At 43.5% G+C, this 121,328-nt stretch overlaps 2 protein-coding genes across 4 annotated transcripts; both read left to right on the top strand.

Annotated features, from left to right (window-relative positions):
* Positions 1-35,607: 35,607 nt before the first annotated feature.
* On the top strand, positions 35,608-65,710 carry CD96 (CD96 molecule). Of its 3 annotated transcripts, XM_074597420.1 has the most exons (15): positions 35,608-35,880; positions 39,332-39,757; positions 43,373-43,482; positions 44,994-45,216; positions 49,442-49,497; positions 51,681-51,771; positions 52,143-52,319; positions 53,537-53,590; positions 55,439-55,483; positions 56,395-56,469; positions 59,179-59,253; positions 61,123-61,203; positions 61,848-61,937; positions 63,120-63,243; positions 64,315-65,316. In XM_074597420.1, exons 1-15 carry the CDS (start codon positions 35,694-35,696, stop codon positions 64,421-64,423), a joined length of 1,923 nt encoding a protein of 640 aa, XP_074453521.1. In that variant the 5' UTR covers positions 35,608-35,693; the 3' UTR covers positions 64,424-65,316. The 3 variants fall into 3 exon arrangements, with proteins under 3 accessions (XP_074453521.1, XP_074453527.1, XP_074453537.1); XM_074597426.1 differs by lacking the exon at positions 61,123-61,203 and having other exon boundaries at positions 64,315-65,306; XM_074597436.1 differs by lacking the exons at positions 53,537-53,590; positions 61,123-61,203 and having other exon boundaries at positions 64,315-65,710.
* A 7,810-nt stretch (positions 65,711-73,520) lies between these two features.
* Positions 73,521-97,772, top strand: PLCXD2 (phosphatidylinositol specific phospholipase C X domain containing 2). The gene is made up of 4 exons (XM_074597448.1): positions 73,521-73,778; positions 87,485-87,945; positions 89,140-89,381; positions 92,123-97,772. Exons 1-4 carry the CDS (start codon positions 73,637-73,639, stop codon positions 92,283-92,285), a joined length of 1,008 nt encoding a protein of 335 aa, XP_074453549.1. The 5' UTR covers positions 73,521-73,636; the 3' UTR covers positions 92,286-97,772.
* The last annotated feature ends 23,556 nt before the right edge of the window (positions 97,773-121,328 follow it).

Raw genomic sequence — 121,328 nt, forward strand, 5'->3', positions numbered from 1 at the left:
GCTTAATCAATCAATAGTTCCTGTTTGATAGAGTAAATAAATGATGTTGTGGTATGTGATAATCTCTGAGTGTTCCCACCACCTAACAGAAAGCTCATACTGAGGTGGGAGTGTGGAAATGGAGGAATTGACAGGCCCAGACAAATGAACAATTAAGTTGGTGTACTGAGGTCTGTGGCGAGGCAATAGAATAAGGTAGAATACGTGCCTGGAATATCAAAATCTTATATGCTAGTTTAAAGTGTCCCAGGAGAGCTGCTGGACAGATAACGTGTGGAAAGCGAGCAATAACTCTCATTACAGCAGACTAGGTTGCTTATCAGTGGCCTAAAACTTGAAAATATAGGAAGATGAGCCCAGAACTGTTTGAAAACAGGAACATATGTGTATATATTGCTAAAGCAAAATTCTCTTTATTTTCGGGAAAGATATTTTGAAGCAACCTGTGGTGGAAGAGGCCTGACATGTTGCAAGGAGGAAGGTGTGGGATTTTTCAGCGGGAGTTCCTTCGATCCCAGGTTGCAGCCTGGCTGGTGGTGCCAATAAGTCGTACAAGTTTTACAAATCGCAGGTTTCAAATGTCACTGTTATCTAGCCACATCTGCAATGTCACAAGTGGCAACACGGCTATGAGAAGTGGATATACTCAAGGTATCTCTCGCTTTTGTTTTACAGCCATACTGTAAAATTTTTGCTTTTATTAGTTCTTATTTAAGTAATTTCCCACTTCAGGAAAAAGCAAACACATGTAGTACACTGCCCTGCACCACCAGTTTGGACAGAAGAGTTGCATCACCAAAAGCTTGAGCAGATGTAAAAGCATTGCTAAAGAAATGGACCCCAATGAAGATCTGATTTCAATTTCGGGGTAAGTTAACGTGTTTGCTTTGGGATTACTTTTTTTTCTCTTCTGGATTTATTTCTTCCCTTACCGCCAATAAACTGCAAACTGGTTGATAGAAAAGAAACTGGATTGTGAGTTGTAAATAGGGTTATTGACTAAATACCAGTTGTAGGATCTACACTGCCGATTGCGTGAGCCAGAAAGCACATCTTGACTGTACGATTTTATTTCTATTTTCATAGAAGCAGCAGTTTAAAAAAAATAAAAAAAAAATCATTATCACTTGCGTCTGAGCTGATTGTGTTTGATTTGGAAGTCACTGGGATGCAATAAACAGGAAACCCCAGGGTGCCATTTTACTCAGACAGTTTTCAGAGAGGAACCACAGTTTCTGCTGCAAAGCACTGTTGATTTACATGGATTTTCTTGTCACATGTTTTGGCAAAATGTATCAGCTTGTGCTTCTTAGCATCAACAAATAATACTTGACTTGCAAACGAGCTCCTTGGCAAGTACCCAGCCACAGGAGGCTTGGAGACTTGACTGAATAAAAGAGACTTTCATTTCACCAATTTGTGAACTGGCGCTATCCCTGCCATGGTCATCTGCAGCAGCCCTGCGATCCTAGCTCTTGATTCTTGCATATTGAAGCTGTTCAGCCTGTTAGCTTTTATCAAATTCCAAGCAATGAAAATTAAACATTTATTTTTTCAATTTCCATGTAAATGCCTTAAAGGGCTCTCAAGCTCATTTGTGCTCTCATGTTTGCAATTCATCTTTTCTACCATGTGACACTGGTATCTTTTCCCTCACTATGTTGGCCTTTCAAAATGTTCACCTTTTAAAGAAAGGAAAAAAAAAAAAAGCAGCTTACTTTGTATTTTTCCTGTACAGCCTTCTTGTTCGTAATGAGCTTAAATATAAGGAACATAAACCCCATCTGGAAATAAAATTATGTGCTAGGTTCACTAAAAAAAGTAATTACATTATAATCAAACTGTCACTTTATGAAATAGTGAGAGATGAAATACACTATAAGCTGACAAAGAAGAGGACGGCTTGCTCTTTTAAATATCATCCATGGCACAAAGCAGTGAAGAAACTCTGCATTACATACAGCGTAACCAGTAAAGCTCTTGGAGCCGGGCAGGGGGGGCACAGCACTAAGACAAGCGAGACAGATACGCTTTCTTCTGGTGGAATGGGGGAACCTTCAGTTATATGCAGACCAACGGATGTGCAGGCCACCACTGTCAGTAGACCAACAGCCCAAGGGTGTTTGGACACAGGGTGGGAAACACTGGTCTGTGATTACAAAATACACTCCATTCGTTTATTCTGTTTTGCATGGACATCCAGTCTCTGAAGGTGTGGCAGTTCTTGAGTTATCATCCTTGTTTGCTTCTCCCAAAGCACTTGTGCCCCACCAAGCTGGCAGCCTGTATTCAGCAGAGGCTGCCTCGCGTCTCAGGTTCAACGTGCAAGTGAACTGGGAAAATCTGAATGTGTGAGGGCTTGTCTTTGTCCACATCTTGCCGTTTCTTGTGGCCCCTTCAACCTGCATTGCCTTGGTGTGAGTGGAAATGCCTTGGTTTGAGGGGAAATTCATGGTCCTGTGTAGCCACGGAGTAGATGGCAGCATTCAGATGGGAGTCATTTTCTTTAGCCCTTCAGGCCCTTGTCATGTGAGCTGCTGTTGAGTAAAGTCCTTTTTCCCTCCTGACATAATTTCTTTGAGATTTGAGTCTGTTCTCTGCTTTCCTTTCTCTGTCGGCAATGGATCCTTTACAGGGGCAGCCCCGGCAGTGGTCCTTGCTGTGATGCTTGAGAGCAGGCTGGTGGCAAGCGGTGGGCAGGAATGTGGGGCGCGGGGAGAGGGAGAGGAGCTGCTGATGCAACTTTGGATGCCAGCCTTGCCGTTCCAGCAGGGGCCAGGGAGGGGGCAGGTGGGTGGCTACAAGTTTATTCTCATGGACGAGCTGAAGCTGGTGGAAGACTGGCACCCAGGAGAACTGCTCTTGATGCCAGTAATGCATCTAATGAAAGAGAAATTTGTTTTCATATAGTGCCTTTCTTCTGGTAACTGAAAAAAAGCTTCAGGAATATGAATGGATCAAACTTTGTGGTTTTGTAGTCCGATTTTTGTTTCTATTCTGGAGATAGAAATGGTGACATACCAGGAGGTCCATGCTGTGGAAGTGGCACAGCTGATACCTTTGTTCAGTGTCTTGCTTTTCTCTTTTCATGCTATGAATACAGCAGCAGAGCAGCACAGCGTGGTGTGCTGGCCGTGCGCGGTATAATTTTCTATGCGCGGTGGATAAGACCCACTTTGTGTATTCATGCCACATACCTATCTGGCAGGGTACTGTGAGCCTCAGGAAAACAGTAGCTGGGGGAGCCCGCTGGAGACTTTCCAATACTACAGCTGGCTTTTTCAAATTTAAATCTCTAATTTGTTTAAGTACAATTAATTTCATTTTTCTAAGAAAACTGGTGAGGTTTCAGTTCCAAGAACGTGAAGGTGAAATGAAGCTTCATCAAAAAGAAGTAATAATAAAGCCTTGTCCAAATGCCTATGTAACACTGTAGTCTCTGTTTTGACAGGAATACCTTTTGTCAGAAACAGCTTTTGACAGTAGCTCTCTCCCCAGATAAAAACGACAGTTTTAAAGCTACTGTTTTTAACTTCTGCCACCAAATCTCAGCACAAGCAACCCCACCCATGGACTGCCAACAGTGGACTACTGATGATCTGTAAGTTGTGCACTGAAGGCCTCATGGTCTTAAATTTAGCATCATCCTCATTTCATGTTATGCTGCTGCTGCCAGCAATAGACTTGGTTAAAATGCCATAGTTTTCTTCTCAGTAAATTCATGCTCCTATAACCACCTTTTTCACGTAAGAAATGTAAGGTGTCTTGAATTACAAAAAAAAAACCCACCTCAAATCAGAACAAAGAAACCCACAAACTATTCTCATGACAGAAGATGCAAGTAAGGTTTTCTTCGTTTTGGTTGTGCAGGTACTTTCATGAGGCCACTGTGGCCTGTTGGGCATAACCAGGCTATTTGAAATAGAAACCGCTCCGATCCCAGTGTCCTGGGTAGCCTCGCTTTCCTCAGCGTTGTTCTGCTGCAAGGACGAGGACAGGGATGCTGGTTCATCTCCATGCCCATCTTGCTGCACGCAGCGAGACTCGCTGTTAAAGCCCCAAAGACACAGCAGAGTCCTGGGTGGAATTTGTGATTCCTGGTGGATTTGAACCCTTAAGGAAGGAGTAGGACTAGCACATGCCACTTGTATTCGCTCTCTTTTGGGACCCACTGCCTTGCTGGCTCTTTCTGGCCATCCTCAAATTGACCTTGAGTTGCAACAGATGCTGCAAAAAGGGCTTCTAAATAGATCAGATGGTGCTCTCTTTTTTTTTTTTTTTTAATATATTTAAACAGCTGGGGCTTGAATTAAGTTGTAAGGGTCTGTTTGTGGTACAGGCAAGCTTCATTGCTTCCGCAGGGAGAGGTGAATTGAGAAGGGGTATAATAAGCTTTTAGAAAACAAACAACACCATTGAACGTAGTATTGCTTAACCCTAGCACAGAAAGATGTAAGGCTTTTACTTCTCCTGCTCCAAACCAAAGTGCATACACGGAAGATATTTTTTTACAAAGCTAGCAAGCGGCTTTGGAGAGGGTATCAAAGAATTGGCAATACAGTATACTTACTCTCTGGCTTTTGACTTAGCCTAAACTGATCATCGTTAGAGTCCCATAAACAACTACATCTTTCTGCAGTTGAATCCTCTTTGTCCTGTGAAGATCAAAGCAATGCAATAATTTAGCTCAGATAGATATGACACTGTAAGGCTAAATACTCTGTTTTACCTGTCTGCAGCAGCTGCTACCTGGTGACCTAAACACTACGCATGGTAAAGAGGAAAATACAAATTATACCTGAAAAGTGATAGGTTTGGGTTTTTTTGGTAAGTGAAGTCATGGAGGTGTGTAAAGACAAAATGACCCAACTGGGCCTGAAGCACTATTCTCGGGATGTATCACAGTTGTAGATGATAGTAGGTGACGTAACTGACTCATCTTACCCTGAAAGTAAGGGTGGCAAAACAGCCCTACTAGGTTGATGACATTGCATGTGTCTAGGGTCTCTACACACAAGTTACGAATTCTGGCCTGACTCAATGAACTTCTTTTTAGATCTTCACAATTCTTAAATATTACTTCTCTGCAGGGGCCAAGGCACAAAATTTCTGGCACAGCTTGACACTAAGGTATAAGCCCAAAATGTACTCACAGAGCAGGATTATTTTCTAGTCACCAGATACAACTTTTGTTGGAGGTGCTGTAGTTCCCTCAACTGTCACCAAAGATCTATGCTTTTCCCTAGTAACCAGGCCTGCGTGCACCAGTTTTTTTGAAAGCTGAAACTTGCACCCTCTTTTCTGAAATGGCTAAGCATCAGTGTCCCTTCGGATCGTGTTGCTCTCCCTTTCTCTCTCCACCTCAATGTATCGTTTGGGCAGTATGACTCTGAAACTGCTCTACTGTTCATTCTCCTTACGAGAACCCATATGAAGGGTGGTGACTCGAGTAGCTGTTTTCTGTTTTTTTCTTCAAGCATGCTGAGACTGAGGAAAATTAATATCACACTTCTTATAAACCTGTCCTTGTGGCTGATGCAAACCCTCCTAAAAGCATGTCAAAACAACTTGCTTAAGTGTGGCAATTTGCTAAAAAGTAATGATGTTGGAAAACAGAATAAACTCATATGAAGACTTGTAGGAAAAGAGCTTTGGCTATTTATAATCTCAAGAATTTAAATAGAATATCAGCTCAGAGGTGTGTGATGAGTTTTGATTGTGGAGAAATCATAGATAGAGGTTTTAGGAATCAATCTCTGATGCATTTAAAAAAAAAAAAATAAATCTGTGTAGTGTATTGCCTCTGCCTGAAAGAAAGAAGCCTTCCATGTGATCCTTGCTCTTCATGCAAAGGCAGCAAGGCTTGTTGACCTGGATAAAATACATCACTGGTCTTAATACAATAATGGAATGAAATATGCTCTAAAATCTAACCTGTGTGGGTCTAAGACGGTTGGCAGCTTTCACATGCACAAATGAGAAGCTGCTGATCTGCTTGCTTGTTTTTCTGCTGTAATTATCCTCGTCTTTGTAAAAACATATTATTCCATTTTTTACTCTGTAGATTATAGCTGGAATTGCTAATAATCAGGATTTTTGCTGTCTCATTATAAAATGCTCATGGCTTCATTAGAAGCAATGTGAGATCTTTACAATCCTGACCTGACTTAAAATGGATGTGTAATGCAAAACAAGCACAATGGGAAGATCTCGCCCATTCTCACTTAATGTGTTTGAAGAAGATTGAATACCCCTCCATTATAATACTAAATAATAAGGTCAGCTAAAAAGTAGAGGCTTAAAAAAAATCCAACTTTTTTTTTTTTGCGTGGCTCCAAACTTTCTTTGTCCTATTGGCCAGCATTGACACTGAGTTCTCTGTAACGTAAATTCCATTACGCAGCACTTGAGTTCTGGCCTTAGAAATATGTGGAGACCTGACCACAACAACTTTTCACCTAATTACTTATTTTGTTAGGACTAAATCTAGTTTTTCCAGTGAAGTCATTGCACTGCATGAGGGCACATCAATGCTGGATCCACATTTCCTACTAGAAAGTGGCCTTCCCCTAGAGTTTAGCATGTGTCTTCAGCTTTGTTCAGAAGCCTGTGCTTACCCTGTCCTTACTGTTATTCTGATGCAAACTGAAGTTCTTTGCCTCCACAGCTATATCTGACCAAGGTGTGGGCATTTGCCTTGAGTTATCTGTATCAATGCAAAGGCAAGAAATAAGCTCATAATCTGAGACATATATGTTACTGCTGTATGGGTTTGTTGTTGTGTTTGTGGTTTTTTTTTAGATTTCCCCTCCCTCCAGTACTATTAATTTATTTGATGAACCTCATCATGCAGTCTTTCCAAACTGACAACTTACCTCAGTGCATGATACCTGCTTGTTACAAGCACAATCTGTCCCTGCATACCCCAACAGATCATTTCAAGCACAACCATTCCAAACGGGAAAATATAATAAACACGAAGTTAGAGAATATTCAGAAATCAAAAATAAAACATAGCTTACTCAGAGGCACAGACTCCCAAGGGACCTTTTTATGCACAGAACATAAATCTAGCAAGTTGTAGTCGCTAAGACACATGCATGTCAAGGCTGAGGAGGAGTGACTTGCTAGACCATTAATAACATAAGCAAATTACACCCAGACATGAAACTCCACATAGAGTCAGAGCTCTGCCCTTAAAAAGGTTTTGCACATTAGCTCCATAATCTTGAAATTAATCTTTCCTCCTTTAGCATTCTCATATCTGTTTCAAGTAAAGTTGCCATGATACCCGCTGAACTATCGTTCATGTCAATGCTCTTTGGCAGCTGTACTGTGAAGATGCTGATGAAAGAAGAGAGGTCATTTTATATGGAGCTGGGGTACCAAATGAGTGTTGCTCTGATTGTGTCCAAAGGAAAAGTGTGTGTCTTGATTTTATGGAAGCTGCCAACGGACCTTATTGAAAAAAATCCAGTATTCTGAAAGATAGCCTCATCTTTCTCACGGTCTACCTAATTAAAAAGCTAATTGAAAACCAGCTCAGAATGAGCTTTCTCCCTGCAGACATGATCTTTGCTCAGGCTTCAAGCGATGCTTTTGATGCCTCAAAACATGTAGACAGTTGTCATGGACAGAGGCTGAGCACAGACAGCACCCATTTTAAGCCTCTCCAGGATGCTTTTAAGAATGAATGCCTGGACTGATTCAGCCTTTATTTGTCCTACAGGCAACTGGGAAACTTAGAGCAGTTTATGGGCTTTCCATCACTAAGACAGACCTGAGAGTCATTGGCATGGAAATTAAATTTCAGGTTACAATAATGAGGAATATATCATGAGGACATGATAAGCACCCAGTAAAATGCATGAGCTTTTTAATGGGCCTCTGTAGGAAGGATACTGTCTTAGACAAGCTATAATGTCCTTAAGGCTCTGCGTCAGTGAAGGTTCACGTAGCAGCCAGCGTGAGGTTAGATGGTAGAGCCACCAAGAATTTTTAGGAAAAAAAAGTGACAGAGGACAACCAGTAACAGAAGCACAGTGTTACTGCCGTTGCCCATGTTCTCAAATGATTAGCCCTAGTGAAAACCAACCAAAGCCATGTGAGGCTGCTGCTTGAAAACCTTCCCAAGTTAGCAGCCTGAAGTGCCCCAGTATTTCCTGTCAGCAACGTACCTTTTCATTCCCATCTGCACCTATGTGCAGATGAAAGCCTGTTTCACAGCTGAAAAAGGGGTTGGGTGGAGGGTGTCACTGACCAAAACATCCTCCTCTGCTAAAATGTATTGCCTGTGCAGTAGGTCCATGTATTTTCTCTCCCTCACCTGTTAGTCTCAGGAATCGCTTTATTTGTACCAGCCCCAAAACAATGCTCCCATTGTTACCAACTTCCTGTTCCACTAAAGCTAGTCAATATTTTTCAGACCAGTCAGAGTCCCCAGCTGTAGACATCAGACTCGCTCCCTGGCTACTCTTGTCTCTTCCCAGCCTGGCCTGACACATCCTTGGTGACGTGGTGACACAGCAGCGCTGCAGCCTCTCCCCCACTTTAGCTCAGGCTCTGAGCCCTCTGTGACTGCCCACTTCAGGCAGGAGGCTGGACCAGAGACCCCCAGGGTCCCCTCCAGCCTATGTTATCCTGTGGCTCTGTGACAGATCCTGCAGGGACAATGCTGGCTTGAAGCCAGATTGGCTTTGAAATTGGCACATTTGCTTGGCATAGCTTAAACATGCTGACTTTCTGGGATATCACTGGCCAGAATAAAAGGCTCTGTCAGGCTCGGTAGGAAAGCTGGAGGGATCCCATCCTGAAGGAAAGTAGAGGGTAAAGAGGAACTCAGATTTGTCTGTGGGGAGCTGAAGGATGGAGAGGTGAAGCTGGTTGCCCAGGTTTACAAAGCTTGTGGGAGCAGAGAACAGAGTTGGGGTATTTGGAGTCTGAAAAGTGTCCCTGTGTTTCTTTTCATAGCTACACAGAAAACCAGATATTTTTTTCAGGAATACCAGCTGCCCTGGCTTGCTTGTGGCAGGACAATCTGTTTCCTGGAGCATATAAGATAAGATCGTGATTTGCAGCTGAAATTAATGACTGAGCTTGTTATTTGTTAGTTATCTTATTTAACATTTTTTAGAGGTACTGTCATAATGTCTACAGAGAGGACAGATGCGTAACAGTCAATCTGACTTATGCAAATTAGAAGTGGGGAAATGGGCTTAGGTAATGGGGATGTCATAAGTACCCCTGAGTTATGAAGTGGTGTGTTATCAGAAAGGTCAGGAGCAGGACGCAGTGATTGAGCACGACCTCATATTCATCATGAGGCCCTTCTCTAATACCTTTGTGTTGGTCCTTTTGTACCTTTGAAAAATACACTGATAAGCAGATAGCTGGAAATGGAGTCTAGAGAGGATCATACCATGAGTTAAATTAACTCTACCGGAGGTGGATAACTCCAGCCCTAATTCTTCCCTCTGTACCGGTGTTACAACATCAGATATGGTGTATATTCAGATGCATTTCTCCAAGGAGAAATGAGGCCAATGAGTGATCGTTGCATCATATAATCAAATAATTGTTTTTCAGCCCTCTGTAGATTACTATTAATGGCAAGAATTGCCAGGAGGCAGTCGCACAAGGAAAGGATCAGTGTGTGCATGAGAGCCGCTGCAGCAAAGCTGAGATCTTACCCCAGAGCGGGGTATAAACATGGCAGGGGTGAGGGGCGGCTGTGAGAGCAGCCCAGCCATAACTCTAAGCTGTCTTAACGTTGGAGCTTTCTTTACTGGATTTTTGGGTTAGCTTTCCTGGGCTGCCAATCTGAGATCTCAGGAAAGGCTGCGGTGAGGGTTCTGCTCCCCCAACTTAGGGGCTGCGTGTTCAGGTTTGCTATCATGAGCTGGGTGAAGGTGATGGCTCTAAGACCCCATTTTTTAGAGGAGTAATTCTCACTTAAGGTGTCTCATTGTAAGAAAGGAGTTCAGATGGGGGAGGAAGAAGGCAGAGATTCTGTCTGCAATTCACAAATGGGAAGCTGGGTCAGTAGAGCGCATCAGTATGTACGCTCACACACACTCGTGTCTCAGGAATGCATCCGACATGTAAGTGCATTAGATTTGGATACTCCTAGTGCCCGTCACAGATATCCAGTGCTGGGCCATTATCAGGCAAGTATCTTAGGATAAATATGCATTTCTAATGTTTATGCCACAGACATAGGGTGCAGAACTGAGGAAAAAATACAATGATTACACACGTTTAGAAACAGAAAAGGTATATGGTGATTAATGGGCAATTGCATTGTATCTTTTGCTGCAGTGTGCTAATTAGTAGAATCTTTGTAAGCCTCTGGAAATCCTTAGATGTAACGATATCGGTTCATTTCTTCTGAATTTTCCTTCATTGGCTTTTCCCAATTATTTAACAGCAGGGAGTACTTAGGGAGCATCAAGTAAATCAAACAAGTTAAAACAGCGTGTGGATGGGCACACATACAAATAGTTCTGTATTTGAGAAATCATTTTTCAGACAAAATTATGGAATTAATTAAATGGAATTGTAGAATAACTTTGTTGCTTTTATGTTTTACAGTTTATCTTGCTCAGTTAAACTTCTTCATAGTCAATAAGAGGTCTCTCAGGTCTCACTGAGGGGTATAACATTTGTAATTATTAACTTTGTCTCCATGGGAACAAAATCACTTCAGGAACCTTGAAGTTTATTTTAGGGTTAAGAAAGGTAACAGTATTTAGCTCTACAGGGATCATCTTGTTCCATGTCAGTTATTAAACAATTAGGAAAGTGTGGACTGTCTTTGAAAGGAGCTATTCTGTGGGCTTCTAGACAAAAAGCTGATAATGAAGATCTGGTGCCTAACATTTAGCAGATAATTCATTGTCAGAGTGATTGATTTTAGGCTATGGAGACATTATAAATAAGTTTCAAATAACAGGAAAGAGTGACATTCCAGGAAAGTTTCTATTTGTGGTTTTTGTCATTACCTTGTTGATGGTGGCTTGCTATTGAGTATGATTTATCATACATAGATGTTGATGGTACGGAGGATATGAAATAGAGTACTCTTCTGTGAAGTTCTGGTTCAACAAACCTGTCACTTCACATTTCTCAGTTCTGTTTTGTTATAAAACTGTGATGTCGCTTTCACAATCAGTCCAACTTGTTTGACTAATAGAATATTTAGCATAAGACTTGTAGCATATGCACAATCTTTATCTGAACCAGATGGAGAAATCATCCAGATGAGTGAAATATGTACAATTCTATTGTACTCAATTGTTGGAGACACGGACAGAATGCTTAAAAAAATCCAAATCAAAATAAAAAAAAACAAAATTGAAAACCTCCTATCATATTAGAATTTTTGTGTAAAGTTAATGGTTGTGTGAGGACTCAGATCTCTTGAACAGGATGGTAAACAGGATTGTTTGCAGTCTGGATGGCCCTTCATTGCAAGGGCCTTTGTATCAGCATTGTATCTATTTTTACTGATTTTCTTAAACAACATACAAAGCACCTGACCGTTCAAGAGATGGTGAGCACCTCTGCATCTGCAGGAACTATTTCTACTATTTCCAAGTGTCCCACCTATGCAGAACTTGGTCAATTCTGCAGCAGGAACTACCTGGAGAGTCCCTGGGACAGCCAGATCCCCACCTAGGATGCATATCAGCACACTGAAGCATAGAGATTGCTCCACTCCTAGCAGGGATCTACCTGGGGGAACATAGCATTTTCCAAAATTCCCTCCTGAATAGTTCCTGAGAACATTAGTCACATGTTTTGCTGTGATGGTGACTAGGAGTTTGGTCCACTTTTTGTCTTATCAGTCCACTGATTCTTCTATGGGGAGACTAAGGAGGCATCTGCTAAAAACCTGGAACCCAAGGAGTTAAGGACATAAATGCACCGGATGTACAAACAGGCACAGACTTGATTACACCACAATTATGATTATAGAACAAACTTGAGTTTCTTCCTCACATCTCAAAAATAAATTAAATGCAATAGCTCTTGCCACACAATATACATAACAGTGATTTACAAGGTGTATTTCCGTCCTTGCTGGTGCCTCAGGAAATGGTAGATGCTTGCCTCTGAGCTCATACATCAGGAACTCCTTCATTTCTGTCATCACTAGTTAAAATAAGTAATTTACATCACCAAACTGAAGCTCAGTACATCTACATGCAAAATACTGTTGGCTGCTCAAAGCACTGCTCCCATAGCCTCTGTAAATTGAAGACACAGCTCCTTCTTAAGCCGTGGGTTGAATTTCAATATGAAGTAAATAAAAGCAGCAATATTTTCCAGGATATTAGCTTATAAACATAACACTAGCTACTTCACCTTTCAATTCTTGTTACTTGTGACACTTCTGTAACATTAGCAGCTGTTTACAATGGTTAGGTTGGTGAATAAAAACCAAGATTAATAGAGCTTTTCCTGATAACAAAACATAGGAAGAAATTATTGGAAATGTCTTGACAGCTAAAGCATCCAATTTAAGACGCTTCATAAAATGTTAGTAATCATTCAGTATTTTTGATCTGCAACTTAATGTGGCAGAGGAGTGAAAAGCCAAGCTAATGTTAAGCAGCCTTTGGCAAACATAAATGGATGTGTAGAAGCCACAAAATTCAAATTGACATTTTCTACAAACAAAGGCAACTTTACACTGTTCAATAATTGAAAAATCCCCATGACATGAACATATATAATGATGGGCAGCAAAAATACTTCCTCTTCCTTGCAGTGCTTGTTGTGGTTTTCATGACTGGAGCTTGCTGAATTATTAATTGGAAACAGTTATTGTGGATGTGTCTCCTTTTTGCATTCAGAAGTCAAGAGATGCTGTGGTTCAGTTAGAAGAGCCTGTGATATGACACTTACTGGGTCATCTCCAATGCCCATGTACACTTTGGGATGACAGAACCAAAAGGTCCCTTTGTATAATTACAACTGTATCTTTTAAAAATTCAGTTTTCTCTCTAATTGTATTTAGTCTGTAGTTTATCATGCAATTAGGTGCCATACAACTTTCTTTTCATCCTATGTGCTTCTCAGCTTGCTACATGAACTTGTTGCTCCCTAGTCTGACACCATGTCTGGACATGCATCTCTGCGCATTCATGGATCTTCACATACATTTAGTGATGCGAGTGCACAAAAAGGACCGAATGCAAGCTGTGAAGCCTGACCATCATAGTGTTTTCCCAGCTAGCCTCCTAACCAGTTTGAGGCTTTCTTTGATAAACTGAAAGACAGACAAATAGTTCTGGCAAGCATGTATGAAACTCGGTTTCAAGTAACCAGTTGCTGCCATGCCCGTTCCAACTAGTCCTTGAGAGTTTTGCATTAGCAGGCCACAAACATTCTTGCTCAGGTCACCAGCTTTGGAGCACAAGTTCTTTGTGGCAAGGAAAAAGTTGTAGAAACTTCTTGAAAAAGTATCAGCAGTGTTTTGCTTGGCATCAAGCAAGCTATCCCAGTCAACTACTGCACAATGAGTCTCCAAAGCGATGAATCATACAAAAACATAGTTCCTTGTGACTGTCATCATCTTTGATGAAGTACAACTAGGTTGTGGCCATCTTGTATATAGATAGCACATTCATTCAGTCATTATTGTTGCAGGGAAGAGGAGGAAGCCTTATAGTTCTGATTATGATGCCAGTAAAGGGTTTACGTATGTTCATCTCTGCCATTTTAATTTGTAAATAAATGGGCTACAAAAGCCAGATTCTTGCTTTGTGTAGAGTATTGTAAATCATGAGCAAACCATGGATTTGAGAGAGAGAAGCCTACCCACTGGTTTTTAATAATTCTCGTGTGTTACTTTTTTTTTTTCCCCTAGGAAAACATTTCTAAAAGTGTTTAAAAACTTCTACCATTAAATTTCACTGATCTCTCTCTGCACCATGACTTTTTTAAATTAAAAATGCTTATTTACTTTGGCACATTATTGAAAGCAGGCTTTTTCTTTTAGTACATGCTAAAGTGTCTTGAGAACTGCATGCTAAATTACATTAATCTGCAACGTACCTGAATTTCCAGAAGAGTATTTATGTTATTCTCATGCAGAGTCAATGAATGTTGTGGGGCTTTTTTTAATTCTTTGGTGGTGGAGAGGGAGAATTCTCCATTTCTCCCAATACTTTTTTAGAATTTGGTAAGCCTTTTGAGGCTTGTTTTGCATTATAAGCATCAAAGTTTGGTACTTAAGAAGGGGAAGGAAAGGTAAGCACTAATAAATCTACATGCTGTAAATTTGAATGACAACTGTAAAAAATTACTTGTATTCTCTAGGGGTGGAGAACAGCAACCACTAGAGAAAAAACTCCCAATTCCAGGTATCTCTGTTTAAACTCTAAGCATTCAAATATGTTCCTTCCAGGTTGGTATTCCCTACTGGTTGTCCTATAATTTTCTGTGCTTAGTTTTACAGTGCACAAAGAATGTTGTGTCATATTATTTTCGTTGAGCCAAAAATCATAGCTGCTCATGTACACATTTGTCAGCAAAGCTGGCACGTACGAGATGTAAGAATTCAAAAGAGAAAATCAAATAAAGGATAGGAAAGGGAAAGACACTTCAGCACTTGGGAAATATAAGAAGAAAAACTTTTTCTTTTTTTTCAATGTCATTAAATGTTAGCAAAAGATTCATGAAAAGTTTCAAATGAATGTTTGAATAGTCCAAGTAATTTAAAGATGACCAAAGTCATTGAGAAATTCAGCTTTTAGTTTAATCTAACAAAGGAAAATATTTGTACAACACAATGTTACTTTTCAATATGTGAAAAAGGAAATTACCATATACATCTTCAAGCTCCAGCTTCTTCTAATTTTTAAAACCATCCTAAGTGTAGAGTTTTCTTTATGTGAAGTAAAATTAGTTCCTCTTTTTCCCCCATTTGTAGGTGAAATGGGTGAACACGGGAATCATTGTTTTCCAGACTTCATTAGCCAGCAAAAAAATGGGCAGGCCCAGCCTCAGTCCCGACACCTCGTAGACCAAACCCAACTAGAGCAGGACTCCAGTCACAGCGGAGCAAACCTATAGCTCCTCCTTGTGCTGGTCACACCTTGACAGTGTGAGATGAATCACCAGGTCCCAGCTGTGAAAAATAGCCCATTGACATATTTTTGGTTTCCTCATCTCGTTGTCCCTACAGCTTCCTTTGTCATAAATACCGTGACCAAGGGATGTAGGGTGGCTCCTCACCAGGGCTACTTTCAGAGCAGCTACTTTGAGGTTTTCTTGTCTCAGGACTTTCTGCTCTTGGCATCGAGCTCTCAGATGCCTGGGGGCTTTCCCTGTGCTCAGAGCATCACTGCTGGCATGGAGGGAGGCCCTGAGCCCAGCTTCCTGAAGTCAAACAACACAGAAAAAACCCAACAAGAAATGCCATAGGAGGGACCTGGGACCTGAAAGCAGTGGTATGGTACCCTGCTGTATCAATCAGCCCCCTTGTGTACCTCCTAAATCTTTTGTTCAATGTCAAGAAACCAAAGGTAAATAAGCAAGTAGCATAGTCCAGCTAAACTTGTGAGTGTAGCAGCTGAAGCTGCCTCAAAGGGGACCATAAATCCAATAGCCAGCTACATTTAAAAGAGAACAAATAGTAAGGTCCCTTTGAAATAGCACTGTGTGCCAATACCAATGACTCTATATTTGTCAGGAATGGCTTTTGAACACCATAAATCTTGATTGCTAGAAGGAGAGGAGGATTGGTCAGAAGATGTCAAGAGATACCAGGCTACAATAATTCATAAAAGCACCTGCTTCGTATTCACAGGTGGAACATTTCCAGAGATAAATACCAGGATAATGGAGTCCTTATCTAGGCTTTCTTGTTGAAGAGGAAATCTTAAAGAACTGATTTCATTTTTTTTTTTGTCCCCAAGAAGCAATAGAAGAGAGATCCTGCCTCTAGTGCTGCAAACAGTCTGCTGTGAAGGTGCGCGTTTGTGTTCAATGCTTCAGTCGATGCTTTTGAAAAGTGAGTTTAGTTGCTATGGAGAGGGAAGTCTCCTCTCCCCTCGCCACCACCTCTCCTCCCCACAAGGAATGTGGATAAGCAGTGAACAACATGACTTATTTCACCCTACCCTTGCAGCAGGTTTCAGTACTGTTTCTAGGTACCAAGGGTATTAATTCCCATTTTTGTCATTTACCGACAAGCATAATATGTTGGAAGGAGTGGCTGCAGATCCCAAGGTGAGGACACAGGGCAGGAAACTGCCAAGTCTAAAGTCTGGACATCTCCAAAAGAGCTCCAGTTGAAGCCATGGAACAAAATGCAATAAATTGGTTGCGTTTTCCACCGTATAGTAAAACGTGCTTCAATCTTCACATGGTAAATCCAGATTCTGGTGCAGTAAAATGCCACATTTTTGAAAACAGGGCTTGAAACGTACTCAGTCCATACCAGCAGTAAATTAAAGTAATCACCTTTCAGTGACTTAGATTTGGCCAGTGTCAAATAAGTTTTTCGGAGACAGACGCATCCCTTATAGAAAGGGACATGTTATTGAATTCTCATTGTACAGGAAACACTATTGATCCTTGCAAGCACTCCCAGAGAGGTGTCACGAACTAGAGCAGCCCCTCGAGACTGTATTTACCCTGACCAATTTCAAAAATGGTTCATTCAGGGTTAGGATAAAGGCATATTATTGCTTTTCTGCTGCTTTCTTGTAGGGTAAGTGAAAGACTTTCTACTTCAAAGCTGTCAGTCTAATGACTCTCACCAGAATTAATACAGCTTTTATGGAAAATATGATTTTGTTTAATTGCACTATAAGGAAAAGGGGAAAATAAAGGGGGAAACATGATTGTAAAATGATACCGTCACAGATATAAATGTAACATGTAATATGTAACATTTCTAAAGAAGAAAGGAAATAAAAGCAAAAAGTGCTTGCAATTTTTCTTGACAGTAGGATTAAGACACCTGATTAAATATGTGAAAGAGACATTTACAAATTTTTTGAGTGAGGCTTCAGCATTTTCTTCAAACAAATATTATAAAAAAAAGAATCCTTCCAGGAGACGTCTCAGAAAATTACATTTTGATTGTTTTTCCCCTAATTAGGGGAAAATTGAAGTTCAGGAAAGTGGTTGGAGCTGCAGCGTTCCTGCTGCGGGAGAATGCAGGGTATCTGAGGCACGTTCGGGTCAGCTGTTGAATTTACTCTTATTCAGATTTTTTACATATAGATGAGTGTTACTTCAAGTCTTAAAATTCTGACTTTTTGCCACAGCCTGATTTTTTTAACCAATTGGCCTTTGTAAGGAGATATAAGTCTACTTGAAGACTTTGAAGCAGAAGGTGACAGTAATAAACAGGTTTTATATAGCTTTACAAGTTTCATACATATAAAACATACATGGAATAAGAAAATGAAGGCAACACCTTTCTTTTTCCAGCACTATTGCAAATAAAATGATTGTTTATCAATAAATACATAATGCACTTTACAACCGCATTATAAACAGTGGGAGCTGAATGAATTTCAATTATGCAGACCAACGATATTGCGCCATCCATTATATAAATCAAACCTAGGCATAGGCCTGTGAGCTTTTGCTGCTTCACTGATTTTTATTGCCATACAAAATGATAACTGGAAACCATATAGAACAAGGCAAATTAAGAATCTATTGGGGAGAAAATGCAATTGGAAATGAACATCCTCCTGGAAACTACATTCACGAGCCAAATGCCTTGTGAGATTTTATCTTCCATGCACAATGTGATGATATTCCTGTGCATATATGGTTAAATTAATTTTCCCTTATCAGCATAAAAATGTAGCTGGCCAAAATAGATTAGAGCTGCATAATATGTTGGATCACATTTTATTTAGGTGGAGAAGAGGAAAATATTTAATTTCAGTCTGGAATGGTATTGAGCAGAATAAATGATTGAGTTCAAACAAAGAGATCGTGCTTCCCGGGGTTTTTTTCCTTTGTTGCATGAATGAAATGATCTGTAAATTCATGACAAAATGATGATTTTCTCAGTTGCAGACCAGTGAAAAGAAAATAAAATGATTTCTCTGTGGTCAAGCAGAAACTTCTGATCCCGCTGGGGTCTAGTCTCACTCTTTGAAAGATTATTCAGTTTCTTGGGGTTCAGTCAGTCCGGCTTGGTGCAGTTTGACACAAAGGTGGGATGAGGCAGTCTGTGTCCTGCAGGATCATCCTGTAAATGAACTCGTCTTCTAAACAACTGCAAAATGCCCATGTCTGTTAATAAAACCCACCTTGGTCCACAGAGGATGAGCTGTTGACTTCAAACCAGCCCAGTCAAGGTTATACTATTAACCTGCCATTTGCTAGTAAAATTATATTTCCCTTTTTTAGCAGTAGTTTCGGTTCACCTGTAACTACTCTGAGCAAGTGGGGTCAGGGCCACCGGCCCAGGGGTGCCAGGCTCGTGCCTCTGCTAAACACACGCAGCAGCCTCTGGGGCCCCGAGGACGCTGTCCCCTGTACACAGCCCCACTGAAACTCATGAAATGGAAGACCATTTATTTGTGACTTAGAAAAAAACAGTAGGAGAAGGGTGGTATTATTGTTTGTTTCTTCATTCTCTAATTCTGTTGTGTGACTTCTCCTTGTCATCTCAGTGTTTCTTGAGGCTGGTCAGTTTTTACTTTTTTTTTTTTATTTATTTCTTCAGCCACAATGCTATGGAGAATTATTCAGCCTTCAGTTATTTGTTATGAAAATTTTTGAAGAAGACATCTAGCGTGTGCCTTAGCTTCATCTTTCAATGACAAAAACCCCTTCAAACAAGACAGGCAAATATTTGCAGTAGAAGGCGATTTATTTTGATGGCTACTTCTAGTTTCAGCCATGTAGATATTTTTTAATCCAAAATTCAAAAATTATTGAATTGAACTGGTAATGATTTAACCTTAAGACAGGATTTATTTGGTTGGGTTTTTTATTTAATTCCTTATTTTTGATGTTAGGTATTTCACTATACTTCCTCAGCTCACCATATCTAATTCATACCTGTTTCTACTCGATCTTTAAGTTGATAATATTTTGCATGCTGTGCTAAATGTTTTGGCCAATGTGCCCTTCTAATGGCCAGGACTAACTTCTCTCTGTACCCTGTGTGATGGAAACCTCCCAATGGCAGGCTGCATTGCACAAACCCCTCAGAGGCTGATGGCACAGCTCTCACATGCCTGAGCTTCCCACGGACCTGAATGGAAATCTCAGCTGTTTGGGAGCTTGGGCCCTGATCTCTGTTCACAGCACCTCATAAGGATGGAAACTAACTTATTGAAACTGCTTTTAATAAGACAGGTTTATCCTGAAAATGCCTTGAATAACTCCTACAATACTGTTCATTAGGCAGTAGTTCATGGAGTACTGTGAGTGAACGGAGCCTCCTGAAGAAATACACATCCTGTTACATATATAATGGAAATCGATGCATTTTCTCTAAACGTTGCAATGCTATCTCCATGCAAGGCCACCAAAACAGTGGTAAGGTGTCTTCACTGTCATGAAAGGGATGACTTTGTCGATATTCAGGGAAATGGATGTTAAATGGCTAAATGAAGGGAAATGATTCCTTCAGAATATGTGATTTTGTTGAAACCATAGAGGGAGTAGATACCACTTCTCTAGAAATTGTTGAACTAGAATGTGTTTATTAAACAACCGAAGAATTTAGCTTAATAAAATATATAAGCTAAGAACAACAAAACTGAGGTTTGTCCACTGTAATTTTGTTGTTAGAAGTTTTGTGTGTCATAATTAAAACTGTTCATAGCTTCTTGTACTCCATACCAGAAGTCTTGCGTGCCCAACAGTGTGCCTAGCTCTTGGGTTTTTCTACGGTTGTATCAACTGGTTTTGTGAAAGACATTCCCTTTCCTTGCAGATCTCACTTATATCTATAGACCACCAAGTTTCTAAGAAACTCTTGCACCTTATTAATTGAGGCATATCCTATTTGGGCAGCCAGATGAAATGAGAGACATTGAAATAAAGAGTAAATAATGATAATTCACTAGGTATCTATCACCTGATTTTACCAGTAATAGCAATGTCTTTGGGTAAATGTAGTAAACTAAATCTGGTTGAAATAATTGCCAAAATAAATTATTCAGTTTGAGTTCTTTGTGATACAGATCAGATATTTTAAACAGTCAACACTTACATTAGCAGAATTTTGAATGTCAGTTTCAATGCATAATCCCTATATTTTAGAGAGGAAAAATAAGGAAGAAGACTCTTCGAGGCATCAAAAGTCAAGTATAGAAAAGTAGAGTTCAATTTAAAAATTAATTAATGGAAAAAATTGGAAAAAATCCCCACTCTTCCCCCTCCACCCCCTGGCCTACCTCCAAGTGGAGAGTGGAAGTGGCAGCTATTGTGGTAAAACATTCCTTGGGCCGTCTATGTTGGAGGAAATGAAAAACTATTAAATGGATAATAGAATAAAAGTGCAATGAGATGTTCAGAGAATCCATCAATAATAGGATGGCAAGCAATTGCTAAAGACAGCTCTTTCTCAATGTAGCTTTATTGCCAGAGGATGGAAAATTGAGAGAGAATTTGCAAACAATTGAATTTATGGTAATGGCATATAAGTGTATTGTACTACCAAAGCAAAGCACAGAGCAAATATAAAAGACAAAATACACCAATGTCCCATGGAAGCCCTTGTGTTTCGCCTATTATCTCTTGGTACTGGAAACTGTAATATTCTGATATTAAAATCAAATACATTGCAAAATGCATTAGTAGGCAGTGACTAGGTGATAATTCTGCTGTGTGTCTGCTTTAAGGTGAATCGTTGGACTAAAAGCGATTGAAGACATGAGCAATGAGGAGCTTGCTCCCATGTACTCGAGGCAGATTTGTTCCTTAGTTTTGGTGATACCTGGGCAATCTGATGCTCTTACCTTGGCAATTTATCGGTAAATTACCTTGGAATAATTTGATTCAATCTGAATTTTAAACCTGTTTGAAATGCACTGTCAGTAGCTCTGTTGAACCAGCAGAGGTGACTGCTAAATGACAGGCAGGAAAAAAATGATCAACTGATGGGCTCAGAGGTGGGGCCTCCCAATAAGCAGACAAACCGGAAAGGGGGAAAAACAACTTCTGCCACAGGTCACAGGTATCTCTTCTGGACAAAGCCCCAGACAAAGACTGATAATGCTAAAACCCTGTGGTTGAAAAACCACAGGCACCGGGAAACTGTAAGCTTTGAGACAGCCTGCGCTCGGCGGGCAGGGCAGCATTGAGGGAGCGGCAGGGAAGGCTTTCCTGTAAGGCGTGCTTTGATTTTTCTGTGCAAAGAAACTGCTGGCATGTTTTCAAAGCGGTTATTTATGTGTGGGTTTTGTTTTGTTGTTGTTTTGGTTTTTTTTGTTTTACTCCATGTCCCCACCTCGCGGTGCCAGCAGCCTGCTTCAGCAGCCGTGCTTCTCCTGGCGACCATGGGGGCTCCAGGTGTCCCTGCTCCTGCCCCGGTAAAACCGATGCGGTAGCGCTGGCTGGGCCAGGGAAACGCCTCAGCTTTAAAGGCAGTCTCGGAACTTGTGCCAGGGGAGGTGTAGGATGGATATTAGGAAAAATTTCTTCACAGAAAGCGTTATCAGAACATTATTAGAACATTAGAACAGGCTGCCCAGGGAAGCAGTTGAATCACCATGCCTGGAAGTATATAAAAGACGGGTAGACGTGGTGCTGAGGGACACGGTTTAGTGGTGGTTTTGGCAGTGTTTTATTAATGGTTGGACTCAATGATTTTAAAGGTCCCTTCCAACAGGGACGATTCTATGATTTTTTTATTGTTTTGGTTTTTAATCTGTAGTCCCTGCTACTGCCAAGCGGAGGCAGCAAGAGGGTGCTGATGGGTTTTAGTAGGAGGGGAGCGGGCGTTCAGCCCCTTTTCCCCCTCTTTGACACACCTCACTGACTATAGAAGCAGCAAGGCAGGAGGTGAGGAGCAGCACTCTGCCTCTGCCTCTCCTTTTCCAGCCAGGCTCGTGGCTCACGGCGGCACCGGGCTGCGGCATGGCCAGCCTGCGTCCTCCCTCGCTCCTGCTGCCTTTGGCCTTCAGGTGGATGGTCTTTCCCCGGTGACCTGAGAGCAGGCAGGATGTGTTTGGGTGTCTGTGCGAACAGGGCAGCGGACACTGAGGGGGTTACCCGACTGCATCGAGAGTCTGGAGATAATTCCCTGCAGAGCACTGAGGGGGCGGAGGGTTTGCTAGATTCGTCTTATGTAGAGTTCAGGTTGAGAATAGTTCTTGGAAACAGAAAAAATGGGAATAAAATAACCCAGGTCAGTACATGTCATTCAGGAGCATCTGCTCTCCCTGAGACGGGCACAGACAGAGCTAAGCCTAAATTCAGTTAAGCTGATTTGTCTGTATGTCCTCTGCAAAGACTGAAACTGCAAACAAGCTTCTCATACTAAAAAGTCCTAGCTTGGAGGAACAGAAGAGCAAAACCATCTTTGTAAAGAACCAATAATAATAATTAAAAATCCAGTTTCTGTTAATTACTTCCCAGGCTTCAATAGCAAACACCGAGGATGGAAGAGGGAAATTTTTGAAAACGGTAAGAGATTGCTATAACGTAACCAGTAGTGAGGCACTCGCTGGCTTTCAAAGCAGCATGGGACAAGGAGAGCCCAAAGAAATTAACTGGAGAAATGAAAGTAAGTTGGGGCAGCCCATCTCAGCCTGGCCCTGTGGAGAACAGAGCTTGGAGAGTGCCGCTAGTGTGAACAAAAATGGGAGAGCAGCCAGCTGATAGCCCTGCTGAGGTGGTGGGACAAGCTACTGCCAGGCAAAACATCTCTAAGCCAAGCCTCTGTTTTAAAGAGGAAGCCTTGAATGCTAATGGCTTGGGCCGTGGCACAGCCTTGTGTCTCTGTCCCTGAAAACATTCACTAAAAATCTAATAAGCATGTATTACAGTGTTGCTGTTATTAATGACTCTACCTTTCCTGAAGTGAAATATTTCTGATTTATGGGAGTTTTTTTGTGTTACACTGTTGCACCTGAAGCATAACAATTACTGTATCTCTAGAAAGCCCATAAATGACAGAGGCACAGCAATGCGAGTTCTGTTGAAAGATTTAAGCCTATCATTCCAAGGAGCGTAGTTGTCTTGGCAGCAAACAAGGATTTAAATACCTGTGAGATATTCGCCTTTAATTGTGGAGGAACAGCATCACCCGCTGCAAAAAAAAAAGTTTAACCCTCCGAAATGCTTGTCTTACTCATTAGCATCTCGTTGAGGCATTGATTACAAAGATGAGGGCTGGAGAGGTATCTCTAGCATTGCTGCCTTGTGTAGAGGGGGCAAGCAGAGCCATGAGCTGGCCTCAGAAGGCCTCTGGGACCTCCAAATAGTTTGTTTCTTTGAGTAACTAAAGGTCTGCAGTGTGGTTGCATGAAGTTACAGGCAACGGCTACCTGCACCTTAGCTGAGAGGTGGAAAAGTTCAAGGCTAGTTGCAAACCTGATAAAGCTGGGAAACAACTGTGGGGATGTTGAGGGCTGGAGGCCAGCCATGTCCCTGCGTGAGGCACAATGGCTGGGGTCATGTTTTTTCCCCCGTCTTTGTCTTGGGCATCCAGGAGTTTGATGCGTCTGGTAGTGGTGCCACAGGAGCAGCCCTGTAAGTATAACAGTGCATAGGGAGCAGGGGGGGAAGTATTTAATTCTAGCCTGAGCAGCTCAAGAGCTGTGCTACATTTTTCTGTACCACTAGAGCTCTTGTGATAAAAGGTATATATAGCTGGCAAAATTTAAAAAAAAAAAATTAAAATTCCATTTTCTCTGATTACTTTTTATATTAGGAAAAAATCAGGTGACCTATCTAAATTTTTTGGAAAGCCACAATAGAAATTAACATAGATAAAATCTTGATGACTGTGCTGCTTGTCTAATTATGAATGCTTTAAACCTTGTTTGTCAGAAAGCTGTGCTGGACTTTACAAGCACTGATTTGCAGCCATGGCTGCTGCTTTCTCCCCAGGAGCCGCCTCTCCCACCAATCACTACCAGCACAGTGGTGCTTTGACGAGGTCTGCCGAGGATGGCTGCTTGAAATCACCAGCTAGTCATAACGAGCGCTCAGCAGGCTGTCCTTGCCCCTTCTGCCTCCTCCTATTCCCCAGCCAGGAATCTTAATTTACTCAGCTGTCTTTAAGCACAGGTCTGATTCAATATTGTATTTTTCATCCCCGACTTTCTTGATTCAAGTAGCACGGCTGAAAAATAGCAAATGCAACACTGCACCTGGTGGGGTCCAGTCCTGTAGAAATGCCTGTCTAAAGGCTGGAGTTGGGCTCTCCTTTTATTTAAATTAAATAAGTTCTTTACAGAGGGAACTGTGTGTTTCCTTGTCAATCACTGCCTTCTGCCAAGTGCTCAGCTTTCATTCCGAGTCTGTTCACCATCAGCCCTGTCTTCAATTTATTCCAAATAAATTGAGATGCTGTAATTGGACTTACCCATGTCTGCACAGCCTTGTCTTAAAGTACCCCAAGTATTTTATCCGGGCTTCGATTATTCCTCTGACGGACTACGGGCATCCTGCTTGTTTGTTTATTAGGCAGCTTCTTGTCTCAGTTGTAGTCTTAAGAAACTCCATCATTTCAGTCACACAGCTCTAGTAATTAGGCTTCCTGCTTTTCTGGTGTGGCTGGTGCTACCTTAGTCTCTATACAGAGAGCGGAAGAAAGAGGTGTAAGAAAGAAAATGTTACACTGATGGCAGTCCACAGTATAAGGTAAGAACCCTGGTCAAACACATCGGATGCTGAATCCTGTAAAGCTGGGGTGTTGAGCAGACCAAAAAGGTGCTAACACAAGTCCAGGGACTAAAAAGATGAATAAGATAAGACTGATTACCTTTTCACAAAGACTACTTATTGCCTTTTTCCATCGTCAACCTGTACCAATCGCATATTCACTGGGAAGATGAATTTGACTGGGGGTTGCAGATGTACGTCTGAATCTTCATCAAATGGCAACGTGTGCCTAGCAGGCTGCTAAAGTACAAATGTTCTGATTTTTCACCTGCAATAATACCTGAAGTTAGAAAAAGATTGAGGATTTATAAATGCTATTTATGCCCTGGAGAAGGGAGCCTGACTTGAATGCATTTGAAGGCGCTGCAAATTACAAATGGTTTAATCACGTATTCCCACTGGTGAGCACACATAACAGCAACAAATATTTATCCAGATGGATGAACGCAAGAATGGGTTTCAGCCTTAAGCTGTCACTGCTCCTAGCCAGTCACTTATTTCACTGGTGGGTCTTGCTGACACACCGTCTTCCTTGCCGAGAGCATCGGGGTGTCTCCAGCTGCTTGCCAGCCCTTCCTTCTTTTCACTGGGTCACTCCCAGTCACTCGTCAGGCTGTGCCAAGTACACCGGCCACCGGAGCCGGTCCATCTGCTAGCCTTTCACAGGGGAACAATTTGGGGCTCTTCTTCTGGAGGTCAGCAGTACTGCCAGGATCTTGCACAAAGCGATGCACTACAGGAGCCTGACAAAAGGTTAAATCAGACACTTGCCTGGCGCCGTTTTAATTACTCACTAGGACAGTGCAGGGTACTGCCTGCCCGTGCTGCTGCTCATTTAGCCACCCTTAAATGTTGTTCAGGCAGGAAGGAGTTTTAACAAATTATTGCTGAGCAAGGATCGTGGATGTTGTGCTGTGTCATAGAACAGGATGTTTTTAAACTAATTTCAGTCTTTCTGAGTCACAGTTCAGCTTCTTTCCTTTGAACTCCTGTGGGGGAATTCAATCTATGCTCAGTGTTAAGGGTGTTTTGGTTTGGTTTGTTTCCCCTTTGGCAGACCCTTGAATGCCTTCAGTTTTCGTACATTTTTCGTATAGAGTCTGATCCCGTAACTCAGATGAGGAAGCTGCCTCATAGGCATGACACAGATCAGCAGGGGAAACTAGCCTTTATGTGCAGTGTTTGAGACCCAAAAAACGTGACTTACGTACTTAGCTTCTGTCCTCTTGACAAGTAACTGGTTTCTGTAGTAAGGTGAACTCTATCCTGTGTCATTTTAAGGCTATATCCAGAAAAAGTCTGGAAGGAGGCAGATGAAAATGAGTTGTTAAAAATGCAATGGAGTATTACAGAAGGGCTTTCTGAGGATGATGATTGCACTGGCAGCAAAACTGCATCAGGGCTAAGTTGTCAGAGCAACTTCAGCACAAGTTTTTGGTGCCTGCTTTCCAGCTGCAAAAAAATGCATGTGCGCTAGCAACATCTTTTTCAGGCCCAGAACACGAGCACTTAAAAGTGACAGAGTTACGTAGTTATGGATTAATCCATACAGGCACAAAATATTTCCTTCGACTGATTCTTCATGCAAAGAGTAGGGATCGTGGGTGCCTGTTGAACTTTCTTGCTTGAGGGTCGTGAGAGATTTTGTGAAAGGTGATGCTAAAGGTGCCTGACCCAGCCTTGTTCCCCACTCCAAAGCAAGAGCACTAGCCTTGCTTTAAAAAAACAAACAAACAAACAAAAAAAAAAAAACCCCAAACCAAAACACACCAAAACCAAAAAAAAAAAAACCCAAACAAACCAACATCAGCTGTATAATTCAGAGCCCTCTCCATTACTGACACCTCTATACCGTATCTCAGGAAGGATTGGCAGGGTGCTGGGTCTGAAATGCCTGAAAGCCAAAGGGGGCTGTGAGAAGCCCTGACACTGCTGGCCAGAGGTGGTGGCCGTCTGCATGTGGCAGCGGGACCTATGCCAAATGGGCTCTGGTGGCAGCAGCTTGTCCCTGGTGCCCTGGCAGGCGTGGCAGCAGCTTGTCCCTGGTGCCCTGGCAGGCAGGGCAGCAGCCCTGCTTCTTAGCCTGTCTCCTGGTTTACTGGTTTGCACACGAAATTAATAAGATTTGTCATAAAAAATATGCACATTGACCATCTGTGTTAATAATTGACTTAACGAGGATCTAACCGCCTCTGGCCCATCCCAGAGAAGTTAATTGAAGGGATTGTGTTTATAATCTGCCTTGAGAGTCCTAAGCTTCTGTTCTGGTGCTGCCAAGCCACGGATTGATTGATTGATTTTGGTCTCTTGGAGCAAAATAACAACCTCCTGAGACAGACCTTGGCAGTTTCCAAAAGAGAAATACACGGCGTGGGGAACCATGAAAAAAATGTAGGCTTCTTCATGGTGTTTAAATGTGGGTTGCTAAATCCTGCTTCCTAGAAAATGCGAACCAGTAAATGTTGTGCTCTGTGGTATGTTTCAGGTCCTATGAAAAAGCTGTTGTTTTTAGCAGGGAACTTGTGTCTTTTTGTATAGACGATGGGTGGCGAAGTTTTTTCTGAGAATTGGTGTGAGGGGTCTAAATAACAGAACGAAACAGGAGGTCATCCCTGCTTTTTGAGGGGTGGCAGGCAAGGTCTTACAGAGGTAATCCTCTCCTAGGTCTGGGGACCTCCTGGCCGGTGCCTCCTACTTGAGCTACTGTGTGAGGAGCAGGTCAGGGGGTGGCAAAACATGTTTCTGGTGAAAGAAGGAGAAGTCAGCCATAGAGAAAGACTGCTGGAAATTGCCACTGCAACTGAAAAATGGAAAATTACAGGAAAACATGCTGGAGAGCCTGTCAGGAGATCTAATTCTTCATTTTGTGCCAAAACCAGATTAATTGCACCTAAGCTATTTTTTGGTTAATATTGTTTATGGTTAATAATTCTATGCATAAGATAGCTAATATACTTGCTCTGATCAATATTCTGTCCGTTTTGATACAGCAGGTTACTTCCCTGAAAAAAATCCTAGTTATTTCCTGTGGGTAACTGGTGTATGATGCAGGTGTCGATCCCATAAAGCTGTTCATGTACTTCTGTTCAGGAAAAGTGCGCAATCCTCCCTAGGATTCAAAAAAACAAATTTATTGCACCCAGTGTATTCAAATACTGGCAGCATCCACATCTGTGTAATAAAACATTTTTTTCTGGGTGAATGGGCCCGTCCATAGACTGCTTCTTTCCCTTTTGGTTTCATATACAGGTTGTTAAGTGTTTCTACTGTTCAAACCACTGAACTATATATGAATTTTCTTTGAACTTACATTTCTTTCATTATCTGCCCTGCCCTCTTCAGTTCCCTGGGAACCAGAGCCAATGCAAAGCAGGAAGCCTCCCAGGGAAGTCCAATATCTGAGGGTGATATGAGATTACAGCCCAAATCTAATAAGGATAGATTAGTTTTATTTCCCATTTAGCCACGAGCGTTGCTGGTAGAACAAGATATTAAATCAGACTTCTAAAATTGTACCTGTACTCTGAGCAGCTGGTCAGCTGTGCTGATCCCCAGCCCTGGTACTTTCTCTTGCCTCCTGAAAGACCACAGCCAAGACTTTCCAGAAGCACTGCAAGCCAAATGCGTCCCTGGCGTATTCAGGTAAATCACTGAAATGAGCCTGAAATGATTTTGATCCGGCCCTCCTGCAAACAGATCTATGGCGCTTCTAAACTTGTTTTTTCATGCAACTCTGTGGTGGGCTTTTTTTTCTTCTTGACAAGCGCTGCGCTGTACGGCAGCATCTGTTAGAGAAATACGCCATGTGAGTCAGAGTAATTTTAAAGGGAGAAAGGATGACTGGTAATGGCTGCGGCTGCCTTAGTTTGCATGATGTTTGCTGCTTTGGCTGCCGTGCAGCTGAGCAGGGGGCAGGGGAGGGAAGTGTCCTCTGGAGAGTCTGATTCACAACAAGCCTACTCGGTTCAGTTCTGTAATGAGAGATTTTTCCTTATTTGCAATTAAAATGTCAAATAACGTTAGAAGTACTTGATTTGTGCTCAGTCACAGTGCAATTCTCCAGCTTACTGACTTTAAGGAAAGTCTTGCAAGATGCTGCTTTTTTTTTTTTTTTAATCCAATTACGGTAACAGACTGAAATTAATTTACTGAATCATTGATTTTCCAAGGGGCAGAAGGTGCCTTCAACCTTTTGGGAAACAAGACCTGGGGAACACAGGCGGCTTCCCTTGTCTACATAGTGGTGGTCTTTTTGGGGTACACAGTCTGGAAGCCCCCAGGTGCTACCCGTCGACTTGAGCAGTGCTCTGGTAAGGCCCTTAAACCCACTGACCCGCTGCATAGTCATTTTGAAAATGGAGGCAATCATGCAAAATAGAAGTTAACTGCCCTGGTAGAGGTGTCAAATGATTTCCTTGCCATTAGCAGCATTGCTAAGCTTAATCAGCTGTGGAGCAGTTAAAGCATAACCTCATTTCAGGCAGGAGGGAGAGCAGTGTTCAGCTGAGTGGTGCTGCTGGGTTGGTAGGTCAGGAGGATGGTCCCAGGAGCGGGTCGGTCACTCATCGGTGACTGGGATGGAAATACTGGGTGACTCTTTGTTCGCAACAAAAACTCCAGGCCAGGTGACACTTAGGAATGATTTTCTTCATTCCCAAGTGATCGCCCCTCCCTATACTTTGGACAATAAACGTGTGATCAGTGAATCTCTTAAACCCCTGCTAGTTGGGATACTGTGTCCCTTCCTAATATTGTTTCAGGAGGTGACAGATCCAGCTAGAAATTGAACGTCTGTTTTACATGGCTAGTGATCCTTCCAAACCAACCAAAATCTAGAAATCTTTCTTAATTTTAGTGGTGGTTGAAACTTTAGGAACTCATATTGAATGCTGAAAGAAGTATTATCTGTTGAAAACTATCTTAATTCCTCATCCTCTTCTCCAGCTACTTGGCCAAGAGTGCCCTGGAAGGAGATCTGTGTGCAGCGCACGTTGCCACACTAGAGAGCCTCGCAGGCTCCTCAGGGCAGGTTCACATTATGCCTTTGAGCATGGAGTGAACCAAAAGGATCCACATCTGAAGTAGCTAAATGTTACTCTGCTTATGGTCTGGAAAATATCATTATGCAGAAATATCCCAGAAGTTTCCATTTTACCTTCTAGCTGCTCCTGTGCTGTATTCATCCCATCGAACTGCAGGCTGTTAACTCTATTGAGGTACCCAGATTTAGGAATGCACTTGCCCTGTGCTGCCCTCATATAAGGTGCACTCAGCTCTGAATTGCCCTCTGGAGGTATCACCCACCCCCTCTTCCTAGGACCTGGCTGAGGTGTCCCACTCTGCGAGGCTCCAGGCGAAAGCACTTTGGGACGCCAAACACAGGCTCCACTGAGTCAGCACAGTCAGGCTCAACATGAAAAACAACCTCTGCTCTGCTTTTCTCGTTTGTACTTCACCACCTTTTCTAAAGAGACGGGGAATTAGAGTGTAGTGGACAATTTAATAGTTGATGGATGTGATGGGAGAGATATCTCGCTTCCCGCTGGCTGCTTCTGACATGATGATAGCATGAAAGGTATTTATAGGGCTACAAAGATACTGTGTACAAACTCATTAACGTCTGATGCTTTCAAAGTATTCTGTCAAAAAAAGTAAAATACAAGTTATGGATCTCAATGTCACTGTAACTTGGCCTTTTATTGCTGTAAGTTATTTGATTTTTTTTTATATAAAAAGGCAGTTGCTGCCCTCAAATTGCCACTGCTACTGTATCTGAAGTTAACTTTCACACCTTTAATCTTTTCTATTTGATGTATTTCTTCAGTGGTGAATTCTAACCAGTCTGCTGTGTTGAGCTCTGGCCAGGCGGCTGTGTGTCTGCGAGATGGTATTTGCATACAATAGTATGGAGAAATCTAAATTAATCAGGGAACAAAATCCATTAGAGATGGTCTGCACAGTAAAATGAGCTGTACAACCCATCTATGTTTACAGCGCTTTGGATGTGAACCTAAGCTTTTCCTTTCTGATGGAGAGGTCTATTACTTGTCTTGATAACTCCCTCTTTCACGCAGACCTCAAGATAAAGCCCCACAAGCTGTGTTTATGAAAAGCCCTTTCTCAAGCGGTATCTTTGCACAATGTAATGTCCCACAGCGTACACTGACAGAGCACCATTGCTCAGAAATGGCATCAAATGGGAGCAGAGGACCACACAGGGACCTCTGGCTGGAATGGCAGAGAAGGTGAGGGAGCCGATTCTCCTCCATTTATTCCCAAGGGTATGCTCTCTTTCTCTGAAACATGTACTCTAAGTTAGGACTTGTAATTAGAAAAAACTGCTGCCAGGTTTTGCAGTCCCTTTCTTATATCATAGAAACGGAGAGTTAGAGATGTGCATGCAGAGGAACTCAGCACTAAGAAGAGACCTCCCTGTGATCCTTCTGCTTTCCCAAAAGGCACCCCGTTGACTTATCTGAAAGGGTCTGTAAACTCGGAGCAGTCACGAAGAGATTTTTCACACTGACAGCAAGAAGAGAAGATTTAAGGGCTGTAGTCCTTGCCTAGGCATTCATTTTGACTCATGGTCTCGGGTGAGGCCGTTCAAAAGCAAGTTCCCACCTTACAAAGTGAAGAAAGCAATATTTACCAGTGGGAAGGGCAAAAGGTGTAATTAATGAGCCTGGTTGGATTTGGCCTCAAAATGTCTGCAGGACATAATGGCAAATGAAATGTTTGTAGAAAGGGCCGTCTTGAATTCTGCTGGCAGTGGCGAAGCTGGGGAAGGTGATGGAGCAGCTGCCGGGCCGGAGCAGGGAGGTGGCCGGGACTGAGCTGTTCTTGATTTTTCTCCTGTACTCCGAGCTGTCAGTCGGGGAGAAGGGATGAAAAGTCCATTTGGATCTTTAAACACCTTTGAGCTGGAAAAATTGCTGTTGAGAAGGAATTGTGTACACCTTGCCGTGCTGTTTAAACACCTGGGCTGAAACCGGGGCTGCCTTATGTCAAACACAGTGTGGTGCACATGTAGCCATGAGGGAGGAGGAGGAGGGAGAAAGCAGGATGAGAAACCTCCTTCCCCTCTCCTCCTTATGCAGAAGAGACAGTGCTGCAAGCAGGCAAGAAACATGGTAGCAAAGGGTGGGAAGGGGAGAGGGGGGAAGCAGGGGGTTGCTGAAAAAGCCCAGTGGGGGTCCCACCACCACCTCAGTGCCCTGTCCCCTGCCACGATGCCCACCCAGCCCCTGCCACCCACTCTTCCAAGCCTCTGTGAGGTGCCGTGGTCAAAGTTGCCTGCCGACTACGGAGTCATTAGTGCCATTTTCAAAGAAGTTCAAAACCAAAACACAAGGACAAAGTGGGAGTTTCTCGGCCAAGTAAACCTGAAAGGTTAGTTTACTCTTTAATGAAATTCCTGCTTCAAAGTCTCCTTCTCTTTTTCACTGGGGAGCAGCGCTTTCTTTAAGCAATGTTTAGAGGACACCAGTCTGCAAGGGTAATCATCCTTGCCTCTGGCAGGAAGCGCTCGCGCACTAGCATTTCTGAAAAGGCTCTCTTTGTGAATAATTGAATTTGTCTCTGGAGTTCAAGATTTCTTTTTCTGTGGGACTGGCTGCAGCTCTGCTTCTTCCTTAGGTGCAGCTTACTGTAATTGAGGCAGAAGAATTGTATTGCAGCCAAGGGTTTTGTGAGCATGACACGTAATAGGGGTGATTGCCATGGAAGAGAGTCATTTGTAGTGCTAAAAAAATGCCTCCTCCAGTGGCAAACGGATCTGCAGGAAATAATTAGAGGGCCCCCCACTGCCACCCCTCACTCCCACCCAAGGAGAAAAACATTAATGTCACATGAAGCAGCAGAGGTGTCCCTGAGCCCTGAGGGGAAGAACCCCACCAGGGACCCATCCTGGGCGATGCTCAGAGCCCATCGGTTCCTGCCAGTGCCTGGGACGCAGGGGAGGACCAACCAGGCCAGCTGCTTGTCCAGCCCAAAAGAGAACGTTGTGGTTCCCATATCCCCTGACAACGTGTGTGTCTTGCCTGGGCAGAGCTTCTTTTCCTTTCAAACTTCCCAGCCTTGCAGTGGTTTCTGGCCCTCTCTGGAAAGGCACGTGGAGAGTGATGGAAAAACTTGTGCATCTTGACTCTGAGAAAAATATCCCTACAGCTGCCCTACCAAGAAAAAGCCCATTACAGATGTGTACTCCCTCCTGCTACTGAGGACATGTGTTGGTACCTCTGCTGCCCCAGGACATGCATCAGTACCTCCTCTCATCCCCGCCATCCTTAACCTGGTGTATAACATCCCGCCGTGGCACCTACCAAGCTGCCGGTAAGTAACTTTTCAGGAAAGGGGTGGCAGGTGAGGAACATCTTGTAATAATCTGCACTGCTGTGAGTGGGACCTCGTGTCCAGCTCCAGGGAAAAGCAAGCTGAGATAAGCGGCGCATCTCAGAAGTGGTTTTTGATGCTGTATGCAGAGGCAGGACTTAGCTATTCACACACATGAATGTCAGCAGCAGGGTGAATGACTGTTTTTTCAGACTTTGGGCTAAGGTAGGAATTGGGGCAAAAGACAGCTCTGAAGCAAACAAAAATCCATTGAGCTGGGAGGTTTCTTTCTTGTCTGTCTTTTGTCACGAAGCGCAGCAACAACACTGGGTGGCTGCATTCAGCCAACACAATGTGACATGGAAGCAGTATATTTTTAGGATGTTATTTTTTGCGGGGAAACAAATTCTGAGGGCAAGACATAGCGCTCTAGTAACTCAAACAAGCTGCTCAGGGATTTCTGTGGCTATTGAATATACCACATAGCACGTGGGCTGTCTTGTTGAATTGCAATGGATGTTTCAGATCAATAAAGAGGCTCATTTGAGATTTTTTTTTTTTCCCCATGTTACACAAAATACATTCTCTCGTGGTACAAAGCTTGCATGAACTGATCATCGGGAGAAGCTAAGGTAACTGCACTCATGAATGAAAGCCCAAATTCTAGACCCAAGTCCGATTTTCTTGGATGTTAGCCTTTGCAGATAATCTCTGGGTTCCTTGTGGTCCCTGCTCTGAACTGGAAAAGAGAACATATACCTTTAATATTTTTACTCCTGTGGCTGTCGACTACAATGGCTTGAATATTCTGTTCATCCTCAACTTCAGGTCTTCTTGATCCTCGGAGACAGGTATTCTTCTGTCAGGCTTCTGAGTGACAAGCAGATATTTCATCCCCAGGGAGTATTCTCTCAGCAGTAACCCAGGCATCCAGCGTATCTACCACGGCTGCTTTTACTGCGTTTCCTCAGGTAGGGGAGCAAGGCAAACAAAAAGGGAGCCATGAAGCAACACTTATCCTCCAAGACGTGTCTGGAGGCCTGACCGTAGCCTGGCCAGCACGACCAACTGCTCCTGCTGGAAGCGTTAGCCTGATTAAATGTGCTACCAAAAGATTGCACGTGCACAAATTAGGGAAGTGATATAGATGCTGTTTGCATTTTGCATCTGGTAGTGCATAAAATAGGGAAATGACCAGTGCGGTTTTTCTTTTTTACCTTGAACTCTGTGCCTTCGCTGGACTTACGGGGATCTCCATGGCCAGCAAAAGTCGATACTTGGGGAGGAAATGGAAAACACTTGGGAAGAAAATTGCAGGTGGTGACTGTCAGTTTCCATAGGCCTTGCCTAAGCAGCAGGCAGGGGTGCCATAAAAGAAAGGGGCTGACAGAGGCACCCAGGCCCCCTAGGAATGCTTTCAGGAGAGAAATGTCAGGGTCTGGACCACCCAAAGATAGACGCGCTACCCAAGGGAGACGGCGGCTGGTGGAGAGAGATGTGCGTTTAAGGGACTGTGTCACCCAGGCCACTCGCTTTCTCTGCTCTGGTGGAGGCGCTGTAATCAGCTCTCCCTGGAGTCAAAGGGTGGATTGTCCTCGGGCCCCCAGGGAAGGAGCTATGGGGGCAACCAGGTTCCTGCCCAGCTGGGCTTCCAAATTCCCATCCATCTCAGGAAGAGCCGGCAGGTAATGTCCGCTCATGTTGTGTACGTGGGGTGTCCTGCCCTGCTCTTTTAGTTTTGGGGAAAGAAGTGTGATAAGCAAGAACTCAAACCTGTTGTCTTGCTGAAAAGATGCCAGCAGCAGGTCCAATTTGCATAAGACCTGCCTGCAATGAGATGCTTGGCTGGCAGGTGTATGCCTAGTTTATGGAAATGCAGTATGCTTCAAGGACAGCTCAGAAAGATTTGCAGGTGACCTGCAATAAAGACGGGTCACGGGACTGGCTGGAGCCACGCGCCAGCACCAAAGCTACCAGCTGAACGGAGCGAGGTACGGGGGTTAACCGCACCAAGTGATGCTGTCATGTCTGATGCTGTAGTTCTTCATCCTGCAGAAAATAATTAATGGTGTCCTTCTCAGAAAAAAAAAATAATTTAAAAAGTTAATCTGGAAAACTCTCAATTCACTCTATTTTAATTTAGGGGAATTGCATTTGTTACTTTGTTGTTTTCTTAAAAGATAGTGAGTGTAGAGAGTCTGAAATAGTGTATTTGAGCTATTTTGGAATAACATGTGAAGGAAATGAAGCAGGGAAAAAAAAAAAAGTCAGGTTTTTTGTATGCTACGTACCAGATATTCAACTTTAGACACCTGACAAGTTTTCAAGAGAGTTTAACCCAGTAAAGTGCTTACTCTGAGCTTATCTGAAAAGTCAAAGAAATAAAAAAAGAAAAATAGTCCTGAACATGGGCTTGCAGTATAGGTAGTGTTTTCAACATAAAGGTTTCACAAGATGTACTAATTCTATTGCTCTGGCAGGAAACTGAGGCTTTCACATTTAATGAAGCGTTTCTTTGAAGTCACGCTGAAATGATGATTGTGACTGTGTTGCACATCTGCCTGTCTGCACAGGGCAGACCGTTTCGACTTCCTTTTCCGAGACGCTGCCGGGTGCAGGCCGAGAGCACCACATATTTACCAAAACTTCATCCAGCGAAGATGGAAAAAAGGTGGCTCTTCTCCCTCTTTTCTTTGCTCTTGGTGCCCAGCGTTGGAGGTAAGCCTGTCAGACAGATGCCTTGACTCAGCTTGCGGTGGAGGGTGGCGAGGGGCAGGGCGGCATGTGCAGGTGGAGGCTGGTGTGTCTCACCAGGGCAAGCTGTAGCTACTGGTAATGACTTCTTGTTTCCTGACAACTTTCGAATAATCCTAGTTATAATGTGCAGCTAGTAAGGAGTAAATGGCTTGTGCTGACTAGCAGGTGAGTTTATTCAAAATGCCTAGCCTGTTTTCACCAGAATAATCACTGAGATGAGCTCACTTGTATTTAAGGCAACATGCGCCCATCTCCAATGGGCAAAAAGGAAAACCGCTGTTAAAGAGCAAAAAAAATCTCTCTCTCTCACACACACACATGCCTGTGTATGAAGGAAGAGAAAGAGTTGAAACACTTACAGGCAAGGATAAAAGGTATACAGCTGCAACCCCTTAAATAGATGCTTCCCTTCCTGTTCCCCACCCAGCCCTACACGCTACATCAAAGGCTTGAGGAACAGGTTTGTCATTGGGAGTAAAACTTTCAGAAAAGTTGAGTAAGGAGAACTGCATCCCCATCAGAGGGAGTTTAAATCAAAAACCAAGAAAAAGCCTGATGCTTACAACCCCCTCCCTGCCCCCAACAGGCTGACCATGCTGAATGCAGGAGTACTTATTACCAGCTAGGAAGAATTTCGTAGGCTACGCCTTTTTCCAGTTAAGAAAGGAAAAAGTTCATGTATTGGATTGGCGTGGTAAGATGCATCTCAAAACTGGCATAGGCTGTTCCTACTTTCTGTATCATTGAGGCAAACTGGATTTTAAAAGAAAGAAAAATATTTCATATGTGTATTCATAGAAAATAAAAGTTCTCAAATGCAAAGAAAGAACTAGAGGCTTTAAGACATGCACATGCAGGAAAGCAATATTATTTAGGGAAAAAAAGGACTGCTGGGGTTTTTTTTCCCTGAGGATGTAATCCTCACTGAAGTCACTCAAAGGGGAAAGAGGACACCACCATGCCTTTTGTGGACACCAGACATCTAAATGTCTGGGAGTTACTCTATTAAATTTCAAATGGAGCACGAGTATGGGCTAATGGACAGCATTTGATTTGGAAAAATAAAGTTAGCATAAAATGAGACTAATTATATTGAGATGATAGCAAAAATTAAGAATGTTTTTGCATGAAAGGGTTTCAGTTAAAATAACCTACTGTTAGGCTACTAACAACCAACACAAATGTTTCTACGTATGTAACTTTTTCATCTTAATGTAAAAATTCGAGTAATTCTTGGTAGGCATTCTTTACATGGTTCTTTGACAGCATCAGTATGAATATGAGAGATAACTCGCTAGCTGTACTTTGCCTGCTAGTCTTATCACAAGATTGCTAATCACTTTTTACTTAACTTTTACTGATGCAAAACTTGCAGTGAAATCAGTGAGTGTTTGCTATAATAAGCTCCTTGGACTGACAAAAATAATTTTCGGTAATTTTTCTCACAGCACTTATCACTCAGGCTTATTTTTATTTACCTTCTTACATCACCTCATCTCTTGGAAGTCAATTAAAAGATGACTAGAGCATGAATGGACCTGCTGGAACGGGTCCAGTGGAGGGCCACAAAGATGACGAGAGGGCTGGAACACCTATGCTATGAGGGCAGGCTGAGAGAGTTGGGGTTGTTCAGCCTGCAGAAGAGAAGGCTCCAGGGAGACCTTATAGCGGCCCTCCAGTACCTCAAGGGGGCCTACAGGAAGGACGGGGAGGGACTCTTTATCAGGGAGTGTAATGATAGGACACGGGGTAACAGCTTCAAACTGAAAGAGGGGAGATTTAGATTGGATCTCAGGAAGAAATTCTTAACTCTGAGGGTGGTGAGACACTGGAATGGGTTGCCCAGAGAAGTTGTGGATGCCCCATCCCTGGAAATGTTCAAGGCCAGGCTGGATGGGGCTTTGAGCAACCTGGTCTAGTGGGAGGTGTCCCTGCCCATGGCAGAGGGGTTGGAACTAGGTGATCTTTAAGGTCCCTTCCAACCCAAACCATTCTATGATTCAGTGATTCTGTGATTCTGCGTATGCACAGCAATAAAACACAGAGATTAACATTGGCCATGGCCATTCAGTACCTTTGTTCTCCATGCACCTAGTCTCTATGTGTTCATGTCACACTTCAGAGGTTAGGTACCAAATCTCAGACAGCTCTGCAGGGATGTGGAACTCTGCCCTTGTTCTTCCCTGCCAAACTGGAGCAGCGGGTACACCAGGTCCCTGTCTCGCTCCCAGCTGAGCTGCCAGAGCGTGGGGTACATTGTCCCCCCTGCTGGAACCGTCAAGTCTACCTGGACCCTGGCAGGGCATCCCCTGGCTCAGGTGCCCCGGACCCTTTTACCACACAGCAAAGCAGAAGTCAGAGCAAAGAAATTGGTACCTGCTTTTTTCAAGTAAAGAAGGTGAGTGGTGTGTGCTTGCTGCCGCGGGGAGTCAGCAGTACGGCTGGTGGGGCTGTGGGGCAAATTCCCAAAGCAAATTTACAGTGGTGTTTTGATACACAAGGAGCGTAAAAGCCAATGAAGATGAGGGGTGACAAGTTCATCCCTAAGAACATTTGCACAAACTCATTTTTTCTGGGGACCCACATGTCCTTTTGAAAAAGGTCCTTTTTGTGTATGGCTCTGTGGGTGTGATGGATTAGTTCTCTCCCTACAACCCCCCCATCCATAAATTCTTCTTCTCCTTGAGCCTGTCAGTGCCCTGCGTACAGGGGTTAGGGGACTGCAAGCCTCTTGTTCATAGGAGGGAGAGAAATCAATTTTACTACAGCAAGTCGTACAGGCTCACGTTGAAAGCTCCTTCATTTCACCAACCCGTTACTGCTTTATATGGCACACTAACGACTGCCAACATGCTTTATGAAATTAATTGAGGAAGAAACCATACCTAACGGGACAGCTCACTCTGACACTGAAACAGACAATCATTTAGGCCATGCAGAAGCTGTTTAATAACATGGAGGTAAAAGAACAGCTTTCTCTGTTGAAGCAGCAAAGGCAATGGCAGTGGGCAGGGGGAACAGTGTGGGGCAGAATTAGCCAGCAGGGATAGCTCATTTGTTCTTGCAAAAAGAGCTGGGGGATAAGTGGCCCCAGCTTCTGCTTTATTTATATCACTTTAAAGGTTTCCGTTTTCAGAGAGGTCCTCAGAGTTACCATTTCTTTCGCACGAGCGCAACAGGAGCTCTGCACCCTCTTCCAGAGGAGCGTCTGTTTGCTCTCCAGGTTCTCTCTCCACAGTTTGTACTGGCAGAGATCTGCTGTAAAGCTCCTCACTGGAAAGCCTGTTGTCACAGTTGTAGGGTCTTCGTGGTTGTCTGTGGCTAAGGCACCAAAGCATGTCAAAGATGGCTTAGGAGAAAGCTTTCTTTAAACATTACTTGTGCAGAAAATGGTCCTCTTTTTGTTTCTAAGGCCAGCCTGAAGACGTCATTACTCAAACAGAAGTGGTCCACGTTTTGCCAGGTACTGACGTGACCCTGATGTGCACCTTCCCAAAACCACTCGCCACCTACATTATACAGACACAATGGTCCAAGACTGATGACAACCAGCTTACCAGAATAGCTGTTTATCACCCTGTTTATGGCACCCATTACTTCACGTTTCCTGAGGCTTCTTACAACTTTTCGGTGTCCTTCAGCATGAGGAAGTGCTGCGACTGGGATGCTACGGAGGTGTTGTGTTCTCCCAATCCAAACGTCACATCTGAGTGCAATCGCTGGGCTCTGCATCTGAAAAATGTTACCGTCTCTCTTAGCGGGCAGTATGAGTGCAGTTTTGCTACTTACCCTTTTGGGACAAAGGCTGCAAAAATTCAACTTATTGTCAAGGCAGAAGGTAAGTGATTATGAATGAGATGTTGCTTTTTCATAACAGGGACAAGGGAAGGGGCAGTGGAATATCAGGTTAAGTGACCATTTCTTGGTCGGTGATGGTGACTTGTTTGGGGTTCGCAATGGTGCCACTGAATGCCGCTGTCTACACAGTTTCCTATTTACCAGGCACTCTTTAGCTGTTTTTATCCGGCTTCTGATTAGCAAACCTTATTTGTTTGGAGAAATATGAAGTTAAATAGCAAGGAAAAAAGGTGGTGAGATGGGCAGTTTCCACATTTTTCATTTTGGAGAAACAGGATGCAGAGAAGACTGGGCAAGCGGCTCAGGATATGGTGGGACCGACGATGCTGGAACACCAAACTCCAGTGTGCTGCTGCTACAGGCTTGCAGTGCTGGCCACACAAAAGAGCAAAAAAAACCCCTTGTCTGGTTGAGGCTGAGGGATGTCGTCTGCAGGGCGTGCTGGGTGTTAGCTCAATGGAGGGATCTGCATCCCCACCGTCAAAAACGAACTGGAGCAAAGCGGAGGATTGCTTAGGACGAACATAGGAACGGAGACTTGGCTGCTTCTATCAGCCAAAAGGAAGCTGTAAAGCAGCATGACTGCTCTTGGTAAGTAAGCCTCAGGGGAGAGTGTGAACTCCAGGGAGGATATTTAAATTATCCTGGCAAAGGAACAAATGGGTTTAAATAGGATGTGAACGGATTTGACTACAAATTAAACAACGGTGGCAACCATTAGTGCAGCAACTTTGGGAACAGCTGTTTAATGCCAGCTGTGAGGGCAAAAGTCCAAATTGCCATGAAGATGGAGCTGGGCGGGGATGTTGGGCAAGCTGGGCAAGCTTGTTGTTGCGCACGTGGGAGACTGGATTTGACGACCCCAGGTTTCTGTTAACAAGCCAAGAAGGATTAAAATAAATGCAACAAACCTGGCACGGTTTCAGTTTGGAGCTGCGAGGCCAGCGTGCTCACCCTGCTTGCGCCCAGGGCTGTAGATGCAGCACGTGTTCAGGGGTTAGAGGAGGGGTGGGTGCAGGTGACATAAGGGGTAGCAGAGGGCAGCAGAGCACTGGGGCAGCAGCACCCATTGGCACAGTGCTCCCACCGCCTCTTTGGCCTGCGTCCTGAGGCCGGACCAGTGGCAGGGGAGACATCGGTCCTCAGGTTGGATCACATCAGTCCCGCAGCAGAAGAAGCCTTGACTCCATGGGGTCGGGGACATGGCATGGCTCCTCAGCAGCCGCAGCAGCGGCCTGCCTCTGAAGATGGCTGGCAACTCTGGAGAAACAAACTCGGGTTCCCATGCAAGCCTCATACGCAGAGAGGTTTAACCCAAACTGCCATCTCACCTCCTGCTGGCCCCTGCATGGCAGTGCCTCCAAGCGTTTCGGTGCTATTATCCCAGAGTCACACCTCAGGGGCAGCGCAGCGGTACCTTCCTGCCCTGATGAAGCTGTAAAGGCAAAATTAGATCCGGCATCTCTGCAGGTCCCATAGAGGGTGGGTGTGTTTAAGCAGTACATGCTGGATAATTGTGTCAAGGACAAAGCTGCCACTTTACCTGCTGTACAGGCGTGTGCTGCGGGAATTTGAGAATTTTCCTACACTTCAGAGGGCAGAAGGGATGGATGAAGCAGAGAGGTACAAACAGTGCTGGTAACTGTGTGAAACCCTCCCATGCTTTTGTTCTTCATGGGATTTTTCTCTGGCTCTTCTTTAATACAGTAATAGTGCTAATCAGGCATTGCTCTTTTTCTCTTGCTGGTGTCCTTGATTGATACTAATGTGTTCAATGCCATTATTGATGTCTACATGCGAAACGTGGGCAGCTCTTGTTTATATCAGCATCATTGTGGCTTTTTTCAGCAAGTGCATGATGTAGCAAGCTGTGCTACTGATAACTGCTTGCTAGAGAGAACTAAGAAGTTTGGTTTGCAACATACCTCTTGCAGACTTGTATTTTAAGGTAACCATATCTTTTCCAGTCAACTTCTTCCACTCCAAAGAAGGCCTTAATACAGCCTGCAGGTGGAATGGAGGAGGGTACTAGTCATTAATGGAGTACAGCTCCCAGCTATATCGAAGTGAAGTGAATCCAGATGGATTTAACTCGTAGATACTGCAAAAAGCCCGCAGAGCAGCAGGCTGACATAGGACTGACAAACACAGAGGGCCTTAGCCAACAGGCTGTTAATGGAGGTGGTAATCAAAGATGGGGGGAAAATAAGCAGCTGGGACACTGACTGTGAGAACAGGCCTCTGCCGCAGACCGAGCTCCTGGGTGACTACTTATCTCTGTACTTGTCGTACGCTGCACAGCACTTTTGCATGGCAGCTTGTCCCAGCAAAATCTCCTGTGCAGTTTTCTTCCTGGGGAAGCTACAGATTTGCTTCCTTTGCCCTTTCTTTATCCTTTCTGCACTATCCAGCCCCTTTAGGGCTTGTGCACTCCGTGTCCCACTGCGATAGCCGGTGCTTTGCTCTGGTGGAGAGTGGAGACGAGCTGCTTCTGCCGCTGGGTCTCCCAGGCACCACTCTGGGTGCTGCCTTTCTTAATATCCCTGTGGCACCACCTGTGTGCTGGCAACTGTCACTCCGTGCTTGGGTGGCAGACAGAAAGGAAGTTACAGTCACCAGAAAGTCCCCACTGCCAAATAACCTAACAGCCTGGGACTGATAGATAGTCTTCCTCCCCTCAAGATAAAAAAAAAAAAAAAAAAAAAAAAAAAGAATAAAATATATATCCGTTCTATCTCAACACGCAAGCCAGAGCTACCAGAGGAACAAAGTTCAAAAGTTTTCCCCACAATGGTGTGCCTGCCTACACGGGGCTGAGGGACGGAGAGCTCAGGGCTCACCAAGGCACTCATAGCATCTCCCGGCCATCGCCGCTGCTCTTCCTGTTTACATGCACACACACACGCAGGCCCAATGTTTGGACCACAGCTGTGCTCTATTTAGTGCATCACTCTGCCCTTCCACAGAGGGACTGGAGCCCTGGGCTGAGAATGGGTAGCGTAGGAGATGCTGAAATGCTTTTTTTTTAAATAGATGACAAAGGAAAGAGCGACAAGTTCTCTGCTTCTGCTAGTGGGCAGGTTGGAGAATAACAAAAGGAGCACTTGCACTGAAAAACGGGGTTAATCTTAACCCGCCTGACATGCTGAACACCTTGCTTAGTGAAAGGAAGGCCTGTGGATATCTTCAGAGGAAACGAAATACAGGTGCACAAAATTGATGTGAAGGTTTAATGCCGCAGAAAAAAAAATTGTAAGAGAAATATTGAAGCTTCGAATTATTCTCAGCTCCAAAAGGAGACGTCTTGATCCTGCAGTTAAGCTAAGGTTTTTATGAATTGCCCAAAAACTCAGGTAAAACCATGAATTAGAGTCATGAAACTGCATCTAGAATCAGATACAGGGCTTTCACTTAACAAAAGTGTCTATGGGTAATGGTTGAAAATTACAGTTCCTTTCTAATCAAAAAAGTGCCTGTTCCTGTAACAGAAGACTAGACAGCATTGGTTTTTAAAGCACAATGAACACCATGTTTCTGATTTTCCTTCTTGGGCTTTTTGTTGTTGTTGTTCCTGCTGCTGTTGCAATGACAAAAGAGGAGCAGCACTACGTGAAGGAAGTGTGGTTAAACCAGACCTTAGAAATTCCATGCCTTGAGGACACGACCTCAGAAAATTTGTCCAATTATCCTTTGAAATGGCTAGTGGTAAGTATTTCTCCTATATCTCAGGTATAAATTTCAGAAGGAACTACAGGGTATTTTTGCAGATTGAAATAGAAATGTTAGACTTAACTGTATCCTGCAGAATTTGCTAAACAAAAGGTATCGGTTGTGTTGGACTGTGATAATAAAGGGGAAAAGTACAAACATGGTTTTGCAACACAGACACCACAAACAATAGCTGTTAAAGAAACAAATAGGGGAAAATTCCATCTTAATTGCTGTTAATTTTTCAGGAGTACATGTAGAGCACGTCCATGGAAAGTGGCAAGGAACTTAGCAAATGTAACAGAGCTAAAATATTCCTTGTGTTGGATTTCTCAGGGGTTTTTGCTGTAGTGAAGCTTTAGTATCTCCAAAAAAATGCACAGTTACTGCATAGGGTAGTGAGATATCAGGCTGCTTTGAAATAGGGGAAAAAAAAAAAAAACCAAACCAAAACAGGCTGACTGTAATGGTTTTGGTTTTGCTAACCTCTGTGTCACAGAGGCAGGCCGAAGACATGAAAACCCAGTTATCTAGCTAACCACATAAAATGCTATTTTTAAGCTATTTGCTGTGAGATATAAAGCTCATTATATTTTTGTACGGCATCTCACTTTCTGGATAAATATTTATACGCATGTTTTAATGTAACCTTTTAGCATTCATTTCAGCATGTAGAGATAAGCATCAGCCAGCAGTGTCCTTGAGCTCTGCCTGATAATTTCTGTCTGGTGTCACTGAGGAATTTTAACTGTTGAGGCTTTTCTTAAAGGTGATTTTCAAATATTTCAGGACTTTTAATTATTTGTCCCAGCTCATTATCTATTTTGATCTCCCCTTTGCAATGCATTCTTAATATTAAAATTCTTAAAATTTTTTGTAAGGAACATCATTGTCCTTACTATGTTTTAGTGTTGCTAGTTCACTCTACAAAGCAGCAGAGGAAGGGGAAAAAGACAACCAAAGGTCAGCACAATGACATATGTGGGTCACCATGCATCATTCAGAGTATAGCTTGCAAATATGTACTGAGGCACAGACGTCCAGGATGCGCCGGCTGCACTTCTATCTAAGGGTGGGTGGCATACAGGCATTAAGAGATGACTTTTAGCTATTATTACCAGGTTTTCACTATTTAAAATCTAAACCAGCAAGGACTGTCTTGGAATTTTGATTGTACTTAATATCTATGGGATGCAGCATAATTTAAAGGTTGCTGCAGTGAGAAAGCAGCTCTGTTGCCCTCTCTGCAGGCTGCAGAGACCAGGACTCACAAGACACAGTTGTTCACTCCATAGTTTATTAGTCAGATGATGACTACTATCGGTTTTGAAGATCTGAGGGAGAATGTATTTCAAAAAAAAAATAGATGTTGCAAAAGTCCACCTACTACTGTGCAACGCTAGGGGTGCAAGGGAAGATTTTCATAGTGGGGATAGAGCTGGTTTACAAAAATATTTGGGGAGGGGCTGTCTTGTCTTCACACATTATGTGGGTTGCTCTTTTCACAGGGGGAAAACGGCAGGAAAGAGGAACTTGTGACCAAGGAGCCCTTTTGCCCTGCGGTGTATAGGAACAGGAGCACACTGGACAGGCAAAGAGTCCACCTGGGTTTGAATAACACTCTAAAGATTTTCCCCACCAAAATCGTGGATGATGGCAGGGTGTTTTCCTGCCACGTGCTGTACCACCCAGAGAGAGTCCAGAAGAGCAGCACCACCGTGAGAGTATTCGGTAAGGGGCTTATGCCAACTGCCCATTTAATTGCACTTTTAAGGGTAACATTCCTGTCTGGTTCTGAAGGCGATAGTTTTTGAAATACACCGGGGTTTTTTTATGTATACATATTTACATTACATTTTTTTCAGCTGCAGTAAGTTAAAATGTTAGTAAATAGCCCCATAGTTCTTAGGAAGAATTTGGGGCCACTCCTTCAATTTCTAGTGTCAAAAATAGTAGATCCATTGCGCATATATCAACCCCGCCAGCATGCACATTGCCACTCTGTCACCCCGATGTGTAAGCTTCTGTTGGCACTTTGCAGGTTACAGGTAAGCACCTTGGTCATCGAGATCTCTGTGCCCCAGTTACAAAATGACCATTCTGCTTGTGGTTAGGAAACCATGGCCAAAATCTAGTAAGCGGAACTACCGTTGTTGCAAAGTCTCATCCTCAAAGGCATATGATGTTCAACTGCTGCCAAAGGCTCTGGTTTTGACAATGAGGTCCTGCCTGGGTGCTCAAATGGGTCAGGAGTGGCAGGGCCCATGTACCACAAACACGTGGGCTGGCATTTCATGCTGGAAGCCTTCCCCATCTTTAGTTACTTGGCCTGTTCCCTTTCTAGTGGCTTAGGAACCACTCTACAATCGCTGAGGTACAACTGAATCAGAGCAGTGCTGCCCACTGAAAACCAGACTGCGTTTTCTGCTTAAAGAGCAGTGAGTCTGGAAAGCATATTTCCAATGCTTCTGCAATGGATGGGTGTTAAATGGTGGGTCTGTCAACAGTCCCTTGGCTGTAGTTGCTTCCCCAAGGAAGCCCGCAGCTTGGGGATGGCACAGCCATACGAGGCTGATGCTCTGAATGCAAAGGAAGATTCAACAGGGAGCAGTAAAAAGACAAAAAAGGCAAAACCTGTGTCTGGGGGCTGTTGGTCGGTCACTGACGCAAGAGAAATAAAAATAGAAGTTAATGATCTGAAATTTCCTCTTGCATTTGCATGATTCAGACAAGGGTCTTACTTTTAAAAATCAACGTTTGTCAAATAGCTATAGTGTTACCTGGGTAATCGTTCAAGTATACTGACATACTTGAACTCTCCGTCCCCTCCATCCCTGCTGATGCTCTCGCCTTGGTTTGTGTATCTGTTAGCCAAAGAGGTTGCTTTATTTGTCGTCTTCTCTGAATTACTGTGTCATGTGTGGTTGTCTGTGCATGCACCCGCGTCGGCATATTAGCACAACAGGGAGAGAGGCAAGCAAGAGAAAGCAACCATGGCCCTTGGTGTTGAGCAGCCTGTGTGTGACGCTCCCAGTAAGTGCTGTCTGGCTTTGGACCGGGGTGCTGTGCCATCAGCCTCTCTCACTGAGGTCCTGAGGGCAGGGGTAGGTGGAGGGGCTCCCTGAGAGCTGGTGTGTGGTGGGTACAGAGGAAGGTCTCTCAGACCTCAGGCCGACAGAGTCCCGATCTCGGAGGAAGAGCATTTTTTTTGCTCTTAGCCATTTCACATCTGATATTTTGTGGGTAAAATAACTATTTTGCATGTGGTCTCACTCTTTTCTGTTACCATTGGCTGGAGTCACGCTGCTTATGATTGCATCATATCAGCATTTCTCCGTTTACCTCTTTTGTGCTGCAGCAGGAGGGGAGACCAAGGGCAAATGCACCAGCCCACACCCCCATGCACTGGCAGGGCACAGGCAGAGACAGTGGCCAGAACAATCCAGCAATCTCCAGTTGACATCTGGGGACAGACAAACAGCCACTTCAGATGACAGCATCCCTCTTGTTCCTTGTGCCAAAGCTGACTGAGAAACAAACATTTATGTCCTAGCAGGTAGACCAAGCCTCAAATGGCCTGGGCAGGATCTGAAGCATGATAGTAAGCCTATAAAACGTCATCAGCACATTATATTGGTTTATATCTGTCATCCTGGGCATTAGAAAAGACACAGGCAGGGATCCAAGGCCAAAAGAAACCTGGGGAGATTTTCTCATCCCAGCAAGCCAGCATTCCACTGTCACCCAAACACTTGGGCAATCAAACCCCACAGGCTGGGTGCCATGGAAGAAGGGCAGGGAGGGCAGGCAGCGTAGTGTGCCACAGGGCTGTAATGGGCAGGAGGAGGAGGAAGAGGAAGCTACTGTCACCTGGGGAAAGCTCCTTGTGCAGGATCCCTCTGACAAATGCTTCAGGGCTAAACACAGCGGAGACAGCCCAAGTCTGAGGGGAGGCCGCGGCACTTCCCCACAGATGCTAGGGGTGGCCTGAGTGTGACTCAGAGCTGGGCAGGAGGGGATGGGGAAGGCAGGAACCAGTCTCTCAGTGAAGTTGAGAGTCTTGGTAGGTTGAGTAAAAACAGACATTCAATCGAGAGAGCTTTTTTTAAGAGGGTACATTTGGACCAAAATACTTTAAAATATTTCTTTCCTAGAACAGAGTTCTTTTAGATACAAGTTTCTGAGAAAATGTATGGCCTTTAGACATCTAACTTTGCCAAATATTGATTTCTCCTTTTTGTAAGAGTAAAAGCTCAGCAGCAGAGACTACTACACTAAATATTGAATTTCTGCTAGACCTAAAACATTGGTAAATATCCTAGCAAGACAAATGAATGTCAAACTGTTAACGGGGCCTGAGATGTTAAATGGAAAAGATCTATTAGATCATTCAGAGCTGTGCTTGAGAGCTGCCTGCCAGAACAGTTACCCAGCAAACATGTCTTCTGAGAAAGCAGAGGACAGCATCCAATACAGATGTGGAAAATCATACCTGTTGCCGTCAAAAAACAAAAGGAAGAGTAGGCACTAGGCTAGATGTTATTTAGTCTCTCAGCCAACTTTTAGCTGAGATTAGAAGATCCAGTTTACCAGACTTTTTCTTACATCTGAAAAAGCATGGTTGTCTTCTGCCAGCCCCACTATCATCTGTACAGTTTTGTCAAGGCACAAACAAGGATGAAATCTGAAGACATTCATTTTCTGATAGCAAGATTACATGAAAAAAAAACAAAACAAAACAAAAAAACGAGAGAAAAAAAAAAAAGGAAATTGCCCCCCAAAAGTACCCTAAGTCCAGAAAAACATAAGGCCATGACAATTAAATATAGGTCACTCCCAGGCATAATCCACCAGTAACACCAGGCAGAAAAATGGAAATTAAAAAAAAAAGAAGGCAGGAGAGTCCTCGGTGGATTTGCTATGTAAAACAAACGGGGAAACTTGAGCAGTTCAACTCAGAAGGGAATGTAATGAACAGAGGTGACCCTATATCAATCAAAAGGGTTAGAAAAAAAGAGAAGAAAATCATCTTAATGTATCTTAATGGTAGAGAATAAAGCAGAGTTTGGGTTGGAAAGAGAAAGAATCACAGATCTCCTAAGTAATCCAAAAGATGCACTTGTTCCCAGTCCAGTTTTAAGGCTCAGAAAGGTTTTTTTTTTAAGGCTCAGAAAAATTTATCCAAGGTTTTGGAGATTTGCTATATATTAGCACAGTTTCAACAGCCCTTACTTAACAAGTCAGTTAATATTGCTGCAAACCAGTGATCCCAATGGCTAGTTTAGAAAAGCCAATTTAGAGAGGCTTACGGTACCTGATAACTTTTATCTATACAGTCAGCCACACCTGGAACCAAAATGCTGTGAAAACAAAAGAAAACACTTTTTCCATTTCTTGTGGATGCGGTCATCAGAGACCCACTGCTCTGATGTGAAGGTGAGCTCTGGGCTTCCTGGCAAGGCAGGAAGCGCCTGCGGTGTGACACTGTCATTACTTCTGCCCAGGTGACAGCACGCAGATAGCTGGTAGCCAAAATCAATCAATGTTTTCGGGGACAGCTAAAGCCTTTGCAGATGACTTTGATTGGCAAACACCTGAAGGAACCAACAGCTGGGGAGTGTTTTATTTCAACAGGCCTAGGAAGGGAGTGATTGCTGCCGGAGCCACAACTACAGGATGGTTTGAGCTTGCTTCTCTGGCAAAGCTACCCAAGAATAGTTTAGATAGGCAGTGAAATACATCACAGATCTTGTGGTAGTAGCTGCTGATATACGCTTGTAAACCACTTCCTTGACTTCACGTCGGAGCCGTGCAAGTTTTATCTTGCTAGGCGTGTAGGTGGATGTAGGATTTAATTTCCACTCTTTTTAGAAACAAGGCTGTTAAATCTCATTAGAAGCTGTTACTGTGACCTTCAGTATCCATTTCACTAATACATTTTCTGTTTGCTTTCCAGCCTACCCTGAGATCTCCATTAGCCTTCAGGAGGGCTCAGCTGGCACCTCGCAGAAGGTGAGTGATTTTGGAGCAAAGAGTAATGCCTGTGACCGTCGCTGTGCCACCCCAGCAGGGCCAGGCAGGCTAAGCTGAATCACATATAGGCGGGACCTCCAAACTGACCGAGCTCACGGGGAGACAAGCGAGTCAATGAGTTAATGGTGTCAGCCGTTCGTGCCCTTTCCTCTGAGTGATTCCAACCTCTGCAACAGCGAGCTGCTTCAGTGAGAACAAACTGGAGCTAGCTACAGGCTTCTCCGTGGTGTGGGTAAAATCTGATTTTGCGTTAGCCCCAGGGAAAGCTCCGGGACAGGGTCCAAGGGGCTGTGAAGAGTCGGTGATGTTGCAGGGGGCTGCGATGCTCCCTTTCCCTCCCCACCCACTGGCTGACACCCAGCAGCCTCGAGCTGCCCTCTCCACACCGCATAAAATCCCTCTCTGAAGAAGGTCACCCACTACCTGGGATGCTGGTCCGAAGGTGTAGGCAGTGGCAGTCCTGTCCTGCACACAGACCCCCAGGGACAGGGAGGAGCAGGTGCTCGAGGCACCGACATGGTCTAGCGTGTCGATGGAAAGGTGATGATCTTGTTGGGCATAATGTGGCATGCTGCAAACAGAACTCAGCTGGAGCAATCGGATGCTGATGGAGGGGCTGGATCTAAGTCTGAGGGCCCCTATTTAGAGGTGAGCAGTTACACATGTGTTTTGGGACCTTCATCACCTGCTTGGCAATGGCAAAACCTAAAGGGAAAGTCTGCTGTACTGCATTGGCTGTACTTAACATATTTGTGGCCCATATGATTGACTAGCAAGCCATTAGCAAGCTGTGACACTTTGCTTCCTGTTGCATCCATCCAGGTTGAAGCTTTTGATCCGTGAGCGTCCCAAGTTTAGAAAGTTTTACTTGGAAAGAATGCTTGTGGGCAGACAGAACCTTGTATTAAACCGTACCCATGTGTTGTCAGACAAGCCATGAGTCAGCTGGTTCTGCAAAACCAGTATGATTTTCCTGGTGACATATTTCCAAGTGTGGTGTTGGACATTGCAGGTTTTTGTCTGCACTGTCCAGCTGAGCAGAGCAAGGGGTGCTGCTGTCATCCAACTGGGCAACAGAAACTCTTCCAAGAGCCTCTGACCATTCTTCACCTCCAAACAAACACCGACTCCTTTCCTTCTCTTTTCCACCTTTTCTTGCAGGCCTTAAATCTACTTTGTATTTCTTCATAGGTAGCATTTATAAAAATATTATGAACTAATAGTGCCTGAAAAATAAGGGAATAATGAAGAGAAAAGAGAAGAAAACCATTACACCACAAGTTTAGAGGTTATTTACCGTGGCAAGTTGAGTTTCAGCTCAGTAGTTTCGGTCTTCCTACTGAATGATTGACTTCTGCTGGCTGCAATGCATCAAGCTTGCTTTCAACTAAATGTGTGAGCCACTTTCTTCGAAAGTGGGAGCAAGAGGGCTTTGTGCTGCATGGGTATCGCATGCTCTTTTCTTTTTTTTTCTTTGTTTAACTGGGCAAGGCAATTTCTCTAAGCTGCTCTAAGTAAATGTAATTGGGAACATCTAGGAAGCACGAGGTTGAGACCTCCCACCCTGCTAGTGCCCAACCTTTCATCCAGCCTTGATTTTGAGGTCCTTCCCATCTATTGCTTGATGAGAAATTAAATTGAGCACAGATTTTTAGAGCAACTGGCATACAGCCAGGACTACTGCATCTAAAGCACACAATTCCTTGTGACTTCTGGCAACCTCTTGTATATCATGCCCTCTACAAAGGTATCTAATTTTGTATATTTTGTAACATATCATTGTGCTAGGCAGTCTTTTTCATGGGATTTGCCTCCTTATCTGCCTGATGAAGGAAGGATTTAGATGTCAATCAGGAGGTGTCTCATTCTCCCCACACACACTGATGCCAGTGTTTCTGCATGTGGGTGTTTCTCACCGAGGCACTGGGGGTGGGAGGGTGGACATGGATATCTCTCTGGACGCAGCGCAGGACTGAAGGGTTTTGGAGCCCATCACTCACCGGCTGGCCCAGGATGATGAGGGTGTCCCTGGGCTCTCATTCAGTGGTGTCTGCAACCAGAAAAATCAGGGGGAAAGAAAGCTGTGTCTGCAAGGGATTTTGGAAGCCATCAGACAGGTGAGAAATGCCAGAGGCTAATGACTTGTTTTTACTGCCCTATAGCGTAATGTGAGCTGCGTCGTGAGGAAGGCATTTCCCAAGCCAAGTCTCCGGTGGTATGTGGACAGAGTGAGCCTGATGGAGCGGCATGAAGGTAATGCAACCTGTCAGCAGGACAACGGCACATCTGTAGAAGTGGTTCACAAGAAAAGTGACGGTTGCTCATCCACTCCTGCCACAGGGAGCCTGTGGGCGTCCATCAGGGTGAAGGGAAGGATCAGAACTCCTCAAAGGGAACAGCTGGCAAAGAGCCATGACCACAAACCCCCGCAATTGACAGTGATGGGAACAACGGCTTGGAATAACCACACTGTTCTTGCTATCTTTGATACTGTCTCAGTAAAGAAACCTGCAGCTATATGAGCTTGTTTTTCAGTACCAATATTTTGCACATCCCTGATTTATAGTTTGGAGTGTAATGAGAGGGTCTTGCAGATTTTCTTTTTTTTTTTTTCTTTCCCCTAGAAATTTCTGTTGAACAAGAAGATTTGCAAGATAGTGAAGGTTTCTATCATCTGAGATCAACGCTGATGTTACAAGGGACCTACCAGACACATAAGACATTCTCGTGTGCATGTCTGTTTTCCTTCCTTGGGAATGAAACATGGAATATTTCATCACAAGAAATATTTGTTTCCTTCGGTAGGTTTTTCTTATGTAGGACACATCTGAAACGTAAAATGTAAAGAACACTGAACACGTGTATTCTCTGTTAGTTAAAATACTGAAGAAATGCCAAGAATAAGGAAGCTCTATTGTACAAGTTCATCACACAGCTTGAACTTCCTGGGAGGTTTTTTAGCTCAAGTCTGCTCAAGCCGCTAAATGAGCTGAGAAACTCCTGCACAAATATAAGATGCTTGCTGTTTGTTTAGGCAGGATCTTGCTGCACTTCCCATATCCCAAAATACACTAGCTTAGCCACATGGCAGCAGTGAGCTATCATAATCATGTGTTTTTCACTGAGCACTCCTGGCAGAAAGTCTGCATGTGTGCAACGCGGCTCTCTGGAAAATCACACCCTCAGAGTCAGGGCTATGTTGTACATCTTCAGTGAAACGTGCAAAAGGCCCCTAAAACAGTTGACCCATTTTGGACAATGGAGAGACTAGGGAAGTGCGGAAAAATACTGTCTCAAGCAGTTGCTGAAAGCAGGAGACGCGGCGGTGCAGAGGTTACGGCATTTCTGAGGATGCAGGTTGGCTGGCGAGAAGGAAAGACTGATTTCCTTTAGCATCCTCTTGTGCATGCCTCTTTTTTGGGTGCAAATGCATAACTACACCTTTTTTTTTTTTTTTTTTTTTTTTTTTAATGGGTATGCCCCTTACTGCACAGATAATACAACTGAACTGCTGGCCTCTTAGCAGTCTCCATGGGTACATCACGTACCGTGGTGACTACTTGCAGCTCAGCTGTGTTCACTTGTGGCTGTGGATACACTTATTGGTATGCTTTTCCCACAAAGAAAGACTGCATCAAAAGCCAGAGTGTACTCCTCTGGAAACCTAGTTTCGGAGGAAAGGGAGATAAATGATCATTTTTCTCCAAAATGACTCATTTCACCCAATTTGCAGCTTTGTAGAAATATATTCAAATTGGAGAGCCGTCAATTAAAGCAGTCTACATTCTTGCCTGCAGGCTATGCTAACGCTAAGATAGATCCACTCTGTATAAAAATGTGAATGTATTTATATGTGACAGAAAGGAAAGAATTAAATTAATTCTCAGCTATGTTCTGTGAAGGTGCCACACTAATGCACAGTATGACACAAACCCCAAACTAAATTTTCAGCCTTTATAACAAAAGCCTAACTACTTTTAAGAACTGCTTTCATCTTTTTTTTTTTTTTCCTTCACAGACAATAAATCTAATGAAGCCTCATCTGAAGCTTTTACGACCATAGCTTCAGAAGGTAGGATAAATTAGAGAACAAAATAACTCGGGTTAGGTTAAAAGTGAGTCTGTAAATTCCTAAAGCTGCTGGAGAAATAGTTTTGCAAACTTATTTCTGGATGGGTAGTAAGGTACCCCTTTCTGCAGCTATGACTTCAGAGAAAACACTATAAACAGATATTTTGGTGACATAATCTATCATAATTAAGCCCAAGCATAATTAAACTCCAGCCTTGAGGGGCACTTATTGTTATTTCTGATGCTTCAGCTGGCATTTGAATATAGCTCTTTCAGCACTGAGCTGATAATTAAAAATAACAGCCCTACTAATGGTCCTACCTTCTGCTTAAGTACACAGCCAAGATCCTCAACACTTTTGCCTAATTAAAGAACCGATGGGATGTTTCTTCGTTTGTGTAAATTTTGCAAATCCGCGCTCTGCCCCTGCAAGTTTGTTTTATTATTATCAGCTTATTGCAGACAGATAAATCGTTCCCTCCACAGCTCAGCTGAAGCCCTTTGGAGACGCCTCTCCTGGGGCGGCTGGTTCTGCTCCCCACGGGAGGCAGCTGCGTTTCAGCGGTGGGTTATGTGAGTGCATCAGAGAAATGCTGTAGAAAAATGGCATGGAAAGAAGTGCGGTGTTCTATGTAAGCTTGCTTCTGTGAGTGCAGTTTGTGGCAAACCCTGAGGGTTCAGCTAATACCCTGCTGGGCACCAGAAAGCCATCCCAGGTACAGGGGGTCCCTGACAGAGGGACTTTGTCCTCCTCTGGCCTCTGCAAGGTGATATCTCAAAGCAGCCCCTGCAGCTTGTGTCATGTCACCACCCTGCTTCACCTTGCATGCTCTGCAGAAATGTACTGGGAGCTCGGCAAACCTCAAAGTGCCCCACTGCCCTGGTTTTTAGACCTGCTGCAGCTTTGGTAAGGAGACCTTCTATGCAATGAAATCCCTGATAGCGCAGGCAAGGCTAAGATGAAAAGTAAACGGAAGAGCAACACTCAAAATAGACAAAGGAGATACAAATGCTTGCAAAGGAAAGCAGTTGGAGAGTTGATGGGTACCTTTTTAGGCTAAGATCCTATCTGCAAAGGGTCGCTCCCCACCCAACGCCCTCCCAACAGGCCTGACCAGGCAGAGGTACCTTCTGGCTGCCTTCCCAGATATATTTTTCTAATGGGGTGTGTGAGCTTTCACAGATCACCTCCTTCATAGAGCCCTTTGGGAAGATTTAATCCTTCTTCCTAACCTACTCATGGGGTGCTTTGCCTCACCTCCTGGGAGAAGAAAAAAAAAAATAAATAATTGGCACCTGTCTCACTCAGGTTTTAAATGCTGCTTGGATGGGACAGTGTCTCTGCTGTGCTTGGTTGGCTGTTAACGGTCCTTTAATTACAAGGAATAAGTCTCTTTCTTCTTCTTTGAGGACTCAGTAAGGGCTTTTCAGTGCAAAGTGTCCCTGAAATTTCCTGTCAGAGTTGCAGTCTCTGAAGTGCCTCATGGATGGAGCTATGCAGGTGCCACTGCCGGATCATACAGGTTATTTGAACATGCATGCTAATAAGATGCATCTGTTTGTGTGGAGTAAAACCATGTAATTCACTTCTGCGTTTTGGGTTGTGGTGCTCCGGGCTCCAAACCTGTTCCCTCAAAACCTGTTTCCTTAGGGATTTCACAGGAGAGTTACCTCAAGTGCTTCATGCTTCTCACTGGACCACTTGGATGAGTTGTGCATTGAAAGATCATTTGGAAATTAAGTGTGATGCACTCCCTCACTCTTAAACCTTTGAATCACCCACTTTTCTAAAGCAGAATAAACACCTTTCTCTTCCCTGAGTAAAAGTGTTCGCTTTGATTTGTTATAGATGTTGGAAATTCAGCACTTCCATCAGCTGTCATGACTACCTCAGGTAAGGGGAAAAAAAAGCGCCTCCTTTATTACTCAGTCAATGTAAGTAGGGTCTCTGCTTGACCATTGCTTAAATGTCACGTACACAGAGCCAGAGGTGTGCCAGGGAAAGGTCAGTGTGCTCTGGTACTGATGGTACCTGTGTGCCGCTGGACAGGAATTTGTGAGCTATGAAGTTACCCAAGAAGAGATCTGACACAAATCCTGCTAAAACTCTCATGTTACGACAGCATGTAAAATGGCATGCTGCATATCGCGTATTATTATTATTATGCCGGTTTATAAAGCGGAATAAAACCCCCTACACAACTATAAATAAATTTGTCCTATTATAACAGAGAGATACATGTGATGGAAAAATTAAAACCACCGCTTTTCCCTGACCCAATAGTAGCACATCATTCCAATTCGTTAATGATATAAGATAAATACCACTGCTTTACCAGAGCATGCATATGGATAACTATATAAAGCTATCTATCTTCAGCAATTGAGAGCAAAGCCCGCTAGAGTAGGCAATCTCCTGGGCTTATACGGCTGCTGCGCCTTGTCAGGACCATTTCTGGCAAGGCCCTGGCTGGGTGGGGGAGCACCACCATCAAGTGTAAAATCCACCCCACAGCATTTAAACTGCACCCTGTGTATAAAAACATACATAAATAATGCACACAGCTAGCCCGCATGAAAGGGTGAGCATTAATAATGTCAGCTGTCTCTGATTGTCCCTTGAATTTGTGGGTTGTGTTTTGAGCATTTAACCTTAACTCTGGCAGCGTGGCTCCTGCTGTAGAGTCTGCATTTACCCAACAGCTACTGCAAGATCTTTGACCAGGTTGTTTTATGATTTATTAATGTTATTATCAAAAGACCCTAGCGACTAAATATGATACCATGCAATCTGTCTGTCTTTAGAGCACCGGTCGACATCTTTGGCCTCTCTAGGTTTCTCCAGTCAAGCAAGCTTGGCTCCCACTTCCATGACACAAGGTAATCAATTCAGCCAAAATGTTTTCTCTATTGCTTCAAGAATGTAGGAGAAAGATACATAAATACAATAACTGTCTTGCATTTTTTGTAACAAACAATTTAATGTCCACCGAAGCCCTTTTCTTGGTGCATTATATACGAGGAAGTCCACAGTTCAAAAATAAATAGATGAGAAAATACTGTCTTGATTTCATCTTTTTTAATGCTCTGTTCAGGATATATGCATTAATTTCAGCAAGTGAATAGACATCGAGTATATGTTTTTTCCATACTTATTCCTTGTATCTCTTCAATTAAACATCATAAAAAACCAGAATGACATTAGAGCTAGAAAAAAGTGCAGCCCAAACATTGGAGCACAGGAGTACAAATACAAAGCACCGATAAACAAAATATTTACAGCAGATGATTCAACTCGGTGATTTCTCCTCCGGGCTGGTGACACCGAGGCCGATGGAGGGCAGGGTGACTCACTTGGAAGGGTTTAAGCTCGCTTCCCTGGGGAGAGGTATGTGCTCCAGCTGCTGGCACGCACCCGACAGCGCGGCAGCAGCCCGAATCGAGAGCAGGCGAAACTGTGAACCTCCTGCCTTCTGACCCCAAAATCAAGGGCTGATTCCCGCCAGTCCCAGCAGAGTGCATTTTCTCGCAGCACAGCCTGTCCGCAAACACTTTTCTCATTAAAGTCTCTTTCCATTTTGAGGCCCAGCTGTTGATCCCTGTAGGACTGGCTGGTTTGAAGCAGCAGACAGGAGGGTGCTGGGGCTGCCCTCGCCAGCAGCAAGGTGTGCACTCGCTGCCACGCAGGCTGAATAAACACAGACATGGCACACAGAGACACAAGAGCCCATGCGAAATGGCAGTGCAGGCAGCAGGGGGAAGAGGCACATCATTGTCAAACGCCATCATCCCCTCTACAGCAGCACCAAAGCTTCGGCTCGTGAAAGATCCACCACTGAGGCGGCAGCCGGCAAGAGTGGATTTGGCCCTTGGTATTTGCAGCAGCCTTGTTCTCCCAAAGAAAAAAAAAAAATCACTTGCAACAGACTAACTTTCAGGAGCCTGCAGGGCATTGAACATCCTCCTTAAACTGTGTAATTCAGTCTTCCAACCTTCTCTTAATGTAACTTATATTACAATGTAGCAGTATTTCCCCACTGATGCATGACTAATACCATGGGCGGTGTGTGGGGTAATACTGGAGGAAGATGCTGAATACAAGGCTTTGTCCTGCCCAGCAGAGCACTGTTTGGCAGCTGAATCGCTCAATGTAAAGCCCTGGGGCATGAAGAGGCTAGATCGAGATATGCCAGGGCAGGAACACAGACTGCAGCAGCACTGAAATTAAAGTTTGCTGCTCCTCCTGCTGCCTTCCCCATCCTCAACGTAGACACTTGCCCAGCCTGGCTGACAGCAGGCAGCAAAGCACTTGTTTATGTGGACCAAAAGCCCTTCTGTCTCAACAAAAAATTTCACAACAAAGGCTATAAGTATACAGTGTAAACTCTCCTCGCTGGGTTATATATCTTCACTGTTCGAAGAGGCACAAGGTCAAAGTCATACTGTAAGCCAGAGCTGAGCCATTTCTCTTCTGTAAGTAGCCCAGAAAACTTCTGCCTTTTAACCAATGCCCCTGATGTGTGGCAGTTGCGGTGTGCCAACCATGGGCTAGTGCTTCTCCTCTCCAGCTCACTGCTGTTTCCCACACCGGTGCCACCACCAGCTCCTTGAGCAGACCCTTCAGGCTGCAGCCGAGTCAGGACGCCAAGACCAAGTCTGCCATTGTACAAAGGGGTTTCGTTCAGTGCCTGTTATTTTGCAAGTTTTTAATGAAAATCCAAGAGACGGTGGAGAATTGATACGAGGGAAGATTGCACAGATACAGGCAGGAGAAGGAGGGTAGATGAAACCAAGACTGTTAAAACTGCAGCCTCATCTTTGCTTAGATTCCACGATAGCTCCATCTCTGAGCCCAGGCTCACGCTTTGAGTGCTGGGTTACAGCTGCAGTTCACCTTCTCAGGTTTGTTCAGACGGCTTAATGATACTTTTCTGACAATGAGACAGGTGTTGGGAAAGACGGGCTCTTTTTAGTAAACGTGAAATAGTCCTCTAGGGAAAACAGAGGTCTACTTGCTAGCCACCATCTGTCCGTGTTTGAATATCAGCTAGTTCAGCTCTAGAGTACCTAGCACTTCAAAAATAGATTAAAGGAAAATGTTAAATAAGTTGGTATTTGGCACCAGGCATCCCTGGTGTGACTCCTGTACACTAACTTCTTCAAAACTTCTCTTTGCTAGTTGGGAAAATAGTTTTGTCTCATTGGAGCTGGTGAAACCCTGTCCAAATTCTGATTTATGTACATTTTTTTCACAGCTCTCTATTGGTTTTGGGTCAAAACAAGCCAGAGAACTCAGAACTACTGAGTTGCAGATGAAACCCAAAAAACCATGCTTAAATGCCCCGTATGTTTTCTCAAAGTTTATTTATCCACCTCACCAAAAGTCTCTTGAGTTTCTAGCTCGTGACAAATTTTAAAACCAGACACAGAATTTTGTGGTGCTTGTCTGAGGGAAGCCAACATCTCAGGTAGTAGGTTACAAGTCTTTGACCTCTTCAGTCAGGAAACAGGGAAGAAAGAAGGGAAAATAAAGAACAAGTGATGGGGTCCTCTACAGCAATTTTTACAAGCTTGTGTGTTTTTCAACAGGAGCGCTGATTTCTACCACAGAGACAAAACGCCATGCCAGCACCACAGCATTCAATGAGAGCTTGACAACCGCACGTGAGTAGATGATGCATCTCCTTTGCTTCATAGGACTGTAGCAGGGGAGTTACGTAGCTAAATACAGATGTTGTCAAGTGCAAATGTGGCACCAACTCAGCGAGTGTTGGGTTGCAGACGTACAATAATCTGGAGTATCTTGCAAATAGTACAGCAGCAGGTACTTGGCTCTACACGGTCCTCAGTTTGTGATGCTTTTGCCAAGAGCATTGGCTCTGCAGTGCTTATTTTCAGCTACTAGTTGATAGTCATCGCATCGCCATGCAAAAGTTATTACTAAACATCAAAAATTTGTGTCCTAGGAGAGGCCAAAATTTGGGTGCTGTAATCTGTACCACCTTTCCAGCACTTCACAGCAGCAATACCCCTGCTGAGTTGCACTGAGCTAGCTGATAAAGAATTGAGTATTCCAAGCCATCAAGGATTTGCAGCAGCAAAAGAGGAGCGAAAAGCGTTTGAGTATCCCATTTTTATTAGACATATTTAATTTAATAATATTAAAATTGAGAGAGTTGCTAGGCAAATGTAGTGAGTACTGAGGGTAGTTTATAGATGAACTAAATTACTGGAGAAGCTAAATAAAATCACAGAATAGCAATGAAATCATGAGATAATGTGGGACAATAAAGGCTGGCTAATAGAACATCGAAAGACGGCCTCATTAAAGATCAATAAATCAATAAAAAAACCCTAGGGGTGGACATTTTTTCACAAATCTTTCCCTTTAGAAACTCTCTGCTCAGCAGCAGAAAGCCCAAAGTTACCGTCTTTTTTAACATCTTGGTTTGCCTTTGTGCTTGCAGAACAGGCAGGACCCGTCAATGCGCTTTCACATTTGTACGGCAGTTGTCTTTTGGCTGAAGCGCAAATGTAGCAGCCGCTTTCCATTTTCTGAACATATTTTTGGCAGCCCTCCGGTGCTTATTTACCTGCATATAACCCACAACCATGCATTTAGACCGAAACCTTGTGACAACGGCTAATGCTTCGCCATCCTGCTCTCGCACAGCTTGAGGGTTGCAATTTTTGCTAAAAGCCTGCTGAATGACACGGCCGTTTGCGGGAGGTGCCGTGCGTTGCACCACTCATCCGCTTCCCTACAGCCGTGCCCACCTGGCCACCAGCCGAGGCATGGCCTTCGAGGCTCCTCAGCCTGGCAGCTGTAGTTTGAGGGCAATTTAAAACCCCCCAGCTCGCTGAGATGTACTAATGTTTTTCCCTGTGCCCTCCCAGGGCCACCGGGCTCCTACAACAGGGATTACCATTATCAGCTCAGTCCTCTGGGGCTCTAACACAAGCCATTATGTAAATAATAATAAGTAGAGCTCGTCGGCATGCTGTATAGAGCACAGCGTTATGGGATCTCTAAGTGTACGTCCTTTTTTTTTTTCTAACATAACTTTTTAAAATGCCAGATCTACAATGCTTATCCCCATAAAATTAAACACTTAATAAACAAGGAGAAAAGAAGAAATGAATTGAATTAGTGACCAAAACTCTCAGTGAATTTTTAGAGTGCCCTAAAATTGGACTGATTTTGGTAGGGCTTTTTAATACGTACATATATATATATACACACAGACACACATGCTTGAGTGCTCAGTTTCAATCAGAACCAGCCTCTCATGAGAAAGAGACTTTCCTGACTCTGCCCGCTTACATTTTTACATCATTTAAACAATGGATTATTTTTTTTCTTGGGTTTATAAATCAGCAATTATACTAGAGACTTACAGGTGTCTCTGTTGTTTCATTTGTTGTTTGCATCCGAGAAAAGCTAAGGGTGTAAAATAACCACACTTAAGCCTAATGAAGCAGCCACGTACAGGCTAGTAAGACAATTGAAGGATATTATTTCTTTTTGTGTAGATTTGAACGATTCCACCACCGAATCCCCTCAAAGCCTCAGGAATGCCACGCGCTCCTCCGAGAATACAACCCTGGTGCATCGTAAGTGCCGTGGCAGCTCTGGGGACGCTGTGCCATTGTCTAGTCACATATTTTAGCTATTATTTCAGAAGATGCGAACACAGAGACGGCTAGAAATAACAGGAATGTATCCTTAGGCAGCAGTGATCTTAAACGTAGGTGGCTTAGCTGCATTAGGAAAGGCAAAATATCTGTCTACAAACAGATGAAAGACGATTTTGCGGTTCAGACACAATTCTTGACAGAGGAAACTGAGGTTTCACTCAGTCACGGCAGAGGCAGACTCTTTGTGTTGCTGCTAAGCCACTTAATATCTTTAGCTTTTTCATTACCATCAAAGAGGTAAAAAGCTTATCATTCTCCCAGACCACTGTGCAGCTCAATGCTGGCTTGCTGGAACTTTTTAATAGGTGTTTTCTAATACTTCCTTCCTCCCTTCCTTTTTTTCTTTTTTTCCTCTAATAGTCTTTAATTTGACAAAAGCACATTTTTCGTCTAACACGGGGTTGTAGGCCAAAAATGTAGCTGTCTTGCCAAGTGAATTTTGACACCTTGATTCTGGAATTTGATTTTCAGTGAATAACTGTGGCTTCAAAACACAACCTTCATTTAAAAAAAACACACAAATAAATTACTAAAAATGTTCTGTACCCGTATCTTTATAGGTAACCTGTCCTTCAGCATCACAGATCAGCCAATTTCAGTTACCAGAGGGAAAGATTTCTTTACTACCAGCAGTCTGCTCAATAGTACTGGTGAGACATTATCCTACAAATCCTCCTCTTTCAGCATGCCATTGCAGGAAGAAAGAAAAGCAGAGAAGCGTGAAACCTGGAGCATTGTCTACGTTTGACCAGGGGGGTTCAAAAAAGGGAAAAGAGATGAAAAGAGGAGTCACGGCTGCTGTGTCCCCACACCGCGGGTTGTTGCAGGCTTTTGGCATTCCTGCCTTCTCCTTGCATCCACAAGCAACACCCCAGTGTGTGTTTTCTTCCAGCAGCAAAATTTGGCCAGTCACACTCCTGTGCCCCAGGGGCCAGTCATGGCTCACAGAGCATGGTGGACTTAGTGCCCAGTCCACCACGTCCACGCAGTCCACCAGTGGCTGCGGCACTGGCTGACACTTTAGCTAAGACCCAGGCTGGGTGATGTACCGGTATAACCAACCTTGCAAAGGGTCATGACGCCAGCACAATGGGAGGTGACACTAGTTTCACCCAGTGACTCTTGTGCTCCAGCCCTCTCTGGCACTCAGCACATTGCTGCACCCTCCACAGTGGCTGTAAGAGGACCGTGCTCCTCCTCTCCTTCCTCCCCACAGCCGGGACCCCAGGGGCACCTCTTTCAGCCACCACTACCCCTGAGGGTGGCTGTGCAGGAGCGCGGCAGTGGGGGGATCCCAGCACCATGGTGGGGAGAGGCAGCTGGGGTGAGGCAGAGATGCTGTGCCACCAGCAAGAGGCCACGCCAAAAGGCAGCTGCACCCCTGGCCAGATGTTTCATCAGGGTTTGGTGCCAGCAGCGTGAAAAATAAGCCAGTGAGAAGGAGGGCTGGGGTAGGCAGCGGTGTCTGGCTGCACCGTGACATGGTTCCTCTTCTCAGAGAAGCTCATGGGGGAACAGAGAAAATCAATGGGTTTTGGATGAAACAGTTGCCAGGCTGTGCCTGAATAATCTCATCCTGTGAACTGATGGGTGGCTGACATCAGCCTGCAAACCCAGTCAGAACAAAAGCAGGCTAAGTTCACAAATTAGAGCTGCAGCGCTCAGAGTTTGAGATCCTCAGCCAAGAAACCTGGCAGTCAGGTGTTGATTTGGGGCTGCATTGTCACCCGTACTGTGCCCGGGGGAAGAAGTGACCCACAGGCAGCAAGCACGGATTTCCCTCCTCCGCCGGAGGACATTCGGCTGAGCTCTGTCTCATGTGTCCCTTCCAGGTGGCATGAAGAACGCGAAAGCCAGTCGCTTCCCCTGGCCAACAATGGTAGCCGTCCTGCTCCTCGTCTGCAGTTTTCTAATAGCTTTAGGCATCAGGAAATGGTGTCAGTACCAGAAAGAGATGTAAGTACTAAGGAGGGGAACCGCAGGGGTGGGAGGGGTGGCACAGGGGACAGCACAAACTCTGACCCAGCTGTTTGGATTTACACATTTTCATTTGAGACCACCCATAGCACACAAGACCTTTAAGTACATGGATTGTTAATGCTGGTTTTTTCATACAGAGGCATGAAATGTGGAGCGTTCTCAGTCCTTTCATCTGTTCTGTGGATTATCTATAAAATAAACTTGTAAAAAAAAGAGCTGTGGTGCAACTTCAGGGTGTGAGGGAAGAATACAAGTCAATTTTTTTCCTCAGAGACCCCTACTTCTATTAGCCTCCCTGCTAGCTGTTTTTACTCTCTCATTTTGCATGGTTACTTGAGGACAAGTTTTAATGAAATTGTACTTCTAGGGCAGCTTTATTTGGGTTGTGAATAATATATGTGAAAGTAGGCTACCTGAAACTTAATCCCAGTCAAAGAAGCATTGAGTTTGTAATTAGCACCAAAGTTTAATTCCCTACTAAAGCACTCGGAGATCTACTGATCAAGTATCTAAGTATCTAAGAGCCAATTATTTTTAAACTTAGTAATGTGACTAAAATGTTTGAAAAATCATGGTGATAATGAATCATTTGTGGTTCTAGAAAACCTTTTTAAAACGTGACTGCAAATCCTGCATTATCGAAGGTAAAAATGGGATTGATTTTTTTCACTGATTTGGGATGGGACCTTTCTTTATCTTGGCCTATAAATTGCCAAAAACCCCATTATGAGTCTTTAAATATAACTTCAGGGAGCAGTGTGAGCAAAAGATCTCTGCAAGGGTTTTGAATGGTTCACCAGGACCATGATCTGTTCTTTTAAAGCAAGAATAAAGTAAAATCATGAGGTGGGAGCTGAGAAAGCCGAGTAAGTACCAGGAGGTGTGCTGGAGCTATAGAACAGAAACAGGGAAGTCGCAGCATGTAAGAGAAAATGGCAGGTGCTCTTCTAATGATTTACTGTCCATCTACCTCCTCCTGTGAACACTTTACAACAGTCTTTTATACGGCTTTTGTGTGATAGCGTGGTTTTCTCTCTTCTATTTCAGTATGAACAGACCTCCATCTTTCAAGCCACCGCCACCTCCGATAAAGTACACCTCCATGGTGGAGTCTGATGGGACCCCCCCATCCTGCCACGAACTGGAAAACCTGTAACGTCGCCTACACCCCTTGTGTAGTGCGCAGAAGACTGACACAGTTAAAAGGCTCTGTCTTTAAAACAGTGATTACAGAAGTTTGCTGTTAATGACCCATATTAAAATTCAGAGCGCCTAAATGACATTAATGTTGGAAGCTGAGCACTCCTGAGGACACTTACTTCATCCCGCCTATCTCTATGTATGCATTACGTTAACACCGTTGTGAGTGTCACCCTGAGATTACATGTGCTTCATTTGAATGGGGTGATCAACTGGGAATTTGCTGTCTCGTTAATGGGAGCAGATTAACACATCACTCCACCAGCCTGACTGAAGCTTTTTGTTTTACTAAGTGTATAAAGACGACAGCTGTGCCGTGTGGACGCCGCGATTATACTGGAACCATTGGCTTAACACAAGCTTTTTGATATCTACATGAGCCCTTCTTACAATGATTATTTTTTACCATGCAAATGTTGAGTAATCTGACCTGATATATAATTTCCTATCACTGTGATACCAAACAAAAAATAATCAGCACCTTACACGGAAAGAAAATAGCCTGCATCTGTTGTCACCGGGGTTGCAGCGCAGGATCACGGGGAGGGGTTGGTGAGACGAAAGAGCACAGCACAGGCCTGGTGGATGTGTCCATGAAGAAAACTCAATTGCTGTTGGAGAAGTCATGAGAACAAGCCAACTTTGGGCTCATGTACAAGCCACCTGCGGACCAGAGACTTAAGGACTAAAGTGAATAAGGACCCTAAAGTTAATGGAAATGCCCATTCTTTTGGAAGTGCCGTGCCTTTGAAACAGTAATTACACCTGGGTCTGCTTTTCGGAAATCATATTTATGGTACACATGAAGAAAAAAAAAGAAATACAATCATTTTATTCTCCCTTGGTCTTAAAGAGCTTCTGTCATTTGCTATCTTTGCATTTTTCAAGATCTCAGGGGTAGTTTCCCAGGTTGCTTCCCTGTGGAAGGGATGATCCAGTGTTACACTTACCCTGCCCGAGCTGCATATTTCCTAGCACTGACACTAATGACTAAATGACCGTGACGAGGGTGGAATCAGCTTAGCCCACTGCACAGCTCTCAGCCAGGCCAGCAGCAGCGTGGTCACTAATGCAAGGCACAAGAGCTGCAGCAGGAGCACAGCTTTTGGCAGCAGCGTGGTCTTACGTTACTTTCAGCCAGCCAAGAAACTGTCCCACCAAGCTTGCTTTGAAAATGTATTGTTACCACAATGGCATTTCTGTAATTAGTGCGAATCAACTAAAATTCAATCATGTCAAGCTTAAAATTGGTATTCTGATTTAGGAATGGGATTTGCTTTATTTACTGCTAAACACTGGTCGATGAGTATCAGAGTTCAGAGCACCGTATTTCCCGGGACTTTAGATGAATGAATGACTTACTGGAAAGAATGATCTGACAGACCTTTTTGAAGTATGTGTTGTATTATTTACCTTATAGCACAAGCAGTTCTAAATCCATCACTAAGGGATTATCTGTGCTGAACAGAAAACACTTTCCTTCCTACAAAACTATACGGCTTTACATGTCTGGAAGAGCCAATATCAATTTAAGCGATTTTTGTCTGTATGGGTGTAGAAGCAAAGTAGTTTAACTTTTGTCACACTATCAGTCACTGCAAAAGAAGGCAGCTGTTTGTTCTTAAAAAAAAAAAGAAATCAGAAAAAAAAATTGTTAGATAGCCATATTCCAAGGGAGAGCTGGGACTTTCTTCCTCATCATTAGATAAGGATGACTGGCTGTAGCATACCTGTCGAAGAGGGTTTATTTTGTCATCTCGGATATTTTAAATCCCTTCGGTTGCTTTGGGTCAGAGATGCTCCCTCCGACACTGATGTTTTGCCGGGTGCCTTGGGAAGCGCTGAGGCTTGCCGTGATTTCCGCCGCTGCCTGCTAATGCAGCCGGGCCGCAAGGAGTGCTACCGGGAGCTTTGTCCCGATCCCTGATCCATCCATCCATCCATCCCTCCCCCACGGATGACGCCGCTTCCATAAACCTGGATCACCAACATAAAGATCTCCGGCCCCTCCGGCGGGGTCGGTTCTTCCTCAGACACCTCCCAAGTTCTGCCGCCATCGACCAGCAGGTGGCGCTGCCGCACCGCAGCCGGCGGCCAGCGGGGACCGATCGCGGCCCGCCCGTCCCTGTCCCTGCCCTTGTCCCCGTCCCTTCCCCTGTCCCCGTCCCCGTCCCCCCAGCTCTGTCCCGCCGGGGTCGGGGAAGCGCGGGGGTGTAGCGGCTTCTCCTGCCAGCCCCCGTCTTTCCAAAACCTTCTCAAGCCATTATTTATTTTTTTTTGGCACCAACCGCCCCAGTAATGTGGGTTTAAATCGTTCAGCTCGGATTTGGGTTCGAGAAGAATTTGGCCCTGATTAAATCTGAAATTATCAGGTGCTAGAAGATTGCCATGGGAGTGTCAGCTGAAAGCTTTTCTGTGAGACTAAGGTGTTGAAAGATACCCAAAACTCTGTATCTTTTGGGTACAGAAAAGATTTTTGAAAAGAGCCTTGAGCACAACGTTGCTGAAGGCATGACACAATGAAACCGGCGAAGCAGACCCGAGTCAGAGGCTGAGGTCACCTAAAACACAAATGTCATTCTGTGAAATTAGCTGGCTCTGCTGCATGTGGTCTTTAATACGTGCATTACGCAGCTGTAAAAGCAACACACTGGGAAGCTAAGCAGCAAGGTGGTTTTGTGTGTGAGTGGTTTCACCTGCTTCGGAGGAGACAGCAAATGTTGCAGGGCGGGGAAGGATAAAAAGCAAGAAATTTGTTTTCAGTTACTAATGTGCCTTGTGAAGCCAGTGGCAGGGCCCAGGGACTTCAGTGGAGCGAGTGACTTTTCACAGCGCTCCCAAGTCCGTATTCCTGCTGCTCGTGTCTCTGCGATGCTGGGCCCCCTAACCAGGGCAAGGGAACAGCTGCCAGCCCTAAGCCCATGGGATGTGTGGGGCAGGTGGGTGTCCTCAGCCTCTGACAGGAGAGGGGACAGCGCGAGCTTAGAGGATGCCCTGGTCCTGGCATGCCTGACAGCCGTCCCACCAAGCCTTAATCCTTTTGCCTCACTCTGAATCACCCCTCCTTTTTTAAACAGCATTGTGGTGGCTTCTCTTACAAGGCACTTTTTGGTCCTGTAAATTAATTAAGCTTGGCTTGTTTGTTTAAGGAGCACCCCTATAGTTTGCACGGTGTGCTCGAGCCATTGCGATGCAGGCGGTAGCGTTGGCGGTGCCTGGGAGCAGGCTGTGGGAGAGCACAGGCTGCCCGGCCATCCTAGAGCCGGACCCACTAGTTAAGAGTGGCTGATAATAGGCTTTGCTGCCTGGGATTTCCTGGGGAAACCGCCCATCTTAATATGGACCCACAGAGTTTTCTCTTTCAGGGAGATGTTTTCTTCATTGCAGCTGTGCTGAAAGCTTCATGAAGTGCTCCAGCTTCATTTTCATGTACGTGTTTGTTTTAAAAAGCTGTGTACAGAAATTATACCTGCTAACCAGAGCAGGGCATTAGTTACCTTACGTAGTCTGTGCTAGATTTATCAGGGCAGGCAAGCATTAGAAAGATCTGTGTAGACTAAAACTCCAGAAGAAGCAGTATATGAAGGAGAAATTTTGTTTTATTTATTGTTCATGTTAGTAGGTAATTCTTCCTGACTCTGCAATTAACTTTGAGCAATAAGCCATTGGAAAGCTTCTAAAAAGCTCTGCAGGGGGATAATGATTACTTAATCCTGTCTAAGGAGATTTTAATGGAAATAATATGAAATGATATTATATTTAAAATGATTCCTTAAGGACAAGACAAAGCCCAGGGAAGTCCTCAGCAAAGATTATTTGATTTCAGGGAACATCGGATTATGTCTTTAAAACTCCTCTTCCATCTCGTTTCTAGCGTATGATGTTTTATTTCTGTCCTTTCAAAGTCTCCTCTACCAGGTTGCCCGGGTAAGATTTTTAACCAGTGGGAAAAAAATGTGTCTGTTTGCCCCTTGGTTCCTTTCCAAACAGGAGGACTTTCAAATTAACTCTGGCATCCTACACAGCTTGAAACACCCTCATGTGGTGTAAATGAAGCATTGAATAGCTGGCTGTTGTCAAACAGGCGACTCACAGATGCCAGGGCTTGGCTTAAAGAAACAAGCAAACAAAGGCGAGAAACAGGTAATATATTATATGAGCCGACACCGAGACTATGAGCGGTGGACAGAAAAAGGGGGGGAAGTCAGTATCACAAACAGTGTATTATACGATAGGCATCAAATATTTGCAATAGACTTAGAAAATGCAAAAAGTGCTGTGATAGTCACGGTGTTTTTCTGACTTGATGTAAAATGGGAAATGAACACCGCGATCTGGTCTACTGCGCTTGAAGTAGCGGCGTTTTAAATGCAGTGATGTCTGCAGAGCTTTGTGATTGAGTGTGTCTGATGGTTTTAAATGTTAAATAATTCCATTACAGTCAGGGTGAAAATGGTAATGAACAGCTTGGAAGAGTCTGAGTATACTTACATGAAATGTTGAGCAATTAGCTTCTCTCTGTGAGAGTGAATCCTGCAGTTCTCTTCTCATCAGTAGCAAAGTGACCTTTAAAACACGCTGATGACACAGAAGCTGTTTCAATAACTTATTTGATCTATTGTCTGCGGATAAATTGCGTGTAAGGATTTGGAATTTACATGGCACAGTAGATTTTGGACTGAAATGGAAGATTTTGAAAACATTAACTGAAAGCTTTTTAACAGTAGCAATGCCTCCTGTTGCATAATGGGACGCGTGTTATCAGGGTGTTCAACCTGGTCAAGAGAAGGAGGCTGAGCTCCCCGTAGCTAGCACTTGATATTATCAATTTGTTTTCAGTTGCTTTAAAGCACTTAGAAAAGTTCATTATTCTGGCTTTATATTCTGTATGTGGCAACCTAACCACATGTTAAAATTGAAATAAAGCACATTTGTTTGTTTGGAATTGGCTAACAGCAAAACCCATATGCCTCTTAGTGCTTAAATAGCATCAGCCTGATCCTCACAGCTAATCTTTTTATTATATGTTTGAAAATAGGAGGGTTAAGGGTATGGGAACGGGATTTGAGCTGCTAGATCGTCTGGGCTGCCCATGACATTGGCTTGTATTCTGCACCGAGGCACAAGGGAATAGCTGAGCTCTTTCAGTAAATCCACATAAGGCATAAATATGGCTATATAATCCATGGGGAAAAATGGATAGTAGTGGAAAAATGGAAAGTTTTAGTCGGCCATCCTCACTCCTGAATGTGATTCATACGTGAATACTCCAGAAACGTGGAAAAACACAACAACCTACTGACCTTGATATAGAATTTTTTAAAAAATAGGTTAGTAGTATGATGTTTTTCCTGCCTGCTTAGGCATTCGTTTTTGCAGCCACCTAAACACATGCTTGAAGTGGAGCATTTGAACAGTCTCAAGTGACAAGACCCCATATAATCTGTGGGTTTAGTCTGCGGAAAATAAAATTGTATTATTAATGTACATTTGTTCCCTCTGGCCATTGCAATTAATGTTCATCATTGCAGGGTTTGATACTGATTACATAACAAAATTACAGAGTTTTGTGGAGACGGAAAGAGGTTGAGGTTTTGGGGAAGGGAACAGGCAGATTAATGCTCCTCTTTTCTAGAAAAGCACGTGGAGGATTTTTGGACCCTAAGAAAGTTCTGCTGGCCACTACTGCTGGCAAGTATCTGTGCATCGCATCTGACGCTCACAGCTGAAGTCTCCCCCTGCAGTGCTGAACGGATGCACCTCCTCCTCCTCCTTTCAACGTTCTGGTTCTGAGCTGTCAGCATCCCACACAGCCTAAATGTCCTTTGCAGCTTTGAGATCTAGAAACCATCTTAACCGCAGGAGCCAGGGTGTACTCATGCTGCACATCACAGTGTGGGGATACCGAAACTAGCTGTGAGCCGCTGAGACAGTCGCTGTACTGCAGGAGCACTGGGGTACCCTGGTGCTGCCACATGCTCCAATACTATTAAAAAGTGATGGCAAAGGGTCAGAGACTTTTGGAAGGCTGTGAAGGGAGCAGGTTTGAGACTCTCCCCACTCCAGCTTTTAGGGGGGCTAGCTGATCAGATGGCAGAGGACTGCTAAGACCTGCTCTCCTGGTAAAGGCTACTGCCCTAGGCAGTGGCAATTAAACACCTTTTCCCACACCAGAGCACACCCTACCCGCTCCCCTTCAGACTCTGCTGTCTGCCACACACATTCCATCTTCTTTATGTCATCTGAAAGATGGGAAATGCAGGACGGGGCCTGCCAAGGACACCAAGAGTACCATGTAAGTGCTCAACCCTACTAGTTTTGGCTCTAGACTACAGCTTTGGTGTTTACAGTTTCATTGGTCACAGTGCAATACTGCCCCGAAGACACAAAGATGTCCTCAAGAACATACCAGCCTTGGTGAAATGGCTACCCCTATGTTACACTAAAACATCCGTGGCTGCCAACTGTGTCTAAGGTGTTCACACGCATGGGTTTGCTGGGCAGCCACAGGCTGTGATGGTGGGAAACATGAGAAAGAGAGTAGTGATTTAAAGAAGATAAACTTGCAGGAAATACAGACCAGTAGTGTGACTAGCGGAAAATGCTGTAGCTCACACATAATAATCCTTCTTTTGGTTCAAGATACGAATTTAATCACAAGAGAATATGTTTATGGTCCCATGCCTGTCACTTTGCATAGCGTGGCCTGCTCTCTCCTACATCAGAGGCAAGTGTACCAGATGGTCTTAACGGGAAAGGGGAGCAGGGCCGCAGGACAGTTGAATGCCTATCAAACCTATATTCATCCTTGAGAATGAGGAGTCCTAGGTCAGGAATGCTTTGCAAAAAGCTAGTATTGAAACTGCACTGTTTTTAAGATTGTTCGATATCGAAGCTCTAAAAGCAAAAAGTCCTTGTTCCCTTTCTTGAAAAGGAAAATGCAAATTTATGGAAGGATATAGATTCTGGTTGTATTAGGTGAAAATACATACTTAACATAGATGTATTTCCAGATACATTAAGTTTATACTTACTTTAATTATATACTTCAATTAGCAGTTTTACTGTGTATTAATTAAAGCATTCTATGAATAACATGCAAACTTTAATAGGTCAAATGAATCTCATGGTTTGGGCTGGACTGGCCACCGAAACGAACAACACATGCTCTCTGACCTCTCCCCCTTCAGAGAAGGGAGAGCATCTCCCTTCAGGGAGAGTATGAAGAGAGAGAGACTTGTGAGTTTAAAAGAAACTAAACTACTTTAATGAAATATTAATAATATAATAAAAAGAAAATAATGAAATATATACAATATATGCAAAACTGTATCAAGCTCACAGGATGATGATCATGTCACCAGCGGGCACTGGGAAAGTCACGACTGGACTCAGTGATGAATAGGAACTGGATTCCGGGTCTGGAGTCAAGAACTCACAGATCGGGATCAAAGGCAGACAAACAGACGGAGTCCTCCTCAGACGTCGGCCACTGAAGAAAGAGAGCTGACCCTTTGTTCCCTCAGCTTTTATGCTGAGTATGAGGCAGATGGGATGGAATACCCTGTTGGTCAGTTTTGGGTCACCTGTCCTCTCCCCTCCTCCCCACAGGTGTGACCCCTCTATGCTTTTCCATTTCCGACCCTCCAACAGGGCAAATAATGAAGTTAGCTGACTTTGGTTGTTATAGCAGTAAGTACAAGCAAGAGCCTCTGTGCGTACCATTCCTTGGCATAAATTAGAAACAATCAGGTCTTATCACTCTGGGAGAGAACAGTGTCTGCACAATACACTGTTAATTTCAGAGAGTTCAGTTAGAAGAGGCTTAGCTGCAAGGCAAAATTACTGAAGAGAAAATTGGTTCTGTTTTACCTCAAACGAGGACAATGAAAAATTAATATTTAAATAGTATTTATTTTAAAACACTATTTATTTTCAAATGTTTCCATACAGACAAAACAGGGGCCTCATGAAATATATACCCTTACTATTTAATATTGAGCCTTTAGTCATTTGACAGTGGAAAACTATCTTTCAGAGCAGAATTTTTTTTCCACTATCATACGATGAGTAGGCTTCAGTGTTGTATAACTAGTCGTCTTTATGTCCCATGTGAAGAGTATGGAAAGAATATGTTTGCATATATTTGTAACAGGCAGTTAAAAAGAGAACTTGCTCACAAAGCGTTACCCTTCAAAGACATGTAATAACACAAGGGAGAAAAAGCATATCTTAGAAGATCCATTTTGTGTATCACAGCAAATCCAGAAATTATTTTGGACAGAATGCTTTACCCAACAGCTAAATGCAGTGTAAGGCAGAGTGTGAGGCTCTCAGGGAGCTGCTGAAAGAGCAGGCTGAAGGCATTGAGGCGGCCACATCTTGATCCTTAAGTCTCCTGCCGCGGTGTTGACTCTTTGTCAGGTGCAGCACGTGAATTGCTCCGGCTAATACACTTACTGACCATCCGACATCTTAAGACTGTGGCGTCGGCCCTCTACATTGTGGTCTGTTTCTCTGGTACTAGAATAGGTGAACATGGGAACCTGCAGGGTGAGTATTGGAACCCAGGCTCCCAGCCATTTCCTGGCCTACCCGGGATAGCCATGCCTGCACCCCGAGTGCATGCCACGCACGTCCCCTGCGTGGCGGTCGGAACTTCTGGGTACCTCCAAAGCCTCACAGCTGGTGCCCTCAACAGCCAAGGCAGAGCCAGCTGGCCCGGGGCCGGGGGGTTAGAATTGCAGGCGAGCGGGACAACCGGAGCCCCGTGTGGTGCGACCCGCGGCGAGAGATCACGCAGGCCCTCGGCTGGGGTTTCTCCAGCCCCAGGCCGGGCGGTTACTCTACCCCTGCTCCGAGCCGGACAGGCACTGTGCCGCTATCGCGACAGTCGGGCGGTGGAGGCAGGGAAGACGGGCGTCGGACGCGGCTTCACGGCAGCCCGAACGGACGGACTCCGGCAACGTAAGGGACGGAGCGGCGGCGGCGGGGCCACCAGCGAGCAGCCAATGGTTGGCCGCCGGGGAGCCGTGACGTCACCGCGCCCGGCCGAGACGCACCTGTTACATAAGGGGGCCGGGCGGCCGCCGCCGGCCCTGACCCTGCCGGCCCCGGCCTCGGCCCCGGCTCCGCCGCTGTGGCCGGGCCGGGTTCCCCTAGGCCGGGGATGAGGCCGCCGGCCGGGAGGGAAGGCGGCCGGCGGCGGCGGCGACGGGCCGCGGGGGCCATGGCGGAGAGCAACGCGGATTGGATGGGCTCGCTGCCGGCGGCGCTGCGCTCCTACCCGCTCTCCAACCTGGCCATCCCGGGTAGGGCGGCAGGGAGGGAAGGGGAGGTGTGGGGTGGAGTGGTTTGGGTGACGGAGCCGACGGGGCCTGTCCCCACTGACAGGGCCTGCGGGGCCTGGCGCCGAGGGGAGTCTCCTGGTGGCGGCGCGGCCCTGTCGTCGTCGTCCCCCCCCTCCCGCTTTAGAGAAGTGCTTACCGGTGCTTGGGGCAGGTCCGGTTGTGTCCGGTGCTCTGGCTGTAGGTTGGGCGCTGAGGTGTCTGCCCGTGCTTGGGAGTCGGAGGTTGGGTGTCTGCTTGAACTGTATCAGCCGCGTGGGAAGCCTTGTCTTCAGGTGTCAGAGCCCCGTCGGGCCTGAGCACCTGTTTGTGACTGAAGGGCTAAGACGGACCCGGTCCCTGGCAGGAGAGGAAGGAGGGCTTAATCTTCTGGAAACGCAGCTGTGAGTCTTGAGCTGGTGGATCTGTTTGTTTTCACTGCCTTTAAAAAAGGGAGCTGTGATCTCTGGAGTTTCTCTCTAAGGTTTTTTTCAGGTTGTTTAAGCAAGGCTAAAGGTAGGTCAGGAGAAAGGTTTGTTTACACTGAATCTAACAGCTGGACAGCCATCAAATGGAAATGTCTTTTATGGCAGAACCTACATACGGCTTGTCAGAGGGAAAAAGAGTGCAGCGTGGTTATGAAATATCCCAATGTGTGATGTTACACTGAAGACACTAAAATATTGTAATTACATATAAAATTTTCTCCCTTTCCAGCTGAACTTAAAATAACTAACTCCTAGTTCCTGTGCAGAGCTTTTAGTTTAAGAAATTGGCAAGTGTCATCACTTCTGGTTTACAAATAGATAAACTGATAAATGAGGAAGACAACAGATGACCCTGAAGCTGCATAGAAGTAGCCTGACTTTCCATCTGTAAATAGCAAAAAATAATCTAGTATTGCTTGTAGATGTCAAAAAGGGAGATTTTAGGGGCAGCTTCTGTAGCAGCTCGTTCTGATACTGGATGTTAAACTCTGGTCATTAGTGGTACGGGCTTGATTTTATGGTAGTGCCTTAGCTTGTCAAAACCCTTTGGGTATGGGTTATAAAGAGGGCATGTGAATACACTTCCCTAGAAACAGAGTGACTTCCTCTTTTGTGCCAGCAGAGATAACCAAAGGACATCTGAAGCATGTAGAGAAGGGGCAATCCACCTCCTGTAAGGTATCACAGCAGTCCCTCTTGTATCGCCTGAAGTAGAACAGTTGAAATGCCATGTTTTAATCAAAAGTAGCATCCTTCCCCCCTCCAAAAGTAGAAAAAAAAATTTTATGCAACCCTCTTCATTTGAAGAGGGAAGGGGACAGAAATGAATTTCAATGTTCATATAAAATTCAAGCACCTGCAGATTTTGCAATTTCTGGCAAAGAAATCCTTCTCTGATTTAGCAAGCAGTAGTAAAGCAACTTTTTGTTGCTGTAGCAACTTAAGGGCTGTGGAACTTTGCAGAATGTTATGATGTAGATTGTGTTAGGTGTGTTGCCCCTGTCCATCACTTACAACACTGGTTGTATGTTGTTTGTAGCAGAGAAACCAAGGAAATGAGTTGTTGTTTCAGTAATGCCATGCTGCTTTCAAAATGAGTAGTGGTTTTGTTGAGAATGCTTGCAGTGTATGTTTGTCTGTGCTCAAGGTTGTTATATTTTTTCACCCCTTTCCTGCATGTACCTCATGCAGCCTTTGAGCAGGGAAAAGACATTTTGGGTAGACTTTCTGAGAATGTTTTTTTATATTTCAGTCCGATGATTATTTTGCTGAAGTGGATGCTTGGTCTGGTGCTTCACAAAGCAATCTTTTGGGGAGCCAAGGTGATGTTAATAGTGGTGTGCAAGGAAAGGATTGTACAAAACATGTTGCAGGCGAGGTGTCTGTTTTACAGATGCTGAATAGCAGTGAAGCCCAGTGCTGTCTTCAAGAGAGATGAAAGGTGGGCTTCAGGTCAAATGAGAAGCATTTTTGTGTGTGCATGTGACAAGCGTGGCCTGCTTTTGTCTGTCTGTCTCTGGATGTGTTAGTTTTCACTGCTGGAGTGGTGGACTCAACTTGATATTGGATTTTCTGTTCTTGTTTGTTTCTTTTCCCCTCCTTCCTCCCAATTACTCTTTGTAAGCATAGGAGCAGAGATGGAACTCTAGTGAAGGTGCTGGAGTAACATTTGTTTTAACTTTAAAGTCAGCACTCAAAACCCTGAAACTGTTGTTTGGGTTTGTGGTGGGTTTTTTGTTTTGTTCCACTTTGCAAAAATGCAGGATTTGAAGAATAAATGATTCTACGTCCTTTTTAAAGAAAGGGGACAAAACGTTGGCATCATGGGGCTATTTAAAGTGAAAAAAATGATAGTATACACAGAAAAACTGCTTAGATTTATTTCATTGTATGGTCTTGTAAGTGGGAAAGTCTTCCTAACCCTCTTGTATGAAGCTAAGGATGTCTGTATAGAGTTCTGCTGCTTTATCTGTTGCAAATAGTTCTACTTTTGGAGCTGCTTGTTTTCACAGCCTTTAAAAAGGGTAGCTATGACCACTGGAGACCTCTTATAACCTATATTATCCTATGATTCCCTAAGCTATTAAATGTGGTATGAAACGCGCTACTAGAGATCAGAGAAAGTCATTGTTTGCTCAGTCCTTACAACCAACTGGTAACAAATGATGTTTAAGTTGGGTATTTCATGAGGTATACCAGAGAGAAACTGAGAAATTTGGGGTCATCCTGCAAGGCTTGGGTGCAGTCATTTCTAGAGTTCAGGCTTTTCTATTGTTTCTATTGGAAAAACTCTAGGTGAAATTCTAAACCAGCATAGTCTTGCCCAAGGAAAAGAGTTGAGGTTTCATGTGCGATATCATGAGAGAAAGAATCTTTTTGCAAAGAGAAATTGGCAAATATCAAGTAGCTAAAATGTTGTCAGCTTACATGCATATGATATAGTCAACAAACTTAACCACCTTCATCAAGTGGCGACCTCGTGTGAAACTCTAGAGGGTTTTCTCTTGATTATACTCCAGACTAATTCTCTTTGAATGTGGGTCTAAAAATTAACTCTTAAACATTTTGATTGTGAACGTGACCCTTGGCAGGGTAATGTGTATTATAGTGTATGTTTAATCGCAAGCTGTTTTACTTTAAACAACTTTATGAAATCATGTACAACTGTGACACTTATTTTCTTTGGTTATCTCTTAATCTGCATCTGTTGGTTTTGTAATTTCCCCCCTGAGAAATGGAACATGAGAAAAAGCTGCAGTGCTGTCCCTAACCTGCTTTTGAAGTAAATCGGCTATTTAAAGAATTTGCTGGGGAAGCCTAACCTGTTTCTTGTTTGTACTTGCATGCTGATAATTCATAGCACTGTGGCATGTCCAATGTGTAGTGTTTCATTTTGAGTACTTGCCTTTCTAATTTTTGCAGTATCACAGTTAACTAGGTGCTAGAGTCTGAGAAGTAGCTCTGCTTCTGAAGATATGGCACTGCTTTCCAATTTGGGTTTTTACATGAATACTTGTATTAGGACAGGTGAAACACTTCTTCTGTCTCAAGATCCACTTTCTGAGATCATAAGCTTGCTGTCTTGAGACAGCAAAGCAATCCAGCAGATGTTCACTGCCAACCATGAGTGTTTGCTCATAGAGTGCACCCAGAGCTTCAAGGTGCTGGGGAATGAGACAAGCAGAAGAGTAGGCAGTTCTGTTTTCCTTTGGGTCTCGGTAATAATGCATTTACTTAATGCTGACTGGGTTATTCCATCTTTGAATAATAGCTGTGAAAAAGCAGGTAGGTGTACTTGTAATTTTTGATCAAACTGTATCCCTATATCGATTCCCTATTCTGGTCAGGCTGGTTAGTGTGAGTTTTTCCCCAGTGCTGGTTTTCTTTCCTTGTCTGCTAGAGGAAATGTATGATCACTTAGGTAGGGATCTACTTATTGGAGGATAAAAAAGCACTTTCTTGCAGGAGCACCCAGAATAGTTATGGGTGCCATTACATAATAGAAGTAAACTAATCAAATACCTCTTCTGTCCCCTCCTTCACTCCTGCAAGTATGAATGACCACATTCAGCAGGCTGACCTGATGGAAAGCTTTTCAGTGTTGATGATGATTGTTTAGAGGTATATTTGTTTTTGAGAAGTGATTCCTGCCAAAAAACTTTCCTGAAACTACTGTTCATGAGATTGGGCAAACCCCAGGTTGGGCAATGAAGCACATGGCTGTCCTGAGGGAACGTGAAGGTTAACTTGATGTGTCATGGTCCTGCAAATGCAGGCAGGAAAGAAGAGGTCAAATGGCTGTATTTAGAAAACAGGGGAGGATTATATTTTCTTTTGCATAGCTTTGATAAACCTGCTATTGAGGAAAGAAGTTTAGTTGGGAACCGATTACATTTTAACTTAGTTCAGGTTCAATTTGAATTGAGTGTCCGGAGAAGAGAGTTGAAAAATAGAAAATTGGAAAAAGTAAAATGTTTTAGTTCAACACTTTGAAAGGTGATATTAAAAAAAAGACAATTAACAATGTTTGCATCCTAGATAGTAAGATTTCATTTTTAATCTCAAAACATAAATGTTTGTGTTGTAGGTAAAAGTTCGTACATCTAAGGCTGATTTGAAATACTAAAAGAGTTTCACCACCAAAAGTCATTTTTTCAGATAGCAGTAGGTATGTAATGCTAGGCAGGGTACTCTGCTGGTGTGGAGCATGTGGGCAGCCTGCATCTCTGGGGAGAGATAGGGCAGCTCCTCAGTCATGGCTTCTGATGGTGCACAGAGTCTTCTCTGTCATCTTCTAGTGACCCCAGCTGCTGTCTTTGCTTTGAAATGTGGAAGGGTGGCCAGGATCTCAGTTTGAAGCAATGCAGAACAATTGCCACATAGTGCTGTTCCAGCCTGCATCAGGCTGAATGATTGGTGGAGAGTGGCTTGTGGGATGCTGGGTTACAGGTAGCCAGAGCTGATGGAAGAGCTGAGTTTTAAAGTTCCAAAGGCATTTTTTTAACAGAGGAAAATAACCTTGGCTCAAATATGGCTAAAATAAAACTATATTGGAGAGTTGAAATAATTGTTGAAATGTCTTTAACTTGACCTTTTCACTCATCTCTGAGGGTAGATGTGACCTTCTAAAATAGCAAATGTTGGTCTTCTGCTCCAAACTACAGCACTGGTCAAGCGGCTTGATTTCCCTCCCACAGCACACATCTTTTCCATTAACTTTTAATTTAATAACTTTCCATAATTTGCTTGTGGGAAAGTCAGTAAGACTGACCGAAACTTTCTGCACTACAAGATGCTGCTGTATCCACCCTTTACTGAGAGGGTCACCCAAAAAAGCTGAGGCAGAAACCTAATGCTTTTGTTCTAAATGATCAAAGTCCTACAAAATGATCATCCCTGGAAAACAGAGTTTTACTCATACCTCTAGCAGGCAGTCTTAATGAGGAGCAGCCCTACTAGCCAAGCCTGTAGTTAAGGCGAAAGGGGTGGATATAGAGCATGGAGGGATCTGCGTCCTGTGATGACAAGCTGCTGTGGGTGACTGCTGGGTGCTTGCTGTGCTCATGTGCTAGGCATGTGGGGAATGCCTGGAGCTGGTGGGGCCCTGGGCATCTCCTGTGCACCTCACCACCCACTGGCTCTGGCCAGCTCTGCTGTCCTGACAGTGCAACTGTTTACCAAAAGCCCTATGGGCTGCTTGCCTTTTAGTTGGCCAAGCAGAACTGAAATGTTCTTAAAAGAAGCAGCAGCCGCCCTGTCCAATTAAGAATTGGGCATTAGTATCTTATTAGATTTGATTTATTATTTTTTTTCCTCTTTGCCTGCATGACCCTGAGGTCAGCTACCGAACTTCCTAATGCTGTGGTTTTCTTGTTTCTTTGTTCATGGGCTGGTGTGTTCTATGGATGTGGCTCCTGAGAGGAGAAGCGGTGGTGAGTTTAAAACGGCATCCTCCTTCCAAACAGCACTCCTTTGGAGTCCTAATTAAAAGGATCATTAAATCAGCTAAACTGGCCATCTGTTGGGGTAAAGCTCAAAGGGTGAAGAAATATAAGGTTAATGTTCTGATTCACCAAGCTTTATTTTCTGTCACCATTTAATTGGCATCTACCAATCAATGAGGTAATAACCATCAGAAGAAAACATCTGCATAAGTGTGGTCATGTTGGATATGATCTGTAAATACAGAGTTTTCAGGATGAACTTTTCCTGAAAGAACAATTTATTACCTTGATAGTCTGCTTCCTTGTAGCAGCAAATCTCCACTCTTGTTAGAGAGGGGCGATTAAACTATCTGCACTGCTATACTGATGAGAATACCTAATGGAAGTTGTTTCACTATTCCCATATAGCAGACTGTTCCCTTTATACATCCCTATGTGAGGAACTGGTGTGACAGGTAGTGAAGTAACTGTACTGGGTCTATGCAGGAGTTCTACTGGAAAGCTAGCCTCAGATCTTGGGGATTCTCCTTTTTAAAGGTACACTCTCATCTGTTTAGCCCAAACTGACTTGTTTTGGAAATGCCACAAAGTCTTCTTAAGGCAGCATATGAAGATCTTAATTTTTTCATCAGGAAAAACTTTCTTCCTTTTTTTTTATTTAAAATCTGTGTGCCCGAGAGAGTGACTTCACTGCCTAGTAAATGAGTGCAGAACATGCTTAAGTTTTAATTCAGACAGAAAAAATCAATCATAATGTTGGTATAAATTGTTGTCATTCTCCTGTGCTGTGTGAAAGTTCCAGTTTGCCTGCTCTTCCAGAAAAGATGTGAAAAGAGGGAAAAGAACTGTGTAATGAAAACAGGAAAAAAAAATGTATCAGGTTGCTCATAAATGGGAACTCATTGCTAAATCACACAAAAAAAAAAAACCCTTAATGGCAGTAACTCCAGCCAGTGCCAAACAGATTTCTTCTGTCTGGAAAGAAAAGCAAACTACCATGTGGTACTGTGTCCAAGAAAGTTTTAAGCAGTCCCTTTCTCTTTGTATCGTTTTTATTTCCCTTCCCCCTGAACTCCACCTCCCACCCTGAAAGGGGCAGTGGGGGAAATCAGGGTAATTCTTTGATAGAGAGAGGAAGTTTTCGTAAGAGGATTTGGTCTGTACTAGGCTTTGTCCTCCCTAATGAGACTGCATTAAGAATACCTAAAAGATTCTTTTAGGATTCTATTAAAATATAAATACTCATCTCAATAGTTTTAGATAATTAATTATCAATAGGATGTTTGTTATTCTTGCCGCTCCTCCTTTTGCTGGGCAAGTTAATATGAACTATTTGATTCACTTCATTAGTGAAAAGCTTCTAAGATCTTAATCTTTTGATTAGAAAATCTGGATTGTTAATGACCTGAATCCTGAGGACTTCTGGGCTTTGAGAGGCACTCTTGTTTATCCCATTTTTTCCCCTCAGTTCTGGCACACGCAGGACACTTGGTTTAGAAGAACCAAATTGGGGTTTGCGGGGCAGCCTTAACTTGCTAGCACTTGCATCCTGTGTTTTTGGAACTTGATTACTGTGCTTCTAGATGTTTTGGCTATGTGATGCTTGCTATGTCGTGTGTGGTGTTTAGTAATAAATGTGGAATGTACTTTGCGTAGTGAGCAAAGCTTGCTCTAAGAAGTTTGGCGTCATACAGCTAGTGTGATTCTTTGGCCATAAATGACCCTTTAATGCTTTTAGGGGGTTGGTACAGCATGTTGACCTTTCTTTTTACAAATGTTTAACATAACATAGGAGGTTTTCTTGCATTTTCCATCCTGTTAATATTCCATTAATGTGAAGAGTAGATCAGACAAATTAGTCTGATCTAGTTAAACTTTCTGACAGTGCACGCTGCTGCCTTTCTGCTTGCTTTCTTGTTTCTTAGTTAGACTTTTGCAGAAAGTGTCTTTAACTGCCACTTCTGGCTAGTCTACAGCCTTGCAACCAGGGAGATGAGTGATATAACTGTAGACATGCCTGTATCTGAAAAAACAGGAGTTCTTGTCATGCTTTCAAGTAATTGTCAGTGCTCAAGTATGTTCTGTGTTGGAAGATCTCTGCACTTTTTAAGCCATGTAGACATACTTTTATCATCCCTTGAAGGTACATTTACAAGCTTGTAAAAGGACACCAGGGTTGGTGAGATGATGCTCATCCCTATCCCTGTGCTGCAACTGTATATGGAGAAAGTACTGATGTGGAAACAAAAGATAATACAAAGTGATATAGCTAGTAATTGTTGAAATTTGAGGCTTAATAACATTCTGTTGATTAGTGTCATTTGTTTGAGCTACAACATGGGTTAATTTGACTATCTGTGACTAAGTAGCATGACAAATAGACATGCTAGAAAGCTAGACTTCCCTGCAGATGTGATGATAAAAGGCTGCTTTCTAACAATTAGCACAAAGGCTTCAACAAAGTCATCCTGAACAGTGAAATACAATCTATTTAACATACAAATTGAATTGAGAAGCGATCTATTTAACATACAATTAACTTGAGAAATCAGTGTAAAGAGAATAAAAAGGGGCTTAAAGATACAAATAAAAATTAATCCACAGTTGCACTTGCTGGGATAAAATTAAGAGGACTATCCATCATTTTAACAATCTGGCATCTGGAAGATACCTCTTTAATGCTATTCTAACCATATCACAGCCTTTGGTGGTTAAATATCTGGGCATCTGATGGGATGTGATTGCTTTCCCTAAAACTTCCAATCTTTGTCAGATGAAAGAAACAAAACCAAAATAGAGCAGCTATTGTCTGTTACTCTGTAAGAGCTGCCAGCTGATTCTCAGTCCCATAATTCTTTCTTTTGAATGTGCAGACTCTTTCATGCCTTAATTTAATGCTTGCTGCTTCATGCTATGCATCTTCAGCCTATTGGAAGGAATTGGCAAATCATCGTCTCTGTTTTCTTTCCTGTGCACAGCTTGCTTTTGGGGAAGGGCTGAGCACCAGATTGATGCTGTGTCACTGGAGTAGCTCAGTAGAGTTTGCAGTCTGAATGCTAATCCGTTCTCACGTACAGTGACTCAAGAAGGGAGCTGCAAGTGCAAGAACTTGCCCTTGAGGCAGTTCAGACTGGGGTTCCGACCTCTCTTTGCCTAAGGGACAATGAAGACTAAGTTTCTTGACTCTTCTGTGCCTTTTGAGTTCTCAGTCTGCAAGATGGAAGTTAGAAATACCTGAGTTTGTTAGTTGCTTTATTCACAATCAATAAGTTTAAGGAATGGATTTATTGAGTCAATACAAGGTGCTACTTATTTTTAAGATGTCAAGTATCATGTGAAATGTTTTGCTGACAAGACTTCTTGAGCTTTTTTAACTTTCCTGAGAAAGTGCTCAGTATAACTTAGAGAGATGCACACCAGTTGGTTGGTGAGGAACACAGACCATAAAAGATTTCTTATACATGGAAAAGACTTTTCTGTGTATGTCACTGTGAGAGTTTTGTGATGCTTGCTCTGTTCAGCAACTGCCAGCCCCTTTGCTGGTACTGTACAATGTTACAACATCGAAGTATCTTCACACATGCTTGTGTTAGACCTTAATTGACAATGTGGTTAGCAGCTCTGTCCTGGTTTCAGCTGGGATAGAGGTAATTTTATTTCTAGTGGTTGCTGTGTTTTCAGATTTGATGTGAAAGGAATGTCAATAATGCATATTATTTTAGTAGCTGCTAGGTTACATTTATACTAGTCAAGGATTTTCTCAGCTTCCCATAGAAGCTGAGAAGGAGCACAGACAGAACAATGGAATGGTCAATGCAATATTCCATACCGTAGATGACATGCTTGGTATATAAATGGGGGTTGGCCAGGGGGTGGGAATCTATGATCACTGCTCAGGTCAGGCTGGGCAACTCATCACGGGGTGGTGAGAGTGAGTTGTGCCTTGTATATATTTTTTTTCCATTATTATTTTCCTTTTCTGTTATTGTTCTATTAAACTGTCCTTATCTCAGCACATGAGGTTTGGGGTTTTTTTTTCCCTTTCCCCTCCTTTTCTCCCTACCCTTCCTGGGGGAAGGGGGAGTAAGTGAGTGGCTGTGTGGTCCCAGTTGCTGGCTGGGGTTAAACCACAACAAGCTCTAACACTGACCAGCTAACAAGATGGGGCTGGGCTGCTCCTTGCTTCTAGTGTAGGTTCTGGCCTTTACCTTTGAAATTGTACAGGATTGGAGTTAGGGTTGGGTTATGCTTTTTTCAAAAAGAAATCATGCTGTATCAGCAACCAGCCCGGCTCCTGCCATGGCTACACAATGGCTAGGCCTTTCCTGGAGTTTAGGGGTAGAGCAAAGGAGAGCAGGGATTATTTTGACATCATGATGTGATCAGCTTAGCATGTAGCTTAAAGTCACAGCTAAGCTACGTTAAAAGCCAGTGACTGAGCTGGTAACATAACACAGTGATCTTAAATTAAAGGGCCTGGTGTGTAGATCCTCACCTAGCTCTTACCTCTCTGTCCAACAAGTATCCAGTGTTGTTGCTTCAGGTTTTCAGTTTGCTTTTCGCTCTTACTGGAGTAAAAATGTTCTGGGTCCAGGTTTGGCCTAGATATTTCTCACAGTTGGTGGCTGGCCTTCTGTAAATGACTACTGAAAATCTAATTTAACTTCTGCTCTGTCTTTCCAGCTTCAGTATTGATGATGCTCCCCTGTCTGTCCTTCTTAGGAGGTGGTCCTAAGAACCACAGGTGGTTCTACCAACTGTGTAAAGGAGAACTTGTTTCTTAGATGCTCCAACTCATCTTCTACTTGGTTATATCTAGGTATGCATGTTGACTTCATTGTAAATAAGAAGTCAAGTTTCCTGTAGGCTTTTAAGCACAGCCACAGGGCAGGAGTTTTAAGGATCTTCTCTATAGAAACATGTCACATATAGTTCAGTTTCTCAAATAGCTGCCCTGTTAAGGAGTACAGTTCTTAAAGTATGTGTTGAACAAGTTGCAATGTGTGTGTAGCTTGTTTTCTTTCTTGTTGCTTTCTAGAGCTATAAATAGAATTTGGTGTGTGATAGAAATTTGTTCTTTGGATCCTTAAATGTGCCTTATATGCATCAATCTGCAAAGGAAAGGCTTTTGTAGCTGTGAAGTATGTGATCAAACTTAGGAAACAAGCTGTTTCTTGGCTGAGATTTGCTTAGACAACTCTGAGTTGACAATAATCTATGTGATGCTAGATAAAATTGTCATTCCTTCTTCAGTCAGATTTATCAGTGATGCTGTCTGAAGGAGTATAATGGTGCAAGTGACTTCTGTAGACAGCTCTATAGAGGCTGCTTCACAGTCCTAGTTAAAATGAAAACAAAATGTTTCTTATGGCCTTATTCTAGCATGTTAAACAACTTTCTACAGTAACCTAAATAGAAATTAAGAAAAAATTAAAATGGGTAGAATTGAGAACTTAAACACCCACACAAAGAAAAACAAAAACCTCTGTGACTTCTTTGTGCAAAGTGACTCATTCAGAGGCAGAAGACAAGCCCCTTGTGATTTGAGTCTGCTTTCCAAATATTGTAGAAGCTTGAAAGGCTCATTCTGCTGTATGGGGAGGTGTATGAAACTCAAACATCTGTGAGTTGCAGCTTGCAGTATGAGCCAGGCCTTATATGGCTTTTTCTGAAATGTCTTCATGAGATGTTTGAGCCTGTATCTTGCTCAGGGTACACATTTGGAGGTGGGGAAAAAAAATCTAGGTGTCACTCCAAAACTGACAGCTACTTTTGGATGTAGTTTTCTGTGGCAGGTACTAAAGAGCTTCTTAAGGTGACCATTTTTAAAAACAGCTTTTTGTTACTTGTCACTTGTTTCTAGAAGACTGAATGGAAAGCCATGAGTCACGCTTTTACAAAGACTGTGATGAATGCATGAAGAGTTGATCAGAATTAGTTTATAGTGTTTATTTGTAAAGCCAGGAAACTAAGCTTCATGGTTCCTTTTCAGTACTTCTGAACTGGTTGAAATTCGGGGAGCAACAGTGTATTTAAGGTTGTTGTGAACTGATGTTTGGTATGCGTACAGTCTGTACCTCCATGTGGATTAAAAAATCCTGACAAGATAATCCAACTGAGATCATAATCTTGTTTATAGCTCTGACCTTGCATCACAGAAAATGCATCAGTCTTCAAGTGAGCACTGGTACACAAATAAAAAGTTTGGGTAAAGGAGACTGTGGGTGCCTCAAATGTTGTCTTAAAATCGGAAATGACAAACTAGGATTTTTTTTTTAAACAGAGTTGCAGACTGAGGTAGAGGAGGAAATTCTGGAAAAGTATAGCTGCAGAAGCAGGGACAAGAACCCTGGGTATGCAGGAAGGGTAAATGCAGATACTGACAGCACGGTGCAGGGTCACTGTACCCCCAAGGCAGCTGGAAAAGGAGCTGCTTGTGGTAATCAGAGGTGGAGATGCTTTCCCTGTACTTCAGCAAAGTGGGCATGCAGGAAGCATGGGGTTTGGCTCAATGGGGAACCTCTCATCAGCTGTCCTGAAGAAAAAAAGGGAAGCAGGACTGTTAAGCTCCTGTAGTGTTTTTCCTGGCTGGGGCTTCCCAGGGAAGTCATGCCTGGAGCAGTTGTAGCTTCTTGGCTAGAATGCTGGTCTTGGGTGTAAATGGTTAAAATCCCTGGTAAACCTCAGTCTGTGGTAGATCAGCTTCTGCCCATCTCTGCTTTATACTGCCCTGGTACAGTGCAAACCGAGATACACTGCCCTATTACTCTTTGTTCTGTTATTGACTTGGAACAGCTCAAGATACTTCATTGACTCTGAAGCTGCTGTTTTGAAGGATTTATGTTACTTCCCAGTTTTGTTTCCAGTTACTACTGAGTTTTCAGTTGGAGGTGTTTGGTTTTTTTTCTGTAAGCACCAATTTTATACTGGAAATGCAGTTTCTCTGCCAAGATACAGATTGTGTTACAGGAGCTTTGTTGGACACACGTTATTTTGGCAGAGACTGGTGGTTTTGATTTTTGGACTTTTTTTGGTGAATTTTATATTCACCGTATCTGTGGTCACTCAAAGGCCCTGCCAGGTAAAAAACGTGTTTATGAACTTGTTTAATGTGAATTTGTATCTAACCATACAGTAACTGGGGGTGTACTCAATTGTTCCACCTCTAAGTTCAGCCAGTCACTGCTCATGGTTCAAACTACTAATCATTTATTTACCATCTTGGGGCTAAAGTGAGATGTGCTAGTGGGGCGTGTGCATGTACAGATCCCTCTGTCCATCACAGGAATAAAGATACCTGTTCCAGGAGCTCTGGTGTATTAGGTCACGATTGGATTTACCAGGTAGAATGAAAATAAAGCCTTACATTCTTTCAACGAAGCTGAAGTCTGATCTCAAATCAGTGATGTGCTAGGCTCTGGGAAAGCCTTTGAGATAGATTGGTAGTTTGTAAATGAAGGAAGGTTTGAAGAAAGTTTCCTGTTACCACTGATCTTATGGTCATGATTTTCAGAATGTGTTGAAATTGGGAGCTCACACAAGAGAACAGTTCAAACTGGGAACTTTAAGCATAGCTCCTGTTGTACAGTTAGGGAAAATTAAGCTGTAAAGTATAGTCCGGGAGACTCATACTTGCGCATAACTCTTCTGCGACCCTGCCGTGCACATAGGACTTCCTTCAGTTTACAGGGCACATGGGTGTATGTGTTTTGGGGGAGTCAGTTTTCTAAAATTAAATATTCTTGGCTTTTGTTTCTAGGGTCACATGATTCTTTCAGCTACTGGGTTGATGAGAAATCCCCTGTGGGACCAGACCAAGCCACAGCCATCAAACGTTTGGCCAGAATATCTTTGGTTAAAAAGATCATGAAAAAATGGTCAGTGACTCAAAATCTGACTTTCAAAGAGCAGTTGGAAGGTGGGATCCGCTACTTTGATCTTCGTGTATCTTCCAAACCTGGGGAAATAGGACAAGAGATTTACTTCATACACGGCTTGTTTGGCATCAAAGTATGGGAGGGGCTGAAGGAGATTAACACCTTTCTTGAGCAGCACCCCAAGGAAGTCGTCTTCTTGGATTTCAATCACTTCTACGCTATGGATGACAGCCATCACTTCTTCTTGATCAACAGGATCCGCTCAGTATTTGGATCCAAACTTTGTTCCGTTGAATGTGTTGAATATGTGACATTACAGTACATGTGGGAGAAGAAACACCAGGTAGGGAAAGGATGTGTTTTTCAAATCCCAAAGGTTAAGATTTAAATAGAGAGGCTGGGTGTGGCTTCCACTTAGAGGTATTGGCCCAAGGACACTGCTAACAGACAACTTAAAGCCCACTAGGGCCTCCTTAATGTAGCGTGCATTTTTCCCTTCATTTATTTGCACCTCCATCCATGGTGCAGCTAGACTTTGTTCTGCTCCCAAGCATGTTCCTTAAATAATTAAATGATAGTATCCTTGGAGCCTTGTGCTTCTTACAAATGGCTTTCTCATCTGAAAGAGCATGTTGTGCTGATTTGTGTTGGTTAGGATTTGATAAACTGTCATCTTTTTGGCCGGTGTGAAGCATATAAGCTTTAACATGACTAAGGTGTGGTACAGAATTTCTCTTAGCTGCTTTGCAGGTATCCAAATTTGTAGTGGCAAGATTAAATGCCTCTTCTCTGTGGTAACTGCTCCCATGCATATGCTCAACTGAGAAGAGGATTTCAGCAACTGCATGTAATTCTTAAACTGTAAAATGCGTGAGGCTTTGAGGAATTCCTCTGAACTGATGCTGTTAGTGCTAGCGTCCAAAATGAATAATTTGCAAGCTTGGGTGTTAATAAAAAGTGCTGCATCTTCGTGCTGTCCTCTTATAGAGAACTACCTTACAAGGCATAGAACTCTGACTTTTGATTTAGAGAAGATTTTGCTGACAGCAAGACTGACTTTGGCATCTCATGCAGTAAGTGCGAGCGGAATGCTGTTACGCCAGTCAGCCTGGTATGCTTTAGCCACTTAATGGGAGTTATGCAGAAGATGGCAAGACTGCTAAAATCCTTAACTTCAAGTATAGATGTAATATTCTCTGACAGTGCTTTCAAATACTTTTCAGCTGAAATTTTTGAATGGCATTTCAGTATTCTCCTGGCAACTTTTTCATTTTGAACTGATGACCCTTAAAGCCTGAAGCAATCCTGTCCTCATAGCTAACCAAAATGATCTCCATCTCTTTTGTTGGCAATAGTGAAACAAACTTACTGAAACTTATGACTTGGGAGTAGCTTCTTTTTGCTTGGTCCTCTCTTCACTGCTATGCCAGCTGCAGCAGTACTGTATAGGCATAAACCAATGCAACATACTGCTTAAATATGAATAACATAGCTGTGACTTTTTGTTTATTTTTCTCCTTTTTCTTTGTTCTGTTAGGTTCTCATATTCTACCACTACCCTATATATAAGGAATACTCCTTCCTGTGGCCAGGGAATAAAATGCCAGCACCATGGGCTAATACAACCAATGTGCACAAACTCTTACAGTTCCTGGAGACCACTCTTGAGGAACGAAGTCGTTATGGGACTTTTCATGTTTCTCAAGCAATTCTCACGCCTCGAGTGAAAACTATTGCACGGCATCTAATTCGTGGTCTGAAGAACACGCTTGTTCATAGGTAAGAACTTGTCTTTATTTCTCGGTTCTTTACTTACTGTATTTAATGTTGAAAGAGGCACTGAGTAGGCAAGAAAACAAACATGTTTGCTTAGAAGTAAGACTTGCTGAAAACATGCAGTTTTGTTTCATTACTATTGGTCATGTGAGATATCTGCAGTTTTTAAAAATAAAGGATTACTGAAAATAGGGCGTATATATATAACAGGGTATATATGTAAGCATAAGTGTATTTCCTGGTAATCAGAGCTCTTCCTGAGTGTGATATTATTTCATAAAGCATGGGCTGGACCTGTTGGTTCAAATCAGTAGTTCATTTCAAGTTGGCTGAACCTGAACGTAGGGGAGGGCAAAAAGCTTGTGCCACAAAGGAGAATTGCATATTTATAGAGTCAGTTTTGCCTTTGTCTGTACAAATCTTGTCTCAGTAATTTCAGTAATGGTCATAGTATGACAACAGGCAGTGTTTTATCTTGGTTTTTTACCAAAAATTAGATTAACAATTTGACTTTTTTTATACCCATTGTACAATTAATTTGCCCATGAGTAAGATCATTAGAAGAGGGTTTTGCTTTGAGTAGCGCACACCACCAGCGATTTTTAATAGTGTTAATAGCGTGACCAGGATAGGTTCCATGTGACTTTATTTTATGGCATTATCAATTTGTAGCCTGTTTGCTGAAAATTGCCAGAACTGAAACAGTCCTGGTAGGATCTGGTCTCCTGGCTCACTGTTTAATGTTGCCTGTTTTGATATCACTAACAGTTTATCTTGCCATAATGATACTAAATTCCAAATTATACTTGTATAGGTGGTCACTACTGGTCTAATTTGGTCAGCAACTGAGCTTAATATTAAGCAGTGAGATAAACACACATCTTCAGCAGCCAGCTCATGTTCCCTTTGGCAGAATCATTGGTCACTTTAGAAGCAATTACAGTATTATTATTTTGAAGCCAAAGTCAATGTAACTTATTTTCTTAAAAACCCTTTCTAAAAAGAGCAAGTGTTGTGCTTTTGCAGTCACAAAAGTTGTTGATGGAAGCAAGGAAATGCCAGGTGAAATATAAATCATGGAGTTCTCTGTCTCCTTCCTGTTTACAGACGTTTTTCTAGCAAAAGATAATTAAATCCAAATGGTGTTTGCCACGGTGTATTCATATCTCTGCTCTGGCTTGCACTTTGCCCACGTTTGCACAGTCAGTATTAGACACTAGGTGGTGCTCAGGTGCTTTGAGACTATCATTTGCTGTCGCAAGTTGCACAAATGTAAATATGTATGCTTATTGGGGGTTACTTAACAGAGAGCACGGATGTAATGTATGTCTGCATACTGTATATTAAAGGTACTGTTGTCTCACGATTAAAGGAAAGATCGTAGTGAACTTCTACTCTAAAACCAGTAAAGAATCATCTAATTCCATGGAATGGGCAAGCAGTTTTGTTTCGAGTGACTCCTGGCACAGATCTAGGCTGTAAGCTGTAAGCCTACCTTCGCTCCATCCCTTTCCCTGGGCCCCATCATTACCACTTGTTTGAAAGTAAACAGTGAAAATTTAAAATAGAGGCCGCTGTTTGCTAAAGCAGGATTGCTCGTATACATTTACACATGCTAGCTGATTTGTATGTGTAAATCTGACTTTGCAGTTCTATGTAGATGTCTGCCTTCTCATATGGAAATTTTGCCCTGAATAGGAATATTTAAGTGTTCTTGAGCTCTTGCTGAAGGAGAAATGTGCAGCATTCACACTTAGCTGGCTAAATTCTGGTGTGTCCATTGACAGGGGTAGTAATTATGCCTTCACTCAAGTCCTCTCTTCTCTTGGTTCTTGACAAGATATTTCTTTTCCACAAGAGCTGTGGGGTGGTTTTTGTTGTTTTTTCTTCCCCATCCTGTTAGCTAATGTGCTTGCCTACCATCTTCTCATATAATTTTGTATGCATATTTTGGCACTAACTTAAATCATTCTAATATATTTAGTCATGTATCATTAATAGTGCTGAAAACTCTGGGGTTTGCATGTTCCAGTGCAGAAAAGCTTGTGCAGATTTCTGACTTGCACTCTGTCCAAGAAATGACTTGAAATTTCTCCCCATGGTAGAATTTCTAACTCCTTTTAACTTAATTCCTGACACACCTCATCTTTCTCTGGTTACAGTGATGTATGGTGGGATGTTTAACCACTATAAACCTGAGGGTTCGATTCTGTGTTTGGTTTCCCTGATCCTGTTGCTCTGGGTGGGTCTGGAGGCTGAAAAGAGTTTGGAAATGCAGTGTGCTGCCCCAGCAGCTTCTTTCCTGCCTGTGTGAAGGCAGAGGTGGGCAGGGGAGCATCTCAGGCCAAGTATAGCCTTGTGTGACGCTGAAGTCTGCTGTGAAGTTAAGCTTTTGGTTCAACATGTCCTTGGGCAAAACCAAACCAGGATGGACGAAGTTGTATTGCAGGGTTAAATCCCGAAGCACAGTCTGCTTGGTGAAAACAGAGTTCACAAATGTTATTTTGTATGTATGGTAGTTTGGATTAATGATCGACCGATATTTCTATTTCATAGCTAATTGACTGCATGCTATATTAAGCACTTTTCTCATCAAGTTAGTTGCCTTTTGGGTGGTAGTCAGGACCTGATCACAAATGTGAGGTAATAACATAATTTGCAAACAGCATGATGCATTTAAAATAGAGTGTGTATAGAGAAGAGTCTCTTAAAATGTCTAATTTTCTTTATTTCACTTTCCTTAGGAACCTGCCCATGATTTTAAATTGGGTGAAAGCACAGAAACCAGGTGTTATGGGTGTTAACATAATTACATCAGACTTTGTGGAGCTGGTTGACTTTGCTGCTACAGTTATTGCATTAAACGACCTTCTTCTAGAAGAGGATGAATCTGCAACTAAATCCTGATTGCTGTGTCCCACTTGTGCTCCTCAGTGGACATCTTTGAACTGTGCTAAATGTTTTATTTATTAAGTGAAACCTATTGTAATCTCTGTTTATTGAAAAGAAGTTTTCTAGAGGAAATGTGGTTAAACATCACATACAGGCGGGTCCTTTCTAGTGATGTGTGGATCTGAGAGGAACACAGAGTGCTGTCTGAGTGCTGCTGCGTGTCTGTGGCTACGTGTTTGACTAAGTTATGCACACATCTGCTGCAGTCTGGGGCGATGTCTGCCTGCCAACAGGAGGCTGGCCTCCGGAGCAGATGTACCCGATTATGGTGTGCGTTTCCCTGGTGACTGGACTCACCGTCCCCTTGTGTGCCCATCCTGCTTATTTCTCAGCACCAGGACTCAAACTGAAGATCGCTGCTGATCCCTTAGCAGCAGTGTGACCAGGCCGGCCGAGATGGTATTGTTCTTGGGCCACCTCAGGCGTAGCTGGGCTCAGCTGGAGGCTGCTGCTGTATTCATTACGCTGTTTTAGACACTACCTCTGACTTACTTGAAGAAACAACATTGCCGTTGTTCAGGGGGAAGTTGTTGCACTGTGTTGAATATCGAACTGTCCTCTGGGCCTGAGAGGCAAAGGCTTGGCTCTGCCTCTTGGGGCTCCAGACTCTTCTTCTGGACCTCTTCGTTTTACTTTAATACTTTAATACATTCATTGCAACTGTGTTTAACTGTGTCTCTTTTGGCTTTAATTTGGAGAATGTTTGTCTTCAAATTATGAGGATCGTAACTCACAAGTCTGAATTCCTGTTGTGAGACATTTGAGAAACCACAGTGTAACTTCTCTCTTTTGCTTGCTGGTCATTTGTTTTTTCCATCCATCGAGTTTTCTTTGGGGAAAGTCTCTCAGTATCCAAAGAACTGGAGCTTACAGGGACTACTCAAAACCCAAATATTGACTCTGATTTGCAATGTGACAGTGAATTCCAAAATCAGACCCAAAAGTTGTGATTGTTGTCAGAGAGCCACAGGTATGGGGGAGCAATTTGCCCAGCCTGTACCTGCTTGTGACAAAGTAAGCAATAGTCACCCAAGCACAGTCAGGCATCAGTGCTGCTTCTTTCTGTAGTCATACTTGGTTTTGTGTTGATTCACAACAAAAAGTGACCGTGTGTGCTTGAGCCAATGCAGTCACATGTTGGTACTCATCAGCACTTAATTGACTACCTGATAGCAGTCCTACAGTCTGATTTATCTTTGGTTAAAAGTAAAAACGACAGTGAAACACAAAAGTGACTGATTAGCAGATACTTCGCTGCTCAATAATCTTTCTAAAGCAACTGTTGGTGCACTAATTGTTTGGTGATTATGAATTTGTATTAATCTTTAAGCTATTTATAATAGAATGGATCATCTTTATGGCTATTTTATTCAAAAGAAAAGTGATTTGTTATTTTGTTACTGTGTGTTGTGTCTGCCATCGTGGTCTGACAGCCCAGAAAAATCTAAAACCTCTTTGCTTGTCACATACTCTGAACTCGGGACAAGTTTATTTAAAGGTTTGCAAATCTTCCCTGTGAACCTTGGCCAAGTTCTGAGCAGACTGTAATCTGATTTATCTATTCGTTGCATGGTTTTCATTAGAGTTCCTCAAACTTTTTTTTTAACCGAATCCTTTTTCTAAGGGAGTTGGGGGTTGGGGGGTATCTGTCTCTCAAGCTGTCTTTCTCCTTTCCTCTTGTGTTTCAGTGGGATGGGGGGCAAGTCATGAAAATCAGATTTTTGGGATCTAAAGCTCAAACTTGTAGTTTAAAACTCCCTTTGAAAACCCCAGCAGAAGGTTTTTATTGTTTTTGGTATTTTTTTCTGGTTGATGAAAACTGATGGAACCTGTTTTGAACAACAGTATTTTGTTTGCAAAGTTATTTAAAATACTTGGGTTTTTCTTGGCTGAATTTTGTGCTAACCTACTTTTCTCATGGCCCCAACTGAAACTCCATGATAGTGTTAAATGTATGTGTTTGGTTTCAGTGGTCTTTTAGCTGCAAATTGTCTTAGAGCTCAGAACTCGGAAGAACTTGGTTTGAATGCTGATGAGGCTGAAATAACAACATTTTGCAAGGTTTTCTCCAGAACTGGAGGACAAGGTGAGAAGGCGAAGTGAGTACAATGTTTGCATTAGACCCCTAATATATTGTACTGTATATATCTACCTCAAAAGAGATTTGTCAGGCTTAACCAATATTTATATTGTGTGTGCACAGTAATGACTGTTGTTTGTCCTTCTGTTGTATTTATTTGAATAGAGATGTGATGGTTGTAACTCAGGGCTTTGGTTAGGTATTTTTAACTACAAACTCAGAAGTTTCTGTAACACATTTGCTGTTAGGTCTTGCCTCTTGAAATAGGACAAAGGCATGCTAGGTGTTAAAAGTGTTAGCAGAGGGAAAAGAAATAGAAAATAGCTTTAAGATTAATGAAGGGGAGGGAGGCGGGGAATACAATTCTGTAAGCTTGGCCTGTCTGAAGACTCGTGTTTCGTTTCAGAGCAGTGCTTGGTGTTATGCTTCTATGTGAGGAACCTGATGGTCTCAGTAGTGGGTTGGGCAATTGTCAGATACAGTTGCCCACAACAACGTATCTCCTGCAGACAACTCTGGGCAATGTTAATGCTGGCGTTTAGAATTGGTTTTAGGGTAGTCCTAAACAATCCTAAGCAATATGAACCACCTTTCTTCTGTTACACGTTATAGCCCATAACAAAGCTGCCTGTACAATAGGCTTATCTGTCTGACACAGCACCACAGTGCATCCAGATTTCCTCGCGTTTTCCAAAACAGAGCTCTTCTAGATTTGGACTTTGGGCTGCAGACCTTATTTTCCGGCATTATAAAAATAACAAGGTGAGCTGGGCAGGAAGGGAGGATCTAGGAAGTAGGGCAGTAGTTTGCATCCAGTGCCCATGTTGCAGGTGTGGCAGCGTTTAGCCAGGTTTCGGGCAGCAGAGTGGAGCAGGTCTGGCAGGTGAGTGACAGCGGCTGCAGCTTGAACTGAGAAACTCAGCTGAGAGTCTGGCCTCTGAGTGGGCTGCAGATGTGTAGAGTATGGAGCAGCTAGCAACCTGCATGGTCATGTGTGTATGAGCTTGAAGAAATTAGATTGTGAATGCAGGAGAAGACTGGGTGTTCATCACTATTGATGTAGACCTGCATCTGTTGAATAGTGATTGTCCTGCTTGTATCTTCCCAAAGTAGGGTTCAATTCTAAACAGTTTAGATGGAAAACTCCCCCAGGAGAGTTGTTCTGAGGACTTGGCTGTTCTGTAGGTGCTAGGAGAAGAAAAGCCATGAAACTGTAGCGGCTTGAGGCAAAACACTTACTTGAATTGCATATTCTTGAATAATTACTTGCATGGTTTGCTATTCCAGATTCAGGTTACTTATACATTGTTTTCTGACTGTTGTTTCTTTTGCTAATGTGCAGTCACTGAATGCCAAGCACACTGGTGGTATGCTTGTTCTCCTGGCACTGACCGCTGCCATGTGTAATTGAAGGGCATACCTGAAGCCCAGGAGACCTCTGTATGTATCCCCAATGGGAAGCAGCAGGGAGAATGTTGTTAGGAAGCATACATGAGTAGGTTTTTAGCATCTTATCATGTGCTTATATATGAAAATAAAGAAGAGTTATTACTAGATTTTGCAGACTCTGAATCTTTCCACTCCTTATTTGGGAACTACCGTCTTAATATATTTAATAATGGTGGGGCTGGGAATCATAATGTTGATTGTTGTGAACAAAAGACAGATTCCTACTGTCCAATTTTATCTCAAGAACTGAAGGGATACCAACTTGCATGTGCTTTGCTGTGACGCAAAGGATCCCACTGGAGGCAGGGCTAGCAAGGCAAGTTTCAGGGGTGCTGTGGTCAGTGAGAGATGTCAGACTAGGAGTCTTCAGAGCGGAAATGCTGATGGCAAAAAGGGCCCTGTTCTGCTAAATAAATTCTCTGGAGAAGAAAGGAACAACTGGGGTCAATAGTATCTTTGCTTCTGACACATGCTCTTTTCTGCTGTGTTGGTACTAAGTTAATATGTTGGAATTTAGAAAGCACCTGTGCTGTAAGGCTGAGGAAGCACTTTTAAGCAGGGATTTTGGATCAAACCAGAAGTAGGGCATCTGCGAAGATGCGTATCTGTTGTTTTCATCTGGCTAAGACTTTGGAAATACTTTTTTTGTGTACTTGTCTCAAGTGTCAGAGTTCACTGTTGTATCTATCATCTAACAGACCAGGGTTTAGGACTTCTATAAATAGAGGACATAGCCATTTTGAATTAAAACTGGATTTACCCCTGGAGGTCTGACAGCATGTGTGACTTGAGCTTTACTTGCATATATGGTATTTAATACAGGGTCCATATGCAGTTTTAGTAAGACTTTAATCTAGTCTCAAGCATATTGTTACCAAACACTAATAAGCCAAGTCTTTGGTCAGAGGACCACTGTCTGGGACAAAACTGCAGGCAAACTTTCAGTGGTTAGTTGAGCACTGAGAGATGATCTCATGCGAAGAACAAAACTAACCCAAAACTTCATTCAAAATTCAAACCAGGTCAAGATGTAGTCTTTTCAGCAGTGGAAAAGATTTTATTTTTTTTGCTTTTCTGGGTGTCTGACAAATTATTCTTCCAACTTTGTTTTTTGACTGACATGACGGGTAGAAGAGCCAGAACATATGCAAAGAGCAAATTTTATACTAAAACGTGTATGTTGGGCTTAGTCATACCTTCCAATGATAATCCTGTTAGCTGTTTGGTTTAGGTTGTTAATTCAGTCTCTATTTTATATTAAAAAATCAGTCTCACTGGTTCAATATGGCTGTCTTGTTGTCTTGTAAGCATATTTATTTCTCTACCAGTCTTACCAAGTAAACAAGCTTTAGCTTTTATTTGTAGAGACTGGAATAGGAATGTCAGCTTTAGAACTGTTTGCTGAATCTAATTATATTTTATATTCCTGAATATTTATGTATTTTGTGGTGTTCATTGAAACAGTACTTCTCTTACCCTTTGTTAAACCTGTGATAACTTCTTCTATATCTCACTTAAATTGAACTGCAATGTATTCTGAATTCTAAAAAAGTATTGCTCAGTACATTCTGTATAAAAATAATTTTGATGCTTCTTTGGTTTTGCTCAATGTAAAATTTATTTGGGAGTTGGATTTTTTTTTTACTTGTACTATTTATACTTTCTTTGGAAGTGGGCAGAGGGAGCCAGGTGAAGAGTTACCTTTTCCCAATTTGTATTTTGTGCAGCTTCTTGTCTTTCTCTTGGCAGTTTGCTTTACCCACACCGTCCAATTCAGTTTTGTAAAACCAGGATGCCTCATCTGAACTGCAGATAAACTTGGGGTTAACATCTGTTTCTGTATGTTTTACTCTGCATCTACATCAGTGGGGTTTTTAATCCTGAAAATAAAAGTACAACTTGAGTTAATCATCTTTACTGTGTGTTCTTCTGTACTGCTGACTCTTTTGATAAACAAAGATTATATTGTGAGTCAATTAACATAAGTTGAGCTCAGTTTCTTTTCTGATGCGGAATGGTGTCATTGAGGGTTGTTTTTTGGTTGTTTTTTTTGAGGTGCCACATCTTGCTGCACTTGTGTCCCCTGGGTAGTCAGATCTGGGCAGCATGCTTTTTTTTAAGATGTGGTGAGGACCCCTCTGTGGAAGTAATAGTGCAAAGTGATTAGAAAACTCAGTATGCTTACGCTTGCATGTGTGCACCATTGCATCTCTGCCTGAACACACTTGGGCTGAAGCATGATAATACATGGATCCAGCTGTGTCTCAAAAGCCAAGTACAATTTTTGTGCCTCTTTTACTGCTGTAATACAGGTGATGAAATTCCATGGTAACACTTGATCAGGAAACAGAATACTGATAATGATTCCCAGAGCTTGGGCTAATGTTGGATGATTGTAACCCAGTGAGATCAGTGAGACCCTTCCTTTGGGTTATTTTCAGCTTGCCTGTCTTGAGAATGTGGGAGTACTGGGGGCGGGGAGAAGCGGGGAATGGATGACCTGAATTCCCTTGTGTTTTCAGACACTGCTAACTGATGGGAGCTGTGCCTGCAGATTTTATTTTTGTTTTTAAAATCCTAAGGGTAGAGCTGGGAGTTCAGATTCTAATCACTGCTGTCCCTACCTGTCGTCTCAGACCTTGAGGTAAGTGTTTACAAGCCAGACTAAATTAACAGTGACTCACGTACATAGCTAGCCGATGGTTTCAGTAACCTGTCTGAAATGTGCTGTAGGCAGGGAGCATGCCACTAGTTTTTACAGAATATATACCTATGCAGTACAAGTCTAATGTGAATAGCATAAGTTGCCAGCATGTGAAAACGTTGATGGCTAAATAGCTTGCAGTAGTAGTGTTACTTTTCCCCCCCCTCCAGATACTGTTTCCCCAGGCCAGGAATCATATACCTTAGAGGGGACTTCAGTTGCAAGAGTGAGCGTGATTTTATCATATTGCTTCCTTAGGGGATTTAATAGATTTCTTTTCCTCAGTCTGCGTGCCTTTCAGCAATGCTGCACAAGGGCACGTGTGCATATACATGCACATCTATGCACAAAGTAGGTACCTTTTATGAAGTACATAATGCGACTGCAAAAAAGACGCATGTTCTGTGACAAATTTATGCATGCCCTTTATACCGGGTTTTGCTGTTGCCACAAACCTGTGATTAGCTGTTCAAACAGAACCATTCCTGAATTGCACGTGGCTTAGTATTTGCCTTGTAGGAGATACTGCTGAACTTGCGTGTGGGTTTTTAGCAGTGGAGGGTAAACTCTTCCATGCTGTCTGAAGGAAAGCCAGCTTGAAACCCAGTGTATGCTGCCAGCTGCTCTCGTTCCACGTGTAGCTGGAAGGTGAGCAAAATGCTGGCAGGCTCTGGAGCTGAGTAATGGTAAGGTCACCGATTCTTCTCATCAGTGAGGTGACACACCAGCCATTTGCATTAGACTAGAAAAGCGTTCGACCGAAAAGCTTGTCTCCAATTTAAATGTGGTAAGCAGTGTTAGTTTGTCAAGTTCTTAGGTAAGCAAATGCTGGAAAATGAAACCAAGTGATTTTTTTGAACTACTGCTGGTTAGTGAGTCCAGCTGCTCTTCTCAGGGATCCAGAGTTTGCTTGTTTCTGCTCAGCTGGTAGCAGCGCCACTGCCTGAAGTCAAGATAAAGTGGAGCCTTCTGTAGAAGATGGTGAGAGTGATCAGGATCATTAACAGGTAACTTGCTGTATGGATAAGCTGTTAAAATAATCGTGCTTAAAATCAACTTTCTCTCAATTTAGAGATTTGCTTTAAATTCAAAGCAAAGGTTGTTTAGAAAATGATTGGTTGTGTTTATGTCCTATCCTGTGTATCTCTTATCTTCAATAGAAATAAACATACCTTGGGGGGAGGACTGCAGGATGATGCAAGGTCTGCTTGAGGGAGAAGCTGCTGTCAAGACCCTGAGCTGTGTAGGTTTATATCTGCAGGTTCAAGAAAAATTCAGCCTCAGTGAGTAGGTACCGTTCCTTTCAGCAACCAGTGAGAACATGTGCCTGTGGCACAACTGTTTACATGGCCGAATTTGTGAATTAAAAAGTTTTCAGCGTAATTACCTATGGGCTGAAATTGCATACAGTTGTGAATTAGGTAGTACTTCAGAGAGTATGCTTCTCTTTGCCTGCTTTGTGATTACTTTTCTGTTTGTTTTCAGTAGGTTTTTAAAAAAAGCAGCCTTGTTTGTTGCAAGATATCATTGCTTAGCTGGCTTCTAATTTAGAAGTAGAATTGGTACAGGGGTGATTTTGTGCTGCTACATCTTCAGTGAGCAGTTACTTGGTGGAAGAAGGGAAGCACCCGGTGGTACCTTAGGCACTAGACCCTCAAGGTAGCCAGCGTGCAGCTGCATACAGTGGAAACTGTATGACACCGTGTCGGTGCAGACTGGAGGCAGACACCTTAGCTGCAGGATGAACCTTTGAAAGAGTTTTCTGGTGACTCTCGGGAGATGCTGGACAGCAAATGAGCTGGTCTTCATACTAAGACTTGCGGGTTTCGCTGAAATGGCCTAAACATTCAGGGAGATGGTATCTCCCGCTTGGGTTTCAAAGGGTGACTTCTGTGTTTGATCAGAGTTGTAGACGCCTCAGGTGTTTCATCTTGGTTATAACCACGAGGAAGTCTTGATACTGTTTGTGGCAGATACTGCTGGGGTTGCTCAGCAGAGGGGCAGGCAAACAGCAGGCTGAGCCACGTCCCCCCAGCCCCTCACTTTGTTCCACAAACAGCACCTTGGCACTTCAGATGTTTTTGTAACTCTAAGACCAGTTCCTCTTGGGTTGGAAATTTGGGAATGCAAAGTACAGAAGAAGCTGAGAGTGGAGTTGTTCTCTATCGTGTTGCTTCTTGCAAATGCGCTTTAAGAAAAGGGAAATAAAAGACTGCCTGAGGGGATGTTCCTCCCTGCATCAAAGTCATCATCTGCAGACTGGGTGGAGAAAAACATACACTGTTTGTTTGGTGAGATCTGTGTAAATGAGAACTAAGGATGGTAAAAATATTTTTCTTGAACTTTCCGCTACTGAGCGTTCACTTTGCTCATAGCAACTGAGCAAAGGGTTGGGTTTTGGCATTCCTGGTTTTTCTTCCAGCTTGAAATCGCAAAACCTAAAATCACAAGTGCAAGAAAGAAACAAAAAGAATCCTCAGAAAGAGAGGCTGGAGCAGTGGAAAAGGGAGGAGGGAAGGTATGCAGTAGAGATGGTGCTGCAACTTGCCCTTTGGAACAGAAAATAAAGCTCTTCTAGTTTGGGGCTTTTTTTGAGACAGAACAAATTATTACACGAAGTTCACTGTTTGAATCGCATCCAGTACAAAGTTCATCTGATATGTTAAATGCAGTTCCACGTTTACAAAAGTGCTGAATTTGACTTGATTGCATCCTTTGAAAGACTATGCTGGCAGCAAATAAAATAACAACATGCCAGGCATTTCTCCTGAGAAAAATAACAATCGCTAGTATTTCTGCCTAAATATCTCAAATGCCAACAGTTGGGATTTTTTTTTTCTCTAACTTTGCATTTCTTAGCGGAATCATGATTTGAACTCTGAAGCACTAGAAACGGCCAACTCATCCTGTGTGATAGTGGCTATTGCTGGAAAATGCGCTTTGGTCATTGCCAAAAAAAAAAATAAAGTGTGTATTGCAAAGATAATCCCCGTCTGGCCCTCCATAAATCTGTCTTGAAAACTGCCCTTAGTAACAGGATTGTCTGAGGATGAATGACACAAGCTGTCTCACCAGGTCGCCTCCTTTGTTGCATGCTGCAAACATGTTTATAGAGTGATGAACTGGTGTTTCTCAAAACTGTGTTTCCCCCTGTATGCTAGGTATGTTGCCGGTGCAGCCATACGCAATGCTGACAAGGCTTGAAACCAGACGTGTCCTTCCAGGCTTTAAGATTCAAAACAAATCCAAAACTCTGTGTAGGTTTCCTGTAATATGTCCACAAAGGAAGTGCAAGGCTGCTACAAGGGTAGCTTACACTAGCAAGAGTCAATGTAATTTGGAGGATCCCAGTAACTCCTACCAGGTAATCGTTTGCTTTCATAGTACTATATCTGGGAAGAGATTTGGCAGTGCCATCCTCGTGCTGCCTGGATTTTGTGCACAAGGGGGATTGCATTCCCAGATGGTTATTTGACTGCCATCTCCTGGAGAGAATTACTAAAAACTGGGCTACTAAAAAATTGCTTGTTTACGGCAATAAACTAGATAATTACAATCTTTTCCTCTTGCATTTATTGCCAAGAACAAGAACTTTTGAGTAGCTTAATTTCCCTTCCGCATTTAGTTCCTTCCTCCTGTCTTGGGGCTAGGTTTGTTCCCTTTCCGAGGCTGAAGGATAATGCAGGCAGTGTTAATAACATTCGCCAGGGAACTGGCTTCTCAAGATCGTGATTATAGCGAAATTCTGTTTACCCAAAGTGACAAGAAAGAACTGGCCAATGAATTTGTTCTGTGCTCTGTTACTACTCTTGGAGCAGAAGAGGCTATAGAAGCTGTTGCAGCAATACTTTTAGCAGAGAATGAGGGAAACGAGCTGAATATCCAGCCTCTGGAGGACACTGGAGCTCCCACTAAGTGTGCGTGCTCTTGTAGATGGCTGACAAGCAGTAGACTTGAAATCCTTGTTTTCCTGCCCTGCTGGCTGTGAGTGATTGATTAGGGGGCTTTAGGAAAGATGAGAAGGAAAATCCTTTTTCCTGTCCTTATGCCCGCTGAAATGTGATGTTTAATAGACAGGTGTGTACTGCTGTCCCCCTGCCTCTCAAAGGGCATGGGCTGGTAGACCCAGAGGCTCACTGGTGTGGTGTGCCAGGTGCCTACCATGTGCTTTGTCACTGTTGAGATGTGCAGTTGCCCTGTCCCGTTCCTGAGATCTTGCTTTGCTTGGGCCTGTATGGCTTTAATGGTCTTCATGCACCCTCTGTGCCTCTGGAACCAATAGGTGGGATTTTCTTTGTGGGATTTTCTCAACCCTTGCCAAAAGTACAAAGGTTTGAAAGTGGCAAACTGGAAAAGTGCATTGTTATGTACGTTTACAAGACAACTGTGACTACCTTCTAATATGCTGAAAATTACAGCGGTGATCATGATACCTGCCCGGATGAGAGGTGTGCTACTACGTTCATTAAAGCTTGAGGGATGCTCCTGCTGCTGTACTGAGGGCTGCAAATATGTGGACCGACATGGGCTCTAGGCTAAGCAGACCGAAACCAAACTCCCACGTGTGGACTCAAGAATGCCTTGTGTGAAGTGCAGGGGTGCATGTCCCACCTGGCTCTTCCTGCAGGTGCAAGTGTGACACACCTCCATGGGGAATGCAGACCCCCAGGGCCAAAGTCAGGCTCAAGAACATACTCCAAGATACCATCTCTAACATTTCAAGGCACCACACCTTATTCTTCTCTTCTGGAAGACTCCTGTGTGTGGTGGGACAGGAGCAGGTAGTGTCTCCTGTGAGGAATCTCAAGCCCATGCTCAGACTTCTCTTGTCTGTCTTGCTGGATTCCCATCGGTCAGGACACGTCTGCTCTGCCCAGTGAGTCTCATCATTCATGCTGGTGCTGTTGTGTTCCTAACTCAGAGGTAGCTGGCACATGTAGTCGTGTTCCCCAAGAGAGTTCAATTGGATTAGGTATGGCTTTCTGGCTCCAGGTTGAGACAGTGTTCAGACTGACTATTTTTTTTTTCCAGAGCAGATTGCTCTAGGACTAGTGTTGAAAGCTGCCTTTTAGTTTGAAAAGCACTTAACAGACCTACTAAATTATTAGCATTGGCGAGGTGCCGCTGAATGGGACAGAGTCCAGCTCCAGCAAGGTGGTGGAGCTGTTCTCTTACTCTGTGGTCGTTCTTGAGTAACGACCACAAAAGACCACCTAACGCTCATCAGAGTTTTCCCCCCTGATATGATGGGAGCAGGTTATATTAGCATTGAGTGGGAGAGAAATGTGGGCTCTTGTTTACTGAGCTTTCCTCTTTTGTGTGTATGTGTCAAGTATAGGAAAAAGAGAATTCAGAAAATGCGAGGAATTTTCGTGTCTCTCTTCTCCCTGCTTGTTTTTTAAGTCCCTGAGAGCAAGAAGCCGGTACCTTGGCAGGCTTTCCAGACTTCTATTCAGAATATAGTTACTCCATGACATATTTCACACTGGGTTTGATACCCAGGGAGGGGGTATTTTGGACTCCTGTTATCATCCTGCTGGATGGATCCTGAGTGGATTTGCTGGTGTTGGTAAAACTCCATTTGCTGTCCTGACTGTTCTGTTTCAACACGCCTTTAGCTGACCTGTGCTCTAGAGCGCTGTTAAACGTTGCAGGCATGCTAAAGGAAGGAAAACAATCTGCTGTTTAACTTGTAGTGCAGCACTTAAGCTCACTGGTGTGGCAGAAGGAGCAGTAGATGTGCTGTGGGTGGTGCTAAACTGGTTTAGAGAGAACTGGGAACAGCGTGAAGTGTGGAACTGCAAACTTTATATCATAGTAGGATGGATAAGTTAGCATCTACCTGCTGGCAAACCTTTTTTTGTTGGGTGTATTAGAGCTTTGAAAGTGTTGTGGGTTACAGAAGGAGCACTTGGAAAGGGTTTGAGATGGAGCCACAGTGTTGCCTTTGCCTTGCTCAAGGAGAAGGTCACCAGAGATGGTTAATAAAGCTTTAGCTGCTGAGCTCACTAAACATTCTTCCAGTTCAATGGCCTATGCAGAATGGTGTGTTTAGTCAATGTTTAATTCCTAAGCAACAAATGGTGATTGTCAAACTAGAGGCACTTGTGGTGTTGACTGAAGCAATGGAGGCCAAGGATTAAAAAGGTCGTGCGGGGAGATCTCTTCTGTAGCCTCAAAGCTCTCTCCTCTAGGTAAGGTCCCTTCACAGCAGGAGAAAACGGGGAGAACTTCATGCTGCCTTAAGGCCAAAAAAGGCTTTCCAAAACAAGGCCTTGTTTTAAAAAAAAAAAAAAAAAGCTGTAGGGGAGGGGAAAAAACAAAAGGAGATGTCAGCTGTGGGATGATTGCAGGAAAGCAGGAAATCAGGGGGCCCTTGCCCTGGTGACAGGAGAGGAGCATGGAGCTGCTGCTTTGGTCCGCAGGGGTGGCAGGCTCTGGAGACCGGCAGCAGGAAGGGAAAGGTGCAGGAGATAACGCAGCAGCAGCTGCGGAGGAGGCTGAGGACTTGCCTGTACAGCGTGGATCTGGAGAGGAGACACAGAGAGCTGCAAACAGTGTCCCCACAGAGCAGAGGAGACCTGGGTGGGATGTCAGGTAGAAAATTCAAGAAGCTTTCTTGTTGGATGAGTTGGAAAAGAGAAAAGCCCCCCTCTTTCCTCTCAGCTGGGAATCTCTGACCCTGCCTCACCCTTCGCCAGGATCTGCCCGCTCCCAAATGGAGATAATACCTGCCCTTTTATCAAATACTGTGCTCCTAAAAAGCCACAGCCCTCGTGTCCGCACAAAGTGCAGACTTCAATGCATGTGCGATGCCTCCTGCAGAAGGTAACTCAAGGTTACCCCCACACGCGCTGGAGCACTTATCTCGTGTTGGACGACTCGGTACTGAAGAAGGACTGTCATGGCCAGGCCTGTGGGCTCTGAGCAGCTTCCAGGGCTGTTTATCCCCAAGCCTGGCCTGGTTTTGTCTGAAACTGCTTTTTCCAAGGACTCTGTTATCTCAGGCTTCGCGTGACGGGTGTGACACTCCCACCTCTGATGAAACCAGCTCAAAGCATTCGCAGTTTACAAATCTGCTTATAAAGCTTGGCCCAGGCCAATGTGACTGGCTTGGCTGTTTTGGCAAAGAGGATCGACAAGGGGAATCCCTTCTGCATAGGTGCTAGGAGGATCAGGGTGATTCATCCTTTGTTTTCCATGTTTTATACATCAACATGCATAACGGCAATTATGCTGTGCTTTCTTAATTCTGCCGGATAAAGTGCACTAGGATTTTGTGATAACACTCAGACAAAGAGCAAGTGCTGTTCAAACCACTGCGTCTTCCAGATTGTGACTCAGTATTTGGGATTGCTCTGTCTTAAAGGCAGATAGCGCTATTACCAATTTTTTTTTATTGGTAGGCTGTTACTGAGCCTGGGCATGTGTAATACAGACCAGAGTTCTGATTCGTTTTTAGAAGATTAAGGCAAGACTGAGTAGATTATCTTTGATCTACCAAGACCTCCACTGCTTAAATACTAAGAGGGAGCAAGGCTGCAAGCTAATGGCAGGGCTTACTTGTGGCCAGGGCGCACTATGCCGTCCTTCCTAGATATTGACTCCAGCACTGATTTAGTGGGCACCAGGAATAAATTTTCACCCATGCAATTTCCAGCTGCAAGATAGGTTTAGTACTAAATTACTGATCTGTGAGGATTTCAGTCATGGCAATGATTTATTTTGCTGACAAGTTGGTGCTTTTGTAAGCATGTAGGGCAGCTCTGCAAAAGTCATCATTTATGAAGACTTTGGGTTTTTTTTTTTAAATTTCATACTGTTTACCTTGAGAATGAAGAATGAAGGCTGTATAAAAATGGCATGTCCTATGAGCCATATTACTTTGCTCAGTGTATCAGCAGGAGCGAGCTGTTCCAGCAGCCAGGGTGCACATTCCACAGCAATTAGAACAGTTTCGTGAGTAAATACTGCTCAGCAGCTGATAAAATGCCTTTCAGATGTCTTCGTAAAACAGATTTAGGTGACCAGCAAAGAACTACTTTCTTTAATCTTTGCAGTTGAATATGGAAATACTTATTTTGATTCTAACAACTTTCTCATTTAAAAAATGCTGTGAATTGAAAGTCGTTAATTTGTCTTGTTGGAATAGCTTGCAGCTGAGTCACCAGGAAAAGAAAAGGTGACAATCACAGATTCCCCACCCCTGTCTCCTTCCCCAGGGTCCCTGCCCTATTGGAGCATAACCACACATTGAAATCATTTGATGCTTGGCTCAACTGAGAGGATGAAAACTTGTAGGGAGGAGAAACAAGTGGGAGGATGGAAACCATAAAAGGAGGATTTCCTCTGCCTATAAACTGGCATGTACGTAACTGCAATTCATATGAGCAGCTCCGCAGACTGAAGCATCCCTGTCTGCTGCTCAGGAGGACCACGGCTGCAAGCTGCAGCACTTCTTCCCAAACTTCTTGGACCAGCAAACATCTTCAGTCCTCAGCTTTTCCCCAAGTTGTCCCTTGTCATAAAGCTTTGAACTCCCAACCTCGCAACAGTGGTGTGGTCTCCAGGCCCTCTCACAGGCCCACCAGCTCTCTGTACTCCCTACCTGAGAGAACCCCTGACCCAGAGAACCCTTTGGGTACAAATGTAGGGAGTTGGCTATTATGTACTCCAAGCCTGAAGCTAAAGATTTTTTTTTCCATAAACATGCTTTCAGAAACTAAACAAAACAGTCTTTTGGATGTGGGTGGTTGTCTTTTTTTCTTTTGTCTCCCTGTTTCTCTGGTTTTCTTTCTTTCCTACCCTTGATACCTCTTGGCCAATGTTACTACTTTCTCTGGATTGATTCCTTTCTCCGCATTGCTGCTTTTGTGAAGGATGGATAGAAAACAATAGAGGGATAATTTTCTTTCAAACACGTTTGCCTCTGGAGAGTGTTGCTGTGGGGAGTTGCTTGAGAAGGCAGGCGGTGGGGAAGTTACCCAGGGCGCTTGCTGGGAGCTCCCAATGTAAGGGCGAAGGAGGCCAAGCATACGAAGGCAGAGGAGCACAAGCCCTGTGAGCGCTGAGCATGGAGAGCGATAGGGAACGGAGGTGGGCCTTGAGCAAAGCTAGCTGAAGTTCAGCCTGGACAGTATGTGAAGCCAAACTCCAGATCTGTTTGTTTTGACTGGGTAACTCAAGACCTGCACTTGGACGCTGTGGTCCAGGCCCTGGCCCAGCACACAGAGCATTACCCTGCCTGAGTATGGGGAAGTCATCAGATTTATCACTCTACATCCCAAGCCTGTCATACAAGCATGTCCTGAACTTCAAGCGCGCGTGTAGCCCTGCTCCCAGTGCAGCATTTGAAAATCTGTCTTCGCTCCAGTCCTTCATCCGGATGAAAAGAACAGGCTTTATAGAGAAGGTTTTAAGCATAAAGTTGCCTTTTGTTCTGCACTATATTGAAGCATGCAGGTAGAAAATGTACAGAGATCTATTTAATTTCATTCACTACAGCTAGCAGAAGTAGGACTGGCATTGGTTTGGATTCTTGTGTTAGTCTTGTTCTGTTTTGTTGTGGTTTTCCTGGGGAGGGTTGTACGTGGTGTGATAGCATAAGAAATGTAAATCAAAGAACTGGGCTAGGCAGTTTTCTGTGGACATCCTGTGGGGCTGCTGATGGCACATATCTGCCAAGTTCCAGACATGACCAGCTATAGGAAGCTGCTGCTTCTTGTCCAAATGCTTTCCACCCCCTGCTTCCCCCTTCAAGCCTCCTTCCAGAACAGCAGGTTATGGTTGCACGTGGTGGAGCCTGGTTCTGCTGCAAACCTTGGCCAGCTCTGTCCTGCACCCAGAGCCTGATGAGATATCTGGGTAAGTCCAATTCACTTTTTCTCTCCCTGTCTCCCAAGTCTATACATATATATGTGTGTGTATATATATATACACACACATATATAAAAGACACAAATATATATATAAAAATATATATATAAACTGTATTTTCACATGGCCTTTTTTAAAAAAACCTGATTTAGACTAAATAGCAAAACAACTGATGATTAGGTTATGAAGCCTTATTTATGGCATGGTTGTCTCCCTCAGCTTGACTCAGTTTAAAAAAACAAACAAACAAAACAACAACCAAGTGCTTCAAGAATGAGGTGACTGTGGCTAAAGCTTTCCAACACATCTGGGGCCTTCAGTTCACAAGAAATGTCCTGGTTTTGGTTTGCTGTGAGTTGAAACCTAAACTAAATCATGAGCCTCCACCTTATTTCCACCCCTGAGCTCCACTACATTAGAGGCAAATGTACAAATTTTACCCACCTGATGTGAAGAGCTTTATAGGACCTCGCTCAGTTCTAAAACCTTGTGGAGAAGCAAGAGGAAGTTTCTATAGCTTTTACATTTCATTTCGAGCTGCAGTCAGAGCCTCCATAGCATTTCCTTGCTCTGGCTTGGCAAGGGGAGCTGCCTTGGCCATCAGCCAGCTGGCAGAAGTGCAGTTTTCGGGCCTCCCCGTGGAGACCTGCTCTCTGCAGGTCAGCATCCCAGCCGCAGGCAGGAGGGTTGGGTCCTGGCCAATTTGGCATGCTATGTCCCTGCTGGGTGAGGATGCAGCAGGCCAAGACCCTAAACTCCCAGAAGCAGGCAGAGGGTCTGTATGACCCTTGGGACCTGGTGCTTCATACCAGCATTAGCTCAGAAGGAAGGAGGTGTCTCCGTCAAGCAGGACTGGATGGGGGGGGGGGGGGGGGATTTCTATGTCTCTGTTTCCTAATCCTGCACTGAGTGGAACAGGGCTGAAATCTGCTGCAAAGTTAAGTCTGAGCCCTCCAACTCTCAAAGTGATATTCAGACTCATAGCTTTATTAAAACCATTACGGTAATTTTCACCTAGAGAGCGTTACAGTACTCTTCAAACTGTGAAGTGTTGTGGCTGAGGAAGACCCCAAAATCAGGCAGTGTTTAGACTCAGGCCTTTCTCTGTTAGGACAATTTTGACTAATTTAAAAAAAAAAATAATAAATCACCTGTCATACTTCTTGAAAATCTATTAGTTCCTATGTAGTCCAAAACTCTCATGTTGGCATGACCAACAGAAGTCCTGCAAGTGGGCCCGCATGATGTTCAATATAACTTGCCCACAGAGGAAGAATTTCCGAATTCTTCTTATGTTGACTTACCCAAAGCTCGTGAGTTTGGATTAGAGTTTTCTCTTGAGTCTTTTAATCACTTGAAACCTGGATGGTCCTGCTGCACCAACATAGCTGTTTAGTTCTTTGCTTTAGGCCACGGTCTTGGCTTCAGGTACAAAATGGTATGATGAGGTCTGCGGTTTTGGAGTCTGAACCCAATGACTCCGGAAAAACCTGGCCTATGCCCCTGGTGTCTTGTATGCTATGTGGCAAAAGGTATGTCTTTCTCCTTCTAAAACTTGTTGGTTTTCCGCTTTGCTAAATTTTATTTTGAATCATTTTCTGGGAAAGAGAACCTCTAAAGCTGTTCTTTTACCTTTAATTTGGGCAAGCAGGCTGAGTGCTGCTAATATGACAATGCTTAAAGGGATTAGTTAGCACATTAACAGTTTCAGTCGCTAATCTCCCGTAGAACATGGGTTTTTGGAAGTGAATAACAGCTCCTTTCTCCTAATGACCTTCAACTGCTTGTTCTGCATGGATACAGGGTATTTCCTCAATATCTGCATGAGACCAGCAAGCAGTGTGCTGAGATAACTCAAATGGTATGGTGCTTCCACAAAAATTAGTAGTCAGCTGAGTGAGGTGCTGATTCAGCATTAGGTCACCTTATGGAAGACCTTACTGATGATGATTTAAATAAAGAAAATGCTTCATCATATGACCATGTCTCCATTTCTCAGGGAAGCCAGGAGAACCTTCAGCCACACAATGCCATTCACTTCTCATAACTCCTCGTTAAGTTCGAACAAGTAGCAAAAATAACTTTTTCTGAGTTTCTGCTTTCATTTCTAGCTTTTTGAGAAATTTATGCTTCTTCCACCCCCTTGAATGAAGATTTGGTCCAGGCGTTCATTGTCTCCACGGTGGTTTTCTTGTGCTTGTATGTAAAGCTAAGTAACTCCAGCATACACGTACTTCAGCTGGAATGGTAGGAAGATACTTTTCCGATGTCTCAGATGCTTGTAGTTTCAATGCGCATTCATAATAGGGGTCTTGATCTCCGGGTTCCCATGAAACAGCTGTATGCTTCTCAGATGTGTCAGGCTGTGAAACATAGAGTGCCGGAGGACAAGAGGTAATGTATTTGTGGTTGAAGAGGCACAGAGGGAAACCAAGTCAGAGTTCCTCCTTAGGAAATGTTTGCAAAGAAGATATTTCACATGCAGTCACAGAATATTCATCCCGTCTTTTCTCCTGTAAATGCCTAATAGTTTGTCCTGTTAAAGGGACAGACATTGCTGGCTACTCCTTCAGAAGGAAGGTAGTAAAGTTCAACAAGAGGCTAGAATTAAAATCCTCAGGGACATTCAGTGTGTTATATAGCCTACTGGATTCCCTCCTGTGTGTTTTAGAGTGCTTGCCTCTAATCTGGAGCATGTCCTTTCAGTATCTGTTGCCAAACCACACCATTTTTACTTTGGGTGAAGCTTTATCATTGTTTTCTTCAGTATCGCTTCCCATTGCTGCTCTCAGTCCTGGTCTCCCACCACTTCATCTCCTTAAAGCTCACTTGTGTTCCAAAATACTTTTTGGGAAGTTAAATATTCAGGGCAAAATAATAAATAGATGGCCTTCCAGCATCCTCTGTTTAACAAAAGGTTAACAAATCCAGAAATAGCTCCTCAAAGCTGTGGGTGATTTCAGGCCAGGTTTGCATTTTTCAAATTCTTGCTTTACCTTATTTGGCCATGCAAAATGGGATCCAGCGGTCCCTGGGGACTCGGCTGTGCGGAGATGGGGCTTTGTTAAGATGAAAGTATGTGCTTTTTACTTTGGAGACACATGGCTAAATATGGGCTGTGTTAATAACGAATGCGTCTGTTTTCTGGCAGAGTTACAGATTCCCAACGTCCCTCAAGTTAAAAAGGCAAACGCGCAGCAGCCCTTCAGCATCAAGCTCTGTGACTTTGACAGCGAGTGTATTGGAAGGTGGGGGGGAGCGGAGGGATGTGCCAACACTGATGGTGATGAAGCTTGTTTTGATTTCGGTGAGAAGCAGTTTGGGTACGAGATAGCTAGCATTGTTTAAAATAACAACTTGAAATGAAACCAAGCAGGCCAGAGAATGAGAGTTGAGTAACTTTTGTGAGCTGAGACTGTATGTCATCTTTTTTTTTTTCTTTTATGCTATAGTTTTCCTTTTTTTCAGTTGTCTTTTTCCTGTGAACAACTATTCTCCATCTGAAAAATACAAGCAGACAAAACATAAGACAGCCAAATAATATGCATAGTTTTAGGGTTAAATATTGACTTAGGATCTGATATTGGTCAAGTGATACAGTTGATGTGTGCCTTGTAACAGGACAGGAGTGGTATCAGATTAAAGTATCAGATTGAAAAACCTCCACTGGCTGTCCATCTTGTTTACCTATTCACAAGTGCTGGGACTAAAATGTTGCCCCTCGGTGCTTTGTTAGGTATGAAACCTGCTGATGCTTGGGCTGGGGTGAAGAGTGGACAATAATGGAGAAGAATAAATGTATTAAAGCACGTGTTGCATAAAGCATTAACTGTATAACCACTTCTTTAAATCTAACAACAAGGTTGGGGAATTCTTGCAGAAGCACAGGGAGGGTATGGCCAGAGGCTGTCAGGGAGCCAGAACAGATGTTAAGAAAAAGGTGTAGGTAGTGAAGCAGCTCCTACTGCTTGCTTGGGCACTGCTGATGGGTTGATAATAAGCTCAAGCCTCGTGCTAGTTAACAAAGAGATCTAGCTCCTCAGAAATAACTACAGGCCAAAATCCTTATAGATGGTTGTCTACTCACAAAAAAAAACCCAAACACCCACTTAGAAAAAACAGCAAAAGTTTAACTTTTCTATTAAGTGGGACTTTGGGTGAATCATGGAGGAAAGGCTGAGAGGGTAGGTCCCAGTGAGACTTTGATTAGGAACGCATTGCATCTTAAGCTCAGTTTCTTCACGAGCTTACTATGCAGGTGATGAAAACATGAAGAGCCTAAAATGCTTTTTTGGACATGCTGAAAACCAGACAGCCACAAAGCCACAAGAGCTTGCAGGCATGCCTGTGGCATGGTGCATGTCAGTGCAGCTGCATCGTGAATAGAAGCAGATGAGGGGTCAGTCGCACCATGGATGCAACACCCTGTCTTCATATCTGCTTTTGAGAAAATAATTTTAAACTTGCCACAGTCTCCTCATGTGTTTATATATTACCACAGGGATTGTACAAATGTTTTGAGTAGAGGTGGTTGAAATTTTCTTGAGAAGCGACTTGCAGAAAAGGATTTTACTGAAACATAACAATTTCACATGAAAATAGAAAACTCTCCTGGACAGTTATTTTGGAGTTTTCTTGCTCTCTCTGTTCAAAATATTTTCCATGAAAAGAAGAGAAGGATTTTGAAGTTAAGGAGTCTTGCCTTCAGACTTCCTGTGAATATTTGTACTTTGTGGTGGGATGGAGGAGAATATTCATTCCCATAAGTGTTGTATGGATTAAAGTCTTGGCAGACCTTTGAACATGTGAAGTGTTACAAAACCTCTGTTATTTTTGATGTGAATGACATTCTCAGTCCTTTTTTTAAATGGTTTTGAAAGCCAGAGAGGTTCAAAAAAGCCAAGTGCTGGCATTCTTACTCTAACGCATTTGCATGTCCACGGGCAGCATAACTTTTTTTTGGCCACTGATTTTTTTATTTTTTTTTTTTCAGTGCCCAGGTTTGTACCTGAATATTTGTAGGAGTGAATGACTTCATTTGGAGTTGCAGGTGGTTCAGGACTGTCTCAAGTTACACTTGAGGCCTCTCAGGCTCCACACCACGATTAAGGACTTTGTCCTGGAAGTTTTGCTGCAACTTTTCATCACAGTTGGTGCTGTTTTTACACCACTGTTGCATAACGATGAGCTGACATTAGGAGAAGGTGACTGCTGAGGACTGGTTTCACTTGGCTGTATGACCCTTATAACTTTGAAATGTGTGATGACCTGTTCAGGTGCCTGCTCTGGACTGAAGTCCTGAGGTGACTGGAGGAGGATTGAGTGAAGGACTGAGAGCTGAATGTAATCAAAGTCACCTTAAAATGGTGACTTGCTTTACTCCCTATGGCTATTACCCAAAGCTAGTGACTTTGACAACTTTTTCTGCATCATATCTACAGACAAGCTATAGGATTTTGATAAGCTGTATCTTCTCATGCACTCAGAGACTGTCAGAAACTATATATCTGTGCAGCAGGCTTGTGGCTTTTCCCAGGGGAAAGACATGAGCAGGAGCCAGTCTATTCCTCTAGCTTGAGCCAAGTGTGCCGCAGAAATGAAACCGCTCCTGTGGCCCCTGTGGGCCTTTTAGTAAGCTTCAGTAATGTGGTTATCAGATTTCTGTAATACTAATGTTATCGCTGCTCACGCTGCCTCAGTTTTGACTCCGAGCACCGCCCGCGTTCTCAGAGCATGGAGGTGGTTTGCGAGGCTTTCTCCGCGCTGGCTGGATGTGCCCACGTACCGAGGTACATTGGGACAAGGCTGGGATTCATGCCTGAAATGCCTGGTGCATACCGACAAACCCACTCCCACTGCCTGTCTGTTTGGAGGAGGCACGGCCAGACCAAAGGGCCCTCGTGGCCTCCGATAAGTTAATTACTGGTAGCTTAAATGTTTATGGGATGGAATGTGCCTGCCGTTCAGCATCTGACCTGCACTGAGAAGCTGCCTTTGACACGTTGTTTTGTGGGTGAATGGTTTAAAGTGCCTGTGCAAACTCAGAAGTTGTTTGAATGATGTGATGTCAGTGCTCCTTTATAACACTGAGGCTTCTTTACTGTCTGTTGTGAAATATCAATAAGCACAGCGCGTTGGAGCTGGGCACGTCAGCTCAGCAGGCACGAGGGTTCCTACCAAGCAGACGTGTAGCCCCCTCAAAGCTAGTGTTTTGTGTGTGTAATTGCGCTGCTGCTAATTATAAGGTAGTCATTGTTTATAACCTCATCTACCCTTCTGACTTCCTCTTGGAAGGGCAGGCATGGCTCCATCTCCCCGAGGCAACCGGAGGCAACGTGCCGTGGCTGATGGTGGTTGGCCGCACCAGCCAAAGCGTGATGCTTGAGAGGGGAATATCTGAGTCGAGACCCAACACTTGCTCTTCAGATAGTCCAAACTGAGCATAGGACAGCGAGGAATGGCCCGTCGTGTGGAAGGGGGAGGCTTGCAGGACAAGCAGTAGCCTTAGGAATGAGATCTTGTCCAACATACAGGAAAAAAAACCTTATTCTGCAATAAAGTAGAATATGTACTCCAAGCAGAATAGTTAATTTGAAACAACTCCATGGATAATGAGTGTTAGATTCCTGACTCAGGGAATAGGGTTTTTTCAGGAAATAAGAAGAAAGAGGGGAAGCATGCTTTTCCTTTGGAAACAATGATGTGGGATTTGGATTATCAGATAGCAGCTGTATTCACGCAGACACACTAGCTGTCTGCCAAGACCATGCAGACAAGTTTAAGGATGAAATTGCATTGCTCCCAGCAAACACTGGTATCCACTGTGGGAAGCATCACTGATGGGCTTGGATGAGGCCCTTCCCATGTGGAAAGTTTCTCCAGCATTACAGCTCGACATGCTTGTGAAAGTTTTGATGAAAAGGTTTTCTGTAGGATAGCAAATGCAGTTTTAACAAAATTAAAACACTTCCTATGAAACTGTGGATCTTGGGGGGGGGAAAAATATCTGGCAAAAAATGGAGTGATTGGTTTCCTCTATTTGATTTTAGATTAATAAAATTAGAATATCTCATTTTGAAATGAAACGTCTATACCTAATCCATCCTGTTTTGGGAAAGTGGTGTTTCATTTGGTTTGTTAGAGTGTATACTTAATGCAAACTTTATCTCATATTTTAAGGTGTATTTGAAGGTGAAGAAAGAATGTTTGAGACAATGTTTCCCTTGACTAAAATCAGAGGCTTACACCTAAAAGAGACTTTTATTGGTCTTAACTTAGAATTGGGACTTTTTCAGCCTTTTATTCTTGTTAAGAGTGAATTATTCTTAAACATCACAATGTTTTTTGAGAACAGAACCTGATACTTGACTGGCTTATCAACAATGAAGTGTTTAATTCAAGCATCTACCTAACTCCTAAAGAGCTTTCAGCGCATCAGTCTTTTAATTATTTCATTTAGGCGACTAACCTCTAAACTTTAAATAGCATCCCCCCTCCCCGGTCACAGCGTTTCGCCAAGAACTTATCGTACCATGGGGGAAGAAGGAACAGGCAGAGGAGACATAACCAGCCCAATGTCACCCAGCACGTCCAAGCTTGGCTTGGTTTAGACTCCCAGGAAGACAAATACATGGTGCAGCACATGGTAAGCTATGCAGGATCAACCCCCCTGTCTGTGTTAGTGACCACAGCGGGGCAGACGGGGACAGCTTTTTGTCAGGGTGAGTGTGCTAATGCTGGGGTGTCCTGGGCCCCTCGTTTGCCTCTGCTGGCTGGTGGATCCACCCGCTCTGCCATGTCTCTTGGGGCTGGTTGATGTGGTAGGCACAAAAGAGGGGGAGAGGGAAGGGGGTGGCTGTAACCACTGAAACGCCACCTGTAGGAGACCCTACAGGTCTGTTTCTTGCCTTCTCCACTCTTCTATGAAAAATGGCATTTGGAATGGGTTGATAGTGACATTGTTGTTATTGCAGGGTGCCTGTGTACAGACCTCAGGGTGCAGCTCATGCTGGGGGGACCTGTTATTTTGGGCTTTGTGCACATCTTGCTGCTGAAAGCACGGGGAGCAGCAACCTTAATGCAGAGCAGAGCCTCTTCCAGAGCTGATCTTCCAGGGCTGAACCTCAGGGGAGCAACGCAGGCATCTGCTAGAGGTGTTGCTGGGGAAGAGGGAGGAGTGTGAATAGGACTCTCCTTAATAGCTTCCTGCAACATGAGGCAACATACTCGAAAATTATCACTTTTGTGAACACCTCTTTGCTTGATATGCTCGTTGTCCTCAAACATAAGTAAGACAGTGAGGGCACCAGTGTTTGATTATGCTGTAGCGGTCTGGGAGGATATCACAGTCAGATGGAAAACCCATGAGATGAAAAGATTCAAAGTGTGTTTTTGATGGGGAAATGAAGTGTGAGAGACAAAGCAGGAGTGGAAATGAGAAATCCCTGACCAGCATACCTTGCTTTAGAAGGAGTCAGTGGAGGCCCCCTCCCCAGCAGTGGGGCCACCAGCCTCCAGCAGATTGGAAAATGATTATGGACTGAGCATTAAGCAAAACACAGGGCCTGGGAAAGGGCATGTTCTTTGGTGGGGTTTGAGTAATTTCCCTCTGTCTATTCTTGTCTTGCATAAATATTCTAAACTGGCACCAGTCTGTAGCCACTCGCAGCCAATGTTGCATATTTTACATGTGCCCGCTTTTTGTAAATGTGACTTAGAACTGCTTAGATCTGAAATTCAGGTTTAATTTTAAAACAGGAGGGATGGCTTATAAGCCTTCATGTAAAAGGAAATCTTTTGGTACATGGTTATTTTTAAACATGTTTCGGCATTGCAAAGTGATGTGAATCAAGCACTGATTCTCACGTTGTACCTAGAAATAGGGAAGGCTGTATGAAAGAGTCAAATAACACTGAAATTTAAAAGGTTAAGCTAGCAGCCAAAAGAAGATTAACACAAGTAAAAAATAGCACAATTTCTAAGAATGCGGAGCTGTTTGGTCAGACCCAATACTGTGTCTGCATGTCTTTTCTGCCTGAAAACGCTTTGCATCCGTTGTCCAACTTTGGCTAAATGTGACAGGGGGAGGAAGGTACTCAACGTAATTAAATTTTGCCAAGGTTTATGAAAGCAAATGAAAGGGTGGAGAAGCCATTGCTGTCCCCCAGAGAGAGCTTAGAGGTGATTGCAACCTTTCACAGGCACCAGAGAATCCATGCAGGGGAGCTCTTGTGAACGCCTCCGCTGCAGGGAAAGCCGCCTTGGGAGGCTGCTATCCCCCGCCTTGGGCTTCATCAGCCCCACTGCCTCGGGAACTGCTTCTCGCACTGCTGAGAGATCCCTGTGTGGTAAGAGAGGAGCACAGGCAGCGTTTGAAGAGACGTGGAGGTGCCACAAGGCTTTGCAAAAAGCAATTTTAAGAAATTGAATGGAAGCAATAAAAAGCAAATAAAAAGAAGCAATTAAAAAGTGAGCAGCCATGTGTGTAGTCAAAGTCTGATGCTATCCCAGCCTCTCTCCCTTGCGTCTGCTGTTGGTGGCTCCATGCATTTGCCGCCACCACCACTCTGTCACCCCACTGGTCGGAGGAGAGAGAAGCGGCCAGTCACGTCCACCTTTGTACTGGGGGTAGGCTCTAGTCTTTTTGCATATTTATGGAAAATATTTGTAATGGGATGGTCACGCAATGATGTGTTGAGCAGAGCCCTGTTTGCTGGGGAATGGAGGTGGTAGAGCGTGGCAATGGTGATGGGCACTGGCCCTCCACTTAAGCCCAAAGGTAATCCATACACAAACTGCTACGGACACAGAGCTGGGATTGCTCAGTTGTCTGAGCTCCCATCAGCAACGTGGCAGGGGGAAAAATTGTGCCTCTAGGAACAAATGTGAAGTCAAGATGGGCAAATTCCCACCCTGGGGAGTGTTGCATCAGGCTATGAAGTGGTTATTAAATTGCAGAGAACATGCTGGACTCTCCACTGCTTGCTATCTGCAATTTCAGACACATATTATTAAGTTAAGGAATATTATTAATAGCAATTCCATTCCCCACATTCTGGCGAAGAGGATAGATTTAAGGCTACCTCCATCTTTAAAAATTCTATAAATATGTGAAAAATGGGAAGAGGCGGGGCGGGGGGAGAGAATGTGCCTTTCACAAGTTTGCATTTCACAGATGCAAATTGTAACATGTTTCTGCACGCTTTTCTTGGTACTGCTTTCCTGGTACCAGATGGTGGAGTTGTTCGCTGGACCTGCTGAGGAGAGGTGCAATTTGGAGGTCCTGCCAAACTTGACTCTCGGGCGTCTCATTGCAGCGCTGGGTTTCGGAGCACTCGTTTCTCCTTGCCATGGGCACTGGCTGTGATTACTTTCAGGTGGCATGTGTGATGGCAGATTTTCAGTGGGAGGGGGCAATTCTTTGGGAGGGGTGAAAAATAACTCCTGCAAGCTTGTGGTGGTTTGTGTGGAGTAGGTTCCATGTTGAGTGATGAGCCTGGTGTTGTACTTAGTCTTCTATTATGGCTGTTCTAAGCTTCATCTTTGTGCTTACAGGGAAGAAATCTGTTCGAAACTGTCCTGTAGCCTGTGTGAGGGTGGGATGTGACTGTGCTGGGACGATTCTCATCAAGAGTGAACTTCAAGTATCCCTCACTGTGGTGGCTGAGCTGTGAAATGGCATAAAGCCTGTTCTCTAGCAAGCAGAGCTTGCGTGTTCCTGGTGACGGCCAAAATAGGAATATTTTGCTGTGGCAGGAAATCCTGCTAAAGCAGCAGTACGGTGTAAACGGCAGGTTTGCTGCTGACGGTTTTCACTGTGGAAAAGCTGTGCTCTCTTAAAAGATTCTCATAAAGACCAAGTTACTGCTTTATGGTACGTTTTCTATACTGTGGAAGTGATGGGCTAGCCATATGATTTTATGGAGTAATACGTTAATGGTGTTAAATTTTTGTCTTTAGCAAACTAGTAAGGTTTATGAAACACCGAAGTTTAAAAGTAAAGGGAAAAAAAACACAGGCAATTGCAGTAGGCAGTTTTTAAATCTCTTTGAAACTGACTGAAATGTTCTAAGTTTTCATTACGACAAGGTGCCTTTCTTGATTTCCAGCTTTAAATGCCTTTTGGAGGCAAAGATAACTGTTTTTCATGCGAATCAAAGGACCGTGCTCATTTTGGTCTCCAAAGTGAAAGATCCACTGACCAGTGTTAATGAGAAATGGTGCTACTAGAGTCAACAAGGAATAGTTTCTGCAATGCCGTGCTTGACTGTAGAAGACAATAGTACAACTGTGAGCAGTAAAACAGACTTTTGCTGCAAAAGTGTTTAATTTAGCAGTTTTGGAAATCCAGATTTTGAGTTTCTCTGAGACTCAGGTGATAGAATTTTTTTTTGGTGTCAAATAATAATTTTAGATCCAGACATCTCAGATCTCTGGTTTTGTCATGCTGTTGTATTCCCCTTGGAAACTTAATGGGAAATAAAACCGAGCGTGTGCAGACCATGTTTATCACTGACCCTATTGGCTGATGTCTTTCAAATTAAGCTGCGCTGTATTTTTGGCACTGTTCCTTTCCTATTCTTTTTACGTTCTTTTTGGATCCTGGCTTGGTTGAAACTGGTTGGACCCTAACCCTTTACACTTATGGGTGCAACACTTCTTTCACTCTGCCTTCTGCAGGGCACAGCAAGCAAAAATATGCTTTTGTTCCATCCAGGACAAACACCAGACATAGCCTGGCTGTGCGTGTATGGTGGGGAGCAGGATCTGGCATACAGCGGAGCGGTGGCTGCCTGTGTGCCTGGCTTGCTCCTCGTGAGCACTGCAGGCATGTCCTTGGTCTGCAGTTAGCATGGGCTTTGCTCTCAGCCAAAATCCCTTGAACTGGGGGGGCGGCGGGGAAAGGAGTTTTTGTTTGATGCAGCAGGAAATCAAACCTCTCTAGTCTTCTTGAAGAACATCTCAGGGCCTGTTTTTCAAGGGGTTGATGGAAATAGCTGAGCAACGGCTAACCTAATTTGCTTCAGAGCTGGCTTGGGGACAGATATTAGGAGAAGTTTTTGGAAGAGAGGACAAAAGGCATCTTCAGAGAGAGAACATGGGACACTTCTCACTCTCCCCCTTCTGCTTGGTAAATCCATGCTTGCTGAAGATGTTTTAATCTGCCTGTTTTCTGTCAGTACTCTTCTGAGGCAACCATTTTGATGATTGTCCCTTTTCAACATCAGAGTAGTTTACGTCAGTCTTTAAAAGATGATAAAGCCAGTGTCCTTTATTAATCAAACCTAACTAAATGTTGCTATTGTCTTGCTTGATAAGTCTAGGGAAATGCAAGAGAAATAAGAGCGGATCAGAAAAGTGCTCTTCAAATGGTTGTCAGGGGATCTTTATCCAAGTGAAGGAATGCATCTGTGAGGCCTGAAGTCAGTCAGTATTTTCCCTGATGACTTGGACAGTGGAACAGTGATTCATGACTGGATATATTTGATAATGGAAAACTTGGGCTAGAGGGTAGAGCTCAGGAACTTTAGGTAACAAACTACTTATTCAAAATACCTGAAAGAAACTAGAAAAAATATTTGAAAATAGGTTGTAGTCTGTGGAAGACAAATAAGATTTTCTGCTTCATAACAAGCAATAATTGGTCAATTGGTTACAAGGTGGGAAATGTGGATAGGCTGGAAGTTCTGCAGAAAAGATAAAAAAAGTGAGACAATATATTATAGTGAAAAAGCCAGATACTCCACAAGGTTAGACAGATAGAGGGGACAGGACATGCAAAGTGATCCTACTCCATGTGGAGATAATAATGGTAATTCCTCAGCAAGACCAACTGGAGGGGCTTGAAAGGAATAAGAAGGCAGACCAGGGCCCTATACTGCAAAGAGAA

This window comes from Larus michahellis, chromosome 1 (genome assembly GCF_964199755.1).
Source record: "Larus michahellis chromosome 1, bLarMic1.1, whole genome shotgun sequence".
In the NCBI taxonomy this organism is placed as follows: domain Eukaryota; kingdom Metazoa; phylum Chordata; class Aves; order Charadriiformes; family Laridae; genus Larus; species Larus michahellis.

What these genes read in the sequence shown, in the direction of transcription:
- PLCXD2 (XM_074597448.1), top strand. Translation starts at nt 73,637, where the DNA reads ATGAGGCCGCCGGCCGGGAGGGAAGGCGGCCGGCGGCGGCGGCGACGG. An exon ending in CTCCAACCTGGCCATCCCGG is followed by an intron (nt 73,779 to 87,484) that starts GTAGGGCGGCAG and finishes TTTTGTTTCTAG; the next exon opens with GGTCACATGATTCTTTCAGC. An exon ending in AAGAACACGCTTGTTCATAG is followed by an intron (nt 89,382 to 92,122) that starts GTAAGAACTTGT and finishes CACTTTCCTTAG; the next exon opens with GAACCTGCCCATGATTTTAA.
- CD96 (XM_074597420.1), top strand. Translation starts at nt 35,694, where the DNA reads ATGATGATTGTGACTGTGTTGCACATCTGCCTGTCTGCACAGGGCAGA. An exon ending in CTTGGTGCCCAGCGTTGGAG is followed by an intron (nt 35,881 to 39,331) that starts GTAAGCCTGTCA and finishes TTTGTTTCTAAG; the next exon opens with GCCAGCCTGAAGACGTCATT. An exon ending in ATCCTTTGAAATGGCTAGTG is followed by an intron (nt 43,483 to 44,993) that starts GTAAGTATTTCT and finishes CTCTTTTCACAG; the next exon opens with GGGGAAAACGGCAGGAAAGA.